At 39.0% G+C, this 144,179-nt stretch overlaps 1 protein-coding gene across 2 annotated transcripts; it reads right to left on the reverse strand.

The window, feature by feature from the left end:
* Positions 1-25,573: 25,573 nt before the first annotated feature.
* Positions 25,574-100,435, reverse strand: LOC128663767 (calpain-5-like). Of its 2 annotated transcripts, XM_053718260.1 has the most exons (13): positions 100,252-100,435; positions 99,084-99,426; positions 98,871-99,005; positions 97,192-97,403; positions 96,792-96,984; positions 96,275-96,468; positions 80,453-80,530; positions 80,148-80,343; positions 79,028-79,150; positions 77,695-77,891; positions 27,515-27,636; positions 27,300-27,433; positions 25,574-26,032 (listed from the first exon to the last, which is right to left on the reverse strand). In XM_053718260.1, exons 2-13 carry the CDS (start codon positions 99,237-99,239, stop codon positions 25,862-25,864), a joined length of 1,911 nt encoding a protein of 636 aa, XP_053574235.1. In that variant the 5' UTR covers positions 99,240-99,426; positions 100,252-100,435; the 3' UTR covers positions 25,574-25,861. The 2 variants fall into 2 exon arrangements, with proteins under 2 accessions (XP_053574235.1, XP_053574234.1); XM_053718259.1 differs by lacking the exon at positions 100,252-100,435 and having other exon boundaries at positions 99,084-99,649.
* Between the last annotated feature and the right edge of the window lie 43,744 nt (positions 100,436-144,179).

Genomic DNA, 144,179 nt, shown 5'->3' on the forward strand with positions numbered 1-144,179 from the left:
ATCCTTAAGAGTGGATCGTAAGGTTTTCAGAGTTTCCTTAATGTTGGTAGTATATTCTGAAACAGCAGGGGAAAGGTTACAACTTATTGAATTTGGATAGGTACGAGGATGGAACCCGTAGGTAGCGAAAAAAGGAGAGACTTTGGTAGAACTACTCATTGCATTGTTGTACGCAAATTCAGCCATTGGTAACCAATCGAACCAATCGTTTTGTCTCGTGGAAATAAAACATCTCAAATATTGCTCGAGTGTTTTATTCAAGCGTTCAGTGAGACCATTTGATTGTGGATGAAATGCTGTTGAAAGTCTAAGTGATATCATTAAAGTGTTACACAAATGTTTCCAAAACTTGGAAGTAAATTGGGATCCACGATCTGAAATGATAGATGTTGGCAATCCATGTAATTTTACAATATGGTTGTTAAAAAGGGTAGCTGTGTAAGAAGCTGTCGGGATTTTCTTTAAGGGGACAAAATGAGCCAATTTGGTTAGATGATCCACCACAACCATTATGGTATTTTGGGAATTGGATAATGGTAAATCTACAATGAAGTCCATTGATATCATATCCCAAGGTTTTTCTGGAAGTGGTAAAGGAGTTAGGAGTCCATAAGGTTTGTGATGTTCTTTTTTCATTTTGGCACATTTGTGACAATTATTTAAGTGATTCTGTACAGTCTTTGCCATCTGGGGCCACCAATATGTTCTACTGATTAACTCAATAGTCTTTTGTATTCCAGGATGTCCTGCCAAGGGAGTGTCGTGGTGTTGCTGTACCACTTGTTGTCTGAAGGAAGATGGAACATATATTCGATCTTTATAGTAGAATAGTCTACTGTTAGGATCTTGTTTGCAAGTTGTTGGCATATCCTTATCCAACTGTTGAGCTTGGTATAGGTCTGAGGTTGTTATAATTAGAGTACCAATGATTTTGTGTGAGGGTATGATTTGGGCCTTTTCATTAGACTCTGCAGTACTTTCAAAGCATCTGGACAAAGCATCAGCTTTGATATTTTTTGAACCTTGGATATGAGTAAGGATGAAATTAAAACGATCCAAAAACAAGGCCCATCGGACCTGTCTAGAGGATAATGTTTTATTTCTTTTTAAATTCTGCAAATTCTTGTGATCTGTATAAATCTGGAATGGTTCTGCAGTTCCTTCCAGTAAGTGTCTCCAGTGTTCCATAGCTGCTTTCATGGCTAAAAGTTCTTTATCTCCGACTGAATAATTTCTTTCAGCCGGAGTTAACCTCCTTGAGAAATAAGCTATTGGATGTAAATGACTGGAGTCTTTTTCTGGTTGAGATAGAATTGCTCCAATGCCCACATTGGAGGCGTCAACTTCAAGAGTGTATGGTAATTTAGGATTTGGTATATGCAATATAGGAGCTGTGGTGAATGCCTTTTTGAGAGAAAGAAAAGCACGGTTTGCCTCTGCATCCCACTGGAATTTTTGTTTTCCAGTTAATCTAGTTAGTGGTTGAACAATGGTGGAGAATTGGTTTATAAATTTTCTATAAAAATTTGTAAAACCTAAAAATCTTTGTAATGCTTTTACAGATGTGGGAATAGGCCAATCAGTTATTGCTGTTAATTTGTCTTGGTCCATTTGTATTCCTTTAGGAGAAATTATATACCCAAGGAATTTAATGGTGTCCTTGTGGAATTGACATTTTTCCATTTTTGCATATAGGTGATGATCCCTGAGGGTAGCTAATACCCATCGTACGTGTTTTCTGTGTTCAATCAAGCTTTTTGAATATATAAGTATATCATCCAAATATACTATGACGCAGACATCCATAAGTTCTTTAAAAATTTCATTAATGAAGAACTGGAATGTCGCGGGTGCATTCGTCAAGCCAAAGGACATCACATTGTATTGAAACAAGCCATATCTGGTCTTGAAATCAGTCTTCCATTCATCCCTAGAACACATACGTATCAAATTGTATGCCCCCTTTAGGTCTAGCTTGGTAAAAATAGTAGCACCATTAAGGCGTTCTATGATTTCCGGGATTAACGGTAAAGGATATCTGTTTTTAATGGTAACCGCATTCAGAGCTCTATAATCTATAATAGGTCTAATTGATCCATCCTTATTTGGAACAAAAAAAATAGCAGAAGCAACTGGAGAAGAGGATGGGGATATAAATCCCTTCCTTAGATTCTCATCCAAGTATTCCCTTAAATGTGTTAATTCTTTCTGTGAAAGTGGAAATATTCTCCCTGATGGTATTTCAACTCCAGGTTTGGTATCTATGTGGCAATCAAAATGCCTATGTGGAGGTAAAGTCTCGGCATTTTTTAAATTAAAGACATCACTGAAATCCTTATATTCGTCTGGTAATAAGGGAGACATATGTCTTACTGTTATGTAAGGGAAACAAGTATCCAGGCAGTATTGTGATAAGAATGTTACATTGTTTTGTGTCCAATCAATAGATGGATTGTGTTTGTTTAGCCAAGGGTAACCCAGAATTATTGGATGTAGGGAGCTGGGAATTATGTCATAAATTATAAATTCTTTGTGACCTGTAGGGGTAATGGTTAGCATTGGAATGGTATTATGAGTTATTGGACCTTTTAAAAATTGTGATCCATCAATAAGACGAACAAAAACAGGCAAGGATTTTTGCACAATTGGAATTTTATTTAGTTTAACAATTGATTCATCTATGAAGATTCCATCAGCACCCGAATCAATTATAGCTTCGTTCTTTATCTGATGTTGATCCCACTGTAAAGATAACATAATAGACAGATGAGATTGAGTTCTGGTGCAATCTTTACTACAAACATCAAGGAACTTACCCTTCTTTTGGCGTGAGAGTATGGGACAAGAGGCCACATCATGTTCCTTGTTTGCACAATATAAACACAGATTTGACAAACGTCTTCTCTGTTTTTCTTCTTGACTTAAAGGTCCACGAATAGTTCCTATTTCCATAGGAACTGCTTTGGGATTAATTTTCTCTTGAGATGGTTGATATATTCTTCTTAAAGGGGTTTCGAATTGGTGTCTTTCGAACTTTCTCTCTCTGTATCTCCTATCCATAGCTATACTTAGTTTGATCAAGGCTTCTAAGGATTCTGGGAATTCAACTCTAGAAAGTTCATCTTTCAGATGTTCAGAGAGACCCAAACGAAATTGGTTTTTAAGACTGATTGAATTCCACTGAGAGTCTGTGGCCCAAAGTTGAAAATCTGCGATGTAATCCTCCACCGCTCTTTTCCCTTGTTTCAAGGATCTTAATTTTTGTTCAGCAGTTTGCTGTTTATTTGTATCTTCATATAATATCGCCATTGTTGAAAAGAAGTTTTCTAATGAATTGAGAATAAGATCTTCTGCCTCAAAAAACCTGTCTGCCCAAGATCTAGGTTCACCAGAGAGGTATGAAATAGCAGTACAGACCTTGATTCTATCTGTGCGATAGGTTCTGGGTTTCAAAGTAAACATTAACATACATGCATTTTTGTATTCACGAAATTTGGAGCGATCTCCATTAAAGGGAGTTGGTGGGTTAACTTGTGGTTCAGGCAATTCATTTGATCTTTGTGTAGCATAATCATTCAGAATACGTTTTAGTGTATTATTTTCATTTTTCACCTCATTCAGACCTTGAGCTAATATCTCCACTTTCTGATTTAAGGAGGCGTTTTGATTATTTAATTCCAGAGGATCCATAATGAAACCTGTATCAAATAATCAAATATTTTTTTATAGGCTTGATTATTCTGTGATATAATTTGTCATTAAATAAATTATATAAACACTATGCTTTAACTGAGTATACATTTATTAATTTAAGTTCTACTACTTTATGCTGAATGTCTGCTTACAATACAACCCTTAAAACAATTCTTTAGTAGAAAGGGAACAGAATGAAAGCAAATGTTTTAATGTGAACTAAATAAGTGTAAATCAGTACACAATTTAATATAAATCTAAACTAGAGATAGACATTCAGATATATCAAAATAAACGTTTGCATAGCAAGGAAATCTTTTCACATGCTGAAAAAAAATAAAAATAATATACTTTGACTTTAATAGAAAAAAAAAAAGGAAATTAATAGTTCAGTAGTAATTATGATCTCTGAACAGAATATTCCCAAGAAATAAAATGGTTTTAAATATTAATGCCTCAGGAGTAGGTGAAACTTTATTTCAGAGGATTATTAAGGTTTTAATTCAGGAGAGTACATGTGTGATTAATTCCAGGTAACAACTCAAGAGGACTTTAAAGGTATCGATTATTGTAGCAGTCCGTTACACAGATAAGTTATATAAAACAGATCCAAGTAACTATAGTCTCAATAGTCTGTATATATCCTCTCATACCTGTCCGTGTTTGTAGTAATCCTATTTAGTCTTCTGTAAGAAGCGTGTCTATCAATTGAGGCTTCAGCGTTTGTTTGCAGCTTGTGCTCTGTGTCCGGCTCTTGTCGGCTTCTGGTGACGTCACCGGCTCTGTGTGCACACAATCTTAGTACGGCTGCAGCCTTAAAGGGAGATGTTTGGATCGCAGTAGCAGCGTTAAAGATGTGAAGTAAGTTTACATTCACTAAACCTTTGACACTGTTTAGATAAGCAATAGTTTAAGTAGAGGAGTTTATAACTTTATAACTGTGATACAAGATTCATAGAAGCTTACGCCAGTCTGTAGAGTTAAGCTTCAAATTAGAGACTCAGTATACATCCATAATCAAGCAAGGAATGATGGGATTGTTGTTCCTTTTATTGAGGAAAGTAAAGGGAGGAGAACAATCCTTAAAGGGGAAGTATATCATAATGAGACATGACACACTTTTAACTTGCAATTTTTTAATATTGTTAGGTTATATTTCTGAGTAGTCTGGACACTACCACACATTTAATATAGGGTTTTAGTGCACATCACTCAAACACCAATTATACAGTATATATATATTTTTTTTTGCAGAAAATTTTGAGAGCGCATCTGATTTTTATTTTATTTTATCCGTATGTTGAAATATGTATTTATTTTCATTCCGGGTTAGCGCACTTGAGAATATGCAATCATATTTGCATGTGAGTAGGGTGTTTTTTTCCCCCTTTTTGCCCCATTGACGTCTATGGGGGAATATGTTATCGCGTGCATGATATTCAAAGTTTTGCACCCGTTGGGTTAGCGAGCGAGCAAACGAAAACAGTTTAATTTCAACTCATAATCTGGGCGTAACCTGACATGCATAAAATTCTTACTTCTAGCGCAATTAACGCTGTAGCAGGATCGTTGTAATCTAGCCCTGAGTTGGATGTAGGGCCAATAAAGTTATGTTTATAGGATAAATATTAATACATACTTGAAATACTTTTGAAGGCTTTTATTTCTTTTTTGTTGTGTTGGGTGACCTTTACCTGTGTATTTGAGTGATTAAGATCCAAATATATCACATAAACATCTGTTTTCGATAGGGACTTTGTACACTAGATTTTTTCTTAGCATAAATGTTTTGTAGATGATCCATTTAAATAGCCTATATGGGAGGGTTTTTGTAACAATGTATAGTTTTGCTTATGTTGTAATAACAATGTGCTGATTTGCAGACTCCTAGCCAAGCCCCAAAGTATCAGATGTAGAGCCAGGTATACAGATTTGTTCGGCTATTGTTTGTGTAATCTGTCTTTTTATGTGCAGGGAAGGGGGGAGGGTCTGCTCTTTCTGCTTTCCCAGCCCCTTCCACTGGGTGTCACCGAGTGTCCCAGCCTATCCTCATCAAAAGTGCTAAACTGGAGCTTCTAAGTACATTTTTAAAAGGTTTTATACTGGATTTTTCTTTATAGTAGTGTCTATGACATGCAATTATATGAAAATTGGTGCACACTGTCCCTTTTTTAAAGACCTATGTCTAAATGCCTAATCTAGATTAATATGTTTAAAAATTTACTACCATGGAGGTTTATCCCAATCAATTGGAAGAGACACAGGGGCCGATTTATTACAGAGCGGACGGACATGATATGATGTAGCATATCATGTCCACCGCCGCACGCTGTTGGCATTTATCATTGCACAAGCAGTTCTTGTGTACTGCTTGTGCAATGCCGCCCCCTGCAGATTTGTGGATCTACAAAACATTTCTGCTAAGAAAAATCTAGTGTACAAAGTCCCTAACGAAAACAGATGTTTATGTGATATATTTGGAGCTTAATCACTCAAATACACAGGTATAGGTCACCCAACTCAACAACAAAAATTTGTGGCCGCAAACAGGGGGTGTCAATCAGCCCGATCGTATACGATCGGGCGGATTGATGTCTGCAGCCTCAGATTGATGTCCGCAGCCTCAGATTGATGTCCGCAGCCTCAGAGCAGGAGGACCGGTTTGAGATATTTGCGCTCAACTAAGTAATACGAGTTAGGTGCAATTCAAATGCAACCTCCATAGACTCCAATGGGAGCCTCATTTTGATGCCGTCATACATGGCACAGAACCTAAGCGCATATAAATGTATGTGTTATTATGTGTATATACACATATTAAAACATAAATATATATGTTTATAAGCATATACATTTATATTTACAGTGAACCCACAGTTCCCATAGACTGCAATGTAAAGGCACTTTTCAGTGCCATTTTTTTTTCTAACACCACACACCCACCACTTTTAACCCCTAAAAACTGCCAAGTGCTGTAGTTTTTTTTATAGACCCTTTATTTTGGGGGCATTTGGGGCACTTTTAGAAAATAAAGCAGAGATTTGATCTCTGATAAATTAGCACTCCACTTGTAATCTAGCCCCTATTACTAGCCCATATCCCTGCACTGCCCCCACCAGGTCCTCCAACTTCCATAGCCAGGACCTCCAACATCTAGGGCCAGAGAGAGGGCCCCCAACCTCCAGGGCCAGATCCCACATTCTATTGGCCCCCACAGCGACAGACCCCCGACAGGACCCCCCCACACTGTAGGCCCCTTAGCAACAAACCCCACATCCAGGCACAAGATGCCCACTCTGGGGCCAGGACCCCCACTAAACTAACACTTAAATGCTTAGTTATTGATAGATCAGCTTAAGCAGCACATCAGGAGTCATTGAGATGCCATTTGTGGGCCCCCTTACATGTTGGGCCCTCGGTCCAGGTCCTATTTGCCTGGCTTGTCAGTCCACCCCTGGTAAGGTATTATCGCACCTTGTGACAAATGCAGTGCACATTTGCAGATCAGTGATGGTGCCAGGTATTTTACAGCTGTATTGTACAGTTGTACAGTGGGTTAGTGTAAACAATACAGATTTGGAACTTTACATTTCCGCAGAAGCTGTATTCATCTACATTATTCCTGAAAGCATATTTTTAAGTATATGTTATGTCATTTTTTTTATTTTATTTTAAATATGTTTTTATTTCTTTTAAAACGTAGAAATGACAATTGGGGACTTGCAGGACCTCTACACAAAAAGACACATATCTAGGTATCGGACTCAATGGTCCAATAACAGTACGTTGATATTTAAACAGCTCACTACAAGTTCAAGAATGACAAATTACGGAACAAACCCTGATAACATGAGAGAACAAGTGTATGCTCAATACAATACCATAGACCCTTCAAGAATGGTGCATGGGAGGGAGAGGGAAGCAGAAAGGGGAAAAGAAGGGGGGTAGAAAACAGATCCCGGCTGTCTCTGCAGATGAGACAATCCGTGAGGTGGAGATTGTCAAGCTACATGTCAGGTAATGGGAGAGACGTCTTGTATCGTGGCAGATGGGCGCCATAGGGTTTCATACTCATCTTTCCAGTCAGCCCACGCTATTTCAAACAAGTCAGACTTATTCAGGTCATGATATATGGCCTTTTCCATAGTGTAGAGAAAGGCCATTGTGCCCACAACCTCCCCCCATTTAGGGGGTAGTTCTTTTTTCCATGCCCTAGCTATATTTGTTTTGATATATTACAAGAGGTATATACTCATTAAACTATAGTTTTTAGGTAAGGTGTGTAGGTCCAAATGAAGGAGGGCAGTGGCTGGGCTGTTAGGAATACTATTTCCAATGTCAGCTAAGGCACGAAAACCTCTATCCCAGAGGGTTCTAATTTTGGGGCATTCCCACTAGATGTGTACCATGTCCCCAACAAAGCCACAACCTCTCCAGCATAGGGGGGAAGTTCCCGGGAACATTTTGGACAGACGCATGGGGACAAGATACCATTGAGATATGACTTTATACAGGGAGTGCAGAATTATTAGGCAAGTTGTATTTTTGAGGATTAATTTTATTATTGAACAACAACCATGTTCTCAATGAACCCAAAAAACTCATTAATATCAAAGCTGAATAGTTTTGGAAGTAGTTTTTAGTTTGTTTTTAGTTATAGCTATTTTAGGGGGGTATCTGTGTGTGCAGGTGACTATTACTGTGCATAATTATTAGGCAACTTAACAAAAAACAAATATATACCCATTTCAATTATTTATTTTTACCAGTGAAACCAATATAACATCTCAACATTCACAAATATACATTTCTGACATTCAAAAACAAAACAAAAACAAATCAGCGACCAATATAGCCACCTTTCTTTGCAAGGACACTCAAAAGCCTGCCATCCATGGATTCTGTCAGTGTTTTGATCTGTTCACCATCAACATTGCATGCAGCAGCAACCACAGCCTCCCAGACACTGTTCAGAGAGGTGTACTGTTTTCCCTCCTTGTAAATCTCACATTTGATGATGGACCACAGGTTCTCAATGGGGTTCAGATCAGGTGAACAAGGAGGCCATGTCATTAGATTTTCTTCTTTTATACCCTTTCTTGCCAGCCACGCTGTGGAGTACTTGGACGCGTGTGATGGAGCATTGTCCTGCATGAAAATCATGTTTTTCTTGAAGGATGCAGACTTCTTCCTGTACCACTGCTTGAAGAAGGTGTCTTCCAGAAACTGGCAGTAGGACTGGGAGTTGAGCTTGACTCCATCCTCAACCCGAAAAGGCCCCACAAGCTCATCTTTGATGATACCAGCCCAAACCAGTACTCCACCTCCACCTTGCTGGCGTCTGAGTCGGACTGGAGCTCTCTGCCCTTTACCAATCCAGCCACGGGCCCATCCATCTGGCCCATCAAGACTCACTCTCATTTCATCAGTCCATAAAACCTTAGAAAAATCAGTCTTGAGATATTTCTTGGCCCAGTCTTGACGTTTCAGCTTGTGTGTCTTGTTCAGTGGTGGTCGTCTTTCAGCCTTTCTTACCTTAGCCATGTCTCTGAGTATTGCACACCTTGTGCTTTTGGGCACTCCAGTGATGTTGCAGCTCTGAAATATGGCCAAACTGGTGGCAAGAGGCATCTTGGCAGCTGCACGCTTGACTTTTCTCAGTTCATGGGCAGTTATTTTGCGCCTTGGTTTTTCCACACGCTTCTTGCGACCCTGTTGACTATTTTGAATGAAACGCTTGATTGTTCGATGATCACGCTTCAGAAGCTTTGCAATTTTAAGAGTGCTGCATCCCTCTGCAAGATATCTCACTATTTTTGACTTTTCTGAGCCTGTCAAGTCCTTCTTTTGACCCATTTTGCCAAAGGAAAGGAAGTTGCCTAATAATTATGCACACCTGATATAGGGTGTTGATGTCATTAGACCACACCCCTTCTCATTACAGAGATGCACATCACCTAATATGCTTAATTGGTAGTAGGCTTTCGAGCCTATACAGCTTGGAGTAAGACAACATGCATAAAGAGGATGATGTGGTCAAAATACTCATTTGCCTAATAATTCTGCACTCCCTGTAATATGTTTCAAACATTGTTATGCAGTGTAGCGATTTCTTAGTCAGTAAAATGGACCTTTGCCAAGTGTTAGCTGAAATTTGAGTGTGTAGGAGAGTGTCCCATCTAAGTAAATGTGGGGCTGGCTCGGGCGGTGAAGTTCCCTCCAATAAATTATAGTGTGTCGTCAGTGGTTTGATCAATCTACGGCCCCCGCGCCAGATGGACTCCCATTTGGTGAGAGTGCGGGAGGAAGAGGGGAGGAAACCCCAGCTTATTAGAAAGCTTTTGACTCTAAAGACTTCAAAGTGAAGGATAGAAGGTATTTGCATGGGCCTCCAAGTGAGATAACTCAATGAAGCCATCCAGTTGGGCCGTAGACCAGAAGTCTGAAACCTGTCTGACACCTAAGCGAGCACAAACATTAGGGTGAGTTTCTGCCAGTCCCGTGAAAAGGCCGGCAACCAAGGTAATCGGGGAAGGGTGTGGTGCAATCAGCTGGCGATGTTGAATCCTATCCCAAACAGAAAGACATTCTAAGATGACGGAACTGTGAATGCCCAAAGACTCCGCTATGTGGAGGGGTCCAAATCAGATCTTAGGTGGAGAGAACTTGAGCAGGCATCATTGCCCTCCAACATGTCACATGATTGGAGTACTCCCCACTGAGAAATGTGTGTGAGCATAGCACCCTCATAATATTTCACAATAGAAGGGGAGGCCAGACCACCTAAGTGAACAGGGAACTGAAAGGTTTTATGAGCAATTCTGGGGGTTTTACCTTGTCAGATAAACTTCGACCCTTCACTCTGAAATTGCAGCAAAAAATATATGTGGAGTCTAATCAAAAGACATCGAAAGAGATAGGTGAGTCTCGGAAGGAAGGACATTTTAAGGGAAGCCATTCGCCCCATCCAGGAAATGGACTTGTGATCCCATGTACGTTTTAGGGTACGTAATTCTTTCAGGATTGGGAGGAAATGATATTTGACCATTTGTGCTACACTATTGAATATCCTCACACCTAGGTGAGTAACCTGCTCAGTTGTCCACTTGAAATTGAATTTATCCTTCAGCTGAAGGATGTAATCATGTGGGTATCCCCACCAATATATCTCAGTTTTTGAGATGTTTAGTTTATAAAAATAGAGGTCCCCAAATGATTTTAGAGTATCCAAAAGTCTAGGGATGGTACCAGCAAGATCTGCAGTGAATATGGTGATGTTATCCGCAAATAAGGCGACTTTATGTTTAGTACCCAATAGCAAAATCCCCTCCATTTCCCTGTCTAGACATATTCGTGCAGCCAGAGGTTCCACCGCTAGGGCAAATACCAGTGGGGACAACGAGCACCCCTGCCTGGTGCCATTCGAGATACGGAAGGGAAGGGAGTGGAAACCTAAGCCCTTGACCCTGGCCTTCGGAGTGTAGTATAAGGCCTGGATGGCCAGACAAGTTGCAGAGGGGAATTTAAAAACCTTAAGAGTTTCCCAAAGATAGACCCATCTAACTTGATCGAAAAGCCTTCTCGGCATCTAAAGAGAAGAAAGGCTTATTCATTCTTGTGGACTCGCACACAGTGTTAATAAGGCGCCTAGTGTTGTCGGGTCCCATACGATTATGAATAACACCCACCTGGTCTGGGTTGATTAGACTTGGCAGAAGTTTACAGATTCAGTTAGCTATCAGTTTAGAATATATTTTAACATCTACATTGATCAGGGATATCGGTCTGTAGCTAGAACAAAGAGAGGGGTCCTTATTAGGTTTCAGAAGTATGACGATGGTGGCTTCCAAAAATTCCTCCCTGAATTTTCCCTTGCCTCCCACAAAACCAAAAAACCTGAGCAATAAGGGGTATAGTTCATGGGTATAAGTCTTGAAAAATTGAGCGGGGCATCCATCTGGCCTGGGGGCCTTGAAGGGTTTCATGTGTTTGACTATTTGTTTAAGCTCCAACAATGTGAATGGGGCAGCAAGTGAGTCCTGTTGATCAGCTGTGAGTGTTGAAAGATCCAGAGTAGCTAGAAACTGCTTAATACTGTGTGTGGGAGCAGGGTGCGCGGTTTATGTGTTCTCTATGTTGTATAGCTTGGAATAGTAATCTGCAAGCTTTCCTCTATCTGGGAGGGTGTTCTAAGCATTTTATGATTGTACTGAATTTAGTGTATATGGGAAGCGCTATGTTTGTTGTAATTTGTTAGCCAGCATAGTGTCAGCCCTGTTACCTTTATGGTAAAATATTTGTTTAAGCCTGGTAAGGTCGTGTTGGGTTCTGTGCAATTCTAGCTGATTAATATGGGCCCTAATTGTGGTGATCTGTGCCGAAATGTCTACGGTAGTAGAAGCGCGATTGATAGACTCTAAAGTCCTATGTTTTGTATGCGCCTGAGCCAAAGTGAGGCCAGTCATCTTTCTCAAATGGACCTACTTGTGGATAATAAATACTCTAACTGCCACTTTAACAGCTCCCCAAAGAATGTCATCTGAGGTCTGTAGGTTGTCATTTTGCCGAATGAGCTCAACTATATTTTGTCTCATATCTTCCCAGAAGGGGATGTCTGCCAATATATGCCTTGTAAGGCACCAGTTAGCTCTATGTGGTGGGCCGTCAGATGGGCATAAGTAAGCTATGACTAAGTCATGGTCGAACCAGGAGCTAAGAGAAATATTGGTATGTGGTATCAAGTCTAGAGTCACCGCTTGGCAAAAAATATGATCCAACCGGGAGTAAGTTTTGTGTGGGTGGGAATAGTGGGTATAGTCCCTTTCTCTTGTGTGCATTGACCTCCAGATATTGAAATAGCCATACTGTGACATTATGGTCCTGAACTGTGCAGAGATGTGGTCAGATTGAGGGTTATTCCTGCCTGAAGACACTGTTTTGCGGTCCATTTTAGGATTCCAAATCATACTGAAGTCCCCTGCCAACAGGACCCTACCCTGTCTATATTTGTCAACTAGCTGCCGTATCTTTCTGAGGTCTGCGGGCTGATGAGAATTGGGCAAGTACACAGACACCAACGTGTGGAGCACATGATCAAGTCTACAAACCGGGATAGTATATCTGGCCTGTGAGTCTTTAAACAACTGTATCTGCTCAAAGGCCACCCTAGTGAATCAGAATAGCTGTGCCTCTAGCCTTCTTAGTGAAAGGGGAGTGCTCTAGAACCACTTAGGAACGGGAATGGAAACCCATCTGCCAATGGGTCTCTTGAAGAAAAACTACGTCTGGGATGTGAAACTTAAGAGAACGGGCCAGCAAGCTCCTCTTGAAAGGAGAGTTAAGGCCCCTTACCTTACATTATGAGTGAGAAATCTAAGTCGGTTCGCCATCGTCACATGATCAAAAGGTTTGGGTCAAGAGGGGGAAGATGTAGCCGAAGCCATATCAAAACAAGTGTTTTGAGGAGCCTGAAATAATCGAGAAAGGGCAAATAAAGGGGGGAGGGAAAGGAGGAGGTAAGTTGGTCAAGTCAGTGAATCAGGGCAATGTATTGAGCTTTGAGGTGGAAATAGTCCACCTGGGTGGAACCCTGGCATGGGCTACCCTTTATGGGGGGGAGCAAAGAGCAAAGCAGAGGTCGTGGGGGCCAGACTCCCCGACCCACTCCTTTCCTTAGGGGGTCGAGTCATGTATATGGTCATTGGTGACAATCAACCAGAAGATGTATACGAATATAGTAGCATTGGTTTAGTGATAAGAGCAACAATTAACAGTGCATTCAACCAACAACATTATTATCATTATTAGTATCATCCCTCCATCAAGGCAAATACACTTTAACCTGTGCTGTGCCAGCCCTGCTCCTTAACTTAACATGCATAACATTAAACAATATAAATAGAAAATTGAACAAACTTATCAAAACTATTGGAGCATCTTCTCGGCCGTGCGTGGCCACATTTCGCTCAGAGCCAACTGCCAAAACTAGCAGAGGGAGCGGGACTCAATGGAGGGAAACAAGACTAGCCTCAAATAGGAGCTTGAATTCAGGAAGGGATTGTGTGAAGTTGCTGAGAGTCCTGCAGCTGCTGTGTTTTCAGCCTCTGGGGTCTTTGGTCCTTGGTAGGCCATTCAGGTGCATTGGCCCACACCTTCGCTTTGATAGGGGTAGGGACACTCAGGTTGTCAGTTACAAGTCCCCATTGCATAAGCAAAGTGGTCCCTTGAGCCAGAGTGGACACTGTGTGTGTCTGGTTGTCCTTAGAGATTATCAGCTTGGTTGGGTAGCCCCATCTGTACTTAATACCTGCCCGCCTGAGTGCCAACGTGACTGGTTGGTAATGTCTTCTGTGTTGAAGAGTGTGCGCCAATAGGTTGGGTAACAGCTGAATGTCCTTAAACTTCTCTGACACCTGCGGTTTGTGAAAAGCAGCCTGCATAAGCTTGTCTTTGAAGAGGAAGCTGTGAAAACGTCTCTTGGTTTCTCCTGAGAGACTGACCTCGGGCGCAGCGCCCCCTATGAGTTCTTTCCATGGTAGTGGTCATGCCTTCGACAGGACCCAAAAGATTGTTAAAGAGTTCTGTTAAGACGTTCTGCAGTTCAGCTGGTGTGATATCCTCTGGTATTCCCCTAAACCGGACATTATTCCTGCGAGCTCAATGTTCAACATCAGCAAGCTTAAATTCAAGGTGACTCAGTTGGTCAGATAAGGCCTCTGAATACGCCAAGAGATTCGCCTGATCAGTAGTAATATCATCTTGCTTCCTCTCGAGAGAGTCCACCCTCTCCCCTATTTCCGAAATATCTTTTTTCAGCTCTGCATGACTCCTCTGAATTTCCTTTTTGATAGAGCGCGCAAACATTTTTTTAAGGGTGGCTTCGGTAATGAAATGTTGGGATTGGGAGGACAGTGAGATGTCGGGCTGAGATCCCTCTCCTAGGGATTCCGAGTCGCTCAGACCATCAATCCTCATCTGGACCTTTAGGTGGTTGTTTAAAATGGTCTAGGACCATTTTTGATGGGCCCTGGGGTTTTCGAGTGCCGTCTGGAAGTATGAGGTATTTTCGGGTATAGTGTTGGAGCAGAGGGAGAAGGAAAACTTTAAATGCAAGATATATAGCAATATACAGGCTCAGAATAGTTACCCTTCCGGCCTCTCCTGACCCCTACCCCCTTATATTGGTGTCATCACAAAGACCAAAACTCTTACGGGCCTAAAATATGCTGAAGAGCTCTGCCACAGAGGGGCACGGGCCAGCGAGACCCCCCTAACACAGGTCAAAAGTAATGACCCCCACCAGACTCGGGACCAGGGGATACGACACGAAGGAAGGGGAAAAGGGAAGAGGAGGTGACCAACTCAGACAAGTTGGGTCAGAAAGGGAGAGAAAGCTAGGGGTCACGAAGGACAATGTATATACTTAACAAGGATACGACCCAAAGGAAGGGGAAAGGGAAGGGGAAGCGACCAGCTCAGGCAAGCTGAGCCGGAAGGGGAGAGTGGCAAGGGGGGAGACCCCTATACTATAAATACACAGCTTGAAAATGCAACAACACCACAAAGCAAACAGAGTGTATGTCAGATATGTTAGAAATATTACACACAGTAATGATTGGTGATGAAATTAGGCTTAGGTGACACAATGAAATGACCTTCCACTTTGGGCTAGGGCCTCAAAGACATTAAGGCAGACGCAGCAGCTAACACTAAAAGTCCATGACCTTTGGGGTCAGTGCGTAGCATAAGTCCACAGATACAATGGTTGTTGTTAAGGGTCCCAGAGAGCCATAAAATAAAAAATAAAAATATTGTGAGCATAGCAAAAGTGGTCACTGCAATACAACTCTTAAAGCAGGTGGGCAGATAGGACAAACATGGAGACCACTTTATTATCTTCAGGACTTACAAAGCAAGCACAGACCAAATGAGGCCAGGGATCTACAGCCCCCTCCTCTGGGGGATGAAGGTGTCAGTCAGAGGAAGCACAGACCTGGGCAAAGAAAAGGCAAATTAACTCACTAGGACCTATGCTGCGTGGACTCAGGGTGTTAATGGGAGTCTTTGTAGGTCTCTAGGTCTCACACACTGCAGAACCATTCATGTATGTCAAATTTGTATTTTTACAGCTGCCAGTCCCCCTGATCCTCTTCAGCTCATTAAGGCCATGCAGAAGGCATATCTCTCAACTAGGTAAATGTGCTGCGGGCATATTATTTGCATTGGGAAGCTTAGCTCAGTCCAGGCCCACAATCCACAACCCATGTGTACAGCCCGGAGAGGGGGGTCAGAAACTTATAAGGTGAGACCAGGGCCTATATGAGGGGGAACCCTGTTGGAAGTGTGGCAAACATATATATATATATATATATATATATATATATATATATATATATATATATAAATGGGGCACAGAAATCTCACCCAAGGCTCCTCTGTGTCGAGATCTTTAGCAGGCCAGCAGGTCACAATACCGGAGGATCACGGAGAGTGAACGCCTCAGCTAGAATGGCTCCGATCTGCTGGGATGTCCTCTTTGCCATCTATATTACAGTGTACAGATAGTGTGTGTATAGCAAACAAGTCAGATGTTAACAAACAAATATGCTCAACACAATGTGCTAAAAAACAATACTCTCCTTGTCAAAGTGATATAAAGATGACCGCTGCCTTCCTTCAGTCTCTCCCCAGGGACTGTACAGACAATAGGAAAATAGAAATGGATGGCGCTGGTCTTGATATGAAGTTAAATTTCTAATGATAGATAGAAATGGACTTGATGTGCAAGTTTAAATCCAACAAAATAATGTGCAGTATACTCACTCCTTCAATAATGTGAGTTTAGCTTCTAAGGTGTGCCTTTCTCCAAAGAATAGGAAATAAATCCCAAAGAGGATGTCAGCTGGGTTATCAAATATAGTAAGTCCGGCTCATCACAGGAAAGAATGATTCCAAGTGTATGAAAGATAAAAAAGTTTATTTTTATCTTTCATACACTTGGAATCATTCTTTCCTGTGACGAGCCGGACTTACTATATTTGATAACCCAGCTGACATCCTCTTTGGGATTTATTTCCTATTCTTTGGAGAAAGGCACACCTTAGAAGCTGAACTCACATTACTGAAGGAGTGAGTATACTGCACATTATTTTGTTGGATTTAAACTTGCACATCAAGTCCATTTCTATCTATCATTAGAAAATTTAACTTCATATCAAGACCAGCGCCATCCATTTCTATTTGCCTATCATCTATATTACAGACTTTATCTGTAGCGTCTTACCATTATGTCATTTCTAAACTGGGAAAATAAACTGAAAAAATGTAAAGTATAAGCTCTGTATTGTGTGGTCTAACTCAAACAGCACAATACAGCTGTAGGAAACAGACATTTTGCAAATAAAATGAAAATAATTGTTTCAATACCCCAAAACTGGGCACAACTACTATGGCGTTGTTACTATTCACCATGTGATTGTTTTTCCTCCTGTTCCTGCAGCGCTCTATAAAGCTGTTAATTTATTTTCAACCCTAACAGACCAGTGATGTTGCTGGTGTTCTGTCAGATTTTGCTTCCTTTGAAAATTGCTACCTCCATCAGCGCATGCTCAGAATTACATAATCGCACTCAACATATGTTTGAAAAGATTGTGTGGAATGTGATCACTTAATGACAAGCATGCCTGGCTGGAGGTAGCAAATTTTTACAGAGAGGAAAATTAAGTGCTTCCATTGCATTCTAAAGTGACCGTCAACATGAACGCATGCGCAGTTGAAAATTGTAGCAAATTCCGACACTGTTATATATTATTGAAATGAACACCACCAGCACATGATTGCTTACTTAAACCTCCATATGTAAATAAAATTAACTAAACAGTTTTTCCAACACTTTTTAATATGCAGCTTCATATGTCATAATAATAAAGCTTACTCCTAAATGCACCTGTAGCTTATCCAATTCCTTAATGGACAGTCAATACATTTAAGGAGTAAGCTTTATTATGATGACATATGGAGCTGCATATTTAAAAGTGTTGGAGAACCTTTAGTTAATATTATTTATATATGGAGGTATAAGTAACAAGTGGTATGCGTCCCACGCATAAGCAGTCAAAAACGTTTATTTCAATAGTATATCACAGCATTGGAATTTGCTACCATTTCCAACTGCGCATATGTACATGTGTGTGGCATGGAATGGAAGCACTACATTTTCGGTTGAAATTGGCTATATCTATCCACAACCCCCCAAAAATCTAAAAAATGGCAAAACAATGCAATGAAAACATAACTAACAGACAAAAAAAGTAAATCATCCTGAAACAACTGCCTAAAGGACTTTCCTACCAAAGGCCACCTCAGAAGAAGCAGAAACATCAAAATGGTAGAATTTAGTAAAAGTATGAAAAGAAGACCAAGTAGCTGCCTTGCTAATTTGGTTAACTAAAGCCTCATTCTTCAAGAAATGGCAACTAATCTAGTAGAATGAGCAGTAATCTATTAAAGTGGAGGCTGACGAAATGGCAGAAGCGTTCTCTTTTCTGGTTCCAGAAAAAGGCAGAACAAACTAGAAGTTTGTCTGAAAACTATAGTAACGTCAACATAACACATCAATGCTCTAACAATATACAAAGTATGCAAAAAAAACTCTCTGAAGAATTTTAAGGATTAGGACACAAAGAAGAGACAAAAAAATACCCAACTGATATAGTCAGAAGATACAACCCAATGAAAGAAAACAAATTTAGTCCTAAAAACATATCCTTAAGCAATAAGATAAGAGGCTCACATGAAAGAGCAGATAACTCAGAAACTCTTCTAACAGAAGAAATAGGCAAAATAAACAAAACCTTATGCATAGGCTCAAAAAGAAGGAACCTGCAAACCCGTTAAAACCAAGATAAGACTCCAAAGTGGAGGAAATTGTTTAAGAACAGGCTTGACTCAAGCCAAAGGGGTAGATTTATCATTGTGCAAGCGGACATGATACGATGTAGCGTTTTATGTCCACTGCACAACGATAAATGCTGACAGCATACTCTGTTGGCATTTATCATTGCAACAGCAGTTCTTGTGAACTGGGGGTGTCAATCTACCTGATCGTATTCGATCAGGTTGATTTCTGTCCACGGCCTCAGAGCATATGGACAAGTTATGGATCAGGGGTCTTTAGACCCCTGCTTCATAACTTCTGTTTCCACGAGCCTCAAGGCTCACGCAGAAACAGGGGCATCAAGCTTCATACGGAGCTTGATAAATCGGCCCCAAAGTCTGAACCAAACTGAGAATATCTGGAAGATAAGAAATCTTCTAGCAGAAAAGAACTGAAAGAGCAGAAATCTGACACTTCAAAAAAGCTGTCAGGAAAAAAAAACCTTATCCAAACCATCTTGCAAAAACTGCAAAATCCTAGGAATTCTAAAACAATGCCAGGAAAAAACATGATCCTTACACCAAAAAAGGTCTTCCGACACTCATAATAAATCTTCTGGGACACAGGCTTACAAACCTGTATCAGAGTCTCAATATCAGGACCAGAGAACCTTCTCTGTTTAAGAATTATTCTTCATGCAGTTAAGAAGAAATTACACTTTGCTACAATGTAAAGTAGTGAGTGTACAGCCCTTATAACAGTGTAAATGTGCTGTCCCCTCAAATTAACTCAACACACAACCATAAATGTCTAAACCGTTGGCAACAAAAGTGAGTACACCCCTAAGTGGAAATGTCCAAATTGGGCCCAAAGTGTCAATATGTTTTGTGGCCACCATTATATTCCTGGACTGCCTTAACCCTCTTGGGCATGGAGTTCACCAGAGCTTCACAGGTTGCCACTGGAGTCCTCTTCCACTCCTCCATGACGACATCATGGAGCCGGTGAATGTTAGAGACCTTCCGCTCCCACACCTTCCATTTGAGGATGCCCCACAGATGCTCAATAGGATTTAGGTCTGGAGACATGTTTGGCCAGTCCATCACCTTTACCCTCAGCTTTTTTAGCAGGGCAGTGGTCATCTTGGAGGTGTGTTTGGGGTCTTTATCATTTTGGAATACTGACCTGCAGCCCAGTCTCCAAAGGGAGGGGATCATGCTCTGCTTCAGTATGTCAGAGTACATGTTGACATTCATGATTCCCTCAATGAGCTGTAGCTCCCCAGTGCCGGCAGCACTCATGCAGGCACAGACCATGACACTCCCACCACCATGCTTGACTGTAGGCAAGACATACTTGTCTTTGTACTCCTCACCTGGTTGCCACCACAAACACTTGACACCATCTGAGCCAAATAAGTTTATCTTGGTCTCGTCGGACCACAGGACATGGTTCCAGTAATCCATGTCCTTAGTCTGCTGGTCTTCAGCAAACTGTTTGCAGGCTTTCTTGTGCATCATCTTTAGAAAAGGCTTCCTTCTGGGACGACAGCCATGCAGATCAATTTGATACAGTGTGCAGCATTTGGTCTGAGCACTGACAGGCTGACCCCCCAACCCTACAACCTTTGCAGCAATACTGGCAGCACTCATACGTCTAGACAGACAGCCTCTGGATATGACGCTGAGCATGTGCACTCAACTTCTTTGGTCGACCATGGCGAGGCCTGTTCTGAGTGGAACCTGTCCTGTGAAACCGCTGTATGGTCTTACCCACCGTGCTGCAGCTCAGTTTCAGTGTCTTGGCAATCTTCTTATAGCCTAGGCCAACTTTATGTAGAGTAACAATTCTTTTTTCAGATCCTCAGAGAGTTCTTTGCCATGAGGTGCCATGTTGAACTTCTAATGACCAGTTTGAGAGAGTGTGAGAGTGATAACACCAAATTTAACACACCTGCTCCACATTCACACCTGAGACCTTGTAACACTAACGAGTCACATGACACTGGGGAGGGAAAATGGCTAATTGGGCCCAATTTGGACATTTCCACTTAGGGGTGTACTCACTTCTGTTTAGACATTAATGGCTGTGTGTTGAATTATTTTGAGGGGACAGCAAATTTACACTGTTATATAGGCAGTACACTCACTACTTTACATTGTAGCAAATTGCCATTTCTTCAGTGTTGTCTCATTAACCCCTTAATGACCACAGCACTTTTACATTTTCTGTCCGTTTGGGACCAAGGCTATTTTTACATTTTTGCGGTGTTTGTGTTTAGCTGTAATTTTCCTCTTACTCATTTACTGTACCCACACATATTATATACCGTTTTTCTTGCCATTAAATGGACTTTCTAAAGATACCATTATTTTCATCATATCTTATCATTTACTATAAAAAAAATTATAAAATATGAGGAAAAAATGGAAAAAAACACACTTTTTCTCACTTTGACCCCCAAAATCTGTTACATATCTACAACCACCAAAAAACACCCATGCTAAATAGTTTCAAAATTTTATCCTGAGTTTAGAAATACCTAATGTTTACATGTTCTTTGCTTTTTTTGTAAGTTATAGGGCCATAAATACAAGTAGCACTTTGCGATTTCCAAACCATTTTTTATCAAAATTAGCGCTAGTTACATTGAAACCCTGATATCTGTCAGGAATACCTGAATATCCATTGACAAGTATATATTTTTTTTTAGAAGACATCCTAAAGTATTGATCTAGACCCATTTTGGCATATTTCATGCCACCATTTCACCGCCAAATGTGATCAAATAAAGAAAATTGTTCACTTTTTCACAAATTTTTTCACAAACTTTAGGTTTCTCACTGAAATTATTTACAAACAACTTATGCAATTATGGCATAAATGATTGTAAATGCTTCTCTGGGATCCCCTTACTTTAGAAATAGCAGACATGTATGGCTTTGGCGTTGCTTTTTGGTAATTAGAAGGCTGCTAAATGCCACTGCGCACCACATGTGTATTATGCCTAGCAGTGAATGGGTTAATTAGGGCGTATGTAGGGAGCTTCTAGGGTTAATTTTAGCTGTAGTGTAGTGTAGTAGACAACCCCAAATATTGATCTAGGCCCATTTTGGTATATTTCATGCCACCATTTCACCGCCAAATGCGATCAAATTAAAAAAAACGTAATTTTTTTCACAATTTTAGGTTTCTCACTGAAATTATTTACAAACAGCTTGTGCAATTATGGCACAAATGTTTGTAAATGCTTCTCTGGGATCCCCTTTGTTCAGAAATAGCAGACATACATGGCTTTGGCGTTGCTTTTTGGTAATAAGAAGGCTGTTAAATGCTGCTGCACATCACATGTTTATTATGGCTAGCAGTGAAGGGGTTAATTAGGTAGTTTGTAGGGAGCTTGCAGGGTTAATTTTAGTTTTAGTGTAGAGATCAGCCTCCCACCTGACACATCACACCCCCTGATCCCTCCCAAACAGCTCCCTTCCCTCCCCCACCCCACAATTGTCCCCGCCATCTTAAGTACTGGCAGAAAGTCTGCCAGTACTAAAATAAAAGGCATCTTTGAATATTCTTTTTAAAAAATTGAGCATATTTACATATGCTGCTATGTAGGATCCCCCCTTAGCCCCAACCTCCCTGATCCCCCCCAAAACAGCTCTCTAACCCCCCCTCTCTGCCTTATTGGGGGCCATCTTGGGTACTGGCAGCTGTCTGCCAGTACCCAGTTTGCAACAAAAAAAAGGGTTTTATTATTTTTTTATTTATTTTTTTCTGTAGTGTAGCTTCCCCCCCCCCACAGACTAACATCCCACCATACCGATCTTGCTACCCGATCTTGCTAAATTTTAAATAATATCCCCCACTTCTACATAAAATATTTCTGTAGTGTAGCGGTTCCCACCCGCTCCCTCCCCGTGCACGCTCCCGCCCCCGCCTCCCTGTGCACGTGCGCGCGTCTGTGCGTGCGCCCTGACATCGCCGCCCACGATCCCGCCCCCCTCCGCATCAACCAGGGCCATCGATGGCCACCACCCGCCTCCCGGTCCTGCTCCCACCCACCAACGGAGTAAGTCACCGATCTCCGGTGCAGAGAGGGCCACAGAGTGGCTCTCTCTGCATCGGATGGCTTCAAAAGGTTATTGCAGGATGCCTCCATATCGAGGCATCACTGCAATAACCGGAAAGCAGCTGGAAGCGAGCAGGATCGCTTCCAGCTGCTTTCCACACCGAGGACGTGCAGGGTACGTCCTCAGGCGTTAACTGCCTTTTTTTTGAGGACGTACCCTGCACGTCCTCGGTCGTTAAGGGGTTAAAATATATAATAACATTTTTTTTTTTTTTAAAAGTGAGGGGTGTACTCACTTTTGTCAGATACTGTATGTATGAGTTAGGGCATATAAGAATATGAGTTCGGGTTAGCGCACAAGTCTGTGTTTTTTTCAACTTTTTTTTTCTCTATTGACTTCTATGGGAGAACAGGTTATCTTTTGCATGACAGATAATTGTGCTAGAAGTAACCTGTTTGCACATGTCGGGTTAGTGCAAGTGCGATAACATTTTACTTTCAACTCATAATACCAGCGCAACCAGACGCACGTTAAAAGTTTACTAGTATCGCAATTATCGATATAGCGGAAGTGGTAAATACTGCTCCACTTGTAATCTGGCCCACAATGTTTTGGTGTTTCATCCAGCAAGAAGGGTATGCATACATAAAAGATAAATCTTTATAAGTTTTTAACATTAAAAAGTGTAACAGTATACAAAAATGGAAGTTTAGGGCTGAATTTAGCCTATAGTGAATTAAGGTCCTTAGCTAGTGTAAATGTGAGTGTTCTGCTTGTTGCAACTTAGTTACAGAGGTGGGCTTTACTTACAGTTAAAGAGTACTAAGGTTTTCGGCCCTCCTTCTTCTGGACACCATGGAGCTTCTCCCTCCTACCCTATATGGCGGCACTAGTGTTAATATTTTCGCCTTATTAGAATTCTCGGCTCGAACAGGGTTAGTCGACCCATAGTCACTGGTAAGTTCAGAATTTGTAATTTATCAGCTCCCCTTTTGTTGCAACATGTTAGTATGACATGCTGGACAGGGGCCCTTATGGTTGGAGTGGTAATACATACAAAGAGAAAACCACACTTACACCCTAACGTTGGTAGGCGGTTCAGGCCCAGGCTGCAGGCAGACAGCAGGGAGGAGTGACAGTCATTGTGGGGGGAGCGACGTCCTCAGGTGTGTGCTTGAGGGTGCTTCCCTCTGCACTGTCTCAGCTTGCCTGGGCCTGCAACCTGTTTCATAGGGGTTAGGTCAGGACTCAATTGCCGCCATAGTAATCTTTGAGATTTAAAGAGAAATGGCCTTGATGTTAATGTGATTTATGGTTATTAAAGTGAATGTCAATTTTGTCTTATTTTAAGCAATTTTAATATTGCTTTCAAGTTAATAAAGAAAACCGCCGCTTTATTTTTTTAAAAAAAACAAAGTAAAGGTTATATTTTTATTACCAAATTTGCTCCGTTTTAGGTAGCAGCTCCTCCCACCCGCAACTTCCAGATTTAATCCCCTGTAAGGTATACAGCAGTCCCACCCACTGTATACGTAAAGTCAATGCGCGCTCCCGGCTTTGCTATACACAGCGCATGCGTTGCGTACTTACCAAGCGCTCTGAAAAGTCCCATAAGTGTAATAGCGCATGCGCTAAATGTGAACGTGCGTGAGAGCTCTGTGTGACGGCTTCCAAACACAGGCGCATTACATACGAGTGACGTAGCCGAAAGGGGTTTGGTCCCCCCGTGGTTGATCGGATTATTGGTTGACACAAGCGAGCCTACAATGTCAATCATTAATCCAAGATGGCGGGCGGAGGATTGAGATGACGATCGTAATGAAATAAAGCTCAAATACTAGTTAATTAGAGGTTTGCTGAAAAAATTATGAATTAAAGTGGCAGTATTTTAAGGTCAGCTTTTAAGCAGTGTTTAGCATTGAGCTTGACTTTACATTCACTTTAAGTTCAGTGCCTTTAAATAAATGACCTACATGGTCTTACCTCCAATCTTGTGTGTGTGTGGTTAATCCGTTATTTAGGTTATTCTGTTATGATTTTATACACAACATGACGTTGTGTCATTTAATCCCTTAGGGAGTGCCCAACAGGGAAGGTTTTTGGCACAGAATTAACATTAATAACAAAAAGGTTTGGTTGAAGGTGATCTTGGAAATAAGAGAAACATAGTCAGACTTGGAAGATATTTTTTTATAGGCCCACAGCTAGTACAACGTTTGTGATTGCTACCAAGAAATTTAAATAAAGTTTCAATCATTCTATACTAACACTTGGGATCTATGTTGTTGTGTGGGATGCGCACAGTGAGGCCAATTTAACAAATGTCTTGCAGACCTGATCCGACATCACTGAATGCTCTCCGTATTCAGCATTGCCCCAGCAGCTGACAAGAGCTGCTGGTGCAACGCCACCCTCTGCAGACTAGGCCGCCAGCAGGGAGGTGTCAATCAACCTGATCTTACTCAGAGCAGGCGGATAGGGTTATGGAGCAGCGGTCTTTGTGACCGCTGCTCCATAACTTGTGTTTCTGGAAAGTCTGAAGGCTCACCAGAAACACGGGCCATCAAGCTCCTTTCAGGGCTTGATAGATAGGCCCCAGTGTTTGGGATTCTAGGTGGACCTAGAACTCGAGTACACAATGTAGCCCTCTCATATAGCTGCCTTGAATACTGGTATAATATATTGAATGCTAATAATAAATATACAATTAAAAAACTGTTTTGAGGGTAGTAGAATAGCACACTGGTGTAAATACACACAGACTATAATAAAAAGAACCAGAACTTAAGTTTAGAAATGTTCAGTATAAGTGGAGATATAATAGGCAAAATTAGTTTTTTCAAATGAAAAGATAAAGGAGCTACAATTTAAATACTGCAATATTAATGATAACACACTGCTGCTATGGCCTTTTAATTGCAACAAGGAAACAGACTGTTATATATCTCTTTAATATGAAATAATTAGATGTTGGTATAAATTAAAATTGTACATTATCAACAAAAAATAGAAAAAAGATTGGGGGAAGAGAAAATTAAAGAGAGACAAATAAAAGAGACAAAAAGTAAAATGAGTAAAAAAAAAAAAAAAAATGAAAAAGGAACTGACAGGAGAGAAGTAATTGGAGAATGACTGAAAAAGAGAATAAAACAAATAAAAGTGGTAAGTAGCAGAGAAACATGAAGATAAGGTGCACAGAACAGAGTAATAAATATGAGGACTCTCAGAGCATGGTCAGGTCAGAGCTGGTAGAAGTCTCTATCATGATGTAGCCAGCTGATCTTCCTTCTTTGCCCTGTATCTTTAGAACAGAGGTCTGATCAATCTCTCCTGCAGTGCAGGGGACAGACACACTGCCCAGGAGAGTATCCCGTAAACAGTTAGACTGCCAGACCTGAAACACAGACACAAAAGCTCAAGAAAGTGTTTTCAATTGGTAGGAAATTTAAAGGGAACAATTTAAATAGAGAGGCAAAGGAATAAGTCTGAGATCCAGTTTGAACTAGGGAGTCAGTTAAAGGGAGAGAGGAGACAAAAAGTGGCTGACATAAAAAATGAAAAAAAGTTGTGGATAAAACAAAAAGTGAACCAGATGATAATGAAGCAAAGCAGAGAAAGTATATGAGTGAATGAGTGAAACAGGATGGGAGTAAGTGAAAGAAAATCCCAATAATATGAGTATAGTGAAGAAAGGCACTGGTGGTAGGTGGTTGTGATAAAAGGGAAGGGTTGTAAGGGGAAGAGATTTGTGGGGAGTAGTATAAAATCTTGTAGAGAGGGGTTGTGAGTAAGAGGATGTGCTGTGAGTGGACATGTTATGAAGAGAGATGTACTACAGATAGGGACTATCAGAATTAATCTGAGGAGAGCAGTTGTGAAGAGAAATGGTTTGAAGACAGAGGTTGTGAGGACAGTGTTTGTGAGGAGAGTGTGATGAGGAGGACAAGGAGAAGTATTGTGAGGAGAGGAGTTGAGGAGAGGGTCAGCGTGCAGAGCTGTAGAGATAAGAGCTGTTCTAAAGAGAGGGACTATATGGAGAAGTAATGTGAGGAGAGGGGTTATGAGGAGAAGGATTATAAGGAGAGTTGTAGTAAGGACAGACAGTATGAGGAGAGGGACAGCTAGGGGAGGGGTTAGCAAGACAACTATAATGAAGAGAGAGGTCAAGAGGAAAGCTGTAGTAAGGAGAAGGGACATTAGGAGAGGCACAGTGAGGAGAAGGATTATGATGAGAGCAGTAGTAAGTACAGAAATTATCATGAGAGATGGCTAAAAGGGAGGGTTTATCAGGAAAGGGGGTAGGAAGGGGACAGTTATAAGAAGAGGGACTGTTAGGGGAGTAGTTATCAAGAGAGCTGTGGCAAAGAGAGAGGTTAAGAGGAGAACTGTAGTGAAGAGAGTGGATATAAGGAGAGAGAATAAGAGTAGAGGGGTTATGAGGAGAGCAATTTTGATTAAAGGATTATGATAGTGAAAAAAGGATTTGTAAAGAAAGTGAGTGTGTGGAGAGGGAAGATAAGGGTAATGCATAATTTTAAACATATTGTGAAGCAAGGGGTTTCTTTCAAGAGCCTATAAATCATGATAACAGGGGTTGTAAGGACAGTGACTTAGCAGAGGAGTTTAAGGATATGTTAGAGGAGTGATGATCTTAGCTCTACCTGTACAACAATAGGTCGCTGCTCTCGTTTGCGGTAGAACACTCCTTTCAGATCAAACTCAGGGTTACGACCTCTTACAGTTCTTGATGTCACTTTCTTACCCTCACAATGTATTGTGACATGCACAGCAGGATCTAGCACAAAAAACATCAATGTCAAATTAACGTCCACCCACACTCAAGATCCCCAGTGTGTGGCAACATCTGCATACATACCCTGGTTTTTCCCTAGAACTGACAATCCTGAGGCAGCATGTACAGTGACAGAAGTGACAAGTCGTGGTGTTCCAAGACAACATGACAACCAAGAAGGCTTCGGGACATCTTGTGTGAGCTCCCTGTAAAAAAAAAAAGAATGGAACATTTTGATAAACAAAACAAAATAGAGAATTGCTCCTTAAATAATCTTCCCAAAAATAGATAATATAGTAAGCAGCTGGTGCCTACTAGAAAAGTGAAATTCAAATATTGTTAAAGGAAGTGGGTAAAAATAAGGGCTCCAAAAGTCTAGTAAACCATCACTAAAGCTAAATAAAAAAAAATACATGAGGAGGCGGAGCCAGCCGTGAACCAGTATGGCTGCAAAATAACGAAGCTCCGTGCAGTCTTTCCCCTTAAAGCATAAATGAAGGGCTAAATAACCATCGGGAAACTCTAAAAGACACATGAAGGGGACTGAGACCTCCAGGAGCAACGTCAGCTACAGTGAAGGAGCGGGGAATGCAGTGGTCAGCAGAAAATAATCCTAACACCCGCGCTCCCAGAAAAGATCCGGCGCCATCTTAAATTAACTGCGCCACAGGGAACCATCGACCAGCACCACGACCAACCTAATACAGCAAGCTCACAAAAGAGCTACCCTTCCGGAACCTGTCACGACACAAGTAAAGACCCCAGCCGACGCTAGATACCAACGGGGACTCCCAGTAAGCTTACCGGAACAACACGCAGTACTCACCAGGCTTACGGCCCCAGAGAAACAGCAGAGACATTATTACCAAGCAGGTTGGGGTAAGCACTTCATTGCCACTGACAACTAAGACCCACATTATAAGCAGCGGGTTAACAAACAAATCTATAACACTTAAAACACGGTCATAACAGGGCCTTTAAGAATAACACGTTACAGCCCTATTCTAAGATAAGCAGGCCTTAATTAACACCTGCAGCTTCCTAGTATATTAACCTTCCTTGATACACAACCCACAGAGGGGACAGCTGCATAACCCCATACCTTAGCAGTGTAAACGCATAAAGAGGTGCCGACAAAACACAACAAGCCCCTGACTGGCTTCGGCAGACATTCCACTTCTTATAAACTACAACTATGGCGTCCAGACGTCCTACCAAAAGTGACAAAGAGACAAAGACACCAACTACCTCAGCATCCAAGCTTAACTCATATTTCAAAACGGTAGACACGACCACTTCAGTGCCTTCCAACAATACACAGTCAGATAGTGACATGCAAGAAGAGGACACTGACACCATCCCAACTGAATCTAACCTCCCTTTAACAAAGGCAGACCTGAGTTCTCTCCCCACAAAAGAGGACTTCACAACATTCATGAACCAGGTCAGTCAGCTTATAAGAGACAGTTTAACTGAGGTTAAAAGGGACATCAGAGATTTAGGCAACAGAGTGCTACAATTAGAAGGGCATGCTGAAGAGATCTCTGAACCAATCAACTTGCAAAGCTTACAGATTCAACACCAAAATAATGAAATAAAACAAATGCAGATGCAAATAGAAGATCTGGACAATCGTGGCAGACGCCAAAACTTAAGAATAAGGGGAATACCAGAAAGCATCACAACGGTGGCACTTCCGCAATATGTTCAAGATCTCTTTAGTTACTTATTAGACAAGAATGAAGGCTCCAACATCTCCATAGATAGAATGCATAGAGCTTTAAAACCTAAACCTCCGCCCAAAGCTCCGCCAAGAGACGTTATTTTGCGCTGTCACAATTTTAAAGACAAAGAACTAATACTGATCGCAGCCAGAAAGAAGGCACCTATAAGTAAAGACGGCGACAAGATACAAATATTTGCGGACCTAAGTCCGTTAACCCTCTCCAAACGAAGAGAAGTCAAATTCCTTACAACGCATCTACAAGATCACAACATACCCTATAGGTGGGGATTCCCCTTCTCCATAAGAGTAATCAAGGAAAACAAAGAAGCTACCTATAAAGATCTGGAAGACTTAGACTCTTTCTGCACTCAACTAAACATCCCTCTACCAAGACAAATTCCACAACCGCCGGATCAAGCAGAAGAAACTCAAGCAACAACAACATACCCCATACCAAAAATTCAACGCCAAAGATGGACCACAGTTAGTAGGAAACGTAAAACAACGCACTCAACATCCTGCGACCCTCAGACCTCGACCTCAGACCCAACTTGAGAACCTGAGAATAACCATGGAACTCTAAGCTTACTTTCCCAGTCTCAGATTTGTCTGGACTACCCTGTTCACTTTCTGAATTGTTTTAATACTCAGACACCCACAAGATGATATGACTTCACACCAACGATCTTAAATACCCCCCCTTCATATATTGACTAAACATGAACAAGGGGAAATGTCAGTGGTAATACTGTGTTACTACCTTTCCTCCATATTTTCATTACTAGGGTCAGGGATGTTTACCCTGATCTTAGGCCAGTTATTGTTTGTATTGTTCCTGGTTTTTTCTTTTTGTAGCTTCCCTATCTCCTCCCTCTCTTCCGACCTATCCCTCTTTACTGCTCATCTGTCACTTCAAAAGAGATATATGTACCTACGGCCTCTTGAGATACTCATATTGTTGATGATTTCTTATATTTCAGTACCTTCAGAACTGTGTACAGCTTTACAGGTCAACATATGGTGGTGGTGGCGACTCCGGCACTCCCTCACGCACCCAAAAGTATACACTACATATCAGAATGGCGGACGCCTCAGATGTACCTCACCAACATTATACGGTAAGGAATATGGCACCCCATACCTCAGAACAGCATTCATACACCAAAGACACACATGGCACATAGACCAATATTAATAACCTCTCAAAATGCTAAAGGTCTAAACTCTCCCACAAAGAGATCAGTCGCATTACAATGGTTCACCAAGCAAAAAAGCTCCATTGCATTCATACAAGAAACACACTTCCCCAGACTTATGGAACCCAAATTTCAGAATAGAAACTTTCCGCTTAGCTTTTTCAACTCCAACGACAAGAAAAAGAATGGAGTAGGGATCCTTATACACCGCTCTCTTCCCTTCAAACCGCTAAATACTAAACAAGACATAGAGGGTAGAATTCTCATTTTAGTGGGCCTTTTGTACAATAGACCTATAACCCTAGTTAATATATACGCCCCCAGTACAAATAAGACTAGATTCTATAACAAATTGAAGACTATGGTACAGGAGACATGCAGGGGATGCCTTATCTTAGGAGGAGATCTGAATGCCACTTTAAACCCTGCCATGGATACAACATCAAATAACACCAAAATCTCACAGAGACCCCCACACTCTATCTTTAAATGCATTAAACATCTATGCCTAGTTGACACTTGGAGACTGCAACACCCATTACAACGGAACTTTTCTTTCTATTCTCATCCATGGGCAATGTACTCTAGAATAGACCATCTCTACATGGACCAGACACACCTCTCTCTGTAACGCGACTCAGATATCATCCCGACAACCTGGTCTGATCACTCAATGATAACAATGGAACTAACTTGGCCAGACTCACCCATACACCCATTTATATGGAGACTAGACACATACCTCCTGCATCACCCCCCTACCACACAAAAACTAACGACAACCTTAACAGAGTACTTTAATACCAACGCCATACCAGAAACTCACCCTCTTTATGTGTGGGAGGCCCACAAGACAGTTTTCAGGGGCGAATGTATCAAACATAAAGCCTACCTCAAAAAACAGTATGATACCCATTTAAACTCCCTGACAGCAGAACTACATGCACTAGAACTCAGTCATAGAGGCCTCAAGATGGAACTATTCTCAGCAAATTGACGAATATCAGAAAAGAGCTTAACACATTGCTCTATACTGAGGTCCAGAGAAAAGCCCTACAACTTAGAAAGAAATACCTTTATGAAGGGAACCGACCAGGCAGGTTGTTAGCCAACACACTTAAAGATAGAGCTTATATGACACACATTCATAGCCTTAAGACCCCCCAAGGGAAACCTATACAGGACAGTAAAGCAATTGCTGCACACTTTAGGGATTTTTACAAACAACTATATAATCTTGAGATTAACACCACCCCAACACATACACAAAAGATGATAAATTATATCCAATCGGCCAACCTTCCTAAACTAACACAAACACAAACATCAGAACTAGAAAAACCCATAACATTGACAGAAATTCTGAAAGTCATTAAGGATCTACCCACAGGAAAAAGCCCAGGACCAGACGGCTTAACTAACCTATACTACAAGACTTTCAGAGAGATCTTAGCCCCTCATTTGCTAAAACACTTTGAGGCCCTTGACGAAAATAGTAACCTTACGAAAGACTCTTTGGCGGCATACATTACAGTAATTTTAAAACCCGACAAACCAAGCGACGAACCAGCTAGCTATAGACCAATCTCACTATTAAACGTTGACATAAAGATACTAGGGAAAATTATAGCAAATCGCCTAAACTCAGTTCTCACCGACATCATTCATACTGACCAAGTAGGTTTTGTACCTGGCCGAGAGGCAAGAGATAATACCCTTAGAGCCTTAACACTAATAGAGTATTCAAAATATCAAAACATCGAATCAGTACTCATAGCCATAGACGCCGAAAAGGCATTCGATCGAACTAATTGGCAATTTCTAACATTACTCCTAAAAAATATAGGATTTGGCCCCAAAATCATAAATAGAATATTCAGCCTATATTCCCACCCAAATGCTAAAGTGAAAGTCAACCAAATTTTATCAGAGACCTTCCCAATTCAGAATGGCACACGTCAGGGGTGCCCCCTATCCCCGATTCTCTTCATCTTAATGATGGAAGTGTTTGCATCGTGAATACGCATGAACCAACATATTAAGGGAATAGAGATTGACCAACAAAATTACATAATAGCACTATATGCGGACGACGTGCTTTTCACAGTCTCATCCCCATCCACGTCCATCCCGGAGATTATGTCTGAGCTGGACGAGTTTGGGACATACACTAGCTTCCTAGTCAATAAACAGAAATCTGAGATCCTGAACATTAATTTATCTGATACCAAATTTAAAGCCCTATCGTCGGTCTGCCCACTACGACTCAAAACAGATACAATCAAGTACTTAGGGATCTATCTTTCACCGAATCAGGCAACACTATTTGACAAAAACTACACCGCACTCTTACTCAACACAAAACGGGACCTTAAAACATGGACGAACAAACCAATATCCTGGTGGGGTAGGATCCAACCTATAAAAATGACGACACTGCCTAGGATCCTTTATATTCTACAAACTCTCCCACTACACCTCCCGCTCTCATACCTAAATAGGGTCCAGAAAACCCTTAACACATTCGTGTGGAATAAGTGTAGACCAAGAATCAACAAAAACACGATGTACAGATCCAATCTAAATGGTGGGCTAGGCCTACCCAAGATTGAGGAATATTACCAAGCGGTTACGCTACAGAGGATCCTGGATTGGCACAATACACAAGAATACAAAGCATGGGTTACAATAGACTCACACATCCTAAAAGCTCCCCAGGTTCATGCTCTCTGCTGGGTATCTAAAGACCTTAGACCCCCCCAATGTAATCACCTTGAAATCCACAAACAGCTATTCAGAAGTTGAGATCATATAATAGCCACTAAACACCACATATCTACATACAGATCACCCCTCTTCCCAGTTGTCCTAAATGCAGAAATGGTAGGGGGTTTAGACAAAGGATTTCAAAGACTAATCGAATGGGACTATACCATTCCTCTATTCAAATTTACAGAAACAGAAAAATTATTAGAAAGAGACAAACTAATGGATATAGCTGAAGGAAGATTTTCCAAGTGGCTAAAATACGCCCAATTACACCACTACATACATACGTCTCCCTACAAAACAGACCTACTGAGAAGACCTACAGCCTTTGAACATCTCTGCCTTAATGGGATGGTCCCAAAAGGAACACTCTCCCTATCACGTAAGATCCTTATCAGTACCACTTCAGACACATTACCACCATTTACCACTAAATGGAACGTAGATCTCGCACTAAATCTAGACATAGAAAATTGGAACAAAATATTCCTATCAGTTAAAAAGTCCTCAACCTCCACATCGATACTAGAATTAAATTTTAAAATACTGCTTCGATGGTATCTCACCCCATCGAGGATAGCTAACATATACCCCGGTACCTCAGGCTCATGCTGGAGAGGTTGTGGAGCCCATGGCAATGTCGTACATATGTGGTGGCATTGCCCCAAAATACGCCCACTATGGGACACAGTTGAAACTTATTATAAACAATGTATTGTAGCCAACTTTCAACTAACACCGAGTTTAGCCCTATTAAATGATTTACCAAAGATACCATGTCGTCTGAAGACTCTAGTCCTACAAATAGGCCTTAACAGTGCTAGAAAACTGATAGCTAGACATTGGAAAAAACCTATCATATTAAACAAATCCATGTGGATAGAGGAGGTAGAGGAACAGTTCTCCCTAGAAAAATACGGTTACATGTGCCGTAACAAAATACAAACCATTCTAGACGCTAGTTTCTTATGGCAAGACTACTTATAAGACAGTCCATCTCTACCCTTTAAATCATAAATATGCCATACATATCTCACTACCAGTCATCGGATGGTTTTACTAATCGATGACCTACACCCTAGAAGCTGGGGAGTGCCGGACCGCCATGACAACCCATGACACTTGTTGTAGGTGAGCAATGTTTTTCTTTTCTTTATATTTTCCTTTAGCAGTACTGATAGAGAAGCGGAAGAAAACTTTCCTAAGTTATATTGTTGTTACTTTATTTGTATTAATTTGTTGGATTGTTATTTTTGATATGATTATTTTATACATCCAAGCACTATGTAACAAGGGACCGGAGTGCCTTACCTACAGACCTTACCAGCTGTTTGAATTCAACTCCGAATGACCTTAAACATTCCTCAGATAATGAAGACTTTAAAAAGGAAGAGACAAACTCAACCTACTATATATGTATGTAAAATTGAATTGTCTAATGGATGATGTATTTTGACTAATATTTTATTAATAAAAATAACAAATATAAAAAAAAAAAAACCATGAAAAAAGACACACAATGTGGCTCCAAGCAACAAATATATTTATAACAAAAATATCAAAACATGCCATTAAATCATCCTATATAAACCTACAAAATGTCCCTAAAAGAACCTGGCTACTTGCAACACAAAGTAAGATGCACCAAAATACTTTAAGTTCTTCAAGGCTGCAATAGCAAAGGTGGCCATATAAGTATGGTTGCTTAGTTCACAACAAACTTGTAGATCCAAAACATCCATCTAGGAAAGAGGGCTCTTACCACTCAGGAGCATCTAAGGGAAAATAGGAAGGCATCCATGGAGACAGCAGTCAGGGCATCCCTAACTCCACCAGTATCCAAGCTAGTTCCGGGTCATCCAAAATCCTCCGGTATGTAAACAGCCCTTCCCAGGCATGCCAAGGATCCGTTAAGCAATTCACACTACAGGTGTCCTGCCAGATCAGTCATCTCCGCAGATTAGCCAATTTTGTCACTTCCGATGACGTGGAAACAGCTGTCTCACTGAAAATTCCCTCAGGGTGCATGCACTTAATCGAGTCACCACATCAAACATACACTGTATATGATGCAGTGTAATTCCCCCATCTTCACTCTCTTTTTGCCTTTTCAGTGACTATTTAATGAATTGGAATGATATAATCTCCTGTTGGACTTTTGTGCAGGTGTGGGTGTCTCCTAAATGACTGAATAATCTGAATAGCCTTTAATGTTAAACCTTACATTTTTTTAAGATGTTCATGCTGGTCTAGATATAAAAAAGCCGTTTTGAGTATACTGAAATGGTGCTCCAATATGTATAGTATTTCCAGTGTATTATGTGCTTGCACCATTCAAACTCTTTGGTTCAATGAATTGTCTTTGATTAGCAATCAACTAAATTTAGTGGACTCAGTTGACTGCCCTCCCTGCATATATTTCACACCAGTCTGAGATGTGCATTGCACAGTGATGTGCATTGCTATAACATATGTTCACATTTTCTAAGTGAACATTTTATAAGTGATTCACTAGCAATAGAATTATACATGAATTGAACAAGGATTGGGCAAGGGGCAAAAAAAGCCAGGTACTTTTGTAATATTATGTTTGATATAACTTACTGTTTTCAAATGCAATTGCTACTGTAATACTGTGTCTTATATGTTTAACTGGTTCCCTCTTTTGTAAAAATGCCTAATATCTTATTCCTTTTTGCTGCCTTTTGTCTCTATAACAAACTACTTTATTCAATTACTCCTTCTCCCTCTCCACCTGCACTGTTCATTAGCCCATCTCTCTTAAACTCACATTACTTTTGTACTCATGAACTTTACCTATTCCTAAACACTCTCTCTCCCCCCTGCACCTTGTCTCAAAAGCAGTCTCACTACTGCAAATCTGTATCTCATCTTATGTCACTATCCCTCTTGCTTCTACTGGTGCTGGTGACATCTCGCCTAATCCTGGTCCCAAAACAACTGCCTAGCCGTGCACATCCATGTATACCATCCCACAGACTCAAAAAACAAAACTCTAACAACCTTACTCACATTCCTCTTGCATCAAAAGCCACTTCCCCTTTCACTTGTGCACTTTGGAACTCTTGCTCTGTTTGCAACAAACTCACTTCTATACATGACCTCTTTATCTCCCACTCCCTCAACCTTCTGGCCCTAACAGAAACCTGGCTCTCTCCCCTAGACACAGCATCCACTGCTGCTCTATCACATGGGGGTCTCCACTTCAGCCACACTCCTAGGTCTGGTAATAGACAAGAAGGTGGTGTAGGTATTTTACTTTCCTCTTGTTGCACCTTTCAACAAATACATCCCATCTCTTCCCTCACATTTTACTCATTCGAAACCCACATGATTCGCTTATTCTCTCCTCTTTCTATACGTGTTGCAGTTATATACCTTCCTCCTGGCTCCTCAACTCAATTTCTAGATCACTTGGCTGCATGGCTACCTTATTTCCTTTCCTCAGACACCCCTTCCCTCATTCTTGGTGACTTCAACATCCCTCTTGACAATCCCACTGCCTCCTCTGCAAAACAACTTCTGCAACTCACTTCCTCTTTTGGATTGTCACAATGGACTGATTCTCCCACTCACAAAGATGGTCACTCCCTTGACCTGATCTTTAGCTATCGATGCACCCTCTCAAACTTCACAAACTCCCCCTTTCCTCTTTCTGACCACCATCTCCTTACTTGCAACATATCATCCCTCCCTACAACTCTCCCTCCTTTTTCTCCTCACACCAAACTTTACAGAAGCATTACGTCATTAGATCAACAACAGCTTTCTAATTCCCTCAAACCTCTCCTCTCATCCTTCTCCTCCTTTTCATGCCCTGACCAATCTATCTACCACTATAATTCCACCCTTACATCCATCCTTGACAATCTCGCCCCTCTTACCATAGCTCAGAAATCAAACACTCATCCTCAGCAGTGGCATACTCCTCTGACACGATACCTAGACAGATGTTCCCGTACTGCTGAGTGGCACTGGAGAAAATCTAGGAGTTCAGCTGATTTTCAACGTTACAATTTATCTTGAACTCCTACTACTCTGCCCTTAATTTCCATAAGCAACACTACTTCTCTACTCTTATCTCTAATCTTTCTTCAAACCCAAAATGTTTGTTCTCCACTTTCAATACTCTTCTCCGCCCTCACCCACCTCCTAATACAACTTCTCTGTCAGCTCACGACTTTGCCAACCACTTCAATAACAAAATCAACTCCATCAGAAATGAAATCAGCTCTCAAAATAATTCTATTCTCTCACCCCCTCAAATGCTCTCAATCAACCACAACCCACATAACCTTAAACTTAGCTCATTCTCCCCTGTTACTGAGGAAGAAGTTTCGGCACTTATACTGCACTCTCACCTCACTGCCTGTCCCCTTGACCCTATCCCCTCACAGCTACTCCCCTCCCTCTCTGCCACCCTTACCCCTATACTCACACACACTTTCAACATCTCCTTCAGCGCCGGTATATTTCCCTCATCGCTGAAAGATGCACTAGTCACACCTATCCTCAGAAAACCTTCCCTTGATCCTACCTCCCCATCCAACTACCGCCCTATTTCCCTCCTCCCTCTTGCATCAAAGCGTCTCGAAAAACTAGAAAAAAAAATAGATTACTGCAACTCTGTCCTCTCTGGTCTCCCCACCTACCGCCTAGCTCCTTTACAATCCTTAATGAATGCCTCTGCCAGACTCATCTTCCTTACAAGTCGCTCTTCATCTGCTGCATCTCTCTGCCAATCTCTTCACTGGCTTCCTCTTGCCTCTAGGATCAAACACAAAATTCTCACTCTGATATACAAAGCCCTCAACTGCACTGCTCCCCCCTATATCTCAGACCTTGTCTCCAGATACTCCCCCTCCCGTCCCCTTCGATCTGCTCACGACCTCCTACTCTCCTCCTCTCTTGTCACCTCATCACACTCCCGTTTACATTACTTCTCCAGACTGGCTCCCATCTTGTGGAACTCTCTGCCTCGCTCCACAAGACTCTCTTCTAGTTTTAAAAGCTTCAAGTGCTCCCTAAAGACTCTACTGTTCAGGGATGCATACAACCTATTCTAACCTTTCTTTATACCAGTTCCTCTCCTCCATTGCTATCCCCTGAACCCCCTAGCATGTAAGCTTAAGAGTCCAGCTGTTTGTTGATCACCTTCTCAAGAGCTGACTACAACAGTGCAACTCTTGGCAGGGCCCTCTACCCATTTGATCCCTATAACTGTTTTTTTGTACTCCGCCTTTGTTAATAACGCTGCAGAATCTGTTGGCGCTCTACAAATAACCGATAATAATAATAATAATAAATTAAGAAAGTACTGCATTGACTTCTATTAATTTGCCTGTATGTTCAGCCAGTTGTACCAGCTATCAATTCATGTGTAAATGCTAGCTCTGCAAAGCACTTGTACATTTTTTACAGTACCCTAAATGTTTGTAAATAGTTTATTCCATATATAGCTATATCACAATATAGGGTTGCTTCAAGTATCTATTGCATTGTCCCCTTATTTATGTATGTTGTATCATAATTGTCTCCTATCACTGTGAGTCTGGTCAGATACTCAATAACATATAAAGTTGTCTCTGCATTTATTTTTAACAAAAATGCAATATCTTCAATGGTTATAAAAGGCTTTTTTCTTTTTTATATGTGTTATATCGTGATTATATCAAATCACTATGGCCTAGATTTAGAGTTGGGCGGTAGCCGTCAAAACCAGCGTTAGAGGCTCCTAACGCTGGTTTTTACCGCCCTCTGGTATTTGGAGTCAGTCATAAAGGGTCTAACGCTCACTTTCCAGCCGCGACTTTTCCATACCGCAGATCCCCCTACGTCAATTGCGTATCCTATTTTTTCAATGGGATCTTTCTAACGCCGGTATTTAGAGTCTTGGCGGAAGTGAGCGTTAGAAATCTAACAACAAAACTCCAGCCGCAGAAAAAAGTCAGTAGTTGGGCTAACGCCGGTTTATAAAGCTCTTAACTACTGTGCTCTAAAGTACACTAACACCCATAAACTACCTATGTACCCCTAATCTGCCGACCGCCACCTACGTTATACTTATGTACCCCTAATCTGCTGCCCCTAACACCGCCGACCCCTATATTATATCTATTAACCCCTAACCTGCCCCCCACAACGTCGCCTCCACCTGCCTACACTTATTAACCCCTAATCTGCCGAGCAGACCGCACCGCTATTATAATAAAGTTATTAACCCCTAATCCGCCTCACTCCTGCCTCAATAACCCTATAATAAATAGTATTAACCCCTAATCTGCCCTCCCTAACATCGCCGACACCTAACTTCAAACATTAACCCCTAATCTGCCGACTGGAGCTCACCGCTATTCTAATAAATGTATTAACCCCTAAAGCTAAGTCTAACCCTAACACTAACACCCCCCTAAGTTAAATATAATTTAAATCTAACGAAATAAATTAACTCTTATTAAATAAATTATTCCTATTTAAAGCTAAATACTTACCTGTAAAATAAATCCTAATATAGCTACAATATAAATTATAATTATATTATAGCTATTTTAGGATTTATATTTATTTTACAGGTAACTTTGTATTTATTTTAAACAGGTACAATAGCTATTAAATAGTTAAGAACTATTTAATAGCTAAAATAGTTAAAATAATTACAAATTTACCTGTAAAATAAATCCTAACCTAAGTTACAATTAAACCTAACACTACACTATCAATAAATAAATTAAATAAAATACCTACAATTACCTACAATTAAACCTAACACTACACTATCAATAAATGAATTAAATACAATACCTACAAATAACTACAATTAAATAAACTAACTAAAGTACAAAAAATAAAAAAGAACTAAGTTACAAAAAATAAAAAAATATTTACAAACATTAGAAAAATATTACAACAATTTTAAACTAATTACACCTACTCTAAGCCCCATAATAAAATAACAAAGCCCCCCAAAATAAAAAAATGCCCTACCCTATTCTAAATTACAAAAGTTCAAAGCTCTTTTACCTTACCAGCCCTGAACAGGGCCCTTTGCGGGGCATGCCCCAAGAAATTCAGCTCTTTTGCCTGTAAAAAAACACATACAATACCCCCCCACACATTACAACCCACCACCAACATACCCCTAATCTAACCCAAACCCCCCTTAAATAAACCTAACACTTTAGCCCCTGAAGATCTTCCTACCTTATCTTCACCTCACCGGGTATCACCGATCGGTCCTGGCTCCAAAATCTTCATCCAACCCAAGCGGGAACTGGCGATCCATAATCCTGCGGCTGAAGAGGTCCAGAAGAGGCTCCAAAGTCTTCATCCTATCCGGGAAGAAGAGGCGATCCAGACCGGCAACCATCTTGATCCAAGCGGCATCTTCTATCTTCATCCGATGAGGAACGGCTCCATCGTGAAGACCTCCAGCGCGGATCAATCTTCTTCCGACGACGTCCAACTGAAGAATGACGTTCCTTTAAGGGACGTCATCCAAGATGGCGTCCCTCGAATTCCGATTGGCTGATAGGATTCTATCATCCAATTGGAATTAACGTAGGACAATTCTGATTGGCTGATGGAATCAGCCAATCAGAATCAAGTTCAATCCGATTGGCTGATCCGATCAGCCAATCAGATTCAGCTCGCATTCTATTGGCTGATCGGTGATACCCGGTGAGGTGAAGATAAGGTAGGAAGATCTTCAGGGGCTTAGTGTTAGGTCTCTTCATAAAAAGGGCAGTAGAGAAGAATCTGGCAACTACAGGCCAGTTAGTTTAACTTCAGTAGTAGGGAAATTAATGGAAAGCCTCTTAAAAGAAAGAATTATGACTTACATAAAGACAAACAATTTAGAGGACCAAAATCAGCATGGTTTTACTTCAGGGAGATCATGTCAGACTAATCTAATTGACTTCTTTGATTATGTAACAAAAGTATTAGACAAGGGAGGAGCAGTTGATGTAGCATATCTAGATTTCAGCAAAGCATTTGACACCGTCCCACACAATAAACTTATTCACAAACTATATCTCCTTGGTCTAGATTCAAAAATTGTGAACTGGGTGGAATGCTGGCTTAAGGACAGAAAACAAAGTGTCTTAGTAAATGGAGTTCATTCAGCAGAGGGGGCTGTTACTAGTGGTGTTCCTCAGGGGTCAGTTCTGGGGCCTGTTTTGTTTAACATATTTATCTGCAATATCAGCAAAGGGCTACAGGGGAAAGTATGTCTCTTTGCAGATGATACAAAAATTTGCAACAGAGTGGATGTTCCAGGGGGGGTAGACAAAATGAGAAGTGATATACAACAATTGGAGGATTGGACAAACGACTGGGATCTAAAGTTTAACACAGCAAAGTGTAAAATAATGCATTTAGGGAAGAAAAATCCAAATGTTAATTACAGACTCAATGACACTTTACTGACTGTTACAGACGAGGAACAGGACTTGGGAATTATTATTTCAGATGATTTAAAACTTAGTAAACAATGTAGTAATGCAGCGAGTAAGGCTAGCAGAATGCTTGGCTGTATTGGTAGAGGTATTTGCAGCAGAAATAGTAAGGTTCTTATGCCACTTTATAGATCATTAGTTAGGCCTCATCTTGAGTATTGCGTGCAGTTCTGGAGGCCATATCTTCAGAAGGATATTAACAAACTTGAATCTGTGCAAAGGAGGGCTACCAAAATGGTACATGGTCTAAAAAATAAAACTTACCAGGATAGGCTCAATGACCTAAATATGTATAGCTTAGAGGAGAGAAGGGAAAGAGGTGATATGATAGCAACTTTCAAGTACATTAAAGGGTTTAGTAAAACTGAGGCTGTGGGTATTTTACATAAAATGGAAAATTCAAGAACAAGGGGTCATGAGCTCAAGCTAAAGGGTAGTAGATTCAGGAGTAATTTGAGGAAGCACTTCTTTACAGAAAGAGTGATTGATTTATGGAATAAACTTCCTCAAGAGGTAGTAGCAACAAACACTGTGGGGGACTTTAAAAATGCATGGGACAAGTATAAGGCTATCCTACGAACTAGATAAGTTTATACTGTTAGGTAAGGTCGGGCAGACTTGCTGGGCCTATGGCTCTTATCTGCCGTCAATATCTATGTTTCTATGTTTCTATGTTTATTTAAGGGGGGTTTGGGTTAGATTAGGGGTATGTGGGTGGTGGGTTGTAATGTTGGGGGGGGTTATTGTATGTGTTTTTTTACAGGCAAAAGAGCTGAATTTCTTGGGGCATGCCCCGCAAAGGGCCCTGTTCAGGGCTGGTAAGGTAAAAGAGCTTTGAACTTTTGTAATTTAGAATAGGGTAGGGCATTTTTTTATTTTGGGGGGCTTTGTTATTTTATTATGGGGCTTAGAGTAGGTGTAATTAGTTTAAAATTGTTGTAATATTTTTCTAATGTTTGTAAATATTTTTTTATTTTTTGTAACTTAGTTCTTTTTTATTTTTTGTACTTTAGTTAGTTTATTTAATTGTAGTTATTTGTAGGTATTGTATTTAATTCATTTATTGATAGTGTAGTGTTAGGTTTAATTGTAGGTAATTGTAGGTATTTTATTTAATTTATTTATTGATAGTGTAGTGTTAGGTTTAATTGTAACTTAGGTTAGGATTTATTTTACAGGTAAATTTGTAATTATTTTAACTATTTTAGCTATTAAATAGTTCTTAACTATTTAATAGCTATTGTACCTGGTTAAAATAAATACAAAGTTACCTGTAAAATAAATATAAATCCTAAAATAGCTACAATATAATTATAATTTATATTGTAGCTATATTAGGATTTATTTTACAGGTAAGTTTTTAGCTTTAAATAGGAATAATTTATTTAATAAGAGTTAATTTATTTTGTTAGATTTAAATTATATTTAACTTAGGGGGGTGTTAGTGTTAGGGTTAGACTTAGCTTTAGGGGTTAATACATTTATTAGAATAGCGGTGAGCTCCAGTCGGCAGATTAGGGGTTAATGTTTGAAGTTAGGTGTCGGCGATGTTAGGGAGGGCAGATTAGGGGTTAATACTATTTATTATAGGGTTATTGAGGCGGGAGTGAGGCGGATTAGGGGTTAATAACTTTATTATAATAGCGGTGCAGTCCGCTCGGCAGATTAGGGGTTAATAAGTGTAGGCAGGTGGAGGCGACGTTGTGGGGGGCAGATTAGGGGTTGATAAATATACTATAGGGGTCGGCGGTGTTAGGGGCAGCAGATTAGGGGTACATAGGGATAATGTAAGTAGCGGTGGCTTACGGAGCGGCAGATTAGGGGTTAAAAAAATATGCAGGGGTCAGCGATAGCGGGGGCGGCAGAATAGGGGTTAATAAGTGTAAGGTTAGGGGTGTTTAGACTCGGGGTACATGTTAGAGTGTTAGGTGCAGACGTAGGAAGTGTTTCCCCATAGCAAACAATGGGGCTGCGTTAGGAGCTGAACGCGGCTTTTTTGCAGGTGTTAGGTTTTTTTTCAGCTCAAACAGCCCCATTGTTTTCTATGGGGGAATCGTGCACGAGCACGTTTTTGAAGCTGGCCGCGTCCGTAAGCACCGCTGGTATCGAGAGTTGAAGTTGCGGTAAATATGCTATACGCTCCTTTTTTGGAGCCTAACGCAGCCATTCTGTAAACTCTAAATACCAGCGGTATTTAAAAGGTGCGGCCAGAAAAAAGCCAGCGTAGATAACGCACACCTTTGGCCGCAGATCTCTAAATCTAGGCGTAAGAGTCTGGTCAGATATTCAATAACATATAAAGTTATAACTGCATTTAGAAATGCTCAATCTGTAAAACACGTTATTTAACAGAAATGCAATACCCTCAATGGTTGTAAAAGACTTTTTTCCTTTTGTAACTGTATCTTTCTATAGGGTTACTTAAAGTATCTTTTACGTTATCTTTCTGCTTTTAGGTATAAATTCATAATTATATCAGCTTACTTGTGAGTTTAAACAGATACTTAATAATATATATAAGATTTTCTGGCGTTGTTGTCAAAAGATATCAATGTCGCTCTAGTGTTAGAGCTAAATTATACAACACCCACACTCCACTGCATGTTAAGCTATTTGTTTACTATGTAGCAATTGATATCACGTAAATAGTATCAGAAGGTGTCTGTATGATTCTTAGACTTCTTCTAAGTCTGGCACAACCCAGGCTTTACAACATTAACAACAATCTAGAGCGAAAATGAAATTGTATCACACAGCTTTGTCTGGCATTTAAAAATGGAGCGCCCAAACGTTCACGCTAATCTCCCACTATATACCGCTGCAGTACCAATGAGTCACCATGTGCATTTTGCTCCTCCACCAATGCAGTTGGGAGTTCTTCCGGCGAGGTATTATATCATCCTCCACACCTTCACTTAAGTATGCTGCACACAGCATACATAATGTTAAAGGTGGAAACAGTTAAATTCTCTTGTGATTATTGAATGGTTTATTAGACTGATTAGTCTGTTGATAAATACAAAGTGTCTACATTACTTACATACTATTTTAAAGAAGCAACCTATTCACAATTTCTAAGACACATTGCAAACCCTTGCATTAGCCGGTTTTTAAGGTGGAATTGCTAAGGCAAGGCATACTCCCACATTTTCTTAAAAAAATAAACAGAAAACAGAAATTATTTATTTAAGCATCTATTAATAGAACAATCAAATATTGTGCAGTGTTTTAGTTCAGGAAAACACCATATATGACCAACAGTACATATATTACTACAAAAATAATGCCAACTCCAACTTTTCATTAAGTCCCAAAGGAGACAATGGTTTTCCTAAAAAAAAACTATGTTAAACTCACCCTATCTGTAAGGCCACGGCCCAGCTCTTTCTTTAATGAGGTGACGTTTCCACCTCTAAACCAATAGCCGTGCATGTCAACTGACACCCTAGCATGGCTATTAGTTTATACGTGGAACCGTCACCTCATTGGAGAAAGTGCTGTGCCGTGGGCGGCCATAGCCACTGAGTTAACAATATATTTACCTTACAGATAGGGTGAGTTTAACAGCCATTTGTTAGGAAACAATGACGGAAACTAATGTTTATTTTTAGTGATCGTAAATACGGTTAGATTTACCATTACTTTAAGGACCACCTTGATTTTACCCCAGTGGGAGTTATACTTATGAATGAACCTGATTTACTTTGTGTCGCAAGTAGCCGGCTTCTACTACTCTAAAGAGAGTTACCTTTAGGGATATTTTTTAGAGTTTTACTAGGATGATTTAATGGTATGTTTTGATATTTTTGTAATAAATATATTTGGTGTTTGGAGCCATATATATGTCCTTTTTCATTAATTTATTTTTGATATTTAGCTGTAGTGCTGGTTTACTAGACTTTGTGAGCTCTTATTTTGGGATTGCCCTCTTCCTTTAACAATATTTTCATCTTCAGAACATTTTGATAAGTGATAGAAGGCTAATAAAGTTCTGTCTATCCTCTCCATTACATATAATTAAAAAAATAATCCTTCTTTGGACATATTTAGGAAGTCTAATAAGGGGTTTTCAATCTGTAAGTCGCTATTCCAATACATCCAAAAAAAGGAATATCATTTCCGCCATCAGAAGCGGCAATGATAGGGTTACAAGTATCTCAGATATTGAGAAAGTGTTCTTTAGCTTTTTTAAAGTTCTATATAAATCTGATAGTTTAGACCCGGCGAGGAAGGGGGAATTTTGGGGTAATATTAATGTACCTAAACTTTTACCAGAAATTATGACAGAAAGCGATACGCCTATTTCTTTGTCCGAAATCTTAGAAGGTATTAAGTCAGCAAAGCTACTGTAAATAAAACGGCTGGACCAGATCTTCTACCTATTGAATTCTACAGAGTTCTCCAGGAACAAATAACTCTGACTTTACATAAATTATTTAATTTTTATTTTTCAGAGAATACCAAGTGTGCCCCCTTCTTCACCGCATCTAACATCTCTTTAATCTTAAAAATAAATAAAAATCCTGAACTTCCAGCATCTTATAGGCCAATTTCACTCCTAAATTCTGACTACTAACTTCTTACATCTGTCATAGCCAACAGATTAAAATCTCACTTAGGCTTCCTTCATGGGAAAGTCGAGAGGAGTTGCGATCATGCTGCATAAGAGCATACTATATGAAAAAATAGAAGTAATCAGGGACCCCCAAGGCAGGTACCTAATCATTAACTGCAAAATTGATGGTGTCCTGTACACACTAGCAAACTACTATGGCCCAAACTCCGGGCAAATACAAGCACTCTGTAAATTTCTAAGGTTGCTATATGCACATAAAATGCACAACTTGCTATTAGCAGGTGACTTCAATTTGATATTGGACCCCACCTATGATAGACGATCACAACAGTTTAAACCCTGCGACCCCTCTGTAGCTGGGAAGGCTAAACAATTTAACAATCTCATAGCCCAGTATAACTTATTTGACGCATGGCGCTCTCCATCACCCCTCTACTAGAGACTATTCCTACTACTCTCCCGTCCACAACACTTACACTAGAATTGATTTTATTTTTTGTGAACCCCATCTTCTAGACCTTGTTCAATCTATTCACATGCCTGGCTGTACATGGTCGGACCATTCTCCTGTACAGCTATCTTTACAAACTCACAATCCAAATGCCCCAAGACCTCCATGGAAAATGCCAGACTTCATTCTCTCCTCTATGGAACATACTGACTTCCTCAAGGTTGAGATAGAACACTTTTTAGCGACTAACGACAATGGTGCAGTCAGCGACTACAATCTTTGGAGCTCCCTGAAGGCATTTGTCCGTGGCCTCTTTATTAAACTAAAGGCTGAGCACAAGAAAAAAACAGGCAACTCCTTAGCCCAATTACATGTAGCCCTAAGAGACTTAAACGCCACCCACATGCTAACACTAGACCCCAGATTCTAAACCGAATTAAGGAAATCAAGAACTGGATCGAGGAGATAGAGTCACAGCGTTTGCAGGCTCGCATTCAAAATTTTAAACAAACCTTCTACGCTAAAGGCAATAAAGCAGATAGGCTATTGGCTAATAAACTGCGACAACGCACTGCTGCGGCGCGAATCCCATACATCAAAACACCCTCGGGCACAGTTCGTCTCCCTTCAGACATCGGTGATGCCTTCGCTAGCTACTACTCATCTCTGTATAATCTAGAAAACCATACTGCTGACGTTCTCCCCTCGTTACCTCGAGTTCAGAGGTTCTTAGACGGTCTGCCCTTGCCCACCCTGTCGGAGGAACAAAAAACTCTTTTAGATTCCCCCTTTAGTCCTAAAGAAATCAGAGACACCATCATCTCACTAAAAAACGGCAAAGCCCCTGGTCCTGATGGTTACAATGCCCTTTTCTATAAAACATTTCTCCCACAGCTTTCACCCGTACTTACTAGATTGTTCTCTTTGGCCAGACATAGCAGCGTATTCCCTGCTGAATTCCTAGAAGCTACTATAATTACGATTCCTAAGCCCGGCAAACCTCCAAACATCTGTGAAAATGTTCGCCCTATTTCATTAATCAACACCGACATGAAAATTTTTGCTAAACTCTTGGCCACTAGACTTAACCACATCCTTCCCTCATCAACTGGGACCAAGTTAGCTTTACCCCACATAGAGAGGGACCAGATAATACCAGAAGAATTCTTAGCATACATCTAGAAGCCAGGAGAACAGGTTTCCCATGTACAACTCTAGCTCTAGATGCGGAAAAAGCCTTCGACAGGGTGGGCTGGACCTATATGTTCGAGGTCTTAAGATGGTTCGGTTTCCCTCCGCGATTCTACTCTTGCATAGCTGCACTATACTCCACGCCCTCGGTCAGAGGTTTAGGCTTTCAATTTCCAATGGGACAAGACAAGGGTGCCCATTGTCCCCTCTTATCTTTACCCTGATCATGGAACCCTTGGCGGAGGCTATTCAAATAAACCCAGATATTAAGGGAGTTGAAGTGGCGGGTATCTCTCAAAAGACTGCCCTATTTGCAGACGATCTGACTATTTTTTTAGGGGATCCAATGGGATCTCTTCCTTCCCTCTTCACTTTTCTTGAGAGCTTTGATAGTATTAGCTTCTATAAACTTAACATAAACAAAACAGATGCCTATGTTATAAACATAGCCGATAGCGAACTTACAAAATTAAAGCGGATGTATCCATTTAATTGGTCTAAACATAAGATCAAACACTTAGGTGTCTATTTATCTAGCAATATATCCACTGTCATAGAGGCTAACTTTTACCCACTTCTACACCAATTTCAAAATTGTGCTATAAAATGGAATGTCCCCTGTATATCTTGGCTAGGCAGAATTGCCGCGTTAAAGATGGTCCTCCTTCCCAAGCTCGCTTACCTATTTCGCGCCCTTCCCATTCCTATCCCCAAATCCCTCATTGGTAAATTTCAAGCTACGTGTAATAGATTTGTTTGGAGAGGCAAACATCCCAGGGTGGCCACAAGAATAATGCAACAACCACTTTTGAGTGGAGGCGCAGGCGCCCCCAACTTAATCTTCTATCATGAGGCCGCTAGATTGGCTCATATTCTTGCCTGGAATGTTAAAGCTTCCCAGAGCAAATGGAAAATCCTAGAACAGGCGACTTTGCCTGACCCCCTCCTTCTTGTGGACCTTATATGGTTACCAAAACACACTAGGACCTACTATAAGATTAATAATCCAATTATCCTACATGAACTCCGCTTTTGGGATAAGACCCATTCCTTACCACAGATAGCTCCTCATCCATCGCCAATTCATTCCTTCTCAGGTCTGCTAATGGCTCTCCGAGACTCTCACCCTTCCTTATGGGAAGAACACGGTATTATTCATATTGCTGACTTACTCCCCGAGGGTTGCATGATATCGCTAGCTCAATTTAGCTCTACCTATAATCCCTCTCCTCTCCTGCGTCTTGAATTCTGGCGAGTGCGCAGCCTCCTGAAATCTTGGTTTTTTTTTTAATTCCCCTCCAAGAGAACCTACCGCTTGGGAGAAGAGATGGCTGGCAGGTTTTAAAGTCCCGCACGCACTTACAACCTCATATAAGGACCTACTGAATCCTCCAATTTTCAATAAATCAGCTTATATCACCGCATGGGAAAGATCCCTCAACTTCAGTGCTGAGCAGGGCGAGTGGTCCAAGGCTGTTTTGCTTACTAGACAGGCCTTACATTGTATAACTTTGTTAGAATTGTATATTAAAGTATGTCTTCAATGGCACCTTACCCCCCTCAGACTCTTCAAAATCTCCCCGGTTAATTCCCCCCTTTGCTGGAGAGAATGTGGTTCTGTAGGTACGCCTTCCCACATATGGTGGGAGTGCCCTGCGTTAAAACCCTTCTGGCATGAGATTATATGCAGACTAAAGCTCTTAGACCCTTCTTTGGAGACCACCCCACAGACCCTTTTATTTCACCTAAATATCAAAACAACAACAAAGGCCGGAGATCTCCTTAGCGTCTATATACTTATGGCAGCAAAGCTATCAATAGCTAGATTATGGAGACAGAAACCTTTGCCAGGATGGAGCGAAGTCATTAAGATTATGTCGTATCTTGAGACTATGGAGCTCCCGATCTTCACCCAGAACAACAAAGCCCCACTACACTCGCAAATATGGGACCAATGGAAGCCCCTCAGATAATTTTATACTGGGTAAGTCCCCTTGGCTTCCTTCCTCTTTGCAAGCCCCAAGCAACATCATAAAATGTACCACTCTAGCCCCTTACTAACCTCTCTGCCTTCTCCCCTCTCTCCCCATCCCCTCCCCCACCTTTTTTTTTCTTCTCTTTCCCCCTCTTCCTCACCTTTCCCCCTCCCCTCCTTACTCTACAGTATCTGACCAGCACGCTTAGCTTTCTAAATCTATCTACTCTCCCATTTCATGGTAGATATGTTTTTGCCCATGTTTCTCAATATTGACAAATTTCTGTTTTCTACAAGGTATTATAATAACACCTACATTTTCTCAACAGCTTACAAAAATGGACTGAGTACTTAATATTTGTTTTCTGAACCTTAATTTCAACATCCTTTGTTTTCATATGTGTTGTAAGGTTCATCCTGTAAGGCAAAAATGCCATTCAATCTTTTATTTTGTATTGTGTGCGCTTGTTTGTACTTTTGTATCCATCTTTCAATAAAAAGTATTTAAAAAAAAAAAAAAAATCTCACTTAGGCAGTATAATTCACAAGAATCAAACCGGATTTATACCCGAGAGGAACCCAGTGAAAAATATGCGCAAGTTGAGGCTAGTGTTAGATTTCTTTTGGAAGAAATTTAGATCCTCTAAATGCAGAGATTTAGCTGACTTGGCCATATTGACAGTAGATGCAGAGAAAGCATTCAACCGTATCAGTTGGGATAATCTATTCTATTCTTTAGAACAATTTGGTGTGACAGGTTATCTTCTATAATTATTAACAATTCCATCTCTCAGCATTTGGCTTTGCAAAGGGGTACTAGACAAAGTTGCCCGCTCTCACCACTTCTCTTCAGTATTTTGTTAGAGCCATTGACAAAAGCTAGTTTTATGACTTTATGCAGATGACCTTTCACTATTTCTAAATAATTTAAAGATGAATTTACCTCTGCTATTGAAGGATATTCATATGTTTAGCACAATTTCAGGGTATAAGATAAATTTGTCGAAATCAGAGCTCCTATGGATACATAAGACGGGTGACAATATCACCACTCAATTCATTGAGACTTCTCAGATTACTTATCTAGGTATAAGATTAAGTGCCACTCCGTATGAGTGGTATAGGTTACATTTTCCTAATTGCTTTAAGCATTGTAAAAAAAAAAAAACTAGATGATTGGTTTAATCTACCTATATCTCTGACATGTTGATTAAAACATTATTGTTTCCAAATTATTATATCTAATCTAAATTATTCTGGTATTTATACACAAATATGATATGCAATGATATGATATGATATGGTTCAGCAAAATCGGATTGAACTTGAATCTGATTGGCTGATTCAATCAGCCAATCAGATTTTTCTACCTTAATTCCGATTGGCTGATAGAATCCTATCAGCCAATCGAAATTCGACGGACGCCATCTTGGATGACGTCATTTAAAGGTACCTCATTCGTCGGGAAGTCGTCGTGCCGGATGGATGCTCCGCGGCGGAGGAGCGAAGAAAGAAGATTGAAGATGCCGCTTTGCTTGAAGACATCGCCGGATGGAAGAAGACATCGCCGGATGGAAGAAGACTTCACTGCCGCTTGATTGAAGACATCGCCCGGATGGAAGAAGACTTCACTGCCGCTTGATTGGACATCGCCCGGATCGGATGAAGAGTTCGGCCCGGCTGGGTGAAGACAAGGTAGGGAGATCTTCAGGGGGGAAATGTTTTTTAAGGGGGTTTTGGGTGGGTTTAGAATAGGGGTATGTGGGTAGTGGGTTGTAATGTTGGGGGGTGGTATTGTGTTTTTCTTTTACAGGCAAAAGAGCAGAATTCTTTGGGGCATGCCCCGCAAAAAGCCCTTTTAAGGGCTGGTAAGGTAAAAGAGCTTTGAACTTTTTTAATTTAGAATAGGGCAGGGAAATTTTTTTATTTTGGGGGGCTTTATTATTTTATTAGGGGGCTTAGAATAGGTGTAATTAGCTTAAAAATCTTGTAATCTTTTTTTTATTTTTTGTAATTTAGTGTTTTTTTTTGTAATTTAGTTTAGATTATTTTATTGTATTTTAGTTTAGATATTTGTAGTTTATTTAATTTATTGATAGTGTAGGTGTATTTGTAACTTAGGTTAGGATTTATTTTACAGGTAAATTGGTAATTTTTTTAACCAGGTAGCTATTAAATAGTTATTAACTATTTAATAGCTATTGTACCTAGTTAAAATAAATACCAAGTTACCTGTAAAATATGGCCAAGTATGTTTGTCAGATGCAGTCATGCGCAGTAGAGACTGCACGTGACAAACATACCTGGCCTTGATCAGTGTCGGCTTGGAGCGAGGCAAGTAACAGCTGTGAGAAGCGGCCGCGCACCCATGTGACAGCGGGCGTGCACGAGGTACAGCGAGGCCAGTATCAGCTGTGAGAAGGGGCCGCGCGCTACATGGGAGGTGAGTGACAGCGGGCGTGCGCGAGGTACACAGCATCCAAGCTGAACAGCTGTGAGGTCTGGGGAGCGCGAGGCAAGTTGTCACTCACCTCACCTCCCATGTAGTGCCGCGATGGGGGCGTGGCCGGGCGGGTGTCACTGCGATGGGCGTGGCCGTGCGGGTGTCGCAGTGATTGGGCGTGGCCGTGCAGGTGTCGCCGTGAGGGGGCGTGGCCGGACGGGGTGCCGCGATGGGGGCGTGGCAAGAGAGGGAGCAAGAGAGGGGGGAGAAGGCCCAAAGAAGGGGGGAGAAGGGCCAAAGAAGGGGGGAGAGAGCCAAATAGAGGGGGGAGAGAACAAAAGAGGGGGCAGAGAGAGCCAAATAGAGGGGGGGAGAGAACAAAAGAGGGGGCAGAGAGAGCCAAATAGAGGGGGGAGAGAACAAAAGATGGGGCAGAGAGAGCCAAAGAGTGGTGAGAGAGAGCCAAAGAGGGGGGAGAGAGACAAATAGAGGGGGGGAGAGCCAAAGAAGGGGAGAGAACAAAAGAGGGGGGAAGAGAGCCAAAGAGGGGGGAGAGAGCCAAAGAGGGGGGAGAGAGAGCCAAAGAGGGGGGAGAGAGAGCCAAAGAGGGGGGAGAGAACAAAAGAGGGGGGAGAGAACAAAAGAGGGGGGAGAGAGAGCCAAAGAGGGGGGAGAGAGAGCCAAAGAGGGGGGAGAGAGAGCCAAAGAGGGGGGAGAGAGAGCCAAAGAGGGGGGAGAGAGAGCCAAAGAGGGGGGAGAGAGCCAAAGAGGGGGGAGAGAGCCAAAGAGGGGGGAGAGAACAAAAGAGGGGGCAGAGAGAGCCAAAGAGGGGAGAGAGAGAGCAAAAGAGGGTAGAGTGCAAAGGAGAGGGGGGAGAGAAAGCAAAAGAGAGGGGGAGAGAGAGCAATAGAGAGGGGGTGAGAGCAAGGGGTGGGACCGCTGTACTGCAAAAAATGGCAATATAATTAGGGTTAATATAGTTAATATATATAATATAATAACTATATTAACTATATTAACCCTAATATAATTAGGGTTAATATAATTAATATAGCTGGCGGCGGTGTAGGGGGATTAAATTAGGGGTTAATATTTTTAAAATAGATAGCGGCGGTGTAAGGGGCTCAACTTTAGGAGGTAGGTAAGATAGATGGCCGCGGGGTAGGAGCTCACTTTAGGGTGTAGGTAAGGTAGATGGCAGCAGAGTAGGGGCTCACTTTAAGGGGTAGGTAAGGTAGATGGCGGTGGGGTAGGGGCTCACTTTAGGGGGTAGGTAAGATAGATGGCAGCAGGGTAGGGGCTCACTTTAGGGGGTAGGTAAGATAGATGGCGGCGGGGTAGGGGCTCACATTAGGGGGTAGGTAAGATAGATGGCGGCGGGGTAGGTTCTCACATTAGGGGGTTATAGATTTAATATAGCTGGCGGCGGGGTCCGGGAGCGGCGGTTTAGTGGTTAATACATTTTTTATTGTTAGGATAGTGAGGGGGGATAGCAGATAGAAGGTTAGACGTGTCGGGCTATGTTTAGGAGGCGTGTTAGACAGTACGGGAGATTTTATAACTTTAGTCAGGTTTTGTAGGCGCCGGCAGTTTCTAAAGTGCTGTAAGTCACTGGCGACTCCAGAAATTTGTACTTACGCAGATTTCTGGACATCGCTGGTTTGTGAGACTTACGGCACTTTAGCCTCTGACGGCGCCATATATGGGATAGCTCGAGTTGCGAGCTGAAACTGTGGGCGGCGGGGGTTTCCTCGCTTGCGCCGCAAACTACGATCTTTACCGGATTGCGCCCTATATATGTGTGTGTGTGTATACATGTGTATGCATGTGTGCAGTGTTTTATTCTTACATTTCAATATAAAAATCATACGGCTAGATTACGAGTTGTGCGTTAGGGTAAAAAAGCAGCGTTAACAGGTCCTAAAGCTGCTTTTTTACGCCCGCTGGTATTACGAGTCTTGCAGGTTTAGGGGCCCCGCACACTTTTTTGGCCTTACCGCAAAACGACTTGCGTAAACTTCGTAAAGTCTTTTTTCTATGGGACTTCCATAGCGCCGGTATTACGAGTCTGTCCTGGGAAGCCAAAAAGTGAGCGGTACACCCTCTACCTCCAAGATCCCTAATGCATTCTAAAGTCAGTAGTTAGGAGTTTTACACTACAACGCTGTAGCCTAAAACTCATAACTAAAGTGCTAAAAAGTACACTAACACCCATAAAATACCTATTAACCCCTAAACCGAGGCCCTCCCGCATCGCAAATACTAAAATAAAATTTTTAACCCCTAATCTGCCGCTCCGGACATCGCTGCCACTATAATAAACATATTAACCCCTAAACCGCCGCACTCCTGCCTCGCAAACACTAGTTAAATAATATTAACCCCTAATCTGCTATCCCTAACATTGCCGCCACCTACCTACATTTATTAACCCCTAATCTGCCGTCCTCAATGTCGCTGCCACTATATTAAATGTATTAACCCCTAAATCTGAGTCTAACCCTAACCCTAACACCCCATAACTTAAATATAATTTAAATAAATCTAAATAAAATTCCTATCATTAACTACATTATTCCTATTTAAAACTAAATACTTACCTATAAAATAAACCCTAAGATAGCTACAATATAACTAATAGTTACATTGTAGCTAGCTTAGGGTTTATTTTTATTTTACAGGCAAGTTTGTATTTATTTTAACTAGGTAGAATAGTTACTAAATAGTTATTAACTATTTACTAGCTACCTAGATAAAATAAATACAAATGTACCTGTAAAATAAAACCTAACCTGTCTTACACTAACACCACACTACAATTAAATAAAATGACCTAAATTAAATACAATTAAATACATTAAATACAATTAGCTAAAGTACAAAAACAAACAAACACTAAATTACAGAAAATAATAAACAAATTACAAGATATTTAACCTCTTAAGGACATATGACGGATTTTTTCCGTCATAAAACCATTGAGCAAACTGAAAGCTGTGTCCTTAAAGGGTTAAACTAATTACACCTAATCTAATAGCCCTATCAAAATAAAAAAGCCCCCCCCCCCCAAATAAAAAAAAATAATGTAGTTAATGATAGGAATTTTATTTAGATTTATTTAAATTATATTTAAGCTAGGGGATGTTAGGGTTAGACTTAGATTTAGGGGTTAATACATTTAATATAGTGGCGGCGACGTTGGGGACAGCAGATTAGGGCTTAATAAATGTAGGTAGGTGGCAGCAATGTTAGGGATAGCAGATTAGGGGTTAATATTTAACTGTTTGCGAGGCAGAAGTGCGGCGGTTTAGGTGGTTAATATGGTTATTATATTGGCGGCGATGTCGGGAGCGGTAGATTAGGGCTTAAAAATTATAATGTAGGTGGCGACAATGTCGGGGGCAGCAGATTAGGGGTTAATAAGTGTAAGATTAGGGGTGTTTAGACTCAGGGTTCATGTTAGGGTGTTAGGTGTGAACATAAAATGTGTTTCCCCATAGGAATCAGTGGGGCTGCGTTATGGAGCTTTACGCTGCTTTTTGGCAGGTGTTAGACTTTTTCTCAGCCGGCTCTCCCCATTGATGTCTATGGGGAAATCGTCCACAAGCACGTACAACCAACTCACCGCTGACTTAAGCAGCGCTGGTATTGAAGTGCGGTAAGGAGCACAATTTTGCTCAACGCTCACTTCTTGTCTTTTAATGCCGGGTTTGTAAAAACCTGTAAGGTAAGTGAACGGTGAGACAAAACTGCTCGTTAGCATCGCACAACTCATAACGAAAAACTTGTAATCTGGCCGAAAGTTTATATCTAACTGAACTCCACTATCTGAGCACAGGTTTAGTGCACCTTCAGCTTAGTGATCAAGTGATAGCCAAGTTTTTCAGCACACCCCATAGAAGAGGGATCCGACATCCATATGTTAGCGTCTCCAAGACTATCACTCAAGCAATACAAAAATACTTTTTTAATTTGTAATATGAGTGCAAGAATGAAAACACTGTTGACTTAACTTGAGCAATATTAGCTCACAATAGCGCTAATATTATTGCCCTCCACTTGTCATCTAGCCCTCTATATCTAATTTAAAGTATCCTGAGTGCTGCAAAAAACTTTCCCAGAGCCAAACTGCTTAAATATTTCTAGGGGGGGCAGTATAACACACACTGAAGAGATTTTCTGTAATTGAATCATTTTTATTAATAGCTTAAAAATTACGGCATCATCAGAAGACCAATAAATCAAGCTAACAACATTATAGAATAGGGCAGCTTCAGCATACACAATTCAATACCCAGCTGAACCCGAAACATCCTACCCAGCAAGCAAAACCACAGTCAAGAGGACTGGCAAAAGTGCGGTCTTCATGGTAGGGTTGTGGTTTCTAAAATATGTTTTCTTTGAAAACAGACTGGAAAAGTCCTGTTTACTGACAAATCAAAATCTGAAATCTTTAGTTGTGATTAAAAAAAGTTCATGTGGGGGACAGCAGCAGAAGTGGCTAACATCACAGTGTGTAACACAATTAAATATGGTATCGGAAATAGTATAGTGAGAGGATGCTTAGCATATTCTGGTGTTAGTGATTGCACGACCAAAGAGAAATACCACTCTATCCTTTAGAGGCATAAATTCCCCTCTGGCTTAAAGGGACATGAAACCCAAAAATTTTCTTTCATGATTCAGATAGAGAAACCTATTTTAAACAAAATTCCAATTTACTTCTAATATTTAATTTGCTTAATTTTTCATATATCCTTTGTCGAAGAAATAGCAATACACAAGGCATCTATGTGCAGCCACTAATCAGCAGCCACTGAGCGTATTTAGATAGGCTCTTCAACAAAGGATATCATGAGAATTAAGCAAATTAGATAATAGAAGTAAATTGGAAAGTTTAAAATTGCATGCTCTTTCTAAATCATGAAAGAAAAATATTTGGGTTTCATCTCTGTCATGAGATGCAGGACATATGCAGGACACAGCAATGATGGTACAACTCTATTTTATTACAGAGCATGGAAACATACATCTAGTCAGGTTGATTTCACTAACTAATTGCGACACAAACTACCGGACCTAAGCCCCGCCCCCAAACTAGTGACATCACTTCCTGCTCTCATCACATCTTCCCCCTTTTCAAAGGGCGAAGCATACATTTAAATATAACAAATAACAGGGTATACAAAGAGCATACAACCACATTTTTTTGAACAGTATATAGCAAATAGGTTACAGAAAAATAAACAACATAAATTACATCCTGACTTGGACATCGGGGTAGACTACCCTAGTCCACAGTGACCATGGGATTATTCTGCCCATACTTCCGGTCACTGTTCTAGCGAAGGTCAGTCCCTATATCGGGCCGGAAGTTTCACCACTCTTCCGCTTGAAGTAATTTTGCATTAACTGTCCGCTGATACAGAAGATGGTGAATAAGAGTCCGCTGGAGGCAAAGACATATCCCCGCTGCGATCTTGCTGAGGGGAAGGCACCTCTCTTAGAACAGGGGATCCCACCGGCGGTGGTACTGAGGCATCCAGTTCCAGACTCTCTGGTACAGGCTGAAGATGTCTTCGGTTACGGCGTGTAACCGTCCCTCCATCAGTAAGGACTGCATAAGACCTTGGTTCTGGAGAGCGTCCAATTACTGTAGCAGGCGTCTTCCATTTCTTCTCATCATCCAGTTTCATTCTGACACTTTGCCCCGCATTTAGTTCCTGTAAGGGCCTGACAGAATTTCTCCTGTCGTAGAAGAAACAATAGCCCTTTTTGGCCTCTTCATCCCTCCTAAGGACTTTGTCCCGAGGAACAGAGCCAGTCGGCTTGAAGACACCCACTGAGGGTAAAGTGGTGCGAATCTGGCGTCCTAGCATCAGCTATGCCGGGCTAAACCCGATGGCTTGAATGGGCGTCGCCCTCTATGACAAGAGGGCTAGGTACGGCTCAGATTGCTTTAAAATTAATTTTGCTGTTTGAACTGCCCTTTCAGCCATTTCGTTGGCCTGCGGGTAATGTGGACTTGACGTGGAATGTACAAAGTCATATTCCCTGCTGAAAGCACTGAAGTCTGTAGAAGCGAACTGCATGCCATTATCACTCACTAGCTCCATCGGAATGCCCCACCGGACGAACAAGCTCTTCAGACGAATGATAACGGCTTGACTTGTGATATCATTCAAAGGTGCAATTTCCAAATACCTGGAATAGTAGTCGATCACAACAAGGAACTTTTTCCTGTGCAGTTCACACAAATCATCAGCTATTTTCTGCCATGGCCCGCAGGCAGCGGAGTAGAAATCAAGGGCTCCCTTCTCTGAGTAGGCCTGCGTTCCTGGCAAAAGGCACATGTAGACATGTGATTTGCAATGTCGGAGCTGATCCCAGGCCACCACACAGCTGTAGCTGCCCTTTCTCTGCACTTTGTAATGCTAAGTGGCCATCGTGAATCCTGTTTAACATCTCCTTCCTCATACTGACAGGGATAACGATGCGGTCTTGGAACAACACCAACCCCTCCAGCTCTGTGAGCTGCGACCACTTTGACTGGTAAGAACTTAAAGACATCCAGGCTGCCCGGCCCTCGGGCCAGCCTTCTTTTATGTACTTTATAACCTCTTGCAGATCAGTGTCCAAGTATGTCTCTTTCTTTATTTCTTCCAGTTTCCTTGAAGAAATGGACTTTGAGGCCAGAACCGAATCAACATACACTTTCACATCAGATTTGGTTGAGGATTCTTCAGAAGCAGCCAGCGGGAGCCTGGATAGTGTATCTGCCACAACCAGTTGTTTCCCAGCACATGCACTGCCTGAACATTGAACCTGAGTAGTCTCATTAAAAGTCTTTGGTATCTTAAGGGTGTTTTGTCGATATCATAAGAGTTGATTAGAGGGACTAGCGGTTTATGGTCAGTCTCCAGACTAAATTTCTCTAAACCCACTAGATAACTCTGAAAGCACTCACAAGCCCAAACTGCAGCCAGGCACTCTTTCTCAATTTGAGCGTATTTTGACTCAGCAGCCGTCAGTGTGCAAGAACAGTAGGCAATGGGCTGTAGTTTATTTTCATTTAACTGCAGGAGAGCAGCCCTCAACCCATAACTGCTTGCATCAGCACTAACCACAGTCTTTTTAGAAGGGTCGTAGAACCCCAGCACTGGGGCAGACCCCAGCAGGGACTTGGCCTGCATAAAACGTTTTTCTTGTGAAGGTCCCCAGACCCAGGCAACATCTTTCTTTAGCAACTCTGTGATAGGGTGTAGAACTGTTGATAAATCTGGAAGAAACTTGCCCACATAATTTACGAGGCCCAATATCTGTCTCAGCTCATGTACATCAGAAGGACTTTTCATCTGTTCAATAGCACTAATTTTCTCGGGGTCTGGTTTGATGCCATCCCCATTAATAATATGCCCAAAGTAACATAATTCAGTTTTCCTAAAATGACATTTTTCTTTATTTAACTTCATCCCAGACTCTTTGATAGCCTGCAGCACACAACTTAAATGCTGATCATGCTCCTCCACTGTAGACCCATACACTAGAATGTCGTCCATGACGACTGCTGTGCCCACGTGGTCACTCAGGAGAGAACTCATTTCCATTTGAAAGATTTCAGGAGCAGAGGATATCCCAAAGGGGAGTCTGCAGAAGCAAAACTGACCTAACGGTGTGATAAAGGTAGTCAGTTTGCGGCACTTTGGATCTAAGGAGATCTGCCAAAAGCCGCTAGAAGCGTCCAATGTAGAAAAGAACTTCGCCCCAGCCAAATTTGGAGCTATATCTTCTAATGTCGGCAGCACAAATCTCTCTCTCTTCACTGCCTCATTCAACCTTTTCAGGTCCACACAGATGCACACCTTTCCATTTTACTTTGCAACAGGAACAATGGGGGCGCACCAATCAGTCGCTTCAACAACCTCTTCAATAACTGTCAGGTATTCCCCTTTAAGGTGACTCCTCCTACATAGTCTTTAAAAGACCTGCACACCTGTAACCAGGTGCTTAGTATTTTGTTTGCTACTGACTGAGTAGTTGTACTTTGGCTGAGCTCCAATTTCTATAGAAGTATTCCTTTGTATTTCATCAACTACTAACTTCTGGATATACAAGATTAACAAAGATTTAACAAGTCTCAAGTAACAGCGTGTCTCAGACGAACTGACTTCAAACTTTTTCTGCAGTTGTTACGAAACGGAATCATTGCGGTCTCAACCGCCTTATTCAACTCTAACACCTAATTCATACCCGCAATTCAGGTTTCTAGCAAAGCACCAGTGACATCCGTTACACAGGACTACAACATAACCAAGCCGTTACTAACACCCAGCGCTCTCGAATACCGGAGCAAAGACACACCCACTTCCGTGACGTAACGGACCTGTGAATCAGATCGGATAACCGACGGCACAGGTAGCGTCTCGCTCTCTTCACTGACAAATCTATCAGAGCAGCGCTAAGCAGGCTTCAAACTGTCAGCACATCACTTCAGTAAGTTTATCATTACTCGTTGTAGTGGCATAAGACTTTCCTCTGTCTTGCAGTAAAGACACATAATTCCTCTCAGCTTTTCTAAAGTTGTAAGCTGATCTTCAGTTGTTGCATATAGCAGGACTGATTGTACATTGTTATTTAGTTCCTACTGATTAATTCACCACGACAGACAGTTACCATTTTACTCACCATATTGGTAACACAGATTGCAGTGATACAAACTACTAATTTATTAGTATCAACTACTTTAGTACTAACTCTGCTACTGAGATCCACCAATTGATACTCATCCACAGACCAGATCATAACAATAACTCCCATAGACTTTATGCGAATAAGCTCCTTCTCCACTTGAGGTATGAGCGGGAACGGAATTCTACAGAGAGTAGAAATACTGTATGGGACTGCGTCACTTTTAAGTGCTATATGGACTGGCTTGCAATTCAGTAGGCCCAACTCGCCAAACATATCTTCGGAGATCGATCTCATTCACTCTGGCCATGAGGCCCAAGTCACAGGCTGCTTTTCTGCTCAATAAATTGCTAACACACATTGACCTCGAATCACATGCACCCACATGGTGAATTTCCTTTGCTTGTACTCACAGTTGGCAAGAAATTTCCCCGCACAATCAATGCGGCCACCAGGACTATGGACATTTGTAGTAACCTTCGCCAGCTGGGGCTGTCGAGGCAGTTTCATAAATGCAGCGAGAGACATTACAGTGATATCTGCTCCTGTGTCAATATTAAAATCAACTTTGGCTCCCATTACAGTAAAAGTAACCTTCCAATCTTCCTCTGAGCTTGGCCATTCCACAACAGACCCCACAAAAGACACTTCCTGACCCTCCTGGTCACTGTCCATCTGCATCTCCTTAATGTATTCAGTTTTACACACCACTTCAAAATGGCCCATTCTGTTACATTTTCTGCATCTTTTATCTCTGGCCGGGCATATAACACTCTGATCATGGGCACGGTAGCACCGTGTGCATCGTGCATGCTGCACCCATCCACTTCTAGATCTATCCATTATTTTAGATCTACCGCTCACACTGTGCCTTTCACTAGCAGTTTTCCTGGACTGTTGCACTTCATCCACAATACTCTCAGACCTCAGATCAGCACTCTGCTTTTTCACCAGTTCACTCTGGCGGGCCATCCTAATGGCCCCATCTAATGTTAAATCAGGCTCTAACTGCAGCTTCAGTGAGACTTCAGCATCTGCAATTCCAATAACTATTCTGTCTCTGATTTGCTCTTCTTTAGCAACACCAAACTCACAGAATTCAGCTAGTTCATACAGGCTGCGCACAAATGACTCCACAGATTCTCCCACACGCTGATTACGTTTGTGAAAACAATCTCTCTCATGAATCACATTTCTTTTGGGCACAAAGTGGGCACTGAGTTTATCCATAACTATATCAAAGTTAAATTCTTCCCCCTCTTGGAAAGTAAAGGCATTGAACACTGGCTCCACATCTTTCCCCATAGAGTATAAAAGAGAATTAACTTGTACTTCACCACTCTTCTTGTCCAGCTTGGAAGCAATCCTGAAGCGCTGAAACCGCTGACGCCATGTGGGCCAAGCTGCAGGCTGAGAGAAATCAAAAGGCTCAGGTGGGGTAAACTTTGACATCGTCATCAATCAGGAACAGAAGCGCAAGCAAGAACTTCTGACACCATGTCATGAGATGCAGGACATATGCAGGACACAGCAATGATGGTACAACTCTATTTTATTACAGAGCATAGAAACATACATCTAGTCAGGTTGATTTCACTAACTAACTGTGACACAGACTACCGGACCTAAGCCCCGCCCCCAAACTAGTGACATCACTTCCTGCTCTCATCACAATCTCCCTTTAAGTTACTGTGGAAAATGATTAATTTTACGAAAGAAAAATTATCCTAAATATGCATCAATTATGTGCCAGGTGTATTTGATGTCCAAGGAAGGACAAGAAGCACTCATTTGAATGGGTTTCCCCATACAATCATCAAACTTCAAACCCAGTAAACATCTTTGGGAACATTTAAACAGGGAAAAGTCAAAACACAATGTGACATCTCTAGGCACTCTCTGGGATGCTATCATGGAGTACTGGAATAATGTGGATTGTAAAGCAGCTGATAAGAGTTAATTGTGTTCAGAGATACTGCAGGAACACTCAAATGGACTGGACCCTCTCTTTCCCTGCCCCCACACTACGAGATTGATTATTGCTGCTGCCTCTTGTTTATGTAGCTTTTCTATTGCCAACACTACAGTATTGAAGTTTCCAGTACAAGTTGTTCTATCAACAGGAAATATATGCTATTTTGAATGACAAAATAAAGGTAAATGAGCTTTAAAAAAAAAAAGTAAATAATTAAATTACAAAAAAATAAATAAAATACATGCCAGCAGGTAACGTGGTCATTGGGAACACATTAGAGGGAGAAACTTTTACAGCACAATGTCCCTTTATGGTAATTGGTGATATAGATATAAAAGTTTTTTATTAACTTAATACTGTATATATATATACATATAATTCTATTTAGAGAAATAAGCAATTAAAATTAAATATCACACACATCAGTGTCGACAGAAATCCTTCCAGGGGTGCAACAAAATAAAAGAATAATATCAGTTGCTACATATTAGCTGATCGTCATTTAAACATTGTGGTTAATTGGCATGAAAAGAGTGACTGGAGTGTAGGTCTATAATTGTATGTAAGGAGCAAAATTCCATGAGGGGGAGCATTCTCATTTCTCCCATCTTGTACACCCAAGCCAGATGGCCATAACCTCATAGCTCCACAGACTCCAACCAAGAAACATTTCAATTAGATTCATACAAGGATATGAACTAATTGATTTGTGTACTGGAAAAGGTGAAAGGAGGAGAAACGATGGGAGCCTTGATTAAAAACATTGAAGGGCTGTATTGTGTATTCTAGATCCCCGGCTGGGTATAAAACTTCTTATACTCAATGACTGTGAGTCACAAAGAGGCCACAGTCTATTATCTGCCAACTTAATTGATATTGTGAATTTTGAAATTCAGGCCCATCTGTAGCCCTCATGGATATCCCGGATATATAAGCAGATAAAGGTTATGTAGTTTGCTATTAATTTATCCAGTGTTAAAGGGGCATAAAATTCGTATTTTTCTTTCATGAGTAGTGTCCGATTTTAAAGCAACTTTTCAATTTACTTCTATTAGCAAATTGAATTTGTTTGTTTTATATCCTTTCTTAAATAACAGAAGTATATAGCCTCAGGAGGTTGCACTATATGGAGAACGATAAGGCAGCAGTTTTGGAACAATGGCCTTGATCACAATCTATGGCTTTTCGGCTTTTTTCTGTCTGAAAAGGCTACTTTTAGATTCAGCCCAATAACAATTATGCGTCTTTGTCTATTTCCCTCACAAACAGATTTTCAGATCCTCAATAAAAACCCTATTTCTTCTAAGGGGACAAAAATTTCTTGGCAGTCACAATCCATTTTCGAATAATTTTTCAACATCTTTTCAAGCCCAGTTTTGCCTTTTCAAATTAAATACATGTAGGCACTTAATAGGTCCTCGAAAGGGCATTTTAACATTTGTAATACTAATCACGGCTATTTGCAAACAGCCTATTATCTTGCTCATGCTAAAAACACTCTGAATGGCCACATGAGACATTCTAGAGGTTTATCAACATACATAATATTGATTCATTAAAGCTCAATGGCAACTACTGGATTCTATTGAAAGGACATATCTTCTTATACTGGATTTTAACATTCTTTGAACTGTAAATTGTGAAACTGCTGACTTGCTACATTATATCCACCTAGGAGATCCTTCAACTAAATCCCACCTCTGTGAATGGGTTTTTATAGCGGATGCGCTTCCATATATACTAAGTCCAAACTCGTTCACAAGAGTGCGTTTCAAAGTGCTTGCGCCTACAATATTGAACTTGCAAACTGGAACGAACATTCATAACCTTGAATTCAATAATGTAGGTGCAAGCACTTTTGAGAGATCCTCTTTTATAACCTGATTTAAAAGACGCCAGCCCTGTTAGTGATAATCACGACTTTCAATCAAATATTATAATTTGTAGATGTTGGGGTCCTGAAGTGACTATAGAATTATGCCCATCATGCCAAGATGCATATGGCATTCATATGGTTAATGAGTGTTGAGGATGTATTTTGACTATAATAGGTTAATTTCACAGATGTAAAGGGTTTTAAAAAACAAAACAATATTGCATTCTGATCACTCAAGAAACTCATTGACCAACTTGGTCTGAAAGCCAAAAGCTTTTTCAAAAGCAAATCGCAGATCGATTGTGATCGAACACAATATTTTTAACAGTGTTGTACATTGTGCAAACACTGTACCATCTAGTGCTTAAAAGTTCATAAAAACTGCTGACTTATAGTGCTGCATAAAAATCCACGCTCCTAAGCCTACCTACCTGCTTTTCAATAAAGTATATCAAGAAAACAAAGTCTGTTTAATACTAGACGTAAATTGGATTTTCTTATTTTAAGCTCTGTCTGAATCATGAAAAAATGGGTTTCATGTTCCTTTAAGCGTTAAAGAGCATCATAACTAAGTTGAGTTTCTGCCTTTCTGAGTCATGGATTCTCAATAACAGTAATTAACAACATATTGCTTTCATTGCATGTATAATTATCTTCCAGCTTATATTATAGAACCAGAGATTTACACCACAAAAGCAAATGTCACTGGCAGACTTTCACACTGAAGATGTTGCTAATGCAATATTGTATAGAGCACAAATAGCCGACTGTGATAATGTTGCTTCACCAATAATTTTGCTCCCAGCACGTTAGATTTAGTACTGGAGGTTAAGATGACAGAGACTTAACTCCATGTATGCCAGAAAGAACATCAGTCACTACTACTGAGGAGGGGGAATACAGTATATACCATGGTAATATTGCAAAAGTATCATCCCAAAAACTTCATAGTCAGGGAGCTATTAACTATGGAGCTGCATTCCATTCATACACAAGCAAAACCATGCTTTTATAGAAGCCCAGAATAGCAAAATTTGTGGACATCATTTTGCAAACAAAACACTATGCTTTAATATGTTAGAGCATTTTATTATTCCAGTATTGCTTGCATATAACTATGCGCCAGATTATGAGTGGATTGCAAAATACTTACAGAGTGTGATTTAGTGCTCCACTCAGTAATACCAACGCACGTAAATGTGCACTGGTATTACAAGCAAAGCACAATGCGAACGCGACCTTGCTTTCGCATTGCCTGGAAGCTTTGCACTCACAACAGCGCAAATCCAAAGGCTCCAATGGGAGCCTCTTTCTCATGCAGTCAATCATGGCTGAGAACCTAGTGCAGCGATATGTGTATATATAAACATATTAACACATAAATATATATGTATATACATATATATTTATAGAGAACACACAGTCCCCATAGACCGCAATGTAAAGACACCCCACATCCCCTTAATTACATTTATTGCACGCCCCTTAACGGGAGAATTTGCCCATTTACGGCCGAACAATAAATTAGCGCCCACTTGTAATCTAGCCCTATGCGTTTAATCCCTCCAAAGACATTAAACACATAAGGGTCAATTCTAATATTGTTGAATTTTATTTATTCTACTGTTTTTTGGTTGTTGATATGCTTTTTTTGACATCTAAATGATCATAAGCTAAACAATAACGCCATTCTTGGATTGGAAAAATATTGTACAGGAAAACGGAAAAGCTACACATACAATGCATGGACAGCATTGAATTTAGTGATCACTATCCACCCGACCATGAGTTTTGATTAAATAGGGACATTCCACATGATTTGGAATAATTCTAATATGTTTTTTTTTGAGCAATACTTCCTGAAATGGCCACAGACTACATTTTAGATGTATATATATGGATATATGGTCTTTATTAATTAAACCTACATTCATATATTTTGTATAGTCCATCAGTAGTGGGAGGAATAGGTATACATATTTAATAGACATATCCCATACAGCTGAGATCTATAGGAAAAGAAAAATCCTGACCGTAACATTTAAAGATTGAATTCCAAAAATCTTTTTCATTTCATACTCAAAATTGTTTTTATTGTAAGTTACGAAAATTTAATTTTATCGTCAACCAGATTTTCGCCATTGGGATTGAACTATTTGCCATTCCGTATTGTTACTTGGCAACCAAGATAATTTGCTTATGTTTTTATTGAAAAGAAATCCCAAAATTTGTGATTTGAAAAATTGTGCTTTATAATAACTAGAACCTTGTGTCATAACCTTCTTACGGTAATAGAAATTTAGCAAAGAGAAATCTCATTCTGTGCAGTGAGGTTTGGAATGTTCCCTGATATTTTCATCATTTACAGTACAATAACTGTTAAAATCACAACATATAAACACATTTTGAGGTACTATCTAGGTGTTGTCTTTAGTTGGCCAGACTTAAAGGGACATGAAACCCAAAACTTTTCTTTCATGATTCAGATAGAGAATGCAATTTTAAACAACATTCCAATTTACTTCTGTTATCTAATATTCTTAATTCTTTAGATATCCTTTAATGAAGAAATAGCAATGCGCATGGGTGATCCAATCACATGAGCCCTCTATATGCAGCCACCAATCAGCAGCTACTGAGCCTATCTATATATGCCTTTCAACAAAGGATATCAAGAGAATGACGCAAATGAGATCATAGAAATAAATTTGAAAGTTGTTTAAAATTGCATGTTCTTTCTAAATCATGAAAGAAAAAAATTTGGTTTTCATGTCCTTTTAAGATAGTGGCTAGGATACATTTGTGGATCTTCAATTTTATGCAAGAATCCTTGTATTTTTTTTGTATTTTATTACATAGCAATATTGTCTTTATATATTGTATGTTTTAATTAATATATTCTTTTTTTTAATAATATTGTTTGACTTCTGTCTATTTTTTTCTTTTTCTATTTACCCCATTAAAGGACAAGTCAACACATTAGATTTGCATAATCAACAAATGCAAGATAACAAGACAATGCAATAGCACTTAGTCTGAACTTCAAATGAGTAGTAGATTTTTTTTATAACAAATTTCAAAGTTATGTCTATTTCCACTCCCCTTGTACCATGTGATAGCAATCAGCCAATCACAGATGCATATACGTATAGTCTGTGAATTCTTGCACATGCTCAGTAGGATCTGGTGACTCGAAAATTGTAAATATAAAAGACTGTGCACATTTTTTTTAATGGAAGTAAATTGGAAAGTTGTTTAAAATTACATGCTGTATCTGAATCATGAAAATTTTATTTAACCTGAGTGTACCTTTAAGGTTTTTTTTTTATTACTAGACTAACAACTATATATTGTTCTTTATCTCCTTTTCTTGTGATATTGTTGCTTCTTTGTGTTTTAATCACACTATGCAAGACACAAATCAGAAAACAACGTTTTGGCAATGATTTATAGACTTGTGCATTGGTTTCATCATGAATGCATATTTGTGACAAAAATACGATTTTAGTTTTTGGAATGATTGGACAAAGAATATTAAAGAAAATGAAAATATACTAAATGGTAGTAATCTTATGCAAGTGGCGGCTTTACTGCTCACTGGAGGGTTCAGTTTACTTTTTTCATAAGAACTCTAATAAACTTGAGAAATTAACTGCATGTTTGGTACTAATGACAACACAATAGCCTAGATTACAAGTGTAGTTAAAAAGTATTAGCGTTAACATCGGTCAAGCACGTTTTATAGTGATTCTATTTTTATGCTCATGTTACAAGTCATTTTTTATTGCGCGAAAGCAATGGGCATGAGCTTGAAAGACATCCATGTTCTGGTACATATGTCCTTTTGATAAAAGCAGGCACAGTGCTTTAACTAGAATATTATCCAATTAAAAGGATTTGTACTATAAAATTACTTTATTCCCCATGATATACTATTTTGAAGAGATATTTAGGTAGGCATCTTGAGCACTACACGGCAGGAAATAGTACTGCCCTCTAGTGCTCTTACAAATGGGTAACTTTCCTACAAAAGTGCTGCCAGTTAGTGCTCTAGAAATGGGCTGGCTTTATGCATACATCACTGCTTTTTAACAAAATATACCAAGAGAACAAATAAAAATATATAATGGTAGTAAATTAAAATGTTGTTTAAAATCACGTCTATCTAAATCATGAAATAAAAAGTTTGGGTTTCATATCCCTTTAAAGGGACACTGTACCCAAAATTTTTCTTTCATGATTCAGATTGAGCATGAAATTTTAAGCAACGTTCTAATTTACTACTATTATCAAATTTTCTTCATTCTCTTGGTATCTTTATTTAAAATGCAAGAATGTAAGTTTAGATGCCGGCCCATTTTTGGTGAACAACCTGGGTTGTCCTTGCTGATTGGTGGATAAATTCATCCACCAATAAAAAATTGCTGTCCAGAGTACTGAACCCAAAAAAGCATAGATGCCTTCTTTTTCAAATAAAGATAGCAAGAGAACAAAGAAAAATTTATAATAGGAGTAAATTAGAAAGTTGCTTAAAATTGCATGCTCTTTCTGAATTACAAAACAAAATTTTTGGGTTCAGTGTCCCTTTAAGGACTGCTTTAATCTTATCTGGATCTTGTACAGTCTGAGTGAGATTGGTCACTGGAGGCTTTCTGAATTAGTACCTAACGTGGTCGAATAACAATTGATGATATATGTACGTCAGTCAAGTCTATGGGGCCGATTTAACATGCTGCGAATGCGGAAACATAAGTTAAGATACAGCGGCCAACAGCAATCATCCCGATCAGATAAAATCTGGATGATTGACACCTCTGCTAGCGACTGATTGGCCGCTAATGTGCAGGGGGCGGCATTGCACAAGCATACGCTGTCGGCATTTATCTACAGCGGATCATATCCGTCCAACATTTGTTAAATTGGCCCCTATGAATTAACCTCTGCCCTTAGCACAGAGAACTGAAAAAAAGAATTCTATTTTAATGTTTAATTCTTAGAAGGTTCACATATTTGTTATGTGCTTTGTGATCCAGAACTAGATTAAATTGTCCCTCAGCTATAAAACAATAAAGATGTTGAAGTCTCTTTATTAAAGGACCATCAAACTCAGCATTTCAACAAGGCATGACATGCTTCATTAAATAAAATGAAACATTATTCCAAGATACTTACATTATTTATTTTGCTTCCTTTTTGCTGTAAAAAACATCTGTAAACTGTGCTTCCGCTTTCTCCCACGGAGGATTGGGTTAATACTTTTTTACTAATTTATCGGTAAGGTTTTGTTTACCCACATCCTACCTCACATTCTCTGCACTCATTTGCTTTTTACGGCGGATTATCAGTTTTGCATCAACAATCATGAAGGAAAAGTATTCTTTGCAATAGCAATGGTCATACAAGGTAGTTTAGGTGTTAAAATTATGGTATATAAAAATATATATTTATATTTAGCTATAAGATAAATATTAAAAATTAATATATATTTATTTAAATACCTGTTTTTTTTTTTTTCTTAACTGCACATCTGCAGAGACCATGCTATATCTGCTTATTAGTTTGTGATGGGTCAGCAAGGGTTCTTTTGGGATAGGGAAATCAGATAATAGAAAAAAAACCTAATTAAAAAAAAGCTGAAGGTACGTTGTTATGCAGCTTACAATTTGTTTTTAATGTCCCTTTAACATTATTACAAGAATTACTTGGTTCATTAGCAGATGCTGAATGGTTTGTATGAGTCACGTTTCCTTTATTAAGTCCTTTGGGATCCTGGGCATAATAATCTTATTTTTTGAGACTATGTTGTAAAGCCTGTTGGAAGCTGTTAGCTAAGCTAAGAGTCTGTTACTTTTAGCCATGCCTAATGAAAAACTAATTATCTTAATAGGAGATTCAATACAGGCATCTATGGTTTTCATAACCATCTCAAACTTGCCTAATAAATGATTATAGTGATCAATTAGATTGTAAGCTCTCTAGGCTGCAGGGCCCATTAATTATTCTGTACCGGTACGCCTGTCCCTGTCTTATCTTTACTTATTATACCCCCTGTATAGGATTGTAGCATCAACAGGAGATTTTTTGTAAGTATATTAGATTTGTATAGGTTGAAATCGATGGACTTCAGTCTTTTTTTCAACCTTATCTACTATGTTACTTTACAAAGAAAAAATAATAATAATCCCCAGTTGAATTCCGAAAAAGTTTTCTCATGTCTACTTTGTGTATTAATAGTGAAAACTGTCCAACTTAAAAGTTTTACATTTGGACACATTCAGTTCCATTTCAATCAATCAATTAACCAATCAATCAGAATTCCCATGCAAAGTGCCACTTAATGGCTTTCACTTGGTCTTTAAATTTAAACTCAGAATTTAGTATAAAACATCAACTGGAAATACTGTATTGATTGATTGATTTTATTAGAATAACTTTGATCTTGATAACAGTTTAACAAGCCCATTGCTCCTGGGAATTATACTCCTGGCAAGTAAATGGAGGCAAAGATCCAAAAACTCCAAGAGCCCTTAAAACCCCTCCCACCTTTCTGAAAACTGAGATATATATATATATATATATATATATATATATATATATATATATATATATATATATATATATATATACACACACACAAGGCAGAAGAGAAGAAGGTAGGAAAAGAAAATAAGAGCATGGAAAAAAGAGGTGCATACTTGAACTGTCACCAGAAAAACATTTAATGATAGAAAACACTGGGTGGGGGCTTGTGGACTCTCATCACCATGAAAGAAATGAATCAGGTAAGCATAAATTATAATTCCTTTCATAAAGGTGGTGAGAATCCACAATTCATTGCTCCTGGGAATTAATACCAAAGCTGTGGAGTCCACGAGTAATCTGGGCAGAACCAGATTTATGCTATTCCAAATACATTAGATTATTTTTTTTAAGTCATTCATGATTTTATTTGTTTTTTTTAATGCCGAAAAAAATCAAAACAAAAATATTCAATGCCCAGAAACAGCCTAAATGACTTTCTTATCAAAAGCTGCTTCAGAAGAATAAAAAAAGTAGAATTGTAGAATTTAGAAAAAGTATGAAATGAATACCATGTGGCTGCCTTGCCACATTAGTAACAGAAAAAGAGGAGGAAAAATGTAGGCTAGATGAAATAACCAAGGAGCTACTAGAGCATCCACAAACTCTGCCTAAGTATCTCTGGACCTTGCAAAGTATCTGATGATGTTGTTCAAACAAGAAGCCATCAAATCCACTTCTGAAAGATCCCACGGGTCTAAAATCTGACTGAAGACCTCCAGATGAAGAGACCATTCTCCTGGATGAGCAGATTGACAACTGAGAAACTCTGCTTCCCAATTGCTCACCCCTGGAATATGAACTGCAGAAATTATACAGGATTTGCCTTCTGCCGAAGTAAAAATTTGGGAACCTCCTTCATCGCCAGGGAACTATGAGTTTCCCCTTGATAATTCATGTAAGCCACTGTGGTTACAGTGTCTGACTGGAAATGCAGGTAAGTCTCTTTCTTCCAGGTTTGCCAAAACGGAAAAGACCTAAAAATTGCACTGAGTGCCAATATATTTATGGGCCACTTCGCCTCCTGAAGTACCCAAACAACCGGTGCTCTCTGGGACCCCCAGACTGCACCTCCAACCTTAAAGTGAAGGTAAACTTTGGTGAATGAAAGCCCGTTTTTTAAAAATACTATTAAAAACAGGGGCACTTTCATTCATCAAAGTTTACAAAGCAAGCATTTTGTTAAAAAAAATTACCTTTTTTTCTTTTCACAGCTAGAGCAGCTTCCCCCACCTAGAGATCCTCTATTCACACGTCAGCAATGACTAATCCTGCTTCGTCCAATCACAGCTTACCCCCCAGGGTAGTCATTGCTTAAGGCAATGCTGTGATTGGAGGAAGCCGGATTAGTCATTGCTGACGTATGAAGAGAGGATCTCTAGGTGGGGGAAGCTGCTCTAGCTGTGACAAGAAAAAAGGTAATTTTTTTAACAAAACGGCTGCTTTGTAAACTTTGATGAATGAAAGTGCCCCTGTTTTTAATAGTATTTTTAAAAAACAGGCTTTCACTCACCAAAGTTTACCTTCATTTTAAAGACTTTCATCTGTCAAAATCACTGTCCCATTTGGGAGGGCAAAGAATGCCACAGAACAATTGATCAATGATTGATCCACCAGGAAACGGATTGACTTGCTTTGACATCCAAAATAATCTTTTGAGCCAACAGAGTGTAATCCCTACACCACTGATGAAGCATACAAAGCTGTAGGTGCCTCATGTGAATCTGAGCAAATGGAATATTTTCTGAGGCTGCTCTCATCAGACCTAACACTCTCATACAAAAAGCTACAGAAGGAGAAAGAACTGAATAAAGATTTACACAAGCTGAGAGTAACTTCAACCTCCCTCTGTTCTGTCAAAGACAGAGTCATAGAGACCGAGACAATTATTACACCCAGAAAAGTAATCCTGGACTGAGGGGACAGATAATTTTTGGAAATGTTTACTTTCAAACCATGCATTTGAAGAAACAACAAAAGTTAGTTGGTATGAGATACTGCTAAATGTAAAGATGGAGTCTGTACCAAGATATCATCCAAGTAAGGCACCACTGACACACATTGAGCTCTTATCACTGATACAAGAGTCCCCATATGGTTCATATAGCAGTAACCAGAGCGAACGGAAGAGCAACAAACTGAAAATTCTTGTCCAGAAATGCAAACTTTAGGAATTTAGGATGATCCCTCTGAAAAGTGATATGAAGATAAGCATCCTTCAGATCTATAGGGGACATGAATTGTCCCTATTGAATATGAGAAAGGCTAGTCTGAATAGTTTCCCTCTTGAAAGAAGGAACCCTGAGAAACTTGTCTTAAGTTTTAAAATCCAGAACAGGTCTGTTAGAGCCTTCCATCTTGGGAACAATAAAGAGGTTTTAATAGAAACCCTGACCCCGTTCCAATTCCAGAACTGGAACTATTACAACCATAGACTCCAGATTTGAAACTGACTGAAAAAAGGCTTTTGCCTCTACAGGATACTTTGGAACATGAGACAGAAGAAGCCTTTCCCAGGGAGGCCTTGATTTGAAACCTACTGTATCCTTGGAAAATAATGTTCCAAACCCAAGGATCTTAAACAGAATCACAAGCTTGCATAAAATACACTTTATATTAGGAGCATTAAATATCTGTATAATATCAGATGAGCATTAACCAGACAACAGGCTGAGCATCAGACGCACACAGAGACTAAACATGCGGAAAAACGAAGCACACTAAAAAAATAGCATACAACGAGCTTAAGGAATAAAAACGTAAAAAGAAATCTAACGCTATCATGAGCCGATGTGCGCTAACTAAAGGCAAGAAACAAAAGCCGACATGCACATAAGTCAGCGGATGCTAACTAAAAAAACCTGACACGCAAAAAAAACACGAGCACAAACAAGCCGACACAGTTACAAAAAATAAGCGCAACAACAGAACCCGACACTCGCTAACACAAATACTTAACACACTTCAAGGCCTACAATAGGGTGAAATAATGTACTTATGCTGATTTTTAACGATGTCCACAATAAAGCATTGAAGATTTTTTTAAAAGCTTCTTCATTTGGGGACCTTTTTCCTGTTCTTACTTTGCCAAGTGCACCAGTAATCCCATTCGGAAGGAGCCTACAGAATCCCAGGTAGCTGCTATGAGAACCGTATGGTCAGCGGCATTACCCCGATGACATCATCAAAGAGGGCCGAAGACTGGGAGCGGTGTCAGTTGTAGAGACGTGTTGGTAGCTGCACGCTGCTCAGGACTGAAGGCTTCATCTCTTTATGGAGTACCTCTCTGCAGAACAGGGTGAGACGGTCATGCTGCACGGGTGCGTTTATGCTGTATAGCGAAAGTGTCAGCATCTCCAAGATACACCCACCAGCCTGGTCTGGAGACAGCTTAGCAACCGAGCTGTATCAGAAGATGCAGAGGAGGTAAGCCCATAAGCAGTCGACTGGTAACGGATACTAAACATACTTCACTAACATTTACCACTTTTTCACATTGTGCACTGAATAATAGGATCATATATTGTGATATGAATACACTTATGAGATGGTCCTATACAGTATTTTGGTGACTATTCACATTATATATTAGGCTATTGGACTTTTTTTTGACCAAACCTAAATATGCCTTAAATAATGGTCCCCTGGCTATGATATACACAAAGTCCGTACCTACTAATAGCCTAAAGGCTAAACAGGTGCCAGATAAGTCTCTCTTTTAAACAAAACCACCCCCACGCTTACTTAAAAAGCACCCATACTACTGTACTTAACTTAAGCAGCATAAATTGCTTCCAGTAGATAGCCAAATCAGTACTGTATCCGTGACAGCAGAGGATTTAAATATATAGAGTATAATGTTGAACCAACAGGAGTAGGCTAGGGACTGATCCCTGCGACACTTGTGGCAGGCCTGTGACTAACTCCCATAAGGTGTTCTTGTGCCACTACCCAAACTCCAAAGACATTCCTCTGTCCAAACAGTAACTCTCTGAGGGGAAAACTGGGCCTCAAATCGGTCTAAACGCCTGCAAACACCTGGAACACTTCCCTTTTTCACCTTTTTCCTGTGAAGGCAAATACAAGACAAGTTTCCAGTAAGGTGGGAGGGGTTTTAAGGGCTCTTGGAGTTTTGGGATTGTTGCCTCCTCCTATTGACCAGGAATATAATTCCCAGGAGTAATGGATTGTAGACTCTCATCACCTTTATGAAATAAATAACTTCAAATCTACTATACAATATGTACTCCATTACTTTCCTTATGCTCCGATTAGTGGATAGAACCCGAGTAATGTTACAGTACAAAAAATAATTTACTATGTATGACTCATCAGTATACTCATTTACTTTCTTACAGATCTTTGTCATTAGTCTTCCTCAATAGATTTTTTCATTAAAGTCTAATAAAATTTGATATCCTAAAATGTCTATCCTGTTGATTCTAAAATAACTGCATTCTTCTATGGGCATAATGGAAGACACATGATCTAGCCATTTCTGGACTAATAAGGTAGAGTCTTCCAATTACAAGCTAACAATATTCTGGCAGAGTTGAGAACAAATAGTAAAACTAGTCTAAGTTGAAGTTAACAAGGGAATTTAGGTAGTAAATTAAGTAATGTTTGGGATCATTCTCCATAGGGTTGGCCATTTCGAGTATTGTAGTCTAGCTTTGTATTTTGCAATTGTATCATGAAACCATAAGTAGTTTTGTACTGACAGCTACACCCTTTCATCTTCTGTATAATAAAAAAAATTTAAAATACCCCGACAAGTTACATTCCCCAAAACTGTTCAAAGGGGGCAGAAAATGAAATGAGTTTGCTATGAAAGAAGAATTTGTAGGGAGGATGTCACAGAAGTCTTTTCAAATTTCATTCATTATGAAGTGAGACTTATAGCCTATTTTTTGTGCTTGTGTGCTTGTATATTATTTGGACAATAAAGAGTATATAAAAACATATGTTGTATATAAAAACGGTTTAAAACCAATGAATATATGGAACAAGATTGCCAGAACTCTGTGGCAATCTAGCAGAGTTATTCACAATCTAGAGTAAAATGTTTAAAAAGCAAGAAAGTCTTGATAAAGGCCTCTCAGTCGGCTGAAATGCGTTGACCTCCTGTGACATACAGCCCACGTTCCTATTTGTATATGGTGAGCACTTTTCCTTTTAGTTTAGTTAGCTTGTTTTGTTTTTGTGCATCTGTTTGTTTTTTCTTCCACAGGTACCTTTAGATGTTCTTACTCTGAACCAGAAGTTTTGGATAAAAGATGTTCCTCCCCTGGATAAAAGTATTTTCCTCTCTCTTCTCTGGATCCTTCTTCATTGGACCTCCACTGGATTTTTTACTCTTTGTGACTGTATAGACTTTGGGACTATATTGTTGCTTTATATATGGGATGTCCCTTTATCTGAGCTCAGATTCATTAATATCATTCATTATTTTCTTTATTGCTCTTTTTTGTTATACCCTTATTTTGTCACGTTTGACATATGTTTTTCACCGTTGCTTTTTAAACATTTTACTCTAGATTGTGAATAACTCTGGTAGATTGCCACAGAGTTCTGGCAATCTTGTTCCATATTTTCCTTGGATTAAAACCGTTTTTATATACAACATATGTTTTTATATATTCTTTATTGTCTGTATTTTTTACCCTATTTCTACGCTCCTTATTAATACAGTACTATGTGTTATTAATACAGTACTATGTGTTATTTCTACGCTCTTTAGTAATACAGTACTATGTGTTGTTTTTTGGCCATTATACACCCATATTGATAATCTCTTTAGGCCCAGCTTTTCCACCAGCACACTTAAGTCCCCTTTGGGTGGCGCTCTTATGTCCCCACAATTTATTTATTCTTCTGTACGATCCTGTCAGGTGGTCATTTTTTATAGTGAGTTTGTGTGCTTTGCTCTCCTGGCGCTGACTACTAACCATTTTTATTTTATTATGACAGAATTAATGTACTCAGTTCGATGTTAGAACAGTAGAATTGCATAATCAACAAATGTGTAATAAAAAGACAATGGAATAGCAGACTGAATTTCAGATGAGTAATAGACTTTTTCTGACAGATTTGAAAGTTACTTCCATTTCCCCTGCCCCTTGTATCATATGACAGACACCAGCCAACCACAAATGCATATATACTTATTTACTATGAACTCTTTCACATATTTATTGGGAGCTAAAGTCTCAGAAAGCGTGCATATAAAATGACTGTGCACATTTGTATATGGGAACTGAATTGAATATCATGAATCATCCCTTTAAGCATTTTTTCTTAGAGTGGCTTATCTATCATTAACTTTAATCCATTTCACATTACCTGAGTTGGCTGGCTTTGTCTGTATATACTCGTAGCAGGAAGGAGCCAGTCTGGCCTGGACTATATGTGGTTGGTAAAATAACATAACGGCCTTTCTGCAACTCAGTGCGGAGAAAAACACTTCGAGAATTTATATACGTGGAGGAGGATACTCTACATGGGGTGCGATGAAGACGATATTTGCGATTAACCTCTACCTGTTAATAAAAGATGATAGAAGTGAATATACAGGAAATGAAGAAAGTGTACGACATGACAGTCTGAGTTTGGAGAGAGAGACGGGTAGAGATGCAGTTTGTGGGTGGAAACATGAAAAGATGGAGGTGAGATGCGAACATGAGGGCAGGTAAAAGTTGATGATAGAGAAAGAGGGAGCTGAAACAGTTTTAAAAGATGTTGATGGTAAATGGGTTATGTAAAGGGGATAGACAGTTAACCCTTTAACTGCTGAGCCATATTTTTTAGGAGACCAAGAAGATTCAAACCATACAGCTTTGTTTGATGTCCTGTTACAAGTGTACATGTGCAATGTGTGTTTAAATGTGTTTATTTTTAATTATTTATAAAATTGTTCTTAAACCATATACATCCAAAACACACACCATTTGAAGAAGCAGACAATTGCTCTTTCTAGGGGTTTATAAGGCTTAAGGGAGCTCAGATCAAGGGGTTTGAGGGGGTTTAAATACCCCCACTCCAATCCAGCTCCCTTAAACTCAGTTGCCCAGTATTTTCAGGGTTCTGGGGGCTTGGGGACATTACTGGCATCCCTGGATTGATTCCCCCGGCAATGCCAGACCTCTAGCTACCAAGGTAGCTTTGGGGTTGCTACAGCAATAAATGGAGATACATAGCACCTCTGTAATATTGTCTCTGCTTGTAAACTGGAAAATTCCCTGGGTGTAATATGGACTAAAAATATGAGTTGGGTGTCAAAAGCCACAAAAACGGAATAAAGCCAAGTTTAAGCAAGTCAACTTTCCAGTGCATCATATTATGTAAAAGGTTTTAAACTATTGGGAAAGAGCTGGAAACAAAAATTAGACAATATTGAGAAGGTAGAGTTGGAGATGGAATTATAGGAGGTGAGGGACAAGGGTAAAATGATAAAACAGGTTGCGTCACAGTGTAAATTGAGAAGAGGTTTGTGGTAATGCAAATGATACAATTAGAGCAGATGAAATGGTGAGAGCTATAGAAAGAATGAGGCAGGAACAAGAACTACAGAGAGAGTCACTAGATCCTGAGAAGAGAGAGATGGGAAAATAGAGGAAAAGAGCAAAAAAAAATAAGATAAAAGAGGATGTAAGACACCTAAACACCTTCCTGTTACCTTAAAAACAAAGAACCCAATGGGCAGGTTTCCTCCTTGACCTGAACTACGCTGAGTCCTACGATCTTCTTGCTCCAGTGAGATTAGAGCACAGTCCTGATCCAATGTCACATCAAAGGAAAACTGAGAAGGGAGAGAGTTCTAAATATAATATGTAGATAAACATTCACTGTGCTAGTGTGTATCTATGCTCCTGAGCCTTGCTGATGGTGTCCTTGCTTACATCTACTGTATGTGCAGACAAGCTAACCACTCCCTGTTTGCATCTTAAACTATAGTCATTGATACTTCAATGTTTGCACATATTTTAAATTGGTACATAGACTTTTCGTAAATGTTGTAGTATTCTTATGCAATGATCTTAAAAGGAAATGTAATGTAACAAAAGTCTATTGTGCATATAAACCAGCAGGATTTTAAAATATTTAAAGTCATTAGTATTGGTTTTAAAACTAAAAGGAAATTTACATCTGGTGTGTGAGATAGAGGCTATTAAGATAAACTGCCACAGCTTTATTGTGGACAGTGATACAACCTACAAGCACAGGAATAAAAAAAAGTGTTTATTTTTCAGGGAAGGGACATTAAAAAATAAAACTGTAGAATTAACTTAATGGGACACTAAACCCAAATTATTTATTTCATGATTCAGATAGAGCATGTAATTTTAAGCAACTTTCTAATTTACTCCTATTATCAATTTTTCTTCGTTCTCTTGCTATCTTTATTTAAAAAGCAGGAATGTGATGCATAGGAGCTGGCCCATTTTAGGTTGAGAACCTGGGTTATGCTTGCTTATTGGTGGGTAAATGTAAGCCTCCAATAAGCAAGCACTATCCATGGTGCTGAACCTAAAATGGGCTGGCTGCTAAGATTTACATTCCTGCTTTTAAAATACAGATAGCAAGAGAACAAATTAAAATTGATAATAGGAGTAAATTACAAAGTTGATAATAATTTCATGCTCTATCTGAATCGTGAAAGAAAAAAATTGGGTTCAGTGTCCCTTTAATTGAGTAAAAATATTTATATAAAAAAAAGGAAATTTAAAAAAGAATCAAATCAGTAAAAATAAAGTATTGCTGGTGATGTAGCTAAAATGGTTTGAGAACATAGATACCTGGGGATTGTGTAGATAGGTTTCTTTGTAATTGGGACAGCCACCACTCCGATCTTTCAAAGGACTAGGATCCTGGTTCCAAGCTGACATAGCAGACTCCTGTGTCCAGGTCTTGTGAGTGCTCAGAAAGCTAGTGTTTACTCGGCGACAGAGAGTAAGGTCAGTGAAGTGAGTGCAGAAATCATCCCAACTCATCCTGCAAGTGAAGGGTGGATGGAAGATTAGTGAAAGTAAAAGAGAGAGGGAGTGAGTGTGAGAACAGTATGTATGGAGTGAAATCCGCAATCTCCATCAGTTACACTAACCAGAATTCACCATCATCGCTCACAGTGACCCCCATCTTCTTCCTCTGGGAATGACTGACTCTCTTCCATTCCTCTGACCTGGAGATGCAAATGAGAACAAATATTGTGCTGTGGGGAGGTAGAAGGAGTGACAGATTCATGTCTACCCAGGTATTAAATTATTTTGTTATGCCTGAAATACAGATTGCATAGTAAATGCAATGTGATAGGTGGTGGAACATGCTAAATCCCTTTATTGTTTTAATATTTGTACTTAAAGGGAAAGTCAAGTAAAAATTTAACTTTCGTGATTCAGATAGGGCAGGCAATTTTGAACAACCTTCCAATTTTCTTTTATCATCATATTTGCTTTGTTCACTTGGTATTCTTTTTTGAAAGCTAAACCTAAGTAGGCTCATATGCTAATTTCTAAGTCCTTGAAGGCCGCCTCTTATCTCAATGCATTTTGACAGTTTTCACAGCTAGACAGTGCTAGTTCGTGTGTGTCATATAGATAACATTGTGCTCAAATGCAGAAGATGGCGGCCACAAGTCACAATTAGCAATTTTCAGGGGACAAATTTATTCTTGTGAAAGTGCATTACACTTTCAAAAGAATAAATCCGGCTATGAAAATTGCTGAATACGGATTGCAGCCACCATCTTTGGCATTTGTTTCTTCCTAAAGTTCACAAATGCACATGCCCACACAATTGTTGGGAAATAAATACAATTAAAGGGACAGTCAACACAATTTTTTTTTATTGTTTAAAAAGATAGACAACATAATTTATGTAAGAACTTACCTGATAATACACCCCTCACCACACCCACAATTCAGTTTAACGAATAGCCAAGTAGTGGGGTGATAAAATAAGGAGTACAAAAGCATAGAAAAAGAGGAACTGGAAATATAATTGTGCTTTTTATACAAAAATAATAACCACCATTAAAAGGGTGGGCCTCATGGACTTTTGCCAATATAAAAAGAAATTAATTTATCAGGTAAGATCTGACATAAATTATGTTGTTTTTTTTCATGTAATTGGCAAGAGTCCATGAGCTAGTGATGTAGTCTTTCTTATAAATTTTTGGGCGCCAAGTATGTTGCATGACGCACAACGCAAAAGGAAGTTGAGAAACAAACATCCGGAAATGACACAACTCACGTCATAACAAACACAATTTCAAACTAAACAACCTAGCATCAACTAAGACGCTGGAAATGACGAACTTGCGTCATGACAAACGCACATTTGTGCCCAAAAAAATTCTTGCGCTAAGAATGACGCAATAAATAACAACATTTTGCGCCCTCGCAAGTCTGATATGCCTGCAAGTTTCCAAAGAAAAAACAAGTCAAATTGAAAAAAAGACTATACCCCAGGTAAGACAAACTTCCTAAAACATGATTCCCATAACGAAAACTGCTGGACTGCAAAGGGAAATACACATAGACCTGACTCGTGGCAAATATAAGTAAAATGCATAAATTTAAAACTTTATATTAATACATAAAGCGCAAAACCATAGCTGAGAGTGTCTTAAATAATGATACATACTTACCGAAAGGCACCCATCCACATATAGCAGATAGCCAAACCAGTACGGAAAGCTATCAGCAGAGGTAATGGTATATAAGAGTATATCGTCGATCTGAAAAGGGAGGTAGGAGATTAATCCCTACGACGGATAACAGAGAACCCTTGAAAAGATTTCCCACGAGGAAAACCATAAACTCAAATAGGCGATACTCTCTTCACATCCCTCTTACAAACACTGTACTCTGAGAGGAATTGGGCTTCAGAATGCATGGAAGCGCTTATCACAGAAGAAATCATAAAAATCAAACACAAACTTACTTCACCACCTCCATAGGAGGCAAAGTTTGTAAAACTGAATTGTGGGTGTGGTGACTGGTGAGGGGTGTATTTATAGGCATTTTGAGGTTTGGGAAACTTTGCCCCTCCTGGTAGGATTGTATATCCCATACGTCACTAGCTCATGGACTCTTGCCAATTACATGAAAGAAAATGCCTTTATTACTCATTACCCAGCTTTTCACAACCAACATGGTTATATTAACATACTTTATAACCTTTAAACCTCTAAATTTATGTCTGTTTCTAAGTCCCTAAAGACAGCCCCATGATCACATGCTTTTGAACTTGCTTTTCAGATCAGGAGAAGCTAGTTCATGTGAGCCATATAGTTAACATTGTGCTGACGCCCGTGAATTCTAACAACACAGCACAAATCGGCTTAAATGCAAGTCAATAGATAAAGTCATGTGATCAGAAGATGCTTAGAAACAAGGATATCACAGAGGTAAAAAGTGTATTAATATATCTATGTTTTCTGTTCAGAACTGGGGAATAGGTAATAAAGGGATTATTTATCTTTTAAAACCATAAAAAATTTTTAGTTGACTGTCCCTTTAAAGTGAAGGTAAAATTCCATCGCTATGATACTGGAATAATATTAGTTGCCCAAAATGAATATGAGTTTCATTCATGATTTTATTTAAATCTCATTCGGCTAGATTACAAGTTGTGCAGTATTATTGAAAAAGCAGCGTTATGGGTTATAACGCTGCTTTTTCACTACCGCTGCTGTTACGAGTCTTGTCAGAAAAGCTGTACCGCACACTTTTTTGGCCGTACTGCAAATTAACTTATGCAATTTGCGTAAAGTCTTTTTCCAATGGGACTTCCATAGCGCCGATATTACAAGCTTTTTCTGGGAGGCCAAAAAGTGAGCGGTACAGCCTATCCCGCAAGATTCGTAATGCAAGTCAGTAGTTATGAGTTTTACGCTACAAAGTGCTAAAAAGGACGCCATCTTGGATGATGTCATTTAAAGGAACCTTCATTCAGGATGAAGACTTCGATAGAAGAGGATGCTCTGCGCTGGATGTCTTGAAGATGGAGCCGCTCCGCGCTGGATGGATGAAGATAGAAGATGCCGTCTGGATGAAGACTTCTGCCCATCTAGAGAACTACTTCTGCCGGCTTGGATGAAGACTTCTCCCGGCTTCGTTGAGGACTTATTGCCGCTTCGTTGAGGACTTCTCCCGGCTTCGTGGAGGATGGATGTCCGGTCTTCAAAACAGTAAGTGGATCTTCGGGGGTTAGTGTTAGGTTTTTTAAGGGTTTATTGGGTGGGTTTTATTCTTAGATTAGGGGTTTGGGCAGTTCAAAAAGAGCTAAATGCCCTTTTAAGGGCAATGCCCATCCAAATGCCCTTTTCAGGGCAATGGGGAGCTTAGGTTTTATTAGTTAGGTTTTTATTTGGGGGGTTGGTTGTGTGGGTGGTGGGTTTTACTGTTGGGGGGTTGTTTGTATTTTTTTTACAGGGAAAAGATCTGATTTCTTTGGGGCAATGCCCCGCAAAAGGCCCTTTTAAGGGCTATTGGTAGTTTAGTTTAGGCTAGGGTCTTTTTTTATTTTGGGGGGGCTTTTTTATTTTGATAGGGCTATTAGATTAGGTGTAATTAGTTTAAATATCTGATAATTTATTTTTTATTTTGTGTAATTTAGTGTTGTTTTTTGTAATTTAGGTAATTTATTTAATTGTAGTGTAAGGTTAGGTGTTAGTGTAACACAGGTTAGGTTTATTTTACAGGTAAATTTGTATTTATTTTAGCTAGGTAGTTATTAAATAGTTAATAACTATTTAGTAACTATTCTACCTAGTTAAAATAAATACAAACTTGACTGTAAAATAAAAATAAACCCTAAGCTAGCTACAATGTAACTATTAGTTATATTGTAGCTAGCTTAGGGTTTATTTTATAGGTAAGTATTTAGTTTTAAATAGGAATTATTTAGTTAATGATAGGAATTTTTATTTAGATTTATTTTAATTATATTTAAGTTAGGGGATGTTAGGGTTAGACTTAGGTTTAGGGGTTAATAAACTTAGTATAGTGGCGGCGACGCTGGGGGCGGCAGATTAGGGGTTAATAAATGTAGGTAGGTGGCGGCGATGTTAGGGACGGTAGATTAGGGGTTAATAATATTTAACTAGTGTTTGTGATGCAGGAGTACGGCGGTTTAGGGGTTAATATGTTTATTATAGTGACGTGACGTTGGGGGCAGCAGATTAGGGGTTAATAAGTGTAGGTAGGTTGCGGCGACATTGGGGGTGGGAGATTAGGGGTTAATAAGTATAATGTAGGTGTCGGCGATGTTGGGGGCAGCAGATTAGGGGTTCATAAGTATAATGTAGGTGTCAGCGATGTCGGGGGTGGCAGATTAGGGGTTAATAAGTGTAAGATTAGGGATGTTTAGACTTGGGGTTGATGTTAGGTGTAAACATAAATTTTGTTTCCACATAGGAATCAATAGGGCTGCGTTACGGAGCTTTACGCTGCTTTTTTGCAGGTGTTAGGCTTTTTTTCAGCCGGCTCTCCCCATTGATGTCTATGGGGAAATCGTGCAAGAGCGCGTAAAACCAGCTCACCGCGGCTTTCAGCAGCACTGGTATTGGAGTGCGGTATGGAGCACAATTTTGCTGTACACTCACTTCTTGCCTAATAAAGCCGGGTTTATGAAAACCTGTAATAACAGCGCTGTAGGGAAGGGAGCGGTGACAATAACGTGCAAGTTAACACCGCAACCCTCTTACCGCAAAACTTGTAATCTAGTCAATTATTATTAAATAATTACTCTCCGTTTTTACTTACTTTTTCTTGGTTCGCTAAATCAACCCGTTTTTTTTTGTTTGTTTTTTCCTCCTGGTTTGGTCAGGTTTTTTTCAGAGCCTATTAAAAAATCTGGCCTTTAGGAGGCCGTCAATCTACGTTACTCGCCTCCATGATGATGTGCACATGCGCAAATATTTTTTTCTACTACTCTGAATCCACGCACGCTCCCGTTTCGCGCATGCCTATTTGTTTGATTATGGAATTCCTATAGTACGTCATAGGCTTGCTAAAGATGGCTACAAATCCTGACGGCTTAAAATGGAAAGGAGGGTGTAACCAAGGGAGAACCAGGGGAGTCTGAGAAGCAGTGAGCGTGAGGAGAGAGACATCTACACAAGGAAGAGAGAGTCTGGTAAAGATGAGAGTGAGAGTATGGGGCAGAGAAACGGGCAGGTGGAAGACATGAAGAGTGGGAGAGGATTAGAGGTATATGTTAGATAGAGAAATATCCAGAATGCAGCTCCTTTCTAACATAGTAATGAATGAAAATTGTAATTAATTCAATACTAAGTTGACAGAAAGAATAACACATGCACTTTGGGTAAAAGAGTACAGGTATACCCCGCTCATACAGCGGGTTAGGGACCGGAGCCCCGCTGTAAAGTGAAAACCGCCTTAAAGTGAAACAAGGCAGTTTTAGCTTTTTATTCACTTGCCAGTGTGTTTAAAGACTTTAAAAAATGTTTGAACTAACATATATTGGGGTGCAGTAGTGCTAAATTTAGTTTAACACTAGCACAGCACAGTATTCAATAAATACTGTACCTGTAAAATATTAACAATTACTGTAGTAAAATTTGCCAGACTATAGCACTGAGACACAGATTGCACTGTAATGCTATAAACAGAGTGAACTGCGCATAACAAAATGGTGCCAGTCACTTTTCTCGCAATCTCACAATGATTATAGCACTGTTTCAAAATCCTTGGAGGCTGAACTTCAGCTCCACAGAGCGCTGTATTAGCAAATCGCTGTAAAGTGAAGCTCTGTAAAGCTCTATATGTCAATGCCTTGAAAATAAGGAAATAGCTGTTGGGTGAGTCAAGATTGGTAGGCAATAAAATATGTTTCTATTTGGAAATCTCACAAAAATTGGAGATAAAAATATAGCGATCAGCTTATTGAAATATAGACTAAGTAGTTCAAACTTTACCTTCACTTTAAGTAACATTATATCTTTTTTTCTTTCAAATATATGCTTAGTATATTCTGGCAATGAAATACTGCTTAAAAAAACATCCAAAGTAAATGGTTTTAAAATTATTTAAACTGTAGCGTTATTACGGCTAGATTAGGAGTTGTGCGTTAGGGTAAAAAAGCAGCAATAAGAGGTCCTAACGCTGCTTTTTTACGCCCGCTGCTATTACGAGTCTTGAAGGTTTAGGGTCACCGCACACTTCTTTGGCCTTACCGCAAAACGACTTATGTAAACTTTGCAAAGTCTTTTTTCTATGGGACTTCCATAGCGCCGGTATTACGAGTCTGTCCTGGGAGGCCGAAAAGTGAGCGGTACACCCTACCCTATCAAGATCCGTAACGCATTCAAAAGTCAGTAGTTAAGAGTTTTATGGTACAACGTTGTAACATAAAACTCATAACTAAAGTGCTAAAAAGTACACTAACACCCATAAACTACCTATTAACCCCTAAACCGAGGCCCTCCCGCATCGCAAACACTATAATAAAATTTTTTAACCCCTATTGTGCCTCTCCGGACACCTCCGCCACCTACATTATATTTATGAACCCCTAATCTGCTGCCCCCAACATCGCCGACACCTACATTATATTTATTAACCCCTAATATGCCGCCCCCAATGTCGCCGCAACCTACCTACACTTATTAACCCCTAATCTGCCGCCCCCAACGTCACCGCCACTATATTAAAGTTATTAACCCCTAAATCTAAGTCTAACCCTAACACCCCCTAACTTAAATATAATTTAAATAAATCTAAAGAAAATTCCTATCATTAACTAAATTATTCCAATTTAAAACTAAATACTTACCTATAAAATAAACCCTAAGCTAGCTACAATATAACGAATAGTTACATTGTATCTATCTTAGGATTTATTTTTATTTTACAGGCAAGATTGTATTTATTTTAACTAGGTAGAATAGTTACTAAATAGTTATTAACTATTTAATAACTACCTAGCAAAAATAAATACAAAACTTACCTATAAAATAAAACCTAACCTAAGTTACACTAACACCTAACACTGCACTATAATTAAATAAATTAACTAAATTAACAACAATTAAATCAATTAAATTAAATTAGCTAAAGTACAAAAAAACCCCCACTAAATTACAGAAAATGATTGGAACAGCCAATAGAATGCGAGCTCAATCCTATTGGCTAATTGGATCAGCCAATAGGATTTTTTCTACCTCGGGGTTCATGTTAGAGTGTTAGGTGTAAACATAACTTTTATTTCCCCATAGGAATCAATGGGGCTGCATTACTGAGTTTTACGCTGCTTTTTTGCAGGTGTTAGACTTTTTCTCAGCTGGCTCTCCCCGTTGATTCCTATGGGGAAATCGTGCACAAGCACGTACGACCAGCTCACCGCTGACTTAAGCAGCGCTGGTATTGGAGTGCGGAAATGAGCAAAATTTTGCTCAACGCTCACTTCTTGTCTTTTAACGACGGGTTTGTAAAAACTCGTAATACCAGTGCTGTAGGGAAGTGATCGGTGAGGGAAAACTGCTCATTAGCACCACATAGCCTCTAACGCAAAACTCGTAATCTAGCCGTTAGTGATTTGCAAACTATTTTAAAACCATTGCGAGAATCTTTATCTTACCTCACTTAATTGAGACCAATTAGGGTTATCTGGCTGTAAATGAGTGTGTCTGCTGTTATATGCAATCACATAGCTGGTTTACACAATTTGCTGCATTCTGAAGATTAACAAATGTTCCTTTTAGCCTCTCTAGAGCCTGGCACAAGTACATTTTTTTTTTTTTTTTACAAAAGCAACAAAGAGTTTAAAGGTATATGATACACAACATTTTTGTGTTTCTTATTTTTCATGATTCAAATAGAGTGTCTGATTTTAAACAACTTTCCAATTGACTTATTTTATCCAATTTGCTTCATTCTCTTGGTATTCTTTTTTGAAGAGGCTGTTATACACTACTGGGAGCTATCTAAAGACATCTGGTAAAGCAATGAAATTAGGCATTTTTGTGCAGCCACCATCAGCAGCTTCCTCCCAGTAATGCATTGCTGCTCTTGAGCCTATCTAGATATGCATTGCAACTAAGGATACCAAGAGAATGAAGCAATTTAGATAATAAAAGCAAATTTAAAAGTTATTGAAAATCACATGTTCTGTCTGAATCCTGGAAGAAAAAGGGTTTTATGTCCCTTTAATGCATTTTTTGGGGGGGGGGGGTTTTAACCGGAAGCTGAATTTCATGTTTTAAAGCCTAGTTATGTTAGTTTATACACTAAATGCAGGTAAGAGATAAAAATGGGTATTTTAAAATATATTATAGTTTTTATTTTTTGTAAAGGAATGTGCAATCGGCCAGATTACGAGTTTTTAGTTTTGAGCTGTGCGGTGCTAACGAGCAGTTTTGTCTCACCGCTCACTTACCTGCAGCGCTGGTATTACGAGTTTTTACAAACCCGGCGAACATAGAAGATGCGGCTTGGATGAAGATGTTTGCCGGTCCGGATGTCCTCTTCTGCCCCGCTTAGATCAAGACTTCAGCCGGAGGATGGACGTCACTCTTCAGCCCCCGCTTGGGCTTGGATTAAGACTTCGGAGGCTTGGATCAAGACTTCGGTGGACGGATCGGTGAACCTGGCATGGTGAAGATAAGGTAGGAAGATCTTCAGGGGCATAGTTTTAGGTTTATTTAAGGGGGTTTGGGTTAGATTAGGGGTATGTGGGTGGTGGGTTGTAATGTTGGGGGGGGTATTGTATGGTTTTTTTTTACAGGCAAAAGAGCTGAATTATTTGGGGCATGCCCCGCAAATGGCCCTTTTCAGAGCTGGTAAGGTAAAAGAGCTTTGAACTTTTTTAATTTAGAATAGGGTAGGGCATTTTTTTATTTTGGGGGTCTTTGTTATTTTATTAGGGGGCTTAGAGTAGGTGTAATTAGTTTAAAATTGTTGTAATATTTTTCTAATGTTTGTAAATATTTTTTTATTTTTTGTAACTTAGTTCTTTTTTATTTTTTGTACTTTAGTTAGTTTATTTAATTGTAGTTATTTGTAGGTATTGTATTTAATTAATTTATTGATAGTGTAGTGTTAGGTTTAATTGTAACTTAGATTAGGATTTATTTTACAGGTAATTTTGTAATTATTTTAACTATTAAATAGTTAATAACTATTTAATAGCTATTGTACCTGGTTAAAATAAATACAAAGTTGCCTGTAAAATAAATATTAATCCTAAAATAGCTACAATATAATTATAATTTATATTGTAGCTATATTAGGATTTATTTTACAGGTAAGTATTTAGCTTTAAATAGGAATAATTTATTTAATAAGAGTTAATTTATTTCGTTAGATTTAAATTATATTTAACTTAGGGGGGTGTTAGTGTTAGGGTTAGACTTAGCTTTAGGGGTTAATCCATTTATTAGAGTAGCGGCGAGATCCGGTCAGCAGATTAGGGGTTAATTATTGTAGGTAGCTGGCGGCGACGTTGTGGGGGGCAGATTAGGGGTTAATAAATATAATATAGGGGTCAGCGGTGTTAGGGGCAGCAGATTAGGGGTACATAGGGATAACGTAGGTTGTGGCGGTGTACGTAGCGGCAGATTAGGGGTTAATTGTGTAATGCAGGGGTCAGTGATAGCGGCGGCGGCGGAATAGGGGTTAATAAGTGTAAGGTTAGGGCTGTTTAGACTCGGGGTACATGTTAGGGTGTTAGGTGCAGACTTAGAAACTGTTTCCCCATAGGAAACAATGGGGCTGCGTTAGGAGCTGAATGCTGCTTTTTTGCAGGTGTTAGGTTTTTTTTTCAGCTCAAACTGTCCCATTGTTTCCTATTGGTTAATCGTGCACGAGCACATTTTTGAAGTTGGCCGCGTCCGTAAGCAACGCTGGTATTGAGAGTTGCAGTTGCGGTAAATATGCTATACGCTCCTTTTTTGGAGCTTAACGCAGCCCTTCTGAGAACTCTAAATACCAGCGGTATTTAAAAGGTGCGGGGGGAAAAAAGCACGCGTAGCTAACGCACCCCTTTGGCCGCAGAACTCTAAATCTAGCCGTTAAATAATAAAACCCCAACATAGAGGTACATTTACATTTATGCCAGACTGTTCTCTGATCCGTAGAGGAGTCTTGCAGCTTTCACTATAACTATGAATATCGAACTTTAGAGTATTTGATATTGTATGCTGTTACATTCTATTTTCTTGCTCTATCAATTCTGTAATTTCTTTATCACACCCTGCGTGGTGTATCACTGATACTATACCATTGTACCTTGTATTGGTTATAAATAAAAGTTTAAAAAAATAAACACACACACAATGTACACATGAAAATATAATACGGCTAGATTACGAGTTTTGCGTTATGAGGGATGCGGTACTAACTTGCACGTTATTGTCACCGCTCACTTACCTACAGCGCTGGTATTACAGGTTTTCATAAACCCGGCGTTAAAAGACAAGAAGTGAGCGTTGAGCAAAATTTTGCTCATTACCGCACTCCAATACCAACGCTGCTTAAGTCAGCGGTGAGCTGGTCGTACGTGCTCGTGCACGATTTCCCCATAGGAATCAACGGGGAGAGCCAGCTGAGAAAAAGTCTAACACCTGCAAAAAAGCAGCGTAAAGCTCCCTAACGCAGCCCCATTGATTCCTATGGGGAAACAAATTTATGTTTACACCTAACACCCTAACATGAACCCAGAGTCTAAACACCCCTAATCTTACACTTATTAACCCCTAATCTGCCGCCCCCGACATCCCCGCCCCCTGCATTATATTTATTAACCCATAATCTGCCGCTCCGGACACCGCCGCCACCTACATTATAGTTATGAACCCCTAATCTGCTGCCCCCAACATCGCCGACGCCTACATTATATTTATTAACCCCTAACATGTCGCCCCAAACATCGCCGTCACTATAATAAACATATTAACCCCTAAACCGCCGCACTCCCGCCTGCAAACATTAGTTACAACAAATCCACAGAAGGAGGCAACACCTTGTAGTATAAAAGTATCTTTATTTCCACATACTGGAACAAAACAGTGACGTTTCGGGTATGGAACCCTTAATCATACAAAGCTAAAACACACAATTCAAACCTTATAAAGGCCTACCTGTGCACAGGTGTTTAATTAACACTTCTTAACAGCTCCACCTAGTGGTTACTTATGTAATTACATCAATATTAGAACTTTACATCCTTATTTCACCTTGGTGCAAGATAGAATTAAAATCAATACACAACTATATATATACATAGCAATGGCTTCAACAGATATTGATATTGTTACGGCTTCATCATAATAATTGTTAAAGAACAAATTGTTAAAGAGAAATTATTGAAAAATTGCAGCAAATCTAACATTTTTCTTCAAATGACTACAAAAATAAGGTATAGTCTAATTCTTTGTTTAAACCCAAGGGTTGCATTGCATTGAGTTTATATATCCAAAATGCCTCTTTCTTTTTGAGCATTAACTCTCTATTACCCCCCTGCCTAGGACGTGGTACTGCATCAATGATTTGAAAACGAACCTGACTAATGTTATGACCACTTTGGATAAAATGCCCTGACACTGGTGCCTCTAAATTTCCACATCTGATATTGCTTTTATGTTGTACTATCCTATCACGGACACGACGAGTCGTCTCGCCAATGTAGATTTTCCCACATGGGCATTTTATAAGATAGATAGCAAAAGCAGTATCACATGTGTAAAAACCTTTTATTGAAATTTTTTTACCAGTGAGAGGATGTACAATCATTGAGTTGCAGTTACCACATCCCAAACAGGGATAGCAACCATGATTTTTATCAGATATATAACTTTGATGTTTTTTATTATTAGCACTGCCAATATCTGTATGTATAAGCTCATCTCTGAGATTTCTCCTCCTTCTATAGGCAGGCATAGGGGGTAATGAAAATTCAGCAACACCTAGATGGCAACCCTGTAAAATACGCCAGTGTTTTTTTAGTACACTTATAATCTCACTGCCATGGTTATTATGATCCATAACTACTACCATTCGTTTATCCTCCTTTTTTGGAGTTGGATCTTTTCTAGATTGAACCTTGGTTAATTCATTCTGAACCAGCGCTGCAGGGTAGCCTCTATCCTCAAATTTTTTGCCATATTCTGTAATCTATCATGTAGTCTATCCTTTTCTGATACAATACGTTGTACCCTCAGGAACTGGCTTCTAGGTAATGACCTAACTGTACTCTTAGGATGAGTTAAATATTATTAACCCCTAATCTGCTGTCCCTAACATCGCCGCCACCTACCTACATTTATTAACCCCTAATCTGCCGCCCCCCAACGTTGCTGCCACTATACTAAATTTAGTAACCCCTAAACCTAAGTCTAACCCTAACACCCCCTAACAAATATAATTAAAAAAAATCCTATCATTATCTAAATAATTCCTATTTAAAACTAAATACTACCTAGCTAAAATAAATACAAAAGCACCTGTAAAATAAAACCTAACCTAAGTTACAATAACACCTAACACTACACTATAATTAAATAAATTAGCTAAATTAACAATTAAATAAATTAAATTAAATTAGCTAAAGTACAAACTAAATAACTAAATAATTCCTATTTAAAACTAAATACTTACCTATAAAATAAACCCTAAGCTAGCTACAATATAACTAATAGTTACATTGTAGCTAGCTTAGGGTTTATTTTTATTTTACAGTCAAGTTTGTATTTATTTTAACTAGGTAGAATAGTTACTAAATAGTTATTAACTATTTAATAACTACCTAGCTAAAATAAATACAAATTTACCTGTAAAATAAAACCTAACCTGAGTTACACTAACACCTAACCTTACACTACAATTAAATAAATTACGTAAATTAAATACAATTACCTAAATTACAAAAAACAACACTAAATTACACAAAATACAAAAATAAATTATCAGATATTTAAACTAATTACACCTAATCTAATAGCCCTATCAAAATAAAAAAGCCCCCCCAAAATAAAAAAAACCCTAGCCTAAACTAAACTATCAATAGCCCTTAAAAGGGCAGTTAGCTCTTTTGCAGGCCCAAACCCTAACCTAAAAATAAAACCCACCCAATACACCCTTAAAAAAACCTAACACTAACCCCCTGAAGATCGACTTACAGTTCTGAAGACTGGACATCCATCCTCAAGGAAACGGCAGAAGTCTTCATCCAACCAGGCCGAAGTCCTCAACGAAGCTTTCATTCGTCGGGTAGTCGTCGGATGAAGAGGATGCTCCACGTCGGATGTCTTGAAGATGGACCCGCTTTGCGTCGGATGGATGAAGAAAGAAGACGCCGTCTGGATGAAGACTTCTGCCCGTCTGGGGGACCACTTCGCCAGGCTTGGATGGAGACTTCTCCCAGCTTCGTTGACAAATTCGGCCTGGTTGGATGAAGACTTCTGCTGCTTCCTTGAGAATGGATGTCCGGTCTTCAGAACTGTAAGTCGATCTTCAGGGGGTTAGTGTTAGGTTTTTTTAAGGGTGTATTGGGTGGGTTTTAGTTTTAGGTTAGGGTTTGGGCCTGCAAAAGAGCTAACTGCCCTTTTAAGGGCAATGCCCATCCAAAGGGCCCTTTTAAGGGCAATGGGGAGCTTAGGTTTTTTTAGATAGTATAGGTGTCGGCGATGTTGGGGGCAGCAGATTAGGGGTTCATAAATATAATGTAGGTGGCGGCGGTGTCCGGAGCGGCAGATTAAGGGTTAAAAATTTTATTTTAGTGTTTGCGATGCGGGAGGGCCTCAGTTTAGGGGTTAATAGGTAGTTTATGGGTGTTAGTGTACTTTTTAGCACTTTAGTTATGAGTTTTATGTTACGGCGTTCTACCATAAAACTCTTAACTACTGACTTTTAAATGCGTTAGGGATCTTTGAGGTAGAGGGTGTACCGCTCGCTTTTTGGCCTCCCAGGACAGACTCGTAATACCGGCGCTATGGAAGTCCCATAGAAAAAAGACTTTACAAAGTTTACGTAAGTCATTTTGCGGTAAGGCCAAAGAAGTGTGCGGTCACCCTAAACCTTCAAGACTCGTAATAGCAGCGGGTGTAAAAAAGCAGCGTTAGGACCTCTTAACGCTGCTTTTTTACCTTAATGCCCATCTTGTAATCTAGCCGAATATATTTTATTTTGCTGTTGTCTTTATGTTTGTGATGTATGCTATTTACTAACATGCATAAATATTTAACATGTTAAAATAGTTAACTTTCATTTGCATGATATATTTTGTTTACAGTTTAAATGGATTGAAACCCAAATATTTTCTTTCATGATTCAGATAAAGCATGCAATTTTAAGCAACTTTCTAATTTACTCCTATTATCATTTTTCTTCGTTCACTAAATGTAGACACCAATCAGCAAGCACTACCCAGTTGCTTAACCAAAAATGGGCCAGCTCCAAAGCTTAAAAGGTCACTGAACCCAAAAAATTTCTTACGCGATCCTAATTTACTCCTATTAACACATTTTCTTAATTCTCTTGGTATCTTTATTTGAAATGCAAGAATGTAAGTTTAGATGCCGGCCCATTTTTGGTGAACAACCTGGGTTGTTCTTGCTGATTGGTGGATAAATTCACCCACCAATAAAAAAGTGCTGTCCAGAGGCCTGAACCAATAAAAAGGCTTAGATACCTTCTTTTTCAAATAAAGATAGCAATAGAACGAAGAAAATTTGATAATAGGAGTAAATTAGAAAGTTACTTAAAATTGCATGCTCTATCTGAATCACGAAAGAAAAAATGTGTGTTCAGTGTCACTTTAAATTCCTGCTTTTCCAATAAAGGTACCAAGAGAATGAAGAAAATTGATAATAGGAGTAAATTAGAAAGTTGATTAACATTGCACGCTCTGACTCATGGAAGAAAACGTTGGGGTTTAATATCCCTTTAATGCACCTCTTAGTATTAGCCTTTTTAACCTCTGAGATGCCACCCGTTCCACATTCAACAACCTCTGATTGGTGTGTAATGGAAGCATGTGCATCAAACATACGGACCAATCAGTGGTTCCCTATTCATTAATTGGATGTTAAACTGCTGGGTACAACTACAGTAGCCTGGTTACTATTAACCATGCTTTTGTTTTTCCTGTGGCTTCAGCTCTCTTCAAAGCTCTTTAATTTTCACAAGAGCTGGTTGCTCTTCATCTTCGCACTGGGCGCTGCCATCTGGGGGTTTAAGCATTCTCTCACCCTGTGACAGTTGAAGTGCACATTCAAAGATCAGTGCCATTGATGTCTTTTTGACAAGCAATATTGTGTACTTCAGTTTCAGTGCTCAGTACATATTGGAAGCTGTACATTTTTTTGCAGTGGTTGAATTCCCCTATTTATTCCAGAGGACTTTTTTTACATTTGTTGTGTAAGTTTTAAACTGTGTAAAAAAATGCAAATATGTACAGTTTATGCTTTCTATCGGGTGAACTCATTCAAAGTACAAGGTATCTATCGGGTGAACTCATTCAAAGTACAAGGTATATCCGTCAAAGCTGGTAGCATTACTGATCTGTGAAAGTGCTCTACTTTTGTAACAAGATTGAACAATACAATCATCCCAAGATGGCGGCATCCAGTATAAAGATGCAGAGCTTTACTAATGGGATTCAATAATGAGTTAAAATAAGAAAACCGCTTTGAAGAGAGATGCAGAAGAAAAGAAAGGCATGGTTAGTAGTAACAATGCTACTGTAGTTATACTCAGCAGTTTAATGTCCCTTTAAGACTGTGTGCACACTTTCCAAAAAAACATTTGGCAAGTATAAGAGTGGAAGGGCATCATACCTCAAAATTTGATTGCCCCCTTATGCCTGCTGCCCTAGGCAAATATCTAGTTGGCTAAAATACTTCCCTGTCTTATTTCACACTACAAAATTAATGAACAGAAAAGACTATGTATGTAATTCTCACCCATCACTCCAGGCTCCGGTCCATTCTCCACTGCCCCAGGGATTGCGAAGACGAATAAGGCGCAGTTTGTGCGTTTGGAAAAGTGACAAAAGTCCAGACCTCAGAGTGATGCTACGTACAGAGGTGACACTGTATGCATGACCTGTCACTAGGCCACTAGAGAGGACCTCCTCCTCAGACTGACCAGGATAGGGCTAGATAAATACAACCAGAAAAAAATATATGAAAAAATATGCTCAATATTTCAAATTAATTTTAAAAAATGGAGGGTGAAAAGGAACAAGGGCAAGTGGATGAAACAGAAAGGAAAGGTTTAGAAAATAAAATGAAGAAAAATAAAAAAAATATGGGCAAGAAGGAGGGTCAATAAAGGAAAAGTGTAGAAAGGTAGGATGGGTATAGAGAAATGCAAATACATTTGGAAACCATATAAGGTAAATGGCAGTGATGTTTCAGCCATTACAGTGTAAGGGTAAGGGATAAAAGAAGCTGAGTATGAGAAGAGTTTTGTGGTTACCCTAATTGAAGCACTGATAAGCGATGACCGGGAATAAGCCTTAATGAGAGCCTTGAAAAGCTTCTTCTTCTTCTCAACATCACTTCCAAGGTTCTCCTCCAGAAGCTTGATTGGTTCTGAGATACCGCCTGTGAAATCGATAAGCGCCTCTGCTGTGCTACCTCCATCCAGAGCTTCATAACTACCATTGAGTCTGGTTGGTAAAAGAAAGACAGAAAGGGAGAGGTAAAAATAGATGGTAAGGCAGGAAGAGATCATGGGAATGTGTAGTTAAGGAAGATTATTTAGAGAGATCAATTATGAGAATTACCAAAATGTTTTAAGGGACACATTGATTTAAAACAGAGTAGTTTGGAAAAGAGCAAAAAACAAGGGAGGGAGGCCATGATGAGAATCTTACTTGGCATATGCTTTCTCGAGCAGTGCACACCAAAATGCACCACCTTTTCTTTCTGGTCGACAGAAGAGCAGTTCACCTCCTACTGTGGGCAAACGGTCATCAATCACAAGTTCAACCCATTGGCCAAATCTCCATAACCGGAACCTGAAAACACCTGCATGTGTGTGAGATGCAGATGTAGGCCAGTCCTGCTCATGTGGAGAAGGAATAACCTAAGCGGGAAGAGAGAAAACACCTTAAAAGGGACAGTCTACACCAGAATTGTTATTGTTTCTAAAAGATAGATAATCCTTTCAACTAAGCTTTCAACTAAGAATACCAAGAGAACAAAGCAAAATTTGTGATAAAAGTAAACTGGAAAGTAGTTTTACATCTGAATCATGAAAGTTTATTTTGGCCTAGACTGTCCCTTTAAGTAACAGTGATGTAATATAGGATATTCAGGGCTTTTTTTGTGGGGGACTGAGTACCACTACCTCTGTCATCTAATAACAGGGGGTTTGTAATTGTCTTTTTCACAAGAGGGTACTTTTAAAATATATCAAGCATTGTAAATAACTTTTCCCTTAGTTTGCACAATATATCAATCAATAATCAATGAGTATCGGCACCATTTTTTTTTTTTTGCACAGTAAAGTAGAAAATAAACGCAAATGGTTGTGTGAAATTTAATCTCTTGACATACAGTGTACGTCACTGGTCTTTCAATAGGGCTTGCTTTTTTAATAGCGTGTCTCTGCACCAGGAGCGAGACCGCGCTATTCTAGTAGGCTTGCTGGAGGGGGGGTTGTAATAGCACGGTCTTGATGCTGGCAAAGAGATCTGCACTATTATAGGCCGGAAAAAAACTCTTAATGACGAGCAACGTACAGGGTATGTTGTGTTCATTAAAGGGACACTGAACCCAATTTTTTTCTTTTGTGATTCAGAGAGAGCATGCAATTTAAAGCAACTTTCTAATTTACTCCTATTATCATTTTTTTTCTTCATGCTCTTGCTATCTTTATTTGAAAAGGAAGGCATTTAAGCTATTTTTGGTTTAGTACCCTGGACAGCACTTGTTTATTGGTGGGTGAATTTATCCACTAATCAGCAAGAACAACCCAGGTTGTTTACCAAAAATGGGCCGGCATCTAAACTTACATTCTTGCTTTTCAAATAAAGATACCAAGAGAATGAAGAAAATTTGATAATAAGAATAAATTAGAAAGTTGCTTAAAATTGCATGCTCTATCTGAATCGCAAAAGAATAAAATTGGGTTCAGTATCCCTTTAAGGGATTGAACAACTTTCCACTTTACTTCTATTATCAATTTTGCTTAGTTCTCTTGGTATCCGTTGCTAAAGAGTAATCCTAGGTGAGCTCAAGAGAGGGCACGTCTGGCAGAAGTGTTTGCAAAAATGTTTATACATTGCTTAAAATACTGCTGCCACATACATGTGTACACTCCTGAACTCCTATCAGCCTACCTAGGGTTGCTCTTCAACAAAAGATACAAAGAGAACAAATCAAATTTGATAATCGAAATATATTGGGAAATTGTTCAAAATGTAATGGTCTATTTAAATAATGAATGTTTAATTTTGATTTTACTGTCCCTTTAAGAATGGCCTTCATCTATACATATTGAAGCTGAATAAGCTACATGTTTGTTTTTTATTTATGAGAAGTTACATACTTTTTTCCAAACAGATTCATCTCCAGCCAGACATGAAGCAGCTGCCACAAACCAGCAGTTACCAAGACTGCCCTGCTGGAGGTCCCGGGGGCTTATACCCCCTTCCGCAAACAGATGAGGCGATTGGACCAGCTCCTGTGAGGACAAATTAGGAAAAACTCAGTAGCAAAGTTAGAGGGAGGGGTGTCAGCTTGATGTGGGTACGGTTGTTACCTGTGGGCGTTTCCAGACCACCCCTGGGGGAGGATTTCTACTGTAAAAAAGAGATTGATCACTTGCTGGAAAAGCTGAGTCTTCAAAAAGACGTCCATCCCGTTGGCATCTTGCTTTTATGCTTTTGTAATGTTGGTCTTTATAGTGTAGAACCATTTTTTTTTTAAAGATGAGGCACAAAACTTGGTCACCTCTGTGTTAGATCCAGTGGTTTTAGACAGTGTTTCACCCTATAACATAATTTATGTTTTCAGGCTTGAAATGTTCTTGATGCCCATTGTGCATGTAGAATTTGTGCCGGCTGCAAGGGTGCTAGTCTGTGAAGTCGCAGGCTCTTTATTCACTTTAAAAGATAAGTCATAGAGAGGCTGATTGTTGGAAAGAACTTGTTAATCCAGTTAGACATATCAGACTACACCCAGAGAGAGGCGGAGAGAATCTTGAAAGTGCAGAAAATCAGGCACCTAATTAGCAGAGTATTAGAAGATTTCTATTATGTGCTTAGGAAAAAGGCAACAGAGAAGCAAAGGTGAAAGAAAAAAAAAGCCTTAAATGTCATAAAGTGAAGATAATTTGCGTACTGGATATACAGGATACTTGTGTGAAAAACCTGACAAATATGGGAGAAATAATATTGGTAAAATGAGAAAGAACATATAACCAGGTAATACAAAAAGTGAAATTAAAGTCAAGCAACAGGGAACCTTAAAGGGGCATAATACACCAATTCTCATTTAACTGTATGTAATAGACACTACAATAAAGAATAATATGCACAGATACTGATATAAAAATCCAGTGTAAAACCTTTTAAAAACGTAATTAGAAATTTCTAGTTTAGCTCTGTTGATGAGATTAGCCTGGGACACCCACTGAAAGGGGTTGATAGCAGAACCTCCCCTCTCCCCTGCATATGAAAACAAACAGAAGCAGTCTGAAATCTGTATACAGCAGTCTACTAAACCTTTAGGGCTTGGTTAGGATTCTGAAAATCAGCACAATGTTATTTAAAAATAAGCAAAATTATACATAGTTACAAAAACACACCCAGATGGGCTTTATAAATGGATCATCTACAAAACATTTATGCAAAGAAAAATCTAGTGCATAATGTCCCTTTAAGTACAGAACCTGATGGGTAGCGTAAAAGGTAAATTAAATCAGGTACCTATTCAGCAGCTGTTGATTTATTCTGTCTGATTTATAAAATGTATAATTAGAGAGAGGCAAAATCAAGAGGGGGACAGGTCATACACAGAGGTAAGAGAGAGATCTTAGATAGGGGTACAGGAAATTTGAGACCAGATTAAGATAAATATTACAGAAAGAGGGCAGAGAAGGGAGAACTCTGAGAAAACTGTCACAGAGAAGAGGCAAAAGTACAGAGAAAGGCAACATGAGAAGGGAGGGCACAAAAAAGACAAATCATTCTATACTTGGACACCTTACTACAACTGAACACAGCAGTCAGGTTTAACATTAACTAATGAGTCACCACAGAGAGAGCACAGGCAGGCACCACTAAACAAAATACACCCAAACAGCATATACTAGAAGGATATACTAATTATATTCTAATGGCACCTTGTGGTATACAAACTACTTATTTATTAAACACATAAATATACACAAAGAAGCAAAAGCCAAGACAGATAAATGCATATAATATTGACATTCCCATAACTTGACAAACTATTCAGCAACTTATGAGAGGCGATGTCTCTGAGTTCCACTTAATACAGTAATTCTCATTTTAGTTTTGAAAAAAAAAACAAGATAAAAAAAAAGTAAACAAACAAAATAACAATAACAATATAATAGATTTTGCATATTAAGGGAGTGGGGCTACTCACATGCAGACAACCAATCTATGACTGTATAAAGCTGGGATAGTAAAGTCAAAATTAAACATAGATTAATTGTATAGAATATGACATTTTAAACAATTTTCCAATGTACTTTTCTTATAAAATGTGCTTTGTGCTCTTGGTATCTTTTGTTAAAGAGTAATCTTAGGTGAGCTCAGGAGCATGCACGTGTATTTAGCCTTATGGCAGCAGTGGTTGCAACATTGTCTGTTGCATTGAAATATATAGTAGCAAACACTGCTGCCATAGACTGCTAAAGACACGTGCACGCTCCTGAGCTCCTATCCTACCTAACTTTACTCTTCAACAAAGGATCCAAAGAGAACAAAGAAAAGTTAAAAATATAAGTAAATTTGAAAATCGTTTAAAATCACATGCTCTATCTGAATCATGAACATTTAATTTTGATTTTACTGTATTTCTGTGGGATCAGCCAAAGCTTGCACATGAAGTGGCCTGTCCTTTGTCCTGGATACACAGTCTCCAAAATAGATTCTCAATAAAGATAAATTAACTATTATGAAAGGGATAAAGTACCTGAGTATGCAAAGACTCTGGAAGGTACATAAGATATGGGTCCAACTTAAAGGGACAGTCAAGTCCAAAAAAAACTTTCATGATTCAAATAGGGCATGTAATTTTTAACAACTTTCCAATTTACTTTTATCACCAATTTTGCTTTGTTCTCTTGGTATTCTTAGTTGAATGCTAAACCTAGGAAGGCTCAAATGATAATTTCTAAGCACTTGAAGGCCGCCTCTTATCACATGCTTTTTTATTTGCTTTTCACAACAGGGGAGAGCTAGTTCTTGTGAGCCATATAGATAACATTGTGATCACGCCCATGGCTTGTGGCAGACACTGCACTAATTGGCTAAAATGAAAGTCAATAGATAATAAATAAAAAGTCATGTTATCAGGGGACTGTCAGAAGATGCTTAGAGATACAAGGTAATCACAGAGGTAAAAAGTATATTAATATAATTGTTTTGGTTATGAAAAACTGGGGAATGGGTAATAACATAATCTATGTAAGAACTTACCTGATAAATTCATGTGTTTCATATTGGCAAGAGTCCATGAGCTTGTGACGTATGGGATATACAATCCTACCAGGAGGAGCAAAGTTTCCCAAACCTCAAAATGCCTATAAATACACCCCTCACCACACCCACAATTCAGTTTAATTAATAGCCAAGAAGTGAGGTGATAAAAATAAGGAGTAAAAAAAGCATACAAAAAGAGGAACTATAAATATAATTGTGCTTTTATACAAAAAATCATAACCACCATAAACAGTGTGGGCTTCATGGACTCTTGCCAATATGAAAGAAATTAATTTATCAGGTAAGTTCTTACATAAATTATGTTTTCTTTCATGTAATTGGCAAGAGTCCATGAGCTAGTGATGTATGGGATAGAAATACCCAAGATGTGGTAGTCCACAGAAGAGTTACTAGAGAGGGAGGGATAAAATAATAATAGCTATTTCCACTGAGAAAAATAAATCCAGACAAAAAATATAAGTCTTTCTTAAAAACTTAAATCATAAGCAGAAGAATCAAACTGAGACAGCCTGAAGAACTTTCCTACCAAAGACTGCTTCTGAAGAAGCAAATACATCAAATTGGTCAAATTTAGTAAATGTATGCAAAGAAGACCAAGTTGCTGCTTTGCGAATCTGATCAACTGAAGCTTCATTCTTAAAAGCAAAAGAAGTGGCGACTGATCTAGTAGAATGAACTGTAATTCTCTGAGGTGGAGACTGTCCCGCCTCCAAATAAGCCTTGTGAATCAAAAGCTTTAACCAAGACGCCAAATAAATGGCAGAGGCTTTCTGACCTTTCCGGGAACCAGAAAAAAAAAACAAATAACTAGAAGTCTTTCAGAAATCCTTAGTAGCTTTTGATATAGTATTTCAAAGCTCTTAGAACATCTAAAGAATGTCAAGATCTTTCAAGAACATTCTTAGGATTAGGACACAAAGAAGGAACAACAATTTCCCTACTAATGTTAGAATTCACAACCTTAGGAAGAAATTTAAACGAAGTCTGCAAAGCAGCTTTAGCCTGATGAAAAATCAGAAAAGGAGACTCGCACGAGAGAGCAGACAATTCAGAAACTCTCCTAGCAGAAGAGATAGCCAAAAGGAACAACACTTTCCAAGAAAGTAGTTTAATATCCAAAGAATGCATAGGCTCAAAACGAGGAGCCTGTAACGCCTTCAAAACCAAATTAAGATTTCAAGGAGGAGAGATTGATTTAATAACAGGCTTGATATGAAGCCTGAACAAAACAGTGAATATCAGGAAGTTTCGCAATCTTTCTATGAAATAAAACAGAAAGATCAGAGATTTGTCCCTTCAAAGTACTTGCAGACAAACCTTTATCCAAACCATCCTGAAGAATGCCAAGAGAATTTATTAGAAAAACACCATGAAAATATAGGCTTTCCAAACCTGATAATTAATCTTCCTTGAAACAGACTTACAAGCCTGTAGCATAGTATTAATCATTGAGTCAGAGAACCTCTATGACTAAGCATTAAGCGTTCAATTTCCATACCTTCAAATTTAGGGATTTGAGATCCTGATGGAAAAACGGACCTTGAGACAGAAGGTCTGACCTTAAAGGAAGTGCAAAGCAACAATAAATATTGGTGCACATCCAACCACTTAAGTCCACTCTTTCATGGCATATTTGTATATGCTTCTGTCTGCCAAATATACTTACATAGCTTCTAAATAAGATTGGGATAAACATCTCGCAATAATATGAGCTTATATTTGTGCTGCAAAAACAAATATACTTCTATCTGCTAAATATACTTACATAGTTCAAATAAAATTGGGATTAACATCTCACAATAATATTGACTTATATTTATGCTGCAAAAATTATTATTATTTTTTTTTTTTGCTTTAAAAAAATGCCTTTAAATGAAATGGGATCTTAGTCACACAATATGATCATATTCTGCTAAGCCAGTCACCACTTACAAGGTGTCCCATAAAGACTGGTCCTATACTAACCAGTTTCCACACTGCAGCAAGTCATGTCTACACAGTGTGAAGCTTTCTAGCTTATTGAGTATATTTATCAGGAACACACCTGGGCTGGGTGGTGTGCAGTAACCAAAAGGGAGGGCCAAGGTTGGCAACTGGACATTCGGACAAGATCTGCATACCAAAACCTGTGAGGCCATGCTGGTGCTATCAGAAACACATGCAGTTGTTCCATTATGATCTTGGAGATCACCCTTGGAAGAAGAACTAGAGGCGGAAAAATGTAAGCAGGTTGGTAAAACCAAGGAACTGCTAACGCATCCACCATCTCCGCCTGAGGATCCCTGGACCTGGAAAGGTACCTGGGAAGCTTCTTTTTTAGATGGGAAGCCATCAGATCTATTTCAGGAAGACCCCACATCTGTACAATCTGACAAAATACATCAAGATGGAGAGACCACTCCCCTGGATGTAAAGACTGACGGCTGAGATAATCTGCTTCCCAATTGTCTACACCTGGGATATGTATCGCAAAAATTAGACAGGAGTTGGATTCCGCCCAAGAAAGTATCCGAGATACTTCTTTCATCGCTAAAGGACTGTGAGTTCCACCCTGATGATTGATATATGCCACAGTTGTGACATTGTCTGTCTGAAAACGAATGAATGATTCTCTCTTTAATAGAGGCCAAGTCTGAAGAGCCCTGAAAATAGCATGGATTGCTAAAATATTAATTGGTACACATTGCCTCTTGAGGATTCCAAACTCCTTGTGCTGTCAGAGACCCCCAAACAGTTCCCCAACCTGTGAGACTTGCATCTGTTGAAATCACAGTTCAGGAAGGACAAACAAAAGAGGTCCCTTGAATAACAAATGATGGTCTAACCACCAAGTCAGAGAGAGTTGAGTGTTGGGATTTAAGAATATTAATTGTGATATATGAGAATAATCCCTGCACCATTGATTCAGCATGCAAAGCTGCAGAGGTCTCATATGAAAACGAGCAAAGGGGATCGCGTCCGATGCTGCAGTCATGAGACCTAAAACTTCCATGCACATAGCCACTGAAGGGAATGATCGAGACTGAAGGTTTAGACAGGTTGAAACCAACTTAAAATGTCTCTTGTCTGTTAAAGACAGAGTCATGGAGACTGAATCTATCTGGAAGCCTAAAAAGGTGACCCTTGTCTGAGGAATCAAGAAACTCTTTGGTAAATTGATCCTCCAACCATGTTTTTGAAGAAACGAAACAAGTTGATTTGTGTGAGATTCTGCTAAATGAAAAAATTGAACCAGTACCAAGATATCGTCCAATAAGGAAATTCCGCAATAACCTGCTCTCTGATTACAGATAGAAGGGCACCGAGAACCTTCAAAAAGATTCTTGGAGCTGTTGCTAGGCCAAATGGAAGAGCAACAAATTGGTAATGCTTGTCTAGAAAAGAGAATCTCAGAAACCGATAGTGGTCTGGATGAATCAGAATGTGAAGATTTGCATTCTGTAAGTCTGTTGAGGACATGTAATGACCTTGCTGAACAAAAGTCAGAAAAGTCATTTATAGTCACCATCTTGAAAGTTGGGACCCTTACAAATTGATTAAAAAACTTCAGATCCATAACTGGTCTGAATGAATTTTCCTTCTTCGGGATAAGGAATAGATTTGAATAAAAACCCAGACCCTGTTCCAGAAGTGGAACTGGTACAATTACCCCAGAAACACATTTCAGAAAGGCCTGAGCTTTCACAGGATTTGTTGGAATGTGAGAGAGAAAAAATCTTCTCACAGGAGGTCTTATTCTGAAACCTATTCTATACCCCTGAGAAACAATATTCTGAATCCAATGATTCTGAACGGAACCTGCCCAAACGTCTTGAAATAATTTCAATCTGCCCCCACCAGTAGAACTGGATTGAGGGCAGCATCTTCATGCAGTCTTGGGGGCTGGCTTTGGTTTCTTAAAAGGTTTGGATTTATTCCAATTTAAAGATGGCTTCCAATTGGAGCCAGAGTCCTTAGGGGAAGGAGTGGTTTTATGTTCTCTATTCTGACGAAAGGAACGAAACCGATTCAAAGCTTTAGATTTACCCTTAGACTTTTTATCTTGGGGCAAAAAACACCCTTCCCCCAGTAATAGTGGAAATAATAGAACCCAACTGGGAACCAAATAAATTATTACCCTGGAATGATAGAGATAACAACCTAGATTTAGATACCATGTCAACATTCCATGATTTGAGACATAAAGCTCTTCTAGCTAAAATATTCAAAGACATAGATTTAACATCAATCTTGATGATATCAAAAATAGCATCACAGATAAAATGATTAGCATGTTGAAGCAAATGAACAATGCTATGCAAATCAGAATCTTTTTCCCATTGTGCTAAGTTATCCAACCAAAACGTTGATGCAGCCGCAACATTAGCCATAGAAATGGCAGATCTGAGAATATAGCAAGAATGTAAATAAGCTTTCCTTAGATAAGATTCAATTTTCCTATCTAAAGGATCCTTAAACGAAGAACTATCTTCCATAGGAATAGTAGTACGCTTGGCAAGAGTAGAAATAGCCCCATCAAGCTTAGTGACTTTTTCCCAAAACTCTAATTTAGCGACTGGCAAAGGATACAACTTTTTAAACCTTGAAGAAGGAACAATCAGAAATAGCATCAGGAACAGGGAAAACCTCAGGAGTAGACACAGGAGGTTTATAGACAGAATTTAAACGTTTACTGGATTTATTATCAAGAGGACCAGACTCCTCAATATTCAAAGTTATCAACACTTCTTTTAACAAAGAATGAATATACTCAATCTAAAAAAGATAAGATGATTTATCAGTGTCAACGTCTGAAGTAGGATCTTCTGAGTCAGAGAGATCCTCATCAGAAGTGGATACATCAGTATGTTGTCAGTCAATACAAATTTCATCAGTAGTATGAGAAGTTGTAAAAGACCTTTTACGTTTATTTGAAGACGGAATAGCAGACATAGCCTTCTCTATCGCATCAGCAATATAATTTTTCATATCAACAGGAATATCATGTACTTTAGATGTTGATAGAACAACAGATAGTGTACTAGCAGTAATAGAAACCATTTTTGAATGCAAAAGCTTATCATAACTGTTACATACTACAGCTGGAGATATAATATCCACTAGCTTACAACAGATACACTTAGCTTTGGTAGAACTGTGTTCAAGCAGCATGGTTCCTACAGCAGCTTCTGAGACAGGATCAGATTGAGACATCTTGTAAAATGTAAAAGACAAAATAGCATTTAAACAAAAATATCTTATTTCCACATATAGCAGTTTCAGGAATGGGAAAAAATGTAAATGCTAAAATTTGCAAAAAAGCAAATAGCATAGCCATCTGAGCATAAAGAAGGCAAGGAGCATATAGGAAGTGAGGTAAAATAAAACTAATTTTTTTTGCTGCCAGCTTAGAGTGTCTTAAATAATGATACATACATACCGAAAGACACCCGTCCACATATAGCAGATAGCCAAACCAGTATTGAAAGCTATCAGCAGAGGTAATGGTATATAAGAGTATATCGTCGATCTGAAAAGGGAGGTAGGAGATGCATCGCTATGACTGATAACAGAGAACCCTTGAACAGATTTTCAGTGAGAAAAGCTATAAAAAAAATCAGTAGGCGATACTCTCTTCACATCCCTCTGACAGGCACTGTCACAGGTACTGAGAGGAATTGGGCTTCAGAATGCTTAGAAGCGCTTATCATAGAAGAAATAATAAAAATCAAGCACAAACTTACTTCACCACCTCCATAGGAGGCAAAGTTTGTAAAACTGAATTGTGGGTGTGGTGAGGGGGTGTATTTATAGGCATTTTGAGGTTTGGGAAACTTTGCCCCTCCTGGTAAGATTGTATATCCCACACGTCACTAGCTCATGGACTCTTGCCAATTACATGAAATAAAAAGGGATTATCTATCTTTTAAAACACCAACATTTCTGGTGTTGACTGTCCCTTTAACAAAAAAGTTCCTGCGGCTTTTTTCTAGGGCAGTTAGCATTTGGACATGCACATTATTTACAAGTTGCATGAAGTAGGCAAATACTTTTTTTTTAACTGTAACTTATATATCAGCAAATATTGGTGAAGCCTTCCTCAAATTCTTTTTATATTTTTAAATTTCTTTCTTTTTATTTTCGAGTAGGGGAAGACATTGCAGATATGACCATAAGATGCTTGTGAGACATTTAAATAAGGGTATCACCTCTCTTTGGAAAAAATACCAGTAACACTAATTTGCTTAAATAATTGTGCAGTAAATTTAGAAGATGTCTCACCATGACATGACTTTATTTCAATAGTAATCATTTATTATTTACATTGACCTGAACTGAAAAGTAACCCCCGGCCCCATTCCAGTAAAACATTAATAACTCACCCGTATAGCTGTCTGATAAAATGCAAAGCTTATTGCTAGAGCAACACGTTAGAATATATTAATTAAACTGCACCTTCACATTCTACCTATAGGATAGGGGGCGCCCTAAAGTAAGTGATTGATATATATATATATGTTATGGATACAATTTAACAAGTGTAATTAATCATATAGCTATGTAATAAATCTGGAGATTGATAGGATGTCTAATCTAAACCAGCTAGTTCAGAAAAAAGTATAAAATATCATAAAAAATGTTGTTTCAATAGGTACAAAATTATTGAATTGATTAAAAAGATTTTTATATATATAACGAGAGTCTCTGTAAAGTGGATTGAAGATAATCAAGGCAGCAATCTGTAGAGGACCCGGCCTGGATCCTATGAAGGTGATCTATAAACAAGAAAAAAGACAGATGCGCCACATGGCTCAATATTGTTTGTTCCACACAATATATGCAATCTAATTGTGCCAATTCAAACTCACAATTTTGGAAGCACTCCAGTTAGTGCAGTGGAAGCAGTCTTGATGAAAACAGCTTGTTGCTGAGAAACGCGTCGCTTGTTTTTAATCTTTTACAAGTAAAGTCTATCATTTTTATACAAAACACTTGTTACTGTGTATTATTTGGATCTATCCTGGTCCTATGGATTTTTGCTGATTGCCTCCTGTGGAAGCCTTGTCATAGTCTGTTGGGTGACTGTATTGATCCCTTCCTGCCTGATTAGCATCATTGGAGATGCTCCACCGAATGTGAGTATATTTCCTACTATATACATCACTATCCTTTGGGTCCAAACTGTACTAGGCCATATAGGCACCCCTGTGTCTCCTTGTATCTTTAGCACAGAATATCCTTCTCTATCCAAGAGGTCGGTCTGCTGGGTGACTGTGATAGAGACCAGACTGCTTCCACTGCACTAACTGGAGTGCTTCCAAAATTGTGAGTTTGAATTGGCACAATTAGATTGCATATATTGTGTGGAACAAACAATATTGGGCCATGTGGCGCATCTGTCTTTTTTCTTGTTTATAGATCACCTTCACATTCTAGCCAAACTTGGAATCCACAAGGATGCATTTCAGTTTTGAATACAAGCATTTTTTGTAGTATAGTTGTATTAGCAAACATGCTTCTAATAAAAGTGTATTTAAGTATGCACCACGCACCAGCATTTTAAATACATATAACCTTGATTAAAGGGGCACTGAACCCAATTTTTTTCTTTTGTAATTCAGATAGAGCATGCAATTTTAAGCAACTTTCTAATTTACTCCTATTATCAATTTTTCTTCATTCTCTTGCTATCATTATTTGAAAAAGAAGGCATCTAAGCTTTTTTTTGTTTCAGTACTCTAGACAGCACTTTTTTATTGGTGGATGCATTTATCCACCAATCAGCAAGGACAACCCAGGTTGTTCACCAAAAATGGGCTGGCATCTAAACTTACATTCTTACATTTCAAATAAAGATACCAAGAGAATGAAGAAAATTTGATAATAGGAGTCAATTATAAAGTTGCTTAAAATTGCATGCTCAATCTGAATCATGAAAAAAAATTTTTGGGTACAGTGTCCCTTTAATATCAAAAAGGTAAGATAAAATGAATACTAACTCTAAAAACCAACACATACAGTATATAGGTAATACAAATGGTCAATATGACAGAGTTGTATTCAGTTAATCCCCTCATACATAAGAGAGTTACGCAACAAAGAGGAAACGGGAGAATATAACAAGGAGAAAATTTGGAAAAAGAACAAATCTTGCTGCATAAGCAACTCTACATAACTCACTCAAGTAAAGGATTCTATTATATTACAACATAAGAATATTCCATTTCATTTATATGGGATAATATACATATGCGTCCAATTTCTCTCCTTTCCTCTACCTCCTACTTTGATATTCAATATTGTTTTTATTTGATGATAGCACTCCTGTTTATACATATGTTTTTTATTTTACTAACTTAAGGTTATTTGATTTTGTTGTTATTTACTTTTTATTTCCCTTACCTTCCATTTTATTTTATTTCACTTTATTTTATATTTTCTGTTTCTTATATCATCAGATATTTTTCTTAAATGAGATTGAAGAAGTTTCTCTATAACAGATATTATCTTATTTTATCTTATTTCATTGTTTATCTCTCAATTTTCTATCTTTATCTGTAGTTCCTCTCTTCCACTGGAGCACACTTAACAGTTCAGTTACAAAAAGCATACTCTTTAATAAGTATATATGAAATTGACCAATACAGGTATAACATATCTATTTAACTAAAATTAGTATATACTTACTAAATTTAAGACTTGAAAGTAAATGTATTAGCCAATCAGACTTGCTACTATTAGCAATATAATGGATACCTGTCATTCATTGGTCCATACATCTTATTTAAGACTCCAGCGTAAGGGAAGAAATTGTCTCTGATGAAGCGCATGTACGCATGCTTGAAATGCGTCAGATAACAGGGAACACCTTATTGTACCCTATGGCTCGGATCCAATAAACTAAAGGATTTGCACATTTTGGGACTCATCGCTCTTTTTTTCCTCGCTACATATTAAATATTAATTTCCTTAAATACATATTAAAGGCTTTTACCCTCTGGTAATGCAGGAGTTTGTTAATTGCTGACATGATACAAGCCCCACTGGCAATCTAAACAGCTGCAGTATTTAAAATGCTGGTGCACTGAGAATATCTAACTATGCTTCATGCACGTGCATACAAAAATGTTAATACTAAAACTGTGATAACTTTTACTAGAAGCATTTTTGACAATGATGTCTATTGTAAGTATGATTCTACTCAAAGATGTAATTCGTCTATGCACATTTAAATTGTGACTGGAATGTCCCTTTAATGTATTTTCTTTTAAAAAGAACAGTAAAGAAAAAACTAAACGGTATCCTTTGTTGAAAAGCATATCTTCTTAAGCTCAGGAGCTGCAGTGCACTGATGGAAGCTAGCTTCTGAATAGTATCTACAAATATATGCCTCTAGTCAATTGCTCAGTAGATGTGCTCATAGGGCTGCCATATGAAATTTTGGAGCCCCTTACTAAACCTCCAACTTATTACATTTTTGGTCAGGAAAATTACTAAAAATGTGTGAGCACACAAACACAGAAATACACATAAAGACACTCACACAGACACACACTAATACAGGTACACACACTAACACACAGACACACACTAACACAGGTACACACACTAACACAGGTACACACACTAACACACAGACACACACTAACACACAAACACACACTAACATAGGTACACACACTAACACACATACACATACTAACATAGGTACACACACTAACACACAGACACATACTAACATAGGTACACACACTAACACACAGACACATACTAACATAGGTACACACACTAACACACAGACACACACTAACATAGGTACACACACTAACATAGGTACACTAACACACAGACACATTAACACACAGACACCCAGAGACACAAACACCAACACATAAACGGATACTTACACAGGCAAACATTAATACACACAAAGGTACATACTAACACATTCACACATACAGATACACAAACACACACATATACACATAGACACACACAGAGACACAAACTGAAACTAATTCACAGATAAACACACACAGTAGCACATAAATACTGACACACATAGGCACTGAGAAAAACAGACACACATCGTGACCAGCAAGTTCAGTGACAGGGTTTATAGAAAGATGACAAAGCAGCTGCACATAGGTTTGCACTACGTATGTTACAGAGGGGGACAAATATGACCACAAGTGTAATAGTAATGTGTATAATCTGATACAAAAACACTGTATTGGTCTTGTAAACCTAATGTAAAGTGTTTCTAGCAGCAACTAGATAAATAATGAGAATGACGCACTGATCAGAACATTACAGTCCCCCAATGTGTTATCACTTATCAGGAAACTAAAAGGTCAGTCATTATCCCACTATAGTGACACTGATTGAACCTGGATGTAGCAAAAAAAGGTCATGATGCTGACACACTAACACAGACACTGATTCACAGACACACATTCACAGACAGACACTCTGACACATAACACACAGACACACACACAGACACTCTGACACAGACAATAACACACAGACACACACACACACACACCCTGACACAGACAATAACACACAGACACACACACCCTGACACAGACAATAAAACACACAGACACACACACACAGACACTAGACACAGACAATAACATACAGACACACACACACAGACAATAACACACAGAAACACACACACACAGACACACAGACACTCTGACACAGACAATAACACACAGACACACACACACAGACACTCTGACACAGACAATAACACACAGACACACACACACAGACACTCTGACACAGACAATAACACACAGACACACACACACACAGACACTCTGACACAGACAATAACATACAGGCACACACACACAGACAATAACACACAGAAACACACACACAGACACTCTGACACAGACAATAACACACAGGCACAGACAATAACACACAGACACCCTGACACAGACAATAACACACAGGCACAGACAATAACACACAGACACCCTGACACAGACAATAACACACAGACACACACACACACAGACACTCTGACACAGACAATAACACACAGGCACACTAACACATGGTCACAAACAAAAGCACACAAACAGAACTAACACATGTGTGTGTGGTTAATTAGCTCAGACATGGTGTCCATTAAACCTTGAGAGCTTTAGCCCAAAAATAATGAATGGATGGACACATAAAACTCACTACAGGACCTGCCATCCTCACTCAGTGACTAGATTATAATTATGTCACTTCGGCAAAGAGACAAACTGAGCCAACTCCAAGTCAAGTGTCAAATACAGCAACTGTAGATACAGCTACAGCAGAAGTCCAGTGCCACCCAGTCTCTTGGAGAAAGTGCATTTATGTGAAAATAAAGCAGTTATTTAAGTGGTTTTCTACTGGTGTGCAGTGACCTAACTTCAAGTGATTCTGTACATGTGGCTAGATATTTTCACACAAGATACTTATATTTGCAAGTACAGTTTTTAAATCACTGCTCGCTTTACTGATGTAAAAAAATAAGCTGTTAAAAGGATATTAAACCCAATTTTTTTCTTTCATGATTCAGATAGAGCATAATATTTTAAGCAACTTTCTAATTCACTCCTATTAACAATTTTTCATTGTTCTCGAATCTTTAGTTGAAAAAAACAGGAATGTAAGCTTAGGAGACAGTCCATTTTTTTGTTCAGCACCCTGGGTGGGTCTTGCTGATTGGTGGCTGCATTTAGCCCAGGTGCTGAACAAAAAATGGACTTGCTCCTAAGCTTGCATTCCTGTTTAATAAAAGATAGCAAGAGAACAACTAAAAATTGATAATAGGAGTAAACTAGAAAGTTGCTTAAAATTGCATGCTCTATCTGAATAATGAAAGTAAAAAACTTCAAAATATTAATATGTCATTGTTTTTTTTTATTATTATTATTTTTAACTTGGCTTGAGAACTTTCATGGTTATATGGCTTTCAGTTAGGGAGCTGTACCAATCAGAATGCCACAAGTTGCCTCAAACAATAAGAACCCCTCATTCTGTATACTGTAGCTGTCCGTAGTAATAAAAATAGTGATTCCCTGGTTAAAGGAAATGCTCTTATACACAAGTGAACATATTTGCCTACTTATGTTCAGAACTCATACTAAAGCATAAGATTAACGGAAATCATCAAGGGACTAAGAAGTGATTTATTAACATTTATGCATACACCTTCTCATAACTACTTTATTTTCATATACAAAGAGACTATAAATATACAATGAGAAAATCTTCTATACTAACCCATAGCAGGGACCATTTGACAGCTATGTCACAAGCTTCTGCAGTCGGCACTGGCAATGCTGCCCAGTTCTGCCGACCTCACCTACTCCTTCAATAGCCACGTGCAGTAAACATCTATAGCATTGCTTTACGCACCTACTTAAAGGGCCACTGTAAGTAAATATTTTCTATGCCTGTTACTAACTAACTACCCCAAATACGCTTTTTATCAATAGCATTTCATTAACATATCTCTACCGTATATCAGAAATCTTGTCTGCAAATTTAATTGTTTTCCAAACCCACTCCGCGGGTATCCTTTGCTCTGTACCAATCCGTTTACAATACCTAGGTTTCAAAATGGCCCTTTAAACACAATTTCATTGGTTTAAGTATTTTGAACATGCAGTGCTGAAAATAGTGGGCAGGATAACGTGACATCATCGGCAAATAAAAGATATAACTTTTAGAACGTTATGAAACTTTGTTTTGGAGAAAATATAGGTCAGTAGGTTTTAATTAATGTTTATTAACTTTAATATGTTAGTTGTTTGGCTTAAAAATTATAACGGAAAGTAATCCTTTAAAGGCACATGAAACCCAATTTTTTTCTTTCATGATTTAGAAAGAGCATGCAATTTTAAACAACTTTCTAATTTACTTCTATTACCGATTATTCTTCATTCTCTTGATATCCTTTGCTGAAAAGAATATCTAGATAGGCTTAGTAGCTGCTGATTGGTGGCTGCACATAGATGCCTTGTGTGCAGGGATAGGCAAGGTGTCCGTACACGGACACTGGTGTCCGTGACTAGCCCTTGCAGTGTCCGCCACAACCTTAGTATATAGTTTCTTTCTGATTAAATAATAGGAATAAAAAAAAAAATATGTAGTGTGAATAAAGTTAGTGGCGATATTGGGTGATAAGTTATGGAATAAATAAAGCCTGAGTGAAATACTGGATATGTATCTGCATCTGTATAACAACACCCAGCTCTATACAAAGACACAGTAGTGACACTAGCACATGTGTATAGCCAGACAAGGGCTGGTTATAGGGTCAGAGGTATTTGCATCAGTATAATAACACCCAGTGCTATATAATAACACAGTAGTGACACTGGCACATGGGTATAGCCAGAGGAGGGCTGGTTATAGAATCAGTGGTATCTGCATCAGTATAATAACACCCAGCACTAAATAATGCCACTTTAGTGACACTGGCACATGGGTATAGCCAGAGGAGGGCTGGTTATAGGATCAGTGGTATCTGCATCAGTATAATAACACCCAGCACTATATAATGACACAGTAGTGACACTGGCACATGGGTATAGCCAGAGGAGGAGGGCTGGTTATAGAATCAGTTGTATCTGCATCAGTATAATAACACCCAGCACTATATAATGACACAGTAGTGACACCGGCACATGCGTATAGCCAGAGGAGGGCTGGTTATAGGATCAGTGGTATCTGCATCAGTATAATAACACCCAGCACTATATAATGACACAGTAGTGACACTGGCACATGGGTATAGCCAGAGGAGGGCTGGTTATAGGATCAGTGGTATCTGCATCAGTATAATAACACCCAGCACTATACAAAGACACAGTAGTGACACTGGCACATGGGTATAGCCAGAGGAGGGCTGGTTATAGAATCAGTGGTATCTGCATCAGTATAATAACACCCAGCGCTATATAATAACACAGTAGTGACACTGGCACATGGGTATAGCCAGAGGAGGGCTGGTTATAGAATCAGTGGTATCTGCATCAGTATAATAACACCCAGCGCTATATAATGACACAGTAGGGACACTGACACATGGGTATAGCCAGAGGAGGGCTGGTTATAGGATCAGTGGTATCTGCATCAGTATAATAACACCCAGCACTATATAATAACACAGTAGTGACACTGGCACATGGGTATAGCCAGAGGAGGGCTGGTTATTATAGGATCAGTGGTATCTGCATCAGTATAATAACACCCAGCACTATATAATGACACAGTAGGGACACTGGCACATGGGTATAGTCAGAGGAGGGCTGGTTATAGGATCAGTGGTATCTGCATCAGTATAATAACACCAAGCACTATATAATGACACAGTAGAGACACTAGCACATGGGTATAGCCAGAGAAGGGCTAGTTATAGAATCAGTGGTATCTGCATCAGTATAATAACACCAAGCACTATATAATGACACAGTAGAGACACTGGCACATGGGTATAGCCAGAGGAGTACCAAAGAATGGAAGAGCCGCACACAGTTTAAATGTCCAACTTCGCAAATTTATTGCGAAAAGTGAAAATTACCAATACAAACACAGAAACAAGGTGCCTTGTTTCTGTGTTTGTATTGGTAATTTTCACTTTTTGCAATAAATTTGCGAAGTTGGACATCTAAACTGTGTGCGGCTCTTCTATTCTTTGGTACTACTTTGGGCGGATGGTTCCTGCACCCCAGAGCTCTGCACCTTGCCAGGATTGAGGGTCTATTTGCTGGAGGATCACACTGCCGCTAAGGCGGATGACGTCATATGCCCGGGACGGATCTGTGCTGTGTACTCCGTGAGCTGTTGGAGCTGAAAACTTACTCTCTATAGCCAGAGGAGGGCTGGTTATTGGATCAGTGGTATCTGCATCAGTATAATAGCACCAAGCACTATAAATTAATGTTTTTAATTTCAAATGTAACTTGGTGTCCTTCACTAAGGTCTGTACTTTGGAAAATGTCCGCCACAGTCCTTGTCTGTGCCTATCCCTGCTTGTGTGATTGGCTCACCCATGTGCATTAATATTTCTTCATCAAAGAATATCTATAGAATAAAGCAAATTAGAAAATAGACGTAAATAGGAATGTTGTTTAAAATTGTATTCTCTATTTGAATCATGAAGAAAAAAAATATGGGTTTAGTGTCCCTTTAACTTCATGTGTGATGATAAATAAATAGCTCCAATAGCCACTACATCTGTCCCAGACTCCCCAACATACCTCTTTCTAAGTTAACGTGGCTTGGACCCCTCTGCACTCTGTAGACTTAGTAGCGTGAAATAAAAAACAAAGAAAAAACAAAAACAGTTTCCCAGGACCTTTGCTATGAGGGCTGCATAGCAGCTATGTTAGCTTGAGCCCCCCACCCTGCTTCTATAATAGTGCACTAGTGCGGTCTGCCACAATAAAAAAAAATGTGTTACAGTCTTAGAGGCCTATTTATCATATGTCTGTCGGACCTGATCCGACAGTGCGGATCAGGTCCGACAGACATCGCTGAATGCGGAGAGCAATACCCTCTCCGTATTCAGAATTGCACCAGCAGCTCACAAGAGCTGCTGGTGCAACGCCGCCCACTGCAGACTTGCGGCCAATCGGCCGCCAGCAGGGAGGTGTCAATCAACCCGATCGTACTCGATCGGGTTGAATTCCAGCGATTCCTGTCCGCCTGCTCAGAGCAGGCAGACAGGGTTATGGAGCAGCGGTCTTTTTGACTGCTGTTTCTGGCGAGTCTGAAGACTCGCCAGAAACATGGGCCCACAACGGAGCTTGATAAATGGGCCCCTTAGACTCCAGGAAAATGACTGTCATAGTGGCATGGGGTCCAGGCCCCACTGGCCCACCAGGCCACTGACCCCCGTCACCCCTTTCACCCCCTGATGGCAGCCCTGTGTGTTCAGCTAGATCTCAGTAGTGCAATGCTTCTCCTTCATTGAAGGATACCAAGCAAATTAAGCAATAATAGAAGCAAATTGGAAAATTTGGGGTTTCATTTCTTATAAAGCATATTATTGTCTCACAGCAACAACACAAATGATCATTAAATATTATGAAGCATAACATAGGGGAAAAGGTTTCTAGGATTTGTTTTAAAGGGGCATTAAACAACATATATATTGTACATATGAAAGATCACTACTTACATGGTAACAATATTTTGTTTTATTCATCAAATGTTAATTTGCAGGAAGTGTGGAAGTCAGTGTATGTTTAAGATGGAAGTTTCATTGGCTGATAACAAACACTCCCAAAGCCCTATTGGTGGACAGTTCCATGCCCCACAAGCAGATTTAAAAAAAACAAAAACATGATTATAACACACATAAAAATATGTTCATTTATATTCATAGAAAGCATTTTTGTCTTCAGATTATATTCCCAGAAGTTACACCACAGTATGGGCTTTATTTCTTTGTTTATTCTCTACTATTTACATTGACCTGAATCTTATAAACATCTTGCATGCTGGTAAAATACCAGCTGGGTAGCAATCATAGATCATGGCAATTACTAAGGGGAGTCTTGTGAAACTTCACCAGTAAAGAAAATAAAATCACATAACAAAACCATTAGGTAATTATAGGAAGTAGAGTTGCTTAATACCATGATAAATTGATATGTGTAGTAAAATGTTTGTGTGTTTTTTTTTTTTTTTAAATCTAGCTTTATTAGAGTTACAAAAGCAGTACAAACGTCTCTCGTGTAAACCGTCTCTTGTGTCTTACGCTCATAACAAGTGTACATTCTTCATGTATCATGCTAAAGAAAAATTGTCTACACTGCAGACATCCCAACCTGCAAAAACTAATTTCAGGGAGGTGGCTTCTCCCACTACTGCGCTGCAACCCCCCCCCCCCCCCCTCCCAGTTATATATTGGACACCTTGAAACCCTAAATAAGATAAAGAGTTATCATTAAAGTAGGTTCCCACTAAAGTCACATTAAAAAAAAAGTAGCTTTATTGCACAACCTCATACAACAAACCTATTTTCCAGTGATCATACGCTTGTTGAATGCTCAAATATTTTAGAATACAAAGTTTAATTACGTGTAGTAAATAAGGTAGTATTGTGTTTTATTTTATTAAAATCAGTGGGGGCTTTTTGGTTACTGATGCATGCTTTGAGGGTTCTATAACATCCCAGCAACTAAAGTCATTCCTTAAAGAAACACTTTTCCGGATTTGGGCCACATTGGATCATAGTATTTGGAGTTTCAGGGAGATTGCACTCCATTTGCTGGTATCAGGGAGACACTATTACAATCAGGGAGACACTATTACAATCAGGGAGACTCCCTGAACTTCAGGGAGACTTGGGATGTCTGACACTGAATACTCGCAAAGGGTCAGTCTAGTCATTGCATGTGAGAATTGTATTGAAGCATTAACAAGTGTTTGCATTGTTTAAAGAGACAGTACACACCCATTTTCTTATAACTGCATGTAATAGACACTATGATAAAGAAGAATATGTTATCAAATTCTAGTATAAAACCTTTTAAAAACTTACTTAGAAGCTCCCAATTTAGCACTGTTGATGAAGTTAGGCTGGGACACCCAGTGAAATGGGCTGAGAAAGCAGGAAGAGCAGACACTCCCTACTCCCCCTGCATATGAAAAGACCAATTACACAAACAGGAGCTAGCTTGTTTAGGAGTCTAAAAAGCAGCACAATGTTATTAAAAAGTAAGCAATACTATACACTGTTACAAAAACACTCCCAGATGGGCTATATAAATGGATCACCTACAAAACATGTATGCAAAGTACAACCTAGTGTGCAATGTCCCTTTTATGGGCTTGGCAATAACATTTACATTTGGTAATGTGGTTTTCAGTATTCAGATGAGCAACTGTCAGTGGTTCAGAAACACAGTCTGTCTTCTTAAAAGGACAGTAAACACCTTGAGTTTTTAATACAAAAAGATTAGTTAAAGATATGGTAAACTATCCCCTTTTTTAAAATCAGATTTGGAATAAGAGTGATATTTTAGATGGAGGTTTCATTCATCAGTTGTAACTCCATCTAAAATATCATAAACATTCCAGTTCTGATTTTAAAAGAGGAGAGTTTACTGTCAATTATGTAAAAAAACTTTGAAACATACTGTAATTATTTATTGTGCCCCTTTTCGTGTAACTTAGCTCTGAAATGTGTGTGTTTTTTTTTAATGCTCAAAGCTGGAAGTACACACTACAGGCTAACCCTGCTACATACCTTCCCCTAATTGGCTTTAACAGGTAAAAATGGCAGAACAACACATTTTATGCAAACAATCTGATCATGGCTAGCCTACTCAGCTGTAGACTCAAGACCAGATTAGCTCCTCCAAATGAGGTGGGAGGTGAGTGGAGTTTGGCTATTAAAAAATGATTGCAGCAAACAAGATATTAATTTGTTTTAAAAGTGTTTATTCTTGACTGGTATATTATTATTTGGCAAAAAGTCTGAGTGGTACTTGAAGTAGGGATTATTATGACCATTATTCAATTATTTTACCACAAAGGGCTCGATTTATTAATCATTTGGGGAATTCTACTTTCTGTTCTCCTATCCGTTCTCCGCAGCTCGCCTATGGAGAGGCGTACATGTGCGCCCGTATTTATCATAAAAAAGTATTTTTTTTCTCCATATGAGAGCTGAGGAGAAATAATGATAAATTTCTCTAGTCGGATTAGTATCTTCTCCTTATTTATCACTAAAAATAAGCAACTATTCTCCTTGTCAATCATAAAACCAATTGAAATCTTTATACAGCCTTCCTAGTATCTTTGTTAACGCCCCTCTTCAGCAAACTTTCATATGAGAAAATAGATCAACATTTTCATTGTTTTGTGCTTTAATTTTAGCGCTTTTTTATATCTTATTTTTATGCCCCAATAGATATCATTTTTGTGCTCTGTTATATATTATTTTGGCGCTCCATTATATATATTTTTTTCACTCCATCATAAATTATTATTGCGCTCCAATAACCATTATTATTATGCTTTGTTATAGATCATTTTTGCACCTTGTAGAGCCCTTTTTTTTGTGTAACTGCTTCTACAACTGGTAGAGAATAGATTTCTAATGCTGTTCTCTACTGTAGCTTTGGGGAACTTTAATGCAGGAACTTGCAAGAGAACTTTCAGTTCTCCACAGGAGAATATTAATGATACATTTGTAAGTTGGAGAATTATGAGAACTATATGAAATACGACTAAAAAGATCTAATTTAACCTTTTTTTTGGAGAACATGAGTAGGAGAATTTTACAGTCGAACTTGCCCAATTTTAGGCGCATTTTTGAATGATAAATAGAAGAATTATTTCTCATGAGAACTTTTAGGAGAAAATCTAGGAGAATATGAATGATAAATCGAGCCCAAAATGTGTGCATTAAATAATTTCAAAAAAACTTTTGTTTTTATTTTTCCTAAGTACATTCATTATTGTCATCAATAAAAAAAAAAGACTTTGGGACATCTCCCAATAAAATATTTTAACAAAATGTATAAAAGTTAGGAATTTTTAAAAATGCAGAGAACTACCTTAAAGGCACATACTACTGTTTAAAAAGCTAGATAATCCCTTTATTACCCAGGCCCCACATTTTGCATAACCAACACGATTATATTAATACACTTTTTACCTGTGTGATTACCTTGTTTCTAAGCCTCTGCAGACTGCCCCTATTTTTCAGTTCTTTTTGACAGTGCTGACGCATAAGTACCTCCACGGGGTGAGCACAATGTTATTTATATAGCACACATGAACTAGTGCTGTCTAACTGTATAAAAATTACAAAATGCACTGCTCAAGAGAACAAGGCAAATTTGATGATAAAAGTAAATAGGAAAGTTGTTTAAAATTGCAAGCCCTATCTGAATCATGAAAGTATAATTTTGACTAGACTATCTCTTTAAATCAACCTTATTGAGGCCTACTTATCAAGCCGTCAACTGTGCTGCATTCGCCGGCACCAATACGGTCGCCTGACATCACCTAACATCGCGTCCGCGGACCTGAATACGTTCTCCATAATTAACAAAAAAGCTGTCAAAAAGCCACGCACCAAGTACGGGGCGATGAGCAGCGGACTGTTGTTAACTAACAGTCATCGATTTCACTGCTCTTCAGCTTTTTCCGCAGCTTTATTTGTATACGGTCACTAAGCACCCACACTATACTAAACTGTTTAACCCCTATCTCGCCGCTCCTGGACCCCGCCGCAACTAAATAAAGTTATTAACCCCTAAACCGCCGCTCCCAGAGCCCACCGCCACTCTAATAAAGTTATTAACCCCTATTCCTCCGCTCCCGGAGCCCACCGCCACCTACATTATACTTATTAAGCCCTAATCTCCCGCCCCCTAATTATGTTTTTAACCCCTAATCTGCTGCCCCCTACACCGCCACCACCTACATTGTGTTATTAACCCCTATTCCTCCGCTCCCGGAGCCCACCGCCACCTACATTACACTTATTAACCCCTAATCTGCCATCCTTTACACCGCCGCCACCTACATAAAGTTATTAACCCCTAAACCGCCAGCCCCCACATCGGCATAAACTAAATTAACCTATTAACCCCTAAACCTAACAACCCGCTAACTTTATATTAAATATTAACTCATCCCTATCTTATTATAATCTAAACTTACCTTTAGATTTAAATTAAACTATATTAAACTATTAATTAACCTACCCTAACTATTATAATAATATTACATTAATCTATATTAAATTAATAATTAACATACCCCAACTATTATAATAAAATTACATGAAACTATATTAAATTAATAATTAATCTAACCTAACTAGTATAATAAAATTACATTAAACTACAAATTAAATTAACTATATTATATATTTAAACACCTAACCATACTCAAATAATTTAAATCTACACTAAAGAATCGATGGGACTTTATGGGGAAAATATAGTTACTAAAAAGTTTGTGCTAGATATAAGTTTTTTACACCTCAGTTTGTAATTAATATTAAAGGGGTATTAAACACTAAATAAATGCTAGATAGAATGATGCATTCAAAGAAAATATTAGTCTGAGAATAACATGTTGCATTTTTTTAAAGTTTCATTAGCTGTTTAAACATTGACAAAATAAGTGTAAAGTTTTAATGTCTATAAAATAATCGGAGCTGCCATGTTGTAACTTAGGTTACCTTTTCTGCTGTGGCCAATTAGGGACAGTTATAAATAGGTCACTAGAGTGTGCAGCCAATGGCTGTGTGGAATATAAGGTGTTCTGCACTTCCATTTCTCACAGGAACTGAAAAGATGGAGTTAGAGGAAAAGGGGACAAAATAAATAATGAAGGTATATTGCAGATGTTTTTTTTATATATATATATACAGTTTATAATTTATTATTACCACCATCTCAAAGTGTTTAATGCCCCTTAAAATATTAAGTGGAATTGCTGCATTACTACAGACTCACATCTAGTCATGCTACAAATGTCAGTCTGCTTACTGGAGAAAATAATTGTAAACAATGGATCAAATACAGCAAAGCCAGCAGAACACACAATAAGAAATTCTGTATGCCAACTTTCATGTTAAATGAAAGGTCCATTAAACCCCAAAAGTGTATTTAAGTATGCACTGTTTCAAAAGTGTATTTAAGTATGCACCGTGCACAAGCATTTTAAGCACAGCATTTGCTCAGCGAGCCTAAGCTGCTTGTACCATCTGGTAATGACTCAATTTGTTAACTGCTGACATAATACAAGCCCCACTGGCACTCTGAGCAGCTGCAGTATTTTAAGTGCTGGTGCCCTGAGAATATCTAGCTATGCTTCATATGCACTGCAGAGAAAAATGTTAACACTAAAACAGAAATAACTTTTACTAGAAGCATTTTTGCCAGTTTACATGTATATTGCACATTTGCTTCTATTCAAAGAGGTAATTCAGCTAAGTGCATTTAGATTTTGACCGGAATGTCCCTTTAACTCTAAAAATGTATTTGTTCCTCTTAGAGAGGCTGGTGTACACAAAATGCTGAACAGTGATTTATTTGATATTTACAGGAGCTCATTTATATCTGTCCTTAAAGGGACATGAAACCCACAATTTTTCTTACACAATTCAGATAGAGCATATCATTTTTAACAACTTTCTAATTTATTTCCTTTATCTAATTTGCTTCATTCTCTTGGTATCCTTTGTTGAACAGCATACATAGGTAGGCTCAGGAGCTGGGAGCTAGCTGCTTATTGGTGGCTGCACATATAGAGTATGCTTCATGTAATTGGCTTATCGATGTGTTCAGCTAGCTTTATAAGTACATTGCTTCTCCTTAAAGGGATAGTAAAGTCAAAATTAAACTTTCATGATTCAGATAGGGCAAGTAATTTTAATAACGTTCTACTTTACTTTTATCATCAAATTTGCTTTGTTCTCTTGGTATTCTTAGTTGAAAGCTAAACCTACGTAGGCTCATATGCTAATTTCTAAGTTCTTGAAGGCCGCCTCTTATCTGAATGCATTTGACAGTTTTTCACAGCTAGAGGGCATAAGTTCATGTGTTTCATATAAATAAGAATGTGTTCACACACATGGGGTTATTTAAGAGTCAGCACTAATTGGCTAAAATGCAAATCTGTCAAAAGATCTGAGATAAGGAGGCAGTCTGCAGAAGCTTAGATACAAGGTAACTACAGAGGTAAAAAGTATATTTCTATAACAGTGTTGGTTATGCAAAACTGGGGAATGGTAAATAAAGGGATTATCTATCTTTTTAAACAATAACATTTTTGGTGTTTACTATCCCTTTAAAGAAAGGATACCAAGAGGATACAGCATAATGTATAATAGAAGTAAAATGGAAAGTTGTTTGTATATAATGCTCCATCTGCATCATTAAAGAAAAAAATGGTGTTGTATGTCCCTTTAATTGGATGCAGCAAATAAAAAACAAACAGCATTCAGTAGGATTTTCAAGGGACAGCAAAACTGTATATTTTTTAACGAAATGGGTCGATCACAATCTTTTAGAAAAGTGCATCAAAATGATGTATCTGTAAAAATCCCCATAGACTTTAAAGGGACATTAAACACTAAATACATGCTAGATAGAATGATGCATTCAAAGAAAAGAATAGTTCATGACTAACATGTAGATGTATTTTTTAAAGTTTCATTAGTTGTTTAAAAAGTGACAAAATAAGTGTAAAGTTTTAGTGTCTATAAAACACTGGGAGCTGCCATGTTATAACTTGTGTTACCTTCTCTGCTGTGGCCAATTAGGGTCAGTTATAAATAGGTCACTAGAGTGTGCAGCCAATGGTTGTGCTGGATTTAACAGTGTTCTGCACTTCCATTTCTAACAGGAACTGAAAAGCTCACAATTTCAGAATGGAATCACAGGCAAAGAGAACAAAATAAATAATGAAAGTATATTGCAGAGTTGCTTTATTATATACAATTTATCATTTTATATTACCATCTCAAAGTGTTTAATGTCCCTTTAATGGTGAATTTTGTAGAAAAATCATTAGACTTGAAACTTTTCTAAAGAATTGTTATCTACCCAAAATGACAATTTGCTATGCATTAACATTTTTATTTTATAGGCAGATCTTTTACAATACAGTGAATCATTTCTGGTGCATAACTAATAGTTTTCCAGGGCTACAGAGAGGAGTGAGGGTGGTTGGGTCTCATGCTGACGATGGCCCAGTGACAGGAAGAATATGTACTCCTTGTTTTTCCAGGACTGTGAAGATCAGGACATATTTTGGGTGGTCCAATAACACAACCTATTTAAAAACATAATTTATGTAAGAACTTACCTGATAAATTCATTTCTTTCATAGTGGCAAGAGTCCATGAGCTAGTGACGTATGGGATATACATTCCAACCAGAAGGGGGCAAAGTTTTCCAAACCTCAAATGCCTATAAGTACACCTCCCACCTCACTCATACCTCAGTTTTACGTATAGCCAAGTTAGTAAGGTGTAAAAACCATAAAAAAGAGGAATAGGATAAAGTGCTTTATATATTAAAAAAAAATCATAACCCCAAAAAATATTGAGTGGGTCTCATGGACTCTTGCCACTATGAAAGAAATTAATTTATCAGGTAAGTTCTTACATAAATTATGTTTTCTTTCATGTAAGTGGCAAGAGTCCATAAGTTAGTGACGTATGGGATATAATACCCAAGATGTGGAAGTCCACAAGTCACTAGAGAGGTAGAGATACAATAAAAACAGCTATTTTCGCTGAGAAATTAAATCCAAAAAATAATTAAGTTTTCTTAAAAATTTCAAAAAAACTCAAATCATAGTCACTAGAATCAAACTGAGACAGCTGCCTGAAGAACCTTTCTACCAAAGGCTGCTTCCGAAGAAGCAAACACAACAAAATGGTAAAATTTAGTAAATGTATGCAAATAAGACCAAGTTGCTGCTTTGCAAATTTGATCAACTGAAACTTCATTCTTGAAAGCCCAAGATGTGGGGACTAATCTAGTAGAATTAGCTGTAATACGCTGAGGTGGAGACTGCCCCACCTCCAAATAGGCTTTGTAAATCAAAAGCTTCAACCAAGATGCCAAGGAAATGGCAGAGACTTTCTGACCTTTTATGGAACCAGAAAAAAATAACAAATAGACTAGACGTCTTTCTGAAATATTTATTAGACTCAATAAAATATTTCAAAGCTCTTACCACTTCCAAAGAATGTAAAGACCTTTCAAGAGTATTCTTAGGATTAGGACACAAGGAAGTAACAATTTACCTATTGATGTTGTTAGAATTCACAACCTTTGGCAAAAATTTAAACAAAGTCCGCAAAACAGCTTTATCTTGATAGAAAATCAAATAAGGAGACTTGCAAGAGAGAGCAGATAATTCAGAAACTCTTCTAGCAGAAGAGATAGCCAAAAGAAATAAAACTTTACAAGAAAGTAGTTTAATATCCAAAGAATGCATTGGCTCAAAAGAAGGAGCCTGCAAAATCTTTAAAACCACATTGAGACTCCAAGGAGGAGAAATTAATTAAATAACAGGCTTGATACGAATCAAAGCCTGAACAAAACAGTGAATGGAAGCTTAGCAATCTTTCTATGAAATAAGACAGAAAGAGCAGAGATTTGTCCTTTCAAAGTATTTGCAGACAAACCTTTATCTAAAGCATCCTGAAGAAACTGTAAAATCCTAGGAATTCTAAATGAATGCCAAGAATAATCATGAGTGGAACACCATGAAATATAGGTTTTCCAAACCCTATGATAAATCTTACTTGAAACAGACTTCCGCACCTGTATCATAGTGTTAATTACTGAGTCAAAGAAACGTCTATGACACAATGATGACACGTCACCCTATGACATAAATAGCATCATCACATGCGCAACATGCAAAGCTGAAGAGGATTTCTAAAACACCTATCACTCTAAAAAGCAGGTAAGAATTTTGATTGTATATCCAAAAAAAAAAAAATGTACCAAAATAAAGCCTAATGGATACTTCTATTATAGCTGCATAAAATGTTAATATCAACATTCCCTGAGACTAACATAATACTTAGCATCCTAATTTATAAATAAATTACTAGCTCCAAATAAAAAACTGTATGTTTCACACACTCTACCAACCTTGACAAAATAAAGTCGCTAAAAAGAACACTGAATTACTGACTCAAGGCATGTTGTCAGGGTGCCAGGAATCAGACTGAGACAAAAAGTGCAAAAATAATCACACCTTTATTAATAACAGAAAAAATAATAAAAAGTCCATAAGTCAAATAACAAGCCAGGAGACAAAACCAGAGCTGGTAGTCAGACGAGCCGAGTCAGGAGCTAAAGCGAATAGTCAGACAAGCATAGTCAGGAGCCAAAGCGAGTAGTCAGACGAGCATGAATCAGGAACAAGGAGAACAGCAGAGTCAGGAACAAGCCAGAGATCAGGAACCAGGAGGGACGTCAGACAGCCAGGTAATACACTGGAACTCACAAACAGGTCTGAGACAACGCAAGGGCAAAGCATACTGAACAGAGGCCCTTTAAATAATAAGTGATGACATCACAATTCAGAGACTGCAACCTGTCTTACACGGATGATGTACACCAGTCTGGTCATAAAATGGCGTGCAGGAAATGAGCAGCATCACACACTATGCACCAGAGTCAGTAAGAGAGGTGAGTAAAATGGCTGCCAGCAGCACATGGCAAACGAAGCAAGGAAAAAACCTGACAGTACCCTCCCCTCAATGACCCCTCCCCCATGGGAGGACAAAAGGATTATTGGGGAAACGGGCATGGAAGGCACGGAGGAGGGCGGGAGTATGAACATCAGAGGAGGGAACCCATGAAAGCTCCTCCGGACCGTAGCCCCTACAGTGAACCACATAGTGTATGCAGCCCCTGCACATACGAGAGTCAATAATGCTGCTGTCCTCATATTCTTCATGGTTGTCAACAAAGATAGGATGGGGACGAGGCAACACAGTGGTAAACCAATTACAAACCAATGGTTTTAAGAGGAAGACATGAAAAACATTGGAGATGCGCATTGCAGGAGAAAGGTCAAGAGTGTAGGCCACAGGATTGACCCGTCGGAGTATTCAAAAAGGACCAACATAATGGGGAGCCAGTTTATTGGAAGGCACATGAAGGTTCAAGTTGCGGGAGGACAGTCAAACCCTCTCACCAACGTGGTAGGAAGGCGCAGGCAGACGCCTACAATCAGCCTGGAACTTTTGGCGCTGCATAGAACGATAAAGGCAATCCTGAATCTGCACCCACGTGGAAAGGAGTTGCCGGAGATGCTCCTCCAAAGCTGGAATACCCTGAGACATGAATGAATCATTCCAAATATGTTAGTTAAAGAAACCAACAGAAAAAGATACTAAATAAGCACTCAAATGACCCTAAATTATCTGGAGTAGAAAAAAGATTCACACAATTTAAAACATTAATCTTTATTAGAAATATTAAAATATGGGTTATTAAAACTAAAATGATGGTATTCCCAGTATAAGAACTGGATATTAGAAAACTAGAACAAATTGTGATTACTATCTGGTGACTAATAAAGAAACCAACGGCTAGTAATATCAGTAATGTCAGGTGAAAATTAAGATCAGTATATTGTAATAAAAGGATATATTTCCTCAAAAAAGGTAACACTTATTCATTTGAATGCTACATTATTATAATTCATCACAAACAGTGTGTGTAATGTTTATCCTATGTATTAAGAACATGGATAAAGTTATGTAATGGAGTAAAGTTGTTATATAGCAGATTACTAGAATGATAGCAGATTGTAAATATAATTGCTCCTAGTATACTGCTATGAGATAAACAATCTCATAATTATCAAGCGTATTAACCTCTAGAGATATTAAAAATCCCCTCTGGGAGTTGAGAAAAATGGAGAAGTTGGTACAATTCCCCTTAATAAGTTACTTAATGGTATAGATCCTAATGATAATCACTATATGAGGAGTTGGTATTAAAGTAAATATCAAATATAAATATAAATATTCTCATACGTTATATTACCAGTACTTGAGACAAACAATAGATACTCAAAATACCAGTTGAATTATCTATACCAAAAGACTGTTACACTGATATTAACTAAGTGATTTATACAAATCAATATTTTGAACAGTACTGGTTATCCTGTAGTGTTCATCTATCTTATATTAAATCACTAATAATATAATAGAATTATTGATGGTACGTGAGTTGGTATAAAGATTATCAACTAAAATAGTAATACCAGGCAACTGTCAGTAGGATTTCTCAATGTATGTAGATGAAACATAAGGGAATTAGTGGTGCTTGATGTAAACTTATGAGAACACTGAGCTGCTTGTGCAACCCTGATTCAGAGTACAGTGGTAGCAAAACAACAGGTGAACCTGAATAGTAGAATTATGTCTGAACGGCTAACTTGCAGCCTAAATATAAATCTTAAATCTGGTAAATTTCTATTGAGTCCCTGACTCCCATCTAACATAAATAACAGAGTCCATTAATAGTTAGATTGCGCAATGTATTCATATATTTGCAATATTTATATATTTGGGACCTCTGCCAATTTCAACGCTTGTTAATACTGTGTATCAGAACGCTGAAATGAATTAGTTTCCATATTTGCTGCTGTTAGCAGTCTAAAATTACTTAATAGCGAGATTTGATCACTAGAGAATCCCTAGTACTACTGAGTAGTACAAGTATTTTACGATAAATACTTTAAATAAGGTAGCGTTATTAACATTTAACCGCAGCCTTTGGAAACATACTGAGGTCTATAGTTCAGTTAGCTCGAGCCAGCCTCGAGGCTGTGGTTAAATGTTAATAACGCTACCTTATTTAAAGTATTTATCGTAAAATACTTGTACTACTCAGTAATTTAACAAGTGACTATAACTAAACAGAACGGCGAACTAACTTTCTGACACCGCTTATCAAAGTGTATCATAGTCACCAACACTCCTTACTAACAACGCTGCACATCACGCAAACGCTGAATGTAACTCACAGAAAACCCTACACCAAGGGATTCTCTTGTGATCAAATCTCGCTATTAAGTAATTTTAGACTGCTAACAGCAGCAAATATGGAAACTAATTCATTTCAGCGTTCTGATACACAGTATTAAGAAGCGTTGAAATTGGCAGAGGTCCCAAATATATAAATATTGCAAATATATGAATACATTGCGCAATCTAATTATTAATGGACTCTATTATTTATGTTAGATGGGAGTCAGGGACTCAATAGAAATTTACCAGATTTAAGATTTATATTTAGGCTGCAAGTTAGCCGTTCAGACATAATTCTACTATTCAGGTTCACCTGTTGTTTTGCTACCACTGTACTCTGAATCAGGGTTGCACAAGCAGCTCAGTGTTCTCATAAGTTTACATCAAGCACCACTAATTCCCTTATGTTTCATCTACATACATTGAGAAATCCTACTGACAGTTGCCTGGTATTACTATTTTAGTTGATAATCTTTATACCAACTCACGTACCATCAATAATTCTATTATATTATTAGTGATTTAATATAAGATAGATGAACACTACAGCATAACCAGTACTGTTCAAAATATTGATTTGTATAAATCACTTAGTTAATATCAGTGTAACAGTCTTTTGGTATAGATAATTCAACTGGTATTTTGAGTATCTATTGTTTGTCTCAAGTACTGGTAATATAACGTATGAGAATATTTATATTTATATTTGATATTTACTTTAATACCAACTCCTCATATAGTGATTATCATTAGGATCTATACCATTAAGTAACTTATTAAGGGGAATTGTACCAACTTCTCCATTTTTCTCAACTCCCAGAGGGGATTTTTAATATCTCTAGAGGTTAATACGCTTGATAATTATGAGATTGTTTATCTCATAGCAGTATACTAGGAGCAATTATATTTACAATCTGCTATCATTCTAGTAATCTGCTATATAACACCTTTACTCCATTACATAACTTTATCCATGTTCTTAATACATAGGATAAACATTACACACACTGTATGTGATGAATTATAATCATGTAGCATTCAAATGAATAAGTGTTACCTTTTTTGAGGAAATATATCCTTTTATTACAATATACTGATCTTAATTTTCACCTGACATTACTGATATTACTAGCCGTTGGTTTCTTTATTAGTCACCAGATAGTAATCACAATTTGTTCTAGTTTTCTAATATCCAGTTCTTATACTGGGAATAGCAGCATTTTAGTTTTAATAACCCATATTTTAATATTTCTAATAAAGATTAATGTTTTAAATTGTGTGAATCTTTTTTCTACTCCAGATAATTTAGGGTCATTTGAGTGCTTATTTAGTATCTTTTTCTGTTGGTTTCTTTAACTAACATATTTGGAATGTAACTTTGTTGATACATAGCACCTAACCACAGTAACTTAGAATATTAAGGCCATTGAGCTTATCATAGAACGGTAAAAGACCCAATGCAAAATCTATGAGTGGTGCCATCAACTCTATCTGAATTTCACATGAATGAATCAGGCAACAAGGATGGTTGAAACCCAAAATTCGCCATGAACGGGGATAACTTGGAGGAAGCATTAATAGCACTATTATGAGCAAACTCTGCCCAAGGTAACAGTTCAAACCAATTATTGTGGTGATATGAGACATAGCAATGGAGGAACTGTTCCAGAGCTTGATTAGACCGTTCCGCAGCCCTATTGGATTGAGGGTGATATGCCGAGGAGATGGAAAGCTGGATCCCCATTTGAGCACAAAAGGAACGCCAAAATCTGGAGACAAACAGGCTACCCCGGTCCGACACTATCTCCTTGGGTAACCCATGTAAACGGAAGACCTCCCGGAAAAATTTGAAGCAAGCTCCTGAGCGGTAGGAATGCAATGTGACATTTTAGAAAAACGGTCAAGGATAACAGTATTGCCATTGGAAACAGGGAGCTTGACAATGAAGTCCATGGAAAGATGTGTGCAAGGACGCTCACCATTAGCAATAGGTTGAAGAAGACCCACAGGAAGATGTTGAGGAGTCTTATTCTGTGCACAAACTGAGCAGGAGACAACATACGCAGCAACATCAGAACAAAGACCTGGCCACCAGAATTGTCGAGTGACAGACCAAATCATTTGGTTCTTGCCTGGGTGACCTGTGGTTTTAGGATAGTGGTAAGTGTGCAAAAGTTTAGTTCGAAGATTCTCAGGAACAAAACACTTACCACTAGGTTTCTCAGGAGGTTCATTGGTTTGTGCAGCCAGGATCTCCTCCCCCAAGGGAGAAGTCAAATTAGGACGTATGGTAGCCAAAATATGGTCAGGAGGTATAACTGGAATAGGTACTGACTCCTCCTTGGACAGAGGCGAAAATTGTCGAGAGAGGGCATCAGCCCTAACATTCTTACTACCTGGCAGGTAGAAGACCACATAATTAAACCGAGACAAAAATAGCGCCCATCTGGCCTGTTGGGGAGACAAACATTTTGCTTTAGATAGATAAGTTACATTCTTGTGGTCAGTAAGAATGAGCACTGGTATGCTAGTACCCTCGAGAAGATGCCTCCATTCCTTGAGTGCCAAAATTATGGCCAGTAATTCCCTGTCGCCAATTTCATAATTGCACTCTGGAGACAATTTCTTAGAGAAGAAACCGCATGGATTCAAGGAACCATTAGGCATAGGATGTTGAGACAAGTGGGCACCTACATCAGTCTCAGTCGCATCGACCTCAAGAACCAAAGGCAGGGCAAGGTTAGGATGAGCTAGAACTGGAGCGGCAGCAAAGGCAGTCTTAAGAATATCCTTAATGGCAGTAGGTGACCAATGGAGTGGATCATTCTCTTTACGGGTCATGTCTGTGATAGATTTGACCAAGGAAGAAAAGTTTTTAATAAACTTTCTATAGTAATTGGCGAACCCCAAAAAACATTGAATAAACCGAAGACCAACTGGGCGAGGCCACTGCAGAACTGCAGACAACTTTTCAGGATCCATGGAGAACCCTGCAACGCAGATAACATAACCTAGGAAAGTTACTTGAGTGTGATGGAACTCACATTTTTTGAGTTTACAAAACAGGCCGTTCTCTGAAGAACCCGTGTAACATCAGAACGATGAGCCTCAAGTGTGGGTGAGTGTATGAGGATGTTGTCTAAGTACACCACAACACACTGTTGCAACATATTTCGTGGGGGACATCATTGATAAATTGCTGGAAAACAGCAGAAGCATTACATAGGCCAAAGGGCATTACAAGATACTCATAATGCCCACTCCTGGTGTTAAATGATGTGTTCCATTCGTGACCCTCCTTGATCCTAATGAGATTGTACGCTCCTCTCAAATCAAGTTTAGAAAAGACCGTAGCTCCCTTGAGGTGGTCAATGAGTTCCGTAATGAGCGGAATAGGGTAAGCATTCTTAATGGTAAGACGATTAAGACCCCTATAATCGATGCATGGTCTTAACTCGCCACCCTTTTTCTTCACAAAGAAGAAGCCAGCCCCTGCAGGAAAGCAGGATTTGCGGATGATCCCCCACGACAGAGCATCAGCAACATACTCCTCCATAGCACAATTGTCAGCAACAGACAGAGGGTAAACCCAGCCCCGAGGAGGAATGGCTCCGGGTTGCAGGCCTATGGCACAATCGTAAGACCGGTGAGGAGGCAACGTACCAGCACGCACCTTGTCAAAAACTTTAACTGGTTTCCGAAGACAAGTGGAAATACATTGCGGAGACCACGTCAACATTTTGGACCTGCGCCAGTCGAGACTGGGATCGTGCTTTTGGAGCCAGGGATAACCCAGAACAACTAGAAAATGCAGATAATTTATCAACTAGAACTGGAGGGTTTCAAAATGAACAGCCATGGATAACGGAGTGGTTTCGGGAGTAATGAGTGCGGGCTGAAGGGGCCTGCCATCAATGGCCTCAATAGCAAGCAGAATGGACTGAGGCAAAACAGGAATGGAGTGATTTGATAGAAAAGCACTGTCAATGAAATAGCCCACAGCACCGGAGTCAACAAGAGCCTGGGTGACTATGGAGGAATCCACCCAGGAAAGGACAACCTTGACCAAAGGTTTCTCCTTTAGCGGTTCCCGGGGACGAGGATAAACCACCCAAGGTCTGCCCCCGACAGGACCTTAGGTGTGAGCGCTTCCAAGCCGTGTAGGACAAGACTTCAAAAGGTGGCCCTGTAACCCACAATAGAGGCAGAGCCCCTCCATCCTCCTAAAGGTCCTCTCTGCCATGGAGAAACGCGTGAATCCCAACTGCATCAGCTCAGCAGTACCTGGTGACCCGGGACCAGGAGGCATGGGAGAAGAGGGAGGCATGGGTGGGAACGAACAAGTAGGAGACAATGGAACAGGAGGCTTCCGCAAGCGCTCCTTGAAAGAGGGCCTCTCTCTGAGTGTGATGTCAATTAGGATCAAAAAAGACACCAATGCCTCAAGATCCTCTGGTAAATCTCTGGCAGCAACTTCGTCTTTAATCGCATCAGAGAGCCCATCAAAGAAAGCGGCAAAAAGGGCTTCATTGTTCCAACCTACCTCTGAGGCAAGCGTACGGCACTCAATGGTATTGTCAAGGTATATATATAAAGATTAATAAATATATATATATTTTTTCATATGTTTGGCTGGTTAGTAGCAAATGATTAATTCATTCAGAAAATTTACTTGAGACTCCTGTCCCATCCTCCCACATTCAGTATGCAAAAGCTAAAAGGGCATCCAAGTGAGAACAATAAACATTTGGTTTGTTTAACTTTAACATCAATTGCAAGGGACCATATGTGTGACTGCCTGGAATTGTGAGATAAAATCTCTTACCCCTCAAGAATCTGACTCAGGCGACATATTTTGTAAGAAAGTGGCATGCTTTGTGAGAACTTTGACCATTTACTTTCAGATGCAAATTGACCCCATGCTATGTAAGTGGGGCAATAAAAACTTGACAGAAACACATGTTTTAAATTATACTCTTGGGAACCATACTGAAAAGACAACATAAAATATAAATACATTGTGAAAAAGGAATGCATACCTCAGAATGTATTAAATATAGGAATTTGGGAAATCGTCTAATTCTCTATTATTACATGGGTATTTGCTAAGCTCGGTAGGTAACTATTTTAGTCGGTCTAAAATGTTTAATAACCTCTGTATTGTTTTTATTTTTCAGACATATAATTTCAGATCTGCATAGAAATGATTAATGACACTTATAATTTTTCTATTTTTCAGATGGACCATAGAGGAATGCATGCAGGCAGAACTGGTTGGAAATATGAAACATGCTGTATTTGCATGAATACCATATTAGATGTATACATGCCATTAATTTCAGAATAATTAAGAGCATAAATTACTTTAATATAATACAATGTTAATAATATAACATATTTGGTATCAGAATAATCAGACAAATGATCTGATACTACCCATCTATAATTGGGGTTGTATGTGATTGATGCAAAAAGTTATGGTCTGATTAAATAATTATTTTATAAGAATAATTAAGTTGTTAAAAATGTTTAGAAATGTTTAAATGTGAATGTGTTTGTGTTGCAACGCTGCCACCGAAGGGCCAAAAAGCGGTATAGCAATTAAGAGAATTAACTGTTGAAAAGATGCATTTCCATGGTGAACATGTTCAGCTCCGTTAAGGGCCAATCCGATTAGATATTCCAGATACCCAATAGCAGGGACAAGATTTCTAAGGGCCGCCCATATTCCACACCTATGATTAAGAATAAAAGTTGTATGCAGGATAGGGGAAGGGAAACTGGCTGCTGATTTTGTAACTGACTGAACTGTTGCGTGGGAGACAGTGAAACTATAAATAAAGTGGGACATACTTCTCCTTATCCATTGCAATTATACTTATTTTATATGAGGTGGGACAAGTCTTAAAGCTGAATATCATCTGGTAAAGTATATATATATATATATATATATATATATATATATATATATATATATATAAAAGATTATTGGTAAGAACATAGTCCAGTTATAATACATAGATTTAAAGAGAACAGTTTATATTTTACTTATATTCATAGCCCTGTGTAGAATCAAGTTTATCTTTTGTATGCTAAGAAATTCATTTAAAGCAATTATTCACAGTAAGAATATATGTATTTTTAGTATCCTAATTAGAATTGTGTTAGAGTAAATTGTGGTTAAATAACTGAGTGTATTGCTTGAATGTTAGCAGCTAAATATCTTAGAATCTCATTGTGTTAACTGAATGAAAGGCTATTTGTAAATAAGGCTGGTTTTTAAAGGTAAACTTTTCTGGGCTTTGTAAGAAGTATAGCATATCTTAATCGTTTTAAATGCATATAATATTGTTTCATGTTTTAGTATTACAAATATATTCCAATATGCTCATAGATATTAACTAAATAAAAGAATTCAGATATTTATATTAATTTTATGGTTTCTGGTAGATGCATATTGATTGAGGGTTTATTTTAAAGGATAATTATTTAAATATATTGTGTTATTACCCTGCCTTAGACTAATATATTATTTGGATAGCACTACTGAATATTCTTATAAATATACTGACAGCATACTGAGCAATAGATCTTGTATCTTGCTGAATGGACATGAGTCGTTTAGCAGCAGAGGAGGAGCGAGCCGAACATCAAATACCCTTTGAAAGGAGGCCACAAATTCAGTGTAATTTGAAAACACAGTTTTATTAGTCTCCCACAAGGGATTAGCCCAGGCAAGAGCTGTGTCAGAGAGTAACGAGATGAGAAATCCCACCTTAGCTCTGTCAGAGGGAAATGCCTGAGGTAACATCTCAAAGTAAATGCCCACCTGGTTCAAAAACACTCTGCACTGAATAGGATCGCCTCCATATCGCTGAGGTAGAGGTGCAGAACCGGACATGCTCCTGGTAGGACTAGGTGCAGCAGCGGAAAAACAGGAGCAGCCATAACTTGGAGGACTCTTTGGCCCAAATGTGCACTGCGAGTCAGCAGGGTTTGCAGGGCTAGTGCAAATTGATCCAAGTGGTGATCCTGTTCATCCATCCTGGAAATAATGGTAGGTAAAGATGGATTATTAGCACCATCAGGATTCATGGCCCTTGCGTAATTTCAGGGTGCCAGGAATCAGACTGAGACAAGAAGTGCAAAAATAATCACACATTTATTAATAACAAAAAAATAATAAAAAGCCCATAAGTCAAATAACAAGCCAGGAGACAAAACCAGAGCTGGTAGTCAGACAAGCCGAGTCAGGAGCCAAAGCGAATAGTTAGACAAGCCGAGTCAGGAGCCAAAGCGAGTAGTCAGACGAGCTGGAATCAGGAACAAGGAGAACAGCAGAGTCAGGAACCAGGAGGGATGTCAGACAGCCAGGTAATACACTGGAACTCACAAACATGTCAGAGACAACGCAAGGGCAAAGCATACTGAACAGAGGCCCTTTAAATAATAAGTGATGACATCACAATTCAGAGACTGCAACCTGCCTCACAAAGATGATGTACACCAGTCTGGCCATAAAAGGGCGTGCAGGAAATGAGCAGCATCACACACTATGCACCAGAGCAGCAAGAGAGGTGAGTAAAATGGCTGCCAGCAGCACATGGCAAACAAAAGCAGGGAAAAAACCCTGACACATGTATACAAACAATATATTAAAACTTTACTTAAAAAGTGCCCAATCCATAGCTGAGAGTGTCTTATATAATAAAAGTATATACTTACCGTGTAAGACACCCATCAACATAAAGCAGACAGCCAAACCAGTACTGAAACATATCAGCAGAGGTAATGGTACAAGAGTATATTGTTGATCTATAAAGTGAGGCAGCAGATGAATCCCTGCGACCGATTTACAGAGAGCCTCATGAAAAGCTTTCCCATAGGCAAAAACATGGTATCAGGCAATACTCCCTTCACATCCCTCAGACAAACACAGTACTTAGAGAGGAACTGGGCTACAATATGCTTAGAAGCGCCTTTAACTGAAGAAATCAAGCGCATCATGCTTCACCACCTTCTAAGGAGGCAAAGTTTGTAAAACTGAGGTATGAGTGAGGTGGGATGTGTATTTATAGGCATTTGAGGTTTGGGAAGCTTTGCCCCCTTCTGGTAGGAATGTATATCCCATACGTCACTAGCTCATGGACTCTTGCCACTTACATGAAAGAAATACATGCTTTGCATTTACTGGCAAGACAGAACTATATTCTACTTATGACCGATTTAGAGGGACAGGAAACCCCAAGATTTTCTTTCATAATTTGGATAGAACATACCAATTTTTCTTTTATTATGAAATTTGCTTCATTATCTTGTTACTCTTTGCTGAAGGAACAGCATTGCACTACTGTCAGCTAGCTGAACACATGTAGTTAGCCAATCACAAGAGCCAGATGTGTGCAGTCACCAATCAGCAGCTAGCTCCCACTAGTGTAGGATATGTGTGTATTCTTTTTGTAACAAGGGATACCAAGAGAACGAAGCACATTTAAAATTAGAAGTGAATTTAAAAGTGTCTATCTGAATCATGCAAGTTTAATTTTCACTTTCCTTTCCCTTTAACAAAATGCACAGCCTACAATAACATATTGCTACAATGTGACCTACTAAACATTTTATTAGCACACTCTGTAACCTCAGACCCTGAAAACTACAGTGTGCTGAAGACAAGTTGCTTAAGCAAATCTAGGCTAGGGGGTGTGATTGTGTTTCTCACTGCAGATTAAAGCTTGTCTAAGAACAAAAATGTGCAACTACTAAAACAAAAAAAACAAAAAATTGAAGCAAACTTATTTTACTGTTTGATAACATATTAGATTATACTAAAATACTGTCCTTTATTTAAAGGGACATTGTACTGTAAAAATGTCTCCCCTTTAATGAATTCCCAATAATCCATTTTACCTGCTGGAGTGTTTTAAATCAGGGGTCAGCAACCTTGGGCCTCCAGATGTTTTGGAACTACATTTCCCATGATGCTGAGACACTCTTTAGGCTGTCTGAGCATCATGGGAAATATAGTTCAAAAACATCTGAGGGCCTAAGATTACTGACCCCTGTTTTAAAATTATTACAAATATCTCCTTTACCTTTATTTTGTAATTTTAAATAGTTGATTTCTCCTGTTAAAATCGCTACCAATACTGACAAATGTAATACTTTTGTATACTCTAAAGTATAGCTATGCAAACAAGAGCCAGCAGCAGTCCATTAAGGGGTGAAAGACATTAAAATGTTAATTTTCAATTGCTCTATGTATGTAACAGCCTTTGTGTACTAACAAACAGATATAATAGCGAACCATGTTTGTATAAAGAAATAGAGGACATCTGATCTTTCTTTAAGGTCAGACATGGGTTGTATTTTCAATGAGCAAAAAAAACATATACACCAAAACATGTCATTTCACATACAAAAATAAACCTAAAAGAGTAATTTCAGCTAAATTTTTTCACTATAGTTGGTATAAAAAGTCATTGCAAACACATTAAGGGGAAATCAAGTTTAATGTACATTGTCCCTTTAAGATGAGAGCAGCCACTCATTGTGTATGACTATGTTAGACTAGGAAGAGGAACCTTCAGTTTGGAAAAACCTCTAAAAAAAAACCCAAAACCTTTATAAAATTACATTTATTTATTTTGCCTATCACCAAATCAGTAACTAATGAATTCCACTTGCCTAATAGTTGCCCTCATCTAACTCCACACTAACATCATTCCCACTTTTGCAGTCCCCACCTCCTGTTTCTCACCCTCCTACCCATTTAGATTGTAAGTTCTCACGGGAACAGGGCTCCCAATTCCCCCTGTATTTGTTTGTTAAATTTTGTCTGGTGTCTCATATTGTACTGTCCTTTTATTTTTGTTACCCATGGACAGCGCTGCGGAATCTGTTGGCGCTTTATAAATAAAGAATAATAATAATAATTGTGTTCATTGTTGTTGCAATTGGAGAGATAACACAATTTAGTAACAATAATTTGTAGCATAACAGAAATAAACTCACTGGGAAGAGCTCTCACTTCAATTACTACAATCTGTATGAAATATAAAGTATTACACTTTTGTACCATGTTGAGTTTTTTTCTACATAGATCTCTGCAAGGCCGGATTGGCCTACCAGGATACCGGGAGATTTCCCAGTGGGCTGCAGCAGATGGGGCTGAAAATATAAAATTTAAAGGGGTACTTTTATTAATACAATCGAATATAATATAATTCTAATATAAATTATAGGGGGAAGGAGTATCCCAGTAATCCCCTTTTAATAAAAATGGGGTGCATGCATTATACTGAGTCAACTTAAAATAGGTCTGGTCTCCAATTTTTTCAGGGCTGCTTTTTATTCCCAGTCCGGCCCTGGATCTCTGGTAATACATTTGCATATTTATAACTAAAGCCATTTTGTAATTATTGTTTGTATTGATACACATTATATCTAGAGTATATTTAACTATGTTTACAATAGGTGAAGGACTTTTATAGCATAAACAGGAAACACAGAAAGTGGTAAAATTACACTCACCAGGCCCCTTTAACAATTCATACCAATGTTTTTACTAATGAACAATTTTGCTGTCATATTATGTTTGTAATTTAAAGGGACATGAAACCCAAACATTCTCTTTCATGATTTAGAAAGAACAAGCGATTTTCAACAACTTTCCAATATACTTTTATTATATATAAAAAAATTGCTCACTTGTTATCTTTTGTTGAAAAGCAGGGGCATATGCTAAGGGGCCAATCCATTTCTGGAGCACTATATGGCAGCCGTTTTGCTAGAATGTTATCCATTTGAAAGAGCACTAGATGGCAGAACTATTTCCTACCATGTAGTGCTCCAGCCACATAGCTAGTTATCTCTTCAACAAAGAATATCATTGGAACAAAGCAAATTTGATAAAAATGATATGCTCTGTCTGAATCACAAAAGTAAATGTTGGTGTTTCATATCCTTTTAATCTTACATATTGTAAGTTGGAGCAGAATATGCATGTGCCCTACAAACGTCTGGTGGGGTTACAATAATAGCACAAACCTTCAACTTATCAATACATGTCTGCAGTTTGGTGACAAATCAGTCCTTGTAGTTTGGTGACAGGCAGCCAATTTCCCTCTAAGGCCCATTTATAGAGCCACAATTATTTAGTGACTCAAATACAGCACTCACTGAAAAAATAGAATTTATGCTTACCTGATAAATTACTTTCTCCAACGGTGTGTCCGGTCCACGGCGTCATCCTTACTTGTGGGATATTCTCTTCCCCAACAGGAAATGGCAAAGAGTCCCAGCAAAGCTGGTCACATGATCCCTCCTAGGCTCCGCCCACCCCAGTCATTCGACCGACGGACAGGAGGAAATATATATAGGAGAAACCATATGATACCGTGGTGACTGTAGTTAGAGAAAATAATTAATCAGACCTGATTAAAAAACCAGGGCAGGCCGTGGACCGGACACACCGTTGGAGAAAGTAATTTATCAGGTAAGCATAAATTCTGTTTTCTCCAACATTGGTGTGTCCGGTCCACGGCGTCATCCTTACTTGTGGGAACCAATACCAAAGCTTTAGGACACGGATGAAGGGAGGGAGCAAATCAGGTCACCTAAACGGAAGGAACCACAGCTTGCAAAACCTTTCTCCCAAAAATAGCCTCCGAAGAAGCAAAAGTATCAAATTTGTAAAATTTGGCAAAAGTGTGCAGTGAAGACCAAGTCGCTGCCTTACATATCTGATCAACAGAAGCCTCGTTCTTGAAGGCCCATGTGGAAGCCACAGCGCTAGTGGAGTGAGCTGTGATTCTTTCAGGAGGCTGCCGTCCGGCAGTCTCATAAGCCAATCGGATGATGCTTTTAAGCCAAAAGGAAAGAGAGGTAGAAGTCGCTTTTTGACCTCTCCTTTTACCAGAATAAACAACAAACAAGGAAGATGTTTGTCTGAAATCTTTAGTAGCCTCTAAATAGAACTTTAGAGCACGGACAACGTCCAAATTGTGTAACAAACGTTCCTTCTTTGAAACTGGATTCGGACACAAAGAAGGTACAACTATCTCCTGGTTAATATTTTTGTTAGAAACAACTTTAGGAAGAAAACCAGGCTTAGTACGCAAAACCACCTTATCTGCATGGAACACCAGATAAGGAGGAGAACACTGCAGAGCAGATAACTCTGAAACTCTTCTAGCAGAAGAAATTGCAACCAAAAACAAAACTTTCCAAGATAGTAACTTAATATCTATGGAATGTAAGGGTTCAAACGGAACCCCTTGAAGAACTGAAAGAACTAGATTTAGACTCCAGGGAGGAGTCAAAGGTCTGTAAACAAGCTTGATCCTAACCAGAGCCTGAACAAATGCTTGAACATCTGGCACAGCTGCCAGTCTTTTGTGTAGTAAGACAGATAAAGCAGAGATCTGTCCCTTTAGGGAACTTGCAGATAATCCTTTCTCCAAACCTTCTTGAAGAAAGGAGAGAATCTTAGGAATTTTTATCTTATTCCATGGGAATCCTTTGGATTCACACCAACAGATATATTTTTTCCATATTTTATGGTAAATTTTTCTAGTTACAGGTTTTCTGGCCTGAACCAGAGTATCTATCACCGAATCTGAAAACCCACGCTTTGATAGAATCAAGCGTTCAATCTCCAAGCCGTCAGTTGGAGGGAGACCAGATTTGGGTGTTCGAATGGACCTTGAACAAGAAGGTCCTGTCTCAAAGGTAGCTTCCATGGTGGAGCCGATGACATATTCACCAGGTCTGCATACCAAGTCCTGCGTGGCCACGCAGGAGCTATCAAGATCACTGAGGCCCTCTCCTGATTGATCCTGGCTACCAGCCTGGGAATGAGAGGAAACGGTGGGAATACGTAAGCTAGGTTGAAAGTCCAAGGTGCTACTAGTGCATCTACTAGAGTCGCCTTGGGATCCCTGGATCTGGACCCGTAGCAAGGAACCTTGAAGTTCTGACGAGACGCCATCAGATCCATGTCTGGAATGCCCCATAATTGAGTTATTTGGGCAAAGATTTCCGGATGGAGTTCCCACTCCCCCAGATGAAATGTCTGACGACTCAGAAAATCCGCTTCCCAATTTTCCACTCCTGGGATGTGGATCGCAGACAAGTGGCAGGAGTGATCCTCCGCCCATTGAATTATTTTGGTCACTTCTTTCATCGCCAGGGAACTCTTTGTTCCCCCTTGATGATTGATATAAGCAACAGTCGTCATGTTGTCTGACTGGAACCTTATGAATTTGGCCTTTGCTAGTTGAGGCCAAGCTCTGAGAGCATTGAATATCGCTCTCAGTTCCAGAATGTTCCCAAGACTCTTCCCGAGACTCTTCCCGAGACCATAGACCCTGAGCTTTCAGGGATTCCCAGACCGCACCCCAGCCCACTAGACTGGCGTCGGTCGTGACAATGACCCACTCTGGCCTGCGGAAGCTCATTCCCTGGGACAGATGGTCCAGGGTCAGCCACCAACGGAGTGAATCTCTGGTCTTTTGATCTACTTGAATCATTGGAGACAAGTCTGTATAATCCCCATTCCACTGTTTGAGCATGCACAGTTGTAATGGTCTTAGATGAATTTGTGCAAAAGGAACTA

The sequence above is a fragment of the Bombina bombina genome, chromosome 6, assembly GCF_027579735.1.
Source record: "Bombina bombina isolate aBomBom1 chromosome 6, aBomBom1.pri, whole genome shotgun sequence".
Taxonomy (NCBI): Eukaryota; Metazoa; Chordata; class Amphibia; order Anura; family Bombinatoridae; genus Bombina; species Bombina bombina.

Coding starts and splice junctions, on each gene's coding strand:
- LOC128663767 (XM_053718260.1), bottom strand. CDS start 99,239: ATGGTTCTACACTATAAAGACCAACATTACAAAAGCATAAAAGCAAGA. Junction 97,404..98,870: donor ATGAATCTGTTTGGAAAAAA/GTATGTAACTTC, acceptor CTTCCCGCTTAG/GTTATTCCTTCTCCACATGA. Junction 27,637..77,694: donor GACAAAGCCAGCCAACTCAG/GTAATGTGAAAT, acceptor TTTTTTTTACAG/GGAGCTCACACAAGATGTCC.